Here is a 144,179-nt window from a genome sequence, read left to right on the forward strand (position 1 = left end):
CTTATGAAACTAGAGAAGATAAATAAATGCACAAAAAAATGAAAGGCACAATAAAGATGGAAACAAATATTTTTAAGTTACAACAACCACAGAAAGATTCCAATAATAAAATCAAAAGACCATAAGTTAAAAAGACCCCATGAAAGAGACAAAAAATTTTGTAAATAAAAAGAAAGAAAGAATGCCAAATAAATATTCAGAAAGGTAACAAAATTTCAGAAAGAAAAAAATTATTTAAGAATTCTATCTACAAATGAATATCAACTTGAAAATCTTAATGAAATGGGTGATGTTTTAGGTACTGTACATTACCAAAATTTACCAAAGTAGGTAAAAAAATATGAATTAGGCTAATAAAAGGAATAAAATCTTAAAATGTAGTAAAATATCTATAATGGTGGGGAAAAAAAGGCATCAGGTACAGATTGTTTGACTTGTAAATTCTACCACATTTTCTTTTTTAAAAAAATTGTATTATTTGTTTTAATTAGTTTTACATGACAGTATAATGCGTTTATGTACTTTGATATATCATACATAGATGGGGTGTAATTTCTCATTTTTCTGATTGTACATGTTGTAGAATCACATTGTTCACGCACTCATATATATATATATATATATATATATATATGTATATATATATAAAATAATAATATCTGTTTCATTCTACTATCTTTCCTATCCCCACATCTCCTCCCCTCCCCTCATTTCACTCCCCTCTGTTCTTCCCCGGTGCTCCCCCCCATTGTGAATCAGTATCCACATATTAGAAAAAACATTTGGCCTTTGTTTTTTTTTTGGGGGGGGGGGCGTGGGGATTGGCTTATTTCACTTAGCATGGTATTTTCCAATTCCATCCATTTACTAGCAAATGTCATAATTTCACTCCTCTTTAAAGCTGAGCAATATTCCATTGAATATATACACCACATTTTCTTTACCCATTAATAAAGGACACCTAGGTTGGTTCCACAGTTTAGCTATCATGTATTGAGCTGCTATAAACATTGATGTGATGTGACTGCGTCACTATAGTATACTGATTTAAAGTCCTTGGTGTATGAACTGAGGAATGGGATAGCTAGGTAAAATGGTGGTTCCATTCTGAGTTTTCTGAGGAATCTCCATACTGCTTTCCCTAGTGGTTGCACCAGTTTGCAGTCCCACTAGCAATGTATGAGTGTACCTTTTCCCCCATATCCTCACCAACATTTATTGTTGCCTCTATTCTTAATTATTGCCATTCTGACTGGAGTGAGATGAAATCTTAGTATGGTTTTGATTTGCATTTCTCTTATTGCTAGATATGTTGAACATTTTTTTTCATATATTTGTTGGCCATTTATGTTTCTTCTTCTATGAAGTGTTTGTTCAGTTCCTTAGCTAATTTATTCATTATTTGTTTTTTTGGTGTTAAGTTTTTTTGAGTTCTTTATATATCCTAAAGATCAATGCTTTATCTGAGGTGCATGTGGTAAAGATTTTCAATCAAAACTACAGAACACTAAAGAAAGAAATTGAAAAAAACCTTAGAAAATAGAAAGATCTCCCATGCTCCTGGAGAAGCAGAACTAATATTGTCAAAATGGCCATACTACCAAAAGTGTTAGAGAGATTTAATGCAATTCCTATTAAAATCTCAATGACATTCTTCATAGAAATAAGAAAAGCAATCATGAAACTTGCTTGGAAAAATAACAGACCCAGAATAGCCAAAGTAGTCCTTACCAAGAAAAGTGAAACAGGAAACATCACAATACCAGATCTTGAACTATATTACAGAGCTTTAATAACAAAAATGGCATGGTGTTGGTACTAAAACAGACACATAGACCAATGGTACAGAATAGAAGACACAAAGACAAACCCACATAAATACAGTAATCTCATTCTAGATAAAGGTGCCAAAACATTCACTAGAGAAAAGATACCTATTCAACAAATGGTGCTGGCAAAACTGGAAATCCATATATAGCAAAATGAAATTAAACCCTTCTCTCTCACCCTGTACAGAAACCAACTCTAAGTGGATCAAAGACTTAGACACTAGAACAGAGACCCTGTGCCTAATAGAAGAAAAAGTAGGCCTAAATCTTTACCATGTTGGCCTAGGATCTTACCTCCTTAACAAGATCCCTAAAGCACAAGAAGTAAAATCAAGAATCAATAAATGGGATGGATTCAAACTAAAAAGCTTGTTCTCAACAAAGGAAACAATCGATAATGTGAGGAGAGAGCCTACTGATTAGGAGAAAATCTATCTCATTCTTAATATTAAACACTAGGAAGTGTTTCCTAGGTTACATAAAGTAAATGAAAAGATGCTATGTGGCTGGCAAAACTCTGATATACCAGTCAAGGAACTTTTAGTTTATAGTCTAGTATAGGAGCTTAGAAGTCAACTGCTCTGTCCTAAGATCAAGTAAACCACTGAACAAATGGAAAAGTCAACAACTCTCTTAGATCTATTATAGAGGTGAGGTCACAGAGCAAACTGCTGCCCCCAAAATTGGAGAGACTGATAAAGAATGCAGAGAATCACAACTCATTAGAGCAGAAACTCATGAAAAGTAACCTCCGTGAGAGCCAGTGCTAGAGTAGGAAACTGGCTACAAACTCCAAATGACAAATTGCTAGAGGCTCAATGTGGGCAACTCTTGGGAGTTAAAAATTCCACAGGGATCTAGTCATAGGGAGGTCCCCACACTTTTGTGAATTTTAATTCCATTAAATCTACAAGGTCCTCACACTGAATATTGGAGAAAAATTCCCTCATGTTTCCACGTGAGGCACAGAACCACTTTGAACATACCAGAGCATTCTATTCTTACTTGTAAGGTCTCCCCTCAGGAGGAGCTATATTACCAGGGCCTAGCCTCCTGGGATTTTATCAGAGCCTCACTAACCTGGAGGAATAGAAACACCCAACTCTAAGTCGTACTCATGAAGGAATGAAAATATCTAACTCCAGCCTCCTCCAGCTATCCTATTCACCTATGTGGGGGAAATAACAAAATCGAGAAGCACTGGTGAAATTCACAGTCCAAGGGCACAGACTGAGACCTAGTTGTTACAAGATTGTAGCATGTTTCCCCCACATCTTGCCTCTATAATACTAAAGACCTATCTGCTGCAATTCCTTTTGCCAATATAGTATCTCCACCTTTCAAAAAAAGAAAAAAAATTACAAGGCATATGAAAAGAAAACACAAAGCAAAACAAAATCTACAATTTGAAGAAGCAGCATATATAAGAGTCAGAGTAGGTTAGAGTAGAAACATTTACGTTAACAGACCAGGAACTTAAAAAAAAAAAAATATATATATATATATATATATATATATATGTAACATTAATATATATTAATATATATTATATGTATATATATTAATACATATAATATATGTATTATATATGTATTATAATATATGTATTAATATATACATATAATATAATATAATACATATACATTACATTATATGTAATATATGTTATATACATATATATTATATAATATTATATTATATGTAATATATGTATTCTATACATACAATGTTATATAATGTTATATAACATTACTATGCTACAGGCTCTGATGGAAAAATAGTCAATAAGCAAAAATAACAAATATGAGCAGAAGTATGGAAATCTAAGAAAGAATTAAAAAGTAAATGTCAGAGATCAAAATACTGTTGACAAAGAATTCCTTTGATGGGCCCATTATTAATCTGTTGAAAGAATCTCTGAGCTTGAGGATATGACAAGACAAACTGAAAAGTAATGGAGAAAAAGACTTAAATAGAACAAAATATCCAAGCAACTACAAAAGTTGCTAACTATGTGTAATGTGAATACCAAAGAAGAAACAGAAATAATAGTTGAAGCAATAGTGACCAAGAGTTTCTCCTAGTTAATGTCAGGCACTAAACCCAGATCCAGGAAGAGAACATCAAACAGGGTGAGTACCCTCACTCCCACAAAAAGAGCCACACCTAGGCATATCATATTCAAACTTCATAAAATCTGAGATAAAGAAAACTTGAAAGAAGCCAGAGGAAATGAACACCTTACCCATAGAAGAGCAAAGATAAAAATTACAAAGATCTTTATCTCTCACTCTGTACAAAAATCAACTCAAAATGGATCAAAGACCTTAATGTGGGGCCTGAAACTTTAAAAGTACTAGAGGAAAACCTAGAGGAAACACTTTAAGCATTGGCACAAGTGAAGATTTCCTAACTAGGACTCCAATAGCTGAGAACATAAAAGCAATAATTGATAAATGGTATTATACCAAATTTAAAAGTTTCTGTTCCGCAAAGGAAACAATCAACAGAGTGAAAAGGCAATCCACAGAACAGGAGAAAATCTACTAGCTAATCATCTGATGGAGCATTGGTATATGGAATATGTAAACATTTTGAAGAATATAAAAAGTCAACAACAAAAGAACAAATAATTCAATCAATACCTGGGATATAGATCTAAAAGACACTTCTCACGAAGAAATATCAGTGCCAATAAGTATATGAAATAATGCAATATCTTTAGCTGTCTTGGAAAGGCAAATCAAAACTACATTGAGATTCCATCTCAACCCAGTCAGAATAGCTATTATAAAAAAATAATTTAAAAAATAGCTATTATAAAAAATAATAAAAAAAGCAAAAATCCCCCAAATCACAACAAAAATAATACAAGTGCTGGCAAGAACATGGAGGGGGGAACTCTAAAAATAGAATTACCATGTGATCCATCTATACCCCTACTGGGCATATATTTTGAAGGCAATGAAGTTAGCATATAAAAGAGATACCTACCATCCCATGTTTACTGAAGCCCTATTCACAATAGCCAAGATATGGAATCAGTTTAGGTACCTGTCAACAGATGAATGGATAAAGAAAATATGGTGTATATACACAATGGAATATTACTCAACCATAAAGTAAAATGAAATCATATCATTTGCAAGGTAACAGATGTAACCAGAGGTCATTATGTTAAGCAAAATAAGGTCAGTATCACAAGTTTTCTCTCATATGTGGAAAGTTAAAAAAAAAAAAAGCAGGGGTGAGGGGAAGAAACGATGTCCTGAAAATAGAAGAGGAACTAAAAGGGAAGGGGTCAGGGGGAGGGTGGAAGGAAAAGGAGGACATTAAGGAGGGTGGATTGGAACAATGCTCAATATATGCAATGCATGAAATGTAACAGAGAAACCCATTAATCTATGCAATTAATAAGAGTCAATAATCATAATTTAAAAAATTAAAAATAATTATACCAACTTTTCCTCAGAAATCATGCAATCGAGAAGAGAATAGAGTGAAATAGTTAAAGTGTGAACTACTGACCCTAGAGTTCTGTAACCTATGAAAGTAACTTTCAAAAGTAGAGAAGAAATAAAGGACTTCTAAAACAAATAAAAATTGAGGGAATTGAATTGCCAGTTTACCTGATTTACAAAAAATGTTAAAAGCAGTTCTTCAGAGAAAAGGGAAACAATACACATCAGAAATGCAAATCTACATATAGAAAGAAAGAACATCAGAGAAGGAATAAGTAAAATTAAAAATGTCTGTTTTTTATTCTTAAATGATCCACTAGATCAATTAAATTTTTTTCAAAATAATAATAGCAGTAACATATTCAATTTTCTATGTATATGTATATTCATATATATACATGTTTATCTAAACATAAGTATGTATGTATATATACATAAGCTTTTATAAGTGGAGTGAATAACAGTAATAATACAAGGGATGAAAGGAAAAACTGAGACAATACCAAATGCTGCTTAGAATGTGGAGTAATAGGAACTCTCATTCATTGCTGGTGGGAATGCAAAATGGTACAGTCACTTTTAGAAGAAAATTTGGTATTTACACAAATGAGTTGAAAACTTATATCCAAACAAAAACCCTGCATCAGATGTTTATAAGAGTAAGCGCGCGCATGTGCGCGCGCGCACACACACACACACACCAGTTTTATATATTTTATATATATCAGTAAAGTTATTGTTTATAGCAGTAAACATTTATTCATAATTGCCAAAAATTTGGAAGCAACCATAATTAATGTCTTTCACTAGGTGAATGAATAAATGATGGTACAACTAGACAATGGAATATTTTTGAGCACTAAAAGGAATGAGTTATTATGATTTGGATCTTAAGCTCCCAGAGGGTCATATGTTGAAGGTTGAAGGTTAAAAGCCTGGAGTTATTGGAAGGTGGTGGAACTATTAGGAAATGAGGGCCTACTGGAGGAATTAGGTCATTGAGGGTGTGCCCTTCAAGGGGATGTTGGGGCCTGGTGCCCCTTCTCTCTTTTTGCTTTCTAGCTGCCCTGAGGAGCACAGCATTACTCTGCCATATCCTTCCACCATGATGTTCAACTTCCCATAGGCCCAAAGCAATGGAGCCAGCTGAAACCTCTGAAAGGGCTGAAACCTCTGAAACTGTCAGTCAAAATAAACTTTTCCTCCTTGTACATTGCTTATCTCAAGTGTTTTGTCACAATGATTTGAAAGTTGACTAATGAAGCTACTAAGCCTTGAAAAACTTAAATGCATACTTCCAAATAAAAGAAACCAATAAAGAAAGGCTACATACTACATGATTCCAACTGTATGATGTTCTGGAAAATACAAGCGTGGAGATAGTAAAGAGATTACTTATTGGGATGGATTAGGAGGGAGAGAGGACTACATAGGCAGAGGACAGGGGATTTTTAGGGCAAAAGTGTGATACTATGACTATAGATCCATGTATTATACATTTTTCAGAACCCATGGAATGTGCAAACCAAGCCTGTAGGCTAATGTAAACTATGGATTCTGTTGGTTTGCTGATTGTAACAAATGAACCAATGTGGTGAAGGATGTCAATTAAATGGCTGGGGTATTGCATATGTAGGGACAGGGAGCACACAGGAACTTTCTGTATGTTCTCCTCAATTTTGCTGTGAACCTTAACCTGTTCTAAATAATAGAGTTGAAAGTGAAAGAGAAAAATGAAACAGACAAAAACATATAAATTACTCACTAATAATCATAACATGAGTTATATCTATGATAATGTGCAAATTATAAACCAATTTGATTTATGAATGTATCTTTAAAAATTTCTACCAAGTAAAATCCAAGAGTAGGTTAATATATAATGACCAAATAGGATTTATAATAGTATTGCAAGAAAGTTTCAGTATCAGAAAGTGTATTAATTTAATTTTCTACATTAATAGGTCAAAGTGAAAAAGCTTGATCTTCTCAAAACTGAAAAAAGTGATAAAATTTAATATTCATTTATAATTAAAAAGCTTTTAAGCTAGGGCTATAAGGAAATGTCCTCAATTAAGTTAAACCTATGTTCAAGAACTGACAGTAAGCCTAAGGCTTAAAAGTGAACTATTACCATAGTGATCAGAAAAAAACATGGCTAACCACCATCACTAATAAGATTTTGGAAAATGTATAAACGAGAAGGAATTTGAGGCATACAGGGAAAGAGATGGCAAAACTCATTTCAGAGAAGTGATCACCTACCTAGCAAATCAGTGGAAATAATCAGCATGAATTTAGTGATAGCCATAAGCAACTTTTATGCACAGGAAAACTAAATCCATTTGAAAATTAATATTAACTTATAAAGATAACACATTTTGAACTTTAGCTCTTAGTCTTTAACTTCAATTTATAAAGCATATTTTATTTTCTTTTTAAGAAATAATATCTGAGTAAAATTTTATAGGCTAAACTCTTTAGAAAGTAGCCCTTATTTACAACTCATTCTCTTAAATAAAAAACAAAACCCAAAATTTTAGTACTGGGCATTGAACCCAGGACCTCAAATATGCTAGGCAAGCCCTCTACAAAATGCATTTATAAATTTTATAAGTTTATTTTTTTCCAAAGCTTTAAACAATGCTTATCATTATAAGCAAAACCTTTCCATTACTGACACGACTCTCATAAATCCAATAAATTAAAACTGTAAGTAGAGTGTAGTTCACATTATTTAAACATTCCAGTATTATTGGTTTACAAATTTGGTCAAATTCTCTTATGCATTTCAAAATAAAGCCCTAATTCAAAAATAAATTATTAATTCATAGAGTTGCTATTATAATGAGGACTCCAAGTAAAACCCTTGGGGCTCACTTCTCCTGGGTTCAAGTTACACGTTACCCTGTTCTTCATCTGATTTAAGTGTACATCCTTCCAAGGAGGTTGCTGATAGGTCTATTCAACTAATCTCTTAATTGCTTGATTGAATTGTTTTCTTTACATATTCTTTTTTCCCCAGTTGTGCGTAAAATTTTATAGATATTTAAAGGACATCTGCCTATCTCTCATACCTTTGGCTCTGAGGTCAAAATGTCAAAGTCACACAAATGAGAGTCTACCTAGAGAAGCAGAAAAAATCAATCAAAAGAGTGTTTAATAAAATGTCTGGATATAAGATATTTGTAGAATCTCTACACCAGCCATAAAGAAATATAAAAGCAAAGGCAATGAAAACCATAAAATATCAGGAATAAATCTATCAAGAAATGTGCAAAACCTGTACAAAGAATGCTTGGGAACTCTATGCCAGGACATAAGGTAGGGAGGCTTAACATTGTAAAGCTGTCACATGATTCCCAAGCCACATTTTTATGAAATTTGAGAAAACAGTTTTCAAATGCATGAGATTTTTTTTTTCAAACGAATAAAAAAAATGAAGTGGAACTTAACTTATCCAATATCAAAGTATTTTATTATGCTATAGTAATTAATATGAGCTCCTAAGGAGATCAGCTGAGCAGAATAGAAACTCTTCAAACTAATAAGTCAATGGATATTTATTTTATAATAAAATTGGCATTTCTAACCAAAGAAAAAGGTGTGAACTATCCAATAAATGTTTTTGGAAAAATACAGATATCTTCTTTATACCACAATTAACTCCAAATGAATTAAAAACTTCAACTTGAAAAAGAAAAATTCTCAAGAGTATTAGAAGGAAAGATGAGGAAATATAAGAATACTTAAAGGAAAAGATATTTTCCCATAAAAATAAAAGACAGTATTTTAAAAGTTAAAAATATAACACAAATGATAGACTTAGAAAAATTATTTGCCATATATATAGCTCATAATTTATGTCCACCAAATAAGATAACCTATCCATGAATACAAAAAGTGAACAATTCAGTGGATAAATGGAAATAGAATATGAACTGACGTTTAACAACAGGAGAAAAAAGGGGACAAGCATCCACAAACATGAAAAGATGGTCAGGCTGTCTTCTAATGAGGGAAAAACAAATAAAAACAATTAAGATACCAATTTTACTCAGCATATTGGAAAAACTTTGTAACTTAATATTCCACCATTAGCAATTCTGTGAGGGAAATGAGTGCCCTAATACAGTCTTGGTAGGAATGTAAATTGAAAATATTTTTCTGGCAGTACCTGCCTAAATTTAAAATAGACCATAGACCCAAAGTTTTCAGTTTTAGGAACCTACATTGAAGAAATATTTGAACATGTAAACAGAAGCATTATAAATATTCTACTGCATCACACTGGTAAAAAGTTAAATTTTAAGACTTAAATGTCCACCATCAGAATGTGGTTGGATAAATTATTAACTATTTTGGAATAATGTGCCCTCAAGAAAAATCAAAACACATGTTTAATCAAAAAAATGTAATTGGATAACATATATATTACAAACTCATTAAAATGTAAACAACCTCAAAAATATATGCCCATATATTTCTGTCAATATGTGGATAAAGTGCTAGATGGTTACAGACCATATTATTGATTCTGGGTCATATTTGGGAGGGAAGTTGGGTTGTAATATTGGATAAGAGGATATTTTTTATAGTTATCTGGCTCCTTTACTTCAAAATTTTTCCACCATCATAGTTTTTGGCCAAATAATTAAGAAAATAAAAATCCATACTTTTCTTGACATTTCTCCTCTTTATCCTTAGCAGTTGTAACAGGCAAGAGGGAAGATGCAATGTTTCAAATGTATTCCCATCTTAGACATTCTCAATTTGGGGATTGTTGGGTTTTGGTTTAGTCATTCAGAGATTTGTCATTCCTTTCTTCTGTAAACAGTGTGTTCATTGAGCTGAACAGGTAGAGTGTTGACATTGATCCATCAGAGCTAGCCCTACCACCCGCACACTCTGGATGGAAATCTAGGCAGGTCCCTTACTTTACTGATCACAGAGTATTGGGGAGGGGGATCCTAAGTCTCCTGAGTCATAACCATAGCCTCAGTGCAGTAATTAACTGTCTAGTCCTACAGAATAATCAAACTTTGAACTTGTGCAACATTAAATCCAGTCTTTTCTCCTAGTTGAGTCCAGCTTCAGGCTGGCCCTTTGGAGTAGAAGAGAGATGACTGTCCCTTTTTTCTGCCTAGTGTCTCTCTTCCTGCCCCAGCTTACTGTCTGGGTCCCAAGCAGGAGGAAGAAAGGCATGGGGCTAGGAAAGTTCTTTTTTGACTCCTGATGTCATAAGCTGACATTTCCCCCTTTTAACAACCTCACAGGGGGGATTAAATTCCAACACATGAACTCTTGGGGTACACGTTCAAAACCATATCCAAATCATAACAATAATTAAACAAAAACAAAGCAAAGCTAACAAAAACACTTTTGACTATGTCCTGATTAGAGGGTGGAATAAAGAAGGGGACATAATGCCATCTTGCTCCTTCATGATTTACCAATTGTGTTCTAGTTTTCCAGGTGAAAACAGAGAATTATTTAGCATTTATTGATTACTTATACTTGAAAATGAGTTAAATATGGGGTGAGAAAGGATTTAAAGAAGACTTGTTAAGTTTGATAACTCTGTGAGACATCCAAGTAGATGTACATGAGGTCACTTAGTATGTTGTCTGAAGTAGCAGTTCTTAAAGGTCAATGTTGCATTAGTCAATTTTCTGTTGCTGTAACAAAATACTCAAGATTGGAAACTTTATAAATAAAAAAGTATTATCTAGACTTACCATTTTGGAATTTGAAAGTTCAAAATTAGAGACCCCAACTATTTGACCTCTGGTAACATCCCCCTTGGCCATATCACATTATGGGAGGGATCACTGTGGCAGCAAAATGTGTGTGAGAAAGAGGGCAGTCATAAGGCAAGACAGGAAGACAAGGAGATGCAGGGGGCAGGCTTGGTCTTTTTATAACAACTAGCTCCCAGAGAACTAGACCCAGTCCTGCAAAAACTACATTAATCTTTTTTGAGGGTGAAGCCCCCAGTGGCCTAATTATGTCCCACTAGGCTTCCCTGCTTAAAGGCTCCACCACCTCTCAATGTCACCACCCTGTGGTCTAGTTTCCAGCACATGAACCCTTGGGGGACACACTCCATCCATATCCAATGTGCGACAGAATAGCCAATGTGTGACAGAATCACCCAGAGAAATAACAGAGGTGGCTGAGTCCCACCTCCAAAGTTTCAGATTAAGAAGTTCTGGGTGGAGCCTGGAATTTGCATTTCTAACAAGTTCCCAGCGGATGCCGATGCCGCTGGCCCAGGGTTCCCACTTGAAGAACCACTGGTCTAGACAGAGGATAATTCTAGGAGTCATCAACGTAAAGATAATGTTTAAATCCGTGGGACTAGATGAGATTGCCTAATGAGGCTGTTCAGAGAAATGAGAAAGGGGAGAGAGAGAGAGAAGAAAGGCCAAGCAGAGGCAGAAGAAAACCAGGACAATATGGGGTTTCAAAAGCCAGGGAGTTCAGGGTTCCCCATCGAGATTGATTAATCATGGAAAATACTGTTGAGAAATAGAATGAAGAAGAAAGCAGTAGTGTCCACAATCTATCAGTATTAGAAACATGGTCAGGAGCAATTATTTGACAAATGTCTCACTATGTTTCCCAAAATGCCATCAAATGAGTACTGTTGTCTCCATTTCATAATGAGGAAAACTGAGGCTCAGAGAGTTTATAAGGTTTGTTAGGGAGCAAGAGGCCCACAACCACAGGTGAGAGGTCCAGGCAGGTGTTCTGCTCATTCCTCCCCAGTATCCAGGGTGCTGTGGCTGCCCCATCACCTCCCAATGATTCTCCTTTCCCTTCCTCTTTACCTGCCTTTCTGGTCAGGTCCTAATGCCTCCAAGTTTTTCATTTGCATCCTATACTCAACACCAGCCTGGGCCTCATTCCTTCTCAATGGCATAAAATGATCAAATGGTAACAGGTAAAAGTGGGTGCTAATTGGCATTGTGCAGTAGAGGGTTTTTGTAGGGCTGGAGATTTAGCCTAGGGCCTTGCACATGCTGGGCAAGCGCTCTACCACTGAGCTACATCCCTGACCCCTGCCATAAAGGTTTAACATCCGTCTTTCTGATTTGTAGTGTTTGGCGGTTTCAAGTCACCAGTGTTGATTTCAAGCCATCAGTGTGATGTGACTCTGGAGTTGGGAAGAGATGCACACAGCTGGCTCTCACGAGCTGCTGTGAGCTGCTTCCAGCACTCTGCTGGAATGATTTAAAACGTTGATTTTCATGTAGCATATTTCCATTCTGAACAGGGCCTTCTGGAGACAATGTCTTAACCACAAGTTGTGGGAACTTCAGGCCCTCTGCCCAGCCCAGGGGGAGGAGACATTAGGAACAGGAGGCCAGTGTACAGAGAAGTGGTCACCTGCTTCCTCAATGTCCCATCTAGCTCAGAAGCAGTGAAGACAGCAACTTAAAAGCTGGCGTTTATTCTGGTTTCCAAGGCTCGAGAATGTTCTTTTATGGGGATTACAGGCTTGTTCTTCTTTGGTGTCAGCAGGCGTTTATGATGGTTGTAGCAGGAATGAGAATTTAGGTCTGGAATAAGCCTTTCTGTTTCTTGCCAGCCTGTGAAGGTTTACAGTGGAGAACAGACATGTCTTGTTCGCACCCATGTGCTACTCTGTTCCAGAATCAGAGGAGGAGGCCACATGCTCACACAGGCAGGGACAGCTGCTGTGGGGTCAGTCCTGAGCAGGAGAGATTTTTACTTCCTCATGTAATTTCCATTTGCTCTTATTCTTTTATTCCTAGAAGCACAGGCCACAGAATGTGTCTCCTGGGAATTAAGTATGTGATATTGCCGTGGATGGTGTTGTAATAATATTACCTCATACTACCTAGTGAGGAGGGGATTGAGTTGGGGCAGGGAGCAGGGAGGACCAGGGGCCTTGTTGGGAAGAGGAGGTGAGCAGTAAGAGCTAGAATTTGGCACTGATGTGAAAGTAGGGGGAACATGGCTGGGAGATCATTTGATAACTCACAGAAAGTATTTTGTTGCAATCTGATTTTATGTCTCTGCTTTGCAAGTGGACACGGTTAATTTAGGAATAAACTTTTCAAGGCTCAAGGTGGTTTTTTCAACTTGGCAAATAGAGAAGTCTGAGGAAGACTTATGCTTCACTGCTTTTTATAAGGAGCTATGGCATAGTCAGGTCCTAGCCCCCAAAGGCATCTGGAAGTATCATGGCACTGGGCAAAAAGGCTTCTAGAAAGGACATAAGCATGGTCTTTGGTTGATTTTAGACCAGCTATCCAATTCAGTGTTTCCCTGTCTGGGCAACTTTTCATTTACAAGACTGTTTTATTATGTATAAATTGCACATTAAGGTCTATGAACTGCCAGAGATATTCCTAGGATCATACTTGAAAACCACATATTTTTATCCAGTGCGCTCAGGTGCAAATTCACTCACACACGCATGCATGCAAATCAAAATAACACTATATTTATAATAATATTTTGCAATTCTCACTGCCTTTCATCTGTAGATCTCCAGGTACTTTGCAAGCATTCATTAATTCTCCCAACATTCCTCTGAGGAAGGTAAACATTATTATCCTCCCCTTTACAGATGAAGCAATTGAGTCAGATAAGTGATTTGCCTGCAGCCAGTGAGAGAGTGTGGGTGGAGGGCTGAGATTCTGAGCTCAGAGTTCCTAGAGATGTGCATTAGGAAGAGACCCAGCAGCCCAAACACAATGGGTGCTAAGGCCTGCAGCATGTTGGGTGTTGTTGAGGGTTACCTTTTCCTATTAGATCTATCACCATGGTAATAATTGCTATGACTTATTAAGCATCTATTATGTCTTGGGTGCTTTAAAGTATATATTATGTCCTTTCCTTATGTTGAAACCGGAATTATCCCTGTGGTCTGGGGGTGCTGGAGGGGGCGACTGAAATTTATAGAGATGTACCCTCCTGTCCAAGATCACATAGGTAATAAGTGCCTGGGCTGGAATTCAAACCCAGATGGGTCTGCCTCCCAAGATTGTGTGTGTCCTTTTCCCCAGCTCACACGCATGCTCATTTGAAGACTGCAGGGAGGCACCTTTCTACCCATTCACATCTCTTCCTTTAGACTTTGAACGCTTATTTATCCTAGCTGTCTACCATCAATTTCTTTGCCTTTGACAAAATTTAGGGACTGAAACAAAATGTCTAATCAGGACAGACAAGTTCTAAGCATGAGAAAAGGTGACCATTAAATTTAGAAGTATGTATGCTAAGTCAGGAGCAAAAACTTTAATTATTATCATTTTTCTTCATTTCATGTTATTTCTGGTGAGTGTGTCAGCATGGCATCTTTAAATAGAACAAAGAAATAGCCACAAAGAGAGAATTTGGATTCTCCTGGGGTAGATCTCTTACCAATTGCACTGTCAGAAGAGTCAAAGGAAAATCCAAAGAACTGAAAGTGCAAGATGAATTTCATTTTCTTTTAGTCTTCAGATTCTTCAGAGTCTTTCAGGAAGTGAGCCGAGCTCTTTCACAGTTCAGCTTTCAGTCAGAGTGGTGTATCTCACAGGCTGGGAGAAGCCATACTATCTGTGGAGTTGCCAGAGTGTTGCTGGAAAGATCTGGGAGTGCGTAGAATTGCTGAAGTGGGAAGCACTTGGGACAGGGTTCACCTCAGACATATAGCAGGGCAGCCTACTCAATGATCAGGAGATGGTTCGGCTGAGCCTCTGCAGTGGCTCCTGGAGCTGGTTCATAAGGGTAGAGTGGGGGTGCAGGTAGGAGCCCCCAAGATTCAGTCAGTGAAACCAGAAGAGATAGAATCTACACCCTTTAAAATTAGACTGAGAAGTTGGCTTTGTAGTTTGGTTCATTTTGTGAGTAAGATAAGAAAAACCAAATTTTAATCACAACTTATTTGACACTGTGTTTTTCTTGGAGCAGTGAGTGCTGGCTTATAAAAATTAGTGCTTATACAAGAATCTGAACCCAGCTGACTTGTCTGTTGTGTTGGAATTCTTTTATAATTAGTTTAGTTGTAATCCTAGTGCTGTTTCCCAGCCACCTCCTCTCCTTACACGATCTACACACAGTTCCTACCATGTTGTTGCCATATGCTTAAAAGCAAGACTTTAAAGACCTGATTACAGTTGGGTGTGGTGGTATGTGCCTTTAGTCCCAGCTACTTCAGGAGGCTGAGGCAGGATTGCTTGAGTCCAGGAGTTTGAAACGATGTAGTTTATTTCATTTAAAAAGCAAAAGAACAATTGATTACAAATAGTTTCTCTTGGTTTAGTTCAGATTCCACATACTTGGGTTGTGAGTGTGTGTGTGTGTGTGTGTGTATGCGCGCACACACACCCTTACAAACATATTGGGTGCATAGAAGGCAAGATGCACAGCAGGAAAGAGAGAATATGTGTTGTGTGTGTAGAATAGTCTTGTGTTTATGGTAGCGTGACTGATCATCCTTGTTTGCTGAGGACTGAGGTCTTTCTTGGGCTGCAGGACTTTCAGTGCTAAACTCCAGAAAAGCCCAAGCAAACCAGGGCAAGTTGATCACCCTACTTGGTGAAGATGTTAAACTAAAAGAGATCCAACTCAAGCTTTTAAGGCATCAAGTTTAAAACACACCAAACTATGAACTGACACTTCTCAAGATACAAATGTAAGACTATCCTCCACCCTACCCTATGGGATAAATTAGCACTACACAATTGACAAGTAACCATAAATATCAGAAATCCAAATTTTTTTCCTTTTATCTTCAAAGTCACAGAATAAGGATTCTTCTTCTTCTTCTTCTTCTCCGTCTTCTCCTTTTCCTTCTTCTTCTGTGTCTATGTGTGAATGAGAGAAAAAAAAAAGAAAACTTTCCCACAGTATTTATTCTGCACAGCCCCATAAACACTTTTGAAAAGTGCTAAGAGGAGTCAGTGTTGGTAAGGGGACCATAGTGGCAGGTGGCCTGCACCCCCTCTGAATGAATGACTGCAGGGGTCTCCACCAAGCCCGAGCCCGGGGAAGCTCAGAGTCCTGATGTGCTCTCATGCCACGCTTACCACGTAACCATTACAGAGCAGAAACCTCTGCTAATCCTCTCCTATAGGACAGCGGGAGTGTTAGCATTTTTGGACTGCTTCACATTCCTTCTTGCCTACTTTTGAGAACGTACTACATTTTAAAACTTGTTGGTTTCTTTCATGTTTTATTTGACCCTATGTAATTGCATTCCTGAAGGAATAACAGGCCCCCCTAGTGATTTACACCCTGTATTAAATGTCAGTTTTGAAGAGACACAGTTAACAGTTTGGTTTAACCTCCCGCCTTCCCTTTCTCTATTAGCTCAAAACTGAATTTGAGCCCCAGCTCTAAGGACTCTGAGAGCAGGATGAAAAGACAGAAAATGAGCTGGAGCAGCAGCAATGTTGAAGGGAGACTTGGCTCTTGCCCTTCTTACGCTTTCCCCTGTGGATCCAGTCGCTGGTCCAGAAGACAAAGACATCCCTTTCCCTACCTGCTGTTCACTGCTGTCCCCACACAGTTGCTTGGATGGCAAATCAGAACCTCATCCTGGACTAACTCAGTTCTATTTTATATTATCAGCCATGGCCCCTGCCCTGGGGACTCAGCAGTTCCCAGAAACCATAGTTCCACCTCAGCCAGCAGTACCCTGTGAGTAGTGGGTTTGATAAAGCCATGGGGGTGTGGGGGGATATCATCTTAGTAATTTATCTTATTTCATATATATATATATATATATATATATATATATATATATATATATATAGCTGCTATGGTATTGTTGGTTAAAAATATTTCATTTACCCTTGTCGTTTCACTTAAATTATATTTAACAACTGCTGTTAAATAATTATTCAGAGAACCTTTAAATAAATCTTGATACATGGCCTATTCCATATGATTGTGTGTGTGTATGTTTAAAATCTAGAAATGAATATATCCCGTGTGATAATCTGTCAGGTGAGTTGCCATTATTATTTTCAGAAGTTGTCTATGTGGAACACTAAATTCATCCTCCGCTCTGTTCCACTGTTCCCCACTTTTCTTACTCTCGCACTTTGTCCCCAGTGACCATACTAGGCTTGATTGTAAATGACTGCAACTTGACACTAGGGAGAGAATTAAGTAGGAAGCAAAGACAACTATGCTCAATTCTCTGCCAGTATGAAGATGTGACCTAGTTTGATCATATCAGCTCTGCAGACCTTAATCCTCAACTCCCACTCTAAGGCCACTTAACAGCCATTAGCTAAGTCCTTTAACCTGGAACTCTGCGTCTACAAGGAAAAAAAAATCACAGAGACTTATGAGATCAGAAGTTGGACTCTTTGGACTGTATTTATCTTGATTTTATTTCCTAAATTATGTAGTTTATAAAATAGATAAAATGATGAAGAAATTGGGGCCAAAGGTAAAATGAGGGTAGTAGAAATAAGACAACATCAGAGTAATAAGCAGCCATGAAAGACATTAACCAGCTGTAAAGTAAAACAATCATCTGTCACTGCCACTACTGCCATCTAGCTACTGCTAAAATGGTGTACATGTATATTTAATATTTTTTTTTTTTTTTGGTACTAGAGATTCAACCCAGGGGCACCTAACCACTAAGCCACATCTTTTTTTTTTTTTTTTTTCATTTTGAGACAGGGTCTCACTAAATTGCTTAAGGCCTGCTTAATTGATGGGGTTGCCTTCAAACTTGCAATCCTCCTGTCTCAGCCTCCCAAGTCTAGGGGATGACAGGTGTGCACCACAATACCCAGCCAATATAGTATGTTTAAAGAATACAATTATTGAATGCTATTTCTATTTTAAAAAACCAAGAATGGGCCAGGTATGCTGATGCACACCTGTAATTCCATTGGCTCTGGAGGCTGATGCAGGAGGATTGTGAGTTCAAAGCCAGCCTCAGCAACTTAGCAAGGCCCTAAGGAACTTACAGAGACCCAGTCTGTAAGTAAAATATATATATATGGCTATGGATGGGGCTGGGGATGTGGCTCAAGCGGTAGTGCGCTCGCCTGGCATGCATTCGGCCCGGGTTCGATCCTCAGCACCACATACAAACAAAGATGCTGTGTCCACCGAAAACTAAAAAATAAATATTAAAATTCTCTCTCTCTCTCTCTCTCTAAAAAAAAAAGGCTATGGATGTGGCTTAGTGGTCAAGTACCCCTGGGTTCAAACTCTAGTACCAAAAAAAAAAAAAAAGAAAAGAAAAAGAAAAAAAAAGAATGGATAATTATAGCTTGTATCACATTCCAAGTGATGCATATTTTCTAGTTGCCAAATCCTGCAGAGATAGGCCCTATCTCCCAGAAATTAAAAAGGAAAAAACTTACAGTTCATTTTCCATTCACAATAGACAGCCTTTACACTTGCTTTTATTTATCATTTCCCTTAGTGCATTACTGCTATTATACTATTGTTAATTTTCATTATTATTTTTGTTGTCATAACTCCAATGACTATGGTGTAACACTATGATGATAAGAAGTCTCTGGACCAAGTGTATTGTAAAAATCTTGTTTTCTAATACTGCAGAAAGAACCTGAGACAATGATTTCAGTCTTTCCTTATTTGAATCACATTAGCATAGAAAGAGATCACGATAGTTTTTCTTGTTACCATATATACTCACAGAACATTCTCTCCAGAACAAGATGTGCTGTTTTTTTATGACACTCAAATTTTCACAAGGAAAAAATTCAGTCATAACCATATTGTGAATGTGTCCTCTAAGAATCTATCACATGGAAACTCAAGAGAATGTGTATCCAGTGCCAATGATTTCTTGGCCAGTCTTTGAAATTTTCTGATCTCAAAAATTACATTCTAATTAGCGTCATGTATAACTAACTGTCAGGTTTCAATATGTATTGAATTTCCCAAGAGACTGGGATTGTAAACTGTAGAGGTGTTGAGACCTGGGCTCAAATCCTGTCATACCTGTCTATGGGGCTGGTTACTTCACCTTTGTAGCTTTAGTTGTCTTATAGTAAAAATGGGGCTAATATAGGAACTGCAACCCATAAAGCTGATGTGAGGGTTAAATGGATAATGTGGGTTAAAAGGTTAACGTAGTACCTGTGGGGTGTGTGTGTGTAGAGTGAGCACTGAAAAAAGTATCAGTAATTGATTATAAACACCATTTTTCCTGCCTTAAACTTTATTGTACTTTTTGGGGAAACATTTGTACCTCATTTATGATTTATTTTGTGATATTGTGAGACTATTAATCAATGCCAATGTTTCATTCTCTTGACCCTTGCAAGCTGAGGCAGAAATAAAAATCCATATTAAGTGCTCCAGGCCAGTCTGATATTTGGTATTTAGAGTAAACCTATTGCTTTTAAGGTGAATACACATTTATTTCCATTCTGAAACGCCAGATTATCATATGATGGATTTTCTTTTTTTATATATTTTTTAGTTGTAGTTGCACACAATACCTTTATTTATTTATCTTTATGTGGAGCTGAGGATCAAACCCAGGGTCTCACTCATGCTAGGCAAGTACTGTACCACTGAGCCACAACCCCAGCCCCATATGATGGATTTTCTTAAAGTGATTTTTTTAAAGGGAAGGATTAGCAGTTTGCAAAACTGGCATTTTTATCTCATTGTTGGTTCATTTTGTATCTGATTGTGGATGAACATCATTTGTTTTATTTGGCAAGAAAGGTTGCTCTTGCATGAAAGATCTGTTATCATCCTTCTCTCTTTTATTGGATATTTTATTCTTTTCAATATTATTTAATAATTTACTTTAATGCATTACCATTTTATTATTCTTATACACTTCATACTTTTATGTTTGTATAATTTTAAATATTTTATTTTTAATATTATTTTATTATTATTGTTATTTACACGAATTCTTTACATATATGATATTTATTAGGTAATCATATCTATAAGGATACATTGTATTTTGTATAAAATCTATCTTATAAAAATAATTATGCAGAGAAACAAAAGAAGAAAATATTTTTGTATAGTTCCCACAGCTCAGAACATTTTTTGAGTTCTATATATATTTTTTTAAATTTTATTAATACGTATTAATTGTACATATTCATGAGGTTCAGTGTGATGTTTCCACATGCATATAATATTCATTGACCAAATCCAACCTATCTTTTTTGAATGTCCCTGGCAACACTCTTCCCAATCTCTAGTAGACACATTCTACTTTCAAGTCAACATTTTTTAGCTTCTACATATGAAAGAGAACATGTGGTACTTGTCTTTCTGTGGCTGACTTATTTCACTTAATGGCTCCAGTTCCATCCCTTTTGCTGCAAATGATAGGTTTTTGTTCTTCTTTATGGCTGAATTATACTCCATTGTGTATATGTATCCCACATTTTCTTTAACCATTCATCTGTTGATAGGCTGAGTCTATCCTACTCAATTAGAAACCTATTGTTTATTTACTTTTGTTTGTTTTGTTTTGAGACAGGGTCTCACTATATTGCCCAGGCTGGCCTTGGACTCATAATCCTCCTGCCTCAGCCTCCTGAAAAAGTGGGATTGCTCTAGGAACATTTAATGGCTACTTTTTAGTCCTTTTCCTATATAAATATATGTGTGGACTTTACACAAAAATACTACATTACAAATGTTTTATAATCTGATATTGTCGTTACCTATGTATCTTATACATTACTATGTTGCTAAATATTTAGCTATAATACAATTTTAGTTTCTGGGTAGAATTCCATGATATTGCTATATCATAATATATTTAATGATCTCTTTTAAAACAACTTGGCCATTATTTTTAAAAGCTACTTCGTACAAGTATAATTGCTAACTTCATATTTGCCTTTCCTGATGGACTTCTGTCAAGCCTTTCTGTTCTGATTGCAGTTCACAATAAGAAGTACAGGGTGATCTTGACTCATCAGTGACCTGTGCACGTGACATCCACATGTGACACACTTATAAGTGGAAAAAATGTTGGAACAAAACTCACTCTGGTAATTTCTTATCTGTCCTTTTTCATATCACATTTAAAAGAAATTCTGGTCATCGTCCACTAAATTTGTTCCACACCTCCCCTCCTCCATAAATGAGTTTTACCCTCATTTTGAAAATCATGGTTTAAGTCGGGGTTCTAGGGAACGGGGCTGTGCTTGGCACAAGGGAGCATGAATGCACCTGCGTGTCGAGTGGCAAGCGTGTCGTCAAGTCATCGTGCACACCCAAGATGCCTGCTTCAAGCAGTGTGCCTGGTGCAAAGTAGACTCTAATGACTCCGGAGTCGGTGTGGTTTAAATGCTGGTTTTGTCACATGCTAGTTGGTGACCATAGGCAAGTTACTTAATCGCGCCCTACCTCATTTTCCTCACTGTAAAATGAAGATAATAATAGTACTTAACTCACAGAATTATGATGAAGGTTAAATGAATTATTTTTTCAAAAAATACTTAAAGGAGTACCTGCTACATAACAAACAAAATACTTTTTTTTTTTTTTTTAACATAAACAAGTAGGACTTTCCTAGCAGTCAAATAGTTACATCAAAGGGTATATAAAAACATAAGGCTTCCAAACCTTATTGGTAAATGACACTCATTACTCTCTCTCCAGCCACTTAAAATAAGTCATGCTCACTTTTATTCCTACCAGCAGCAATAAAACAGGTGATGTCCTCAGGTGTTCACTGCTCATCAGTTACCTGAGGCTGTGTGATGGGAGAGGTGTGGCTTTCTCAGGTAGTGAGAGAAGGGAGACAGCAGCCAGTTCTCACAGACAGCATTCACGGGATGCCCACTCACACTTGACAGAACCCTCTGGTAGAACCAGAGGTGAAACCCCAGGGATGCTCTGTGGAGTGGGTGGGAGGATCTTAGCACGTGCCTGGGGACTGAGCAGAATGTTAAGACGACTCTCAGGCAAATATCCTTCTGCAGACCATCCCCCTCTTAACGTCACCCTTGTCACTCTGCCACATACTCTATCCCTAAAACCCTGTCTCAAATTTGTAAGCACATATCTAAATCCTATATAGTTGGTATCAGGTATGTTTTCCCAATAGATGGGTTGCTTTATGAAATATGCTGTCCACCTGAACTATACACACACACACTCATACACACAGCCATAACTTTTTTTTTTTTTTTTGAGCCTTTGGGGAAATACATATCCATCTCAAGTTCCAACTTGTCTACAAAGTATTCCCTGACATCTTCAACTCAGGTGGATCTCTCCTTCCTCTGAGCTCCCACAGCAGCTCTAGGGAGAGCCACAGCATTTAATGCTTAATTATATGCTGTCTTGTTCTAGAATTGTCTCGGGTGTTAGTGGTTCCCCCAACCATACTGCAAGTTCTTTGAAATCAATCATCATATCATATTTCTTTTGGATCCCTCACTGGCTGGGCACGTTGTAAGTCTTTAGGAAAAAGTCAAAGATCAGTCAATTGATACAAATACAAGCTGCATGATATTGCTTTGAAACAAAATTATATTAAGGAAGATAAGTTTTCCAAACTTTTTTAAAACATTTTTTTAGTTATAGATGGACACACTATCGTTATTTATTTTTATGTCATGCTGAGGATCGAACTCAGTACCTCACACGTGCAAGGCAGGTGCTCTACCACTGAGCCCAGCCCCAGTCCAATCTTCCAAACTTTATAACTTTCACAAACTAATTCCAATATGAAGCATATAAAGTATTTAAAAATCAAATAATTACTAAAACAAAATATGGGTTAATATGTTTATAACCATGGAGCAAATGAAATAAGTCCAGCCTTTCCAAGCAGGATATAAGCACGGAAATCCACAAGAAATAAAAGGTAGATAAATTCAATAATAAAAAAAGGTTTAAACTTCTCTGTGGCAAAGACTTTTTTAAATTTATGAGTAAATTGTACAAGTCAAGAAGATGATAAACAACCCTCCCCTCAACCCAAATTGCAAAGGATAGAAACTGACTGCATTTTTTCTTTCTGGTCTTGGTTCTTCACTCATCTATGAAGAATCTTTTGCCTTTACTGAAGATCTTGATCTTGCTTCCCTTTGAATTCTGTCTCCCTAGGTAAATCTCCATCTTTTTTCCCACCTCTCTCAATGGTTCATTATACTCTGATTTTTCAATATGAAGAAAGTAAAGGGGCTTTGTAGTAGCACTTTAGGAAAGGAATGGCTTTCTTTGAACTTGCTGCAAGTGATTCTTAGTGGGTACACTGGCCTCTCAAGTCATGGATGTTTCAGAGTGAGCAGAATATCACAATTTGAGCCAAATATCACAAAGTTGTGTTAGTCAGCTTTCTGTTACTGTGACAAAATACATGAGATATCAACCAACTTGAAAAGGGAAAGTTTATTTGGGCTCATAGTTTGAGAGGTTTCAGTCCATGGTGAGTTGGCCCTGTTGTTCTTGGACCTGTGGCAGGGCAGTACATTTTGGTGTGAAACAAAATTATATTAAGGAAGATAAGTTTTCCATACTTTACAACTTTTAGAATTTGGGCTGAGGGTAGGGTTGTGGGGAAGTGGATCTGCCTCCTAGTGGAATGTGAATGAGAATGAGAACAGGAGACAAAGGTTCCATAGTCCCCTTTGAAGGCATGCAGGCCATGCCTACAACCTCCCACTAAGCACCACCTCTTGCAGTGTCCGCCACCTCTACAGTACATTAGCTCCATAGACAACACCAGATCAACTGAGAGCCAGATGAGCACTGGGAGCCTCTGCACCTCTTACTGAGGAAAAACAAACTAAAGATGAAAAAAGGAGATCCTAAGAAGCAGAGAGGCAAATGTCATCATATGCATTATTTTTGCAAGCTTGCCAGGAGAAGCACAAGAAGCAGCACCCAGATGCTTCAGTCCACTTTGTGGAATTTTGGAGAATTGATCAGACAGGTGGAAGACCACATGTGCTAATGAGCAAGGAAGACTTGAAGGCAAAGCACAGGCAGACAAGGCCTGTTATGAAAGAGAGGTAAAATCCTGTATCCCTCTTCAAAGGGAAGCAAAAAAGAAGTTCAAGGATCCTAATGCACCCAAGAGGCCTCCATCAGCCTTCTTGCTCTTTTCTGAGCATCACCTAAAAACCAAAGAGTGCCCCAGCCTGTCCACTGGTGATGTTGCAAAGAAACTGGGAGCAATGTGGAATAACAGTGCTGCCGATGACAAGTGCTTTCTTGCTACCTGAAGGAAAAATACAAAAAGGATCTTGCTGCCTACCAAGTTAATGGAAAACCTGATGCAACAAGAAGGGAATAGTCAGGGCGAGGAAAGCAAGAAGAAGAAGAAAGAAGAGGAAGATGAGGAAGATGAAGAAGAAGATGATGATGAATAAGTTGGTTCGAGATGAATAAGTTTTTTCTTATCTGTAAAGCATTTAACCTTCCCACTCCCCTTTACAACTCATTCTTTTTAAAAGAAATAAAACCCAAATGTAAAACTGTGTGAGATTTGTGTTTAAACTATACAGTGTCTTTTTTTTTTTTAAATAGCTGACACACTACTGAATGTGTCTTTGAATAACCCTGTCCTGGTGGTATTTTCAGGAGCTAAAATCATGTATCAAGTTTTAACCTTTACCAGGCAAGGTTACTTGCCTGGTACAGTATGGAGGTCGTAAATTAGTTTGGAAATTTAAATTGGGTTTTTGTCAGTGCACAGCACAAATTAGTCATATGTGGGGGTGGTAGCTTTTTCATCTTTAGTTGTTTCTGATGCAGTGTATACAAAAGGGTTGTTCTGTTAATTGCTGAATACCAACTGTAATTTCAGGAAAAAAAAGTTACAACTCTTTTGATGACATTCTGAATGCTTCTAAGTAAATACAATTTTTTATTTTTATTTTTTAGTTGTAGATGGACACAATACCTTTATTTTATTTGTTTACATAAATTTTTTTATGTGGTGCCGGGGATCAAACCCAGTGCTTCATGCCTGCTAGGCAAGCGCTCTATCACTAATTAAAAAATGTTTCTACCACCTCCAGTAGCACCAGACTAGGGACTAAGCCTTAAAACATGGGTGTTTAGAGGACATTCCATAGTCACTGTCAATGATATTATTGGCTAAATCTTAGGTAGATAAACTTTTTGAATGATGTGCTTTGCCATAAGCTCATATGCATTATTTTTGCAAGCTTGCCGGGAGAAGCATAAGAAGTAGCACCCAGATGCTTCAGTCCACTTTGTGAAATTTTCCAAGAATTGATCAGACAAGTGGAAGACCATTAAGTGCATTATAGAGAAAGGCTTTCACTATAATGTTATGGCATATAGTCTTGGAAAACTGGGAACATCAGAAATTTCATGCAGTACTTCATCTAAGGATGAAAACTAAAACATATTTAAGAAGGAGAAAAATCATGTATCAAGTTTTAAATGTTTGTTTGGTTTCTAATTCCATTCCCCCCCCCCTCCCAGAACAACAGAATCAAACTAAGACTATTTTTTTTCCTTATCACTAGGAGAAAACTCATCTTCCTAATGTTGCCAAGCAGTTGAAAAGGGCTATTGTTTATACAGAAGATGCTCAAATTGGAGGAAGATACAGAGGTGCATACATGAGCTCTGCTAGAAGGTATTTTTGAGAACATTGTTAGTGAGTTTGTTGTATAAATAAGTAAATCATTGAAATGGATCTAAGTTGTTTCTTTGGGACCACATTAAAAAGCATCATTGTTTAGCAAGAGGAAAGAAGAGTTGATAGAGAGAAGCTAATCTTTTATAGAGTATAAACTATTACAAAGACTAAAAAGGAATTGAAACTATCAGGTTAGAATACCCGAATGTTCCCTTAGAAATGCCGAAGTTGTGACATTCTGACTATTTAAAAGAGCACTGAATAGACATCAGTGTACAAATATGAATACCTTTTGTTTTCCTCTGGGGCTCCTTCAGTGTATTCTGGAAAGTGATGTTTTCTCAAACCGTTTTTATTTAGGAAATTTGGAAAAGCCTATTTTGCCCCCACGGAAATATCATTTATTTCCATGCCTGTAAGCAACAATAAACTTAATATGTACATGATACATTTTATTCAAGGATGTAGAAGCTTTAAAAACAATAAAATTCCAATTTGCTGAAAAAGAGACACAAACATGATAAGTTATAGTGATTCTCAAGTAGACTCTGCATTGACCGTATTAAATCCAAGGCAGTTTCTCCACTGCTAAAATGAGTTTCTAGGCCACAGATTACTGATTATGTCCAGAGGGTTCCATTTGATTTGGTTAATGTAAACATTCAATTATTTTTATAATTTGGTAATAAAAATTTCAAAGATGATCCATCATCTTTATTTAAAAATACCTCAATATGATGTTCTGTTAGTTGAATGGAAAGCAGGAATCATGATACACAAATGAGAAGAGGCTTCTTTTCCTCTGAAGGTCAGTCAGCCACACTATATCCAATAGAGTAGAGCCAGATGACAAGAGCATGGGTCCTTTGAGGAGTTCACTCCTACTTTAAATCAGAGCATGGCAGAACTAATTTCTACTGTGTAAGGATTTGTACTTCTGAAAATAAGATGAATATTTAAAGGTATATAATTAACTGAATCATTAAAAGGAATGATCATAAAAAAGAAAAAAAAAATGGAATACAAGACAAGGAGAAGTGCATTAGTTGAGGAATGAGTAGAGTTACTTATCTATATAAATTTTACTTCCTGAAAAGAGTCAAATAACACTCCTTTCATTGATGTAGGAGGTGACCATAGTTGGAGAGAGATTTTGGAACTTAACAGAAGAATTAGGGAAGAGTAGATGGTGGCTCCTTTGGGATTCATTGCTGTTAAATGCTTTGTAGCTCTAACTTTCTAAAGCTTACATGAGAGGCCAGACTTAAATTTGCAAACATGTTTTGCTTGACTCTCTCTCTATATATACTTAAAATGGATTTTATATTAGTGTAAAAGTGTGCTAATGAGAAACTTTGTCTTGGTGTTTGTAAGAATAATTTAAATGATTGTTTTGTTGTGTGTGGGAGAACTTTATCTTATACAAAATAAATGACAAACGCATTCTAGGCATGTTGGCCATTCAGACTAGCCAGTTGGCTCTCACCATCGGGGCTTCTTTGGGACGCTGAAGAGGCTACAATGTTGTCACACCAAGGCGTAGTGACTGGGCAGGTGACAAAACTCAGAACTGGGCCTGGGTGTGACCTGGACTGGGGCTGCTTAGACAAGGGAAGGACAAGAGTTTCCATTGCCCTACCCAAGGAACTCAGGTCGGACCTGAAACTTCTGACACTGATCTACATACCAAGATCTATGTTAACATCAAAATACTTTTAGTGCTTATTCTGGGCCAGGTGTTACTAATTGAGATCTGAATACTTTTCAGGAAGTCATTGAGTTTCCTGAAATTATAAGCAAAATTTGTTGTGTAGATGAGCTCGTGTTACAATCTCAAAATAAAAGTGAGAATGACTTTTCTAGAGGGGAAAAATTCTCTAGGATTTTCCCAAAGAGAAATAGTCTATAATTTCCAGCCTCTTCTTCAGGAGAATTAAGTTAAACAATTGAAAACTTCACTGCATTTTTCTTTTTGCACAATTTTTGTTGCTTAAAAATATAGAAAGTATTTTAGTTCACCCAGATTTAATCTTCCATGTTAAAAAAAAAACAACAGGTGTATGAGTTGGTTTATTCATTACAAATGAAATGCTTATTTAAAAGGAAATGCCACTTCATACTTCAACATTCAATTTGAATTCTAGTTATTTTAACCAAAATATTTCAAACTCCTTCTCAGAAGGAAACAAAACCACAGGTCTCTCCCTGTCTATCCTGAAGGAAATATAATAGATAAAACCTTTTCTCACTTAACAGTACATAAGAATTCTAGTTAACCAATTAAAAATTTTTTAAAGTAGGGTAAATAGTCAATGGAAAAAGATAAAAGGAAACAATAAAAACGACAAATTCAACCCAGTGAAGACAGATAAAGAGGAAAATGAAAACCAAAACAAGTACAATAAATAGAAAATAGCAAAAAGGTAGAATTTAATCCTGTGATACCAATAATTTAAGTGTGAATGATTTAAACACATCAGTTCAAAGAGATTGCTAGACTGGGTAAACTAGCAAGACCCAATTACATGCTGTTACAACAAACTCACTTGAAATACAAAGACTTCGATTAAAAATAAAAGGCTAGAGAAAGACATAACATGAAACACTTAAGTGAAAACTGGAGTAACTATGCTAATTTTAGAAGAAGCAGACCTCAGAATAACAAGTTTGTCAGGGATAAAGAGAGCGTTTACACAGTGATTAAAGAGTCTATTTTCCAAGGACACATAACAATCCTAAATGTGTATGCACCTAACAATAGAGCTTCAAAACAGGTGAGGCAAAAAACTGACAGAAGCAAATAAAGACAGACAAATACACAATTAGAATGGAAGATTTCAACACCTCTTCCTCAGTGATTGGTAAAATAAGTAGGCACAAAATAAATAAGAGTATTGATCACCTAAACAGCATTATTCAGCAACTTGACTAATCGACTTTCATAAACCACCCCACCTAGCGGCAGCAGGTTACATATTCTTCTCAAGCACACATGGAACATTCACTAACTTAAACCATATTCAGAGCTATAAAGCAAATCTTACCGAAATTAAAAAAAGAAATCACATAAAATATGTTCCCAGACCATAATGGAATTAAAGGCAAATATACAACAGAAATACATCTGGAAAATCCCAAATGTTTGGGAATTAAACAACACACTCCTACATAACCCATAGGTCAAAGAGGAAGTCCCAAGAGAAATTAAAGCTAAGACAGTGTGTGGTACAAGGGATGCTGGCATGGCCTACCTGTGAAATGGAAACAGGAGCCAGGCCCTCAGGCCCCTTAGGGAAGTACAAACACATGAGATATGGGATGAGGTTAAGCAAGGTTGGAGTTGTGGGTGTGGGTTGGAGCACTAGGGTGGGGAAACAGTGCATGGAGGACATTCAGGGCCATTGAGATATGTTCCCAGTACAGCTGACCAGGCTTTCTTCTTCTAAATGTTCTGCTTTAATGAACACAGCAAATCACATTTCTTTGGGCCAGATGGGGAAACAGAGTCAAAAGATACAGTCTAGTTTTCAGTAGAGTACTCAATTTTCAGCTCTTTGCTTTTGATCACTTCCTTCCCACCCTTAAAATATCCCATACTAAGCTTTTCCCATTATATTCAAATTGTAAAAATCATAACTATGACTTGCTTACTATGAGGCAGACACTATGCTAAGCATTTTGTAAATGTCATTTTGTTCAGTCCTCATAAAAAAAAAAAAAAAAAAAAAAAAAAAAAAACACCTGTCAGGGAGAAATTCTTTATCTCCATTTCACTGGGGTATAAACTGAGTTACAAAAAGATTAAACAGGGATAAAACTGGTAAGTAACAAAGTCTGGATTTGACTCCGATTTTGTCTGATTTTAAGACTGTCAGTACCCATGATGCAATGCTCCCCACTGAGAGTGCTCTGGTGGTTATTAACTTTGCACTCCTTAGTGTCTAAAAGCACAAAAGACTGAAAGGATCTGAGGGAGAAGCTTTTGTTTTCCTTGGGCAGAAGTCTAGGTGGTTAAGAGTGCCCACAGAGGGACTTAGCAGGATTTGGTGCTGCAATTATATTAAAGCAGGACCACTGAAACACATCTCCACTAGGGTAGGTCTAGGTTGAACAATCCATATACTGTCAGCAGCCCTTCCTGTTGGCCTCTTGCTCAGTGGACCTCTGGAGCAAAGCAAGCAGCATGGGGAAGAAACTCACTTCAGGTATGCAATCTTCAAGTGGGGTCTTTTGTGACTACCAGAAAATATTGAGATTAAAAGCAAAATGAAAAAAAATTAAAATATGTATTCTTTTCATCACACAGTAGAAATATTGAAGGAAAATCACAAGGATGCTAGACTGCAGAAAAATGTTTATGTAGCCAGAGGTAAAATATAAGGTAGGTGGTTGATGGTATGTAATATAAAATTTTGACCTTCTCAAGATGGTGAATTAGAGGCACCCAGCACTTGTGTATGTCTCAAGAAGGTAGAATTAAAATAATTGGAATGTAGCTGATCACTGAGCTCATTCCAGCATGCAAAGCAGCTGAGAGATATTCCAACTGACTCCAGTTGCAAATCACTCCTACTAGTCATATGATGAACACCACAAAGGAAAGAAAAGAGGGGTGAATAAACCCCAACCTTGAACACATGCTGTTATCTACACTAAAACTTCTTGAACTACCAGAGGGACCCTGCTCTTGCAAGACCTACAGAGAAAGCAAGTCTCCCAGCTTCCAGCACCATATGCATTGGATCAAAACCCACTAATTAAATCTGAAGGAGACACGGGAAAACTGTGCTATGACTTCCATTTGGAATTAAACTTAACAGTATACAATAAACCAGTATCCCAGGGCTTATCATGAAGAGAAGGCCATGTATTAAGACCCTCACATAAAAGTGAAAAAGATATCTATTCCAATAGATGCATAAATCTCCACATATAAACAAGAAATATGAAAAACAAGACAATATGACATTTCCCAAAGTTCATAGCTCTCTAAATGACTTATTCTAAAGATATCAAAGTGAATGAAATGCTAAACAAAGAATTCAAAAGAATTATTTTTTAAAATTCAATGGTTTCCAAGAGGATACAAATGAACAACTGAAAGAATGAATGAAGGCAATGTAGAGTGTGATGAACAATTAATAAAGAGAGATTTTTCAAAACAAACAAACAAATCTTGAAAATGACAAGTTCAATGAATCAGATTAAAAACTCAATTTGAAATCTAACTGATAGATCAAGTAGAAAAAAAGAATATCAAGGCTTAAAGACAAGTTTGAGGAATTACCACCTATAGTAATAAAGAGAGAAAAAAGAATGAATAAATAGAACATACAAAAAAGAATAAACATGTGTAAGAGGACTAGACAGGGAAGAAGAGCCCCCCAAAAAGCTACTCAGAAAAAAGCCTAAGGCCCAAAAAAAGCTACTCAGAAAAATAATAGCAGAAAGTTTCTCAAATCATGGAAAAGACTTGGACATACACTTACAGAATACATTTAGAATCCAAAATAGTTGCAATAGAAAAGAACTTCTCTACAACATATCAAACTGCTAAAATTATTGAACAAATACTAAATGCTGCAAGAGGGAAGTCACATTTAATAGCAAACCCATCAGAATAACAACAGATTTCTCAAGAGAAACTCTAAAGGTCAGAAGACATGGAATGATGTATTTCAAGTCCTGTAAGAAAATAATTCCTGACCTAGATTATGATACCCAGTAAAGTTATACTTCAGAATTGAAGGAGAAATGAAGACCTTTCATAATAAGCATTAGGGCAAGGGAATCCATCACTACTGAAAAAGCATTACAGAAGACACTTAAGTGAATACACTCAGAAGAGGAAGAAATATAAACATAATTATGAAACTAATTATGAAATAATAAAGAAGAGTAGAAGAGAACACTAGAAGAGTACATAAGCAATTAGGAACAAGAAAGTGATTAAAATTAGGCAAGAATCAAATATTATTAATACAGAAAAGCATCACACCTCTAAAATGAATAAGAGAGGAAGAAACAAGCATGAAATATTCAAAACAACAAGAACAGCTACAAGATGACAAGAATAAGTACACACTTTTCTATAACAACCCAAAATGTAAATGGTCTTAATTCTCCAAATAAAAGCTAGATTAAAAAATAAGACCCCCACAATATGCTGCCTGAAAGAAGTTCACCTCACCAGCAAAGGCATATATTTGTTGAAAGTGAAAGGATGAAATTGATACTCCAAGCAAACAGAAGCCAAAAGCCAGCAGGAGAAGTTATGCTCATATCCAACAAAACAGACTTTAAGCCAAAATCAGTTAAAAAAGACAGAAGGTCACTACACATGAATAAAGGAAATATTTCATCAAGAATATATAACAGAGTGGGATGCATGTCTGCAATTAGCAGTTTGGGAGGCCGAGGCAGGAGGCTTGCCACGTTCAAGACCAGTCTCAGTAACTTAGGCCCGACAACTTAGTGAAACCCTATCTGTCTCGAAATAAAAAATAAAAAGTACTAGGGATCTATCTTGGTAATAAAACACCCCTGAGTTCAATCCCAAGTACCTAATAAAAATAATAATAACAACAGCAACAACAATTATAAATATATATGCACCTAACATCAAAGCACCCAAATTTATAAAATAAGCACTAGAGGCATAAAGGGAGAGAGAGGCCCCAATACAATAATAGTGTGTGACTTCAATACTCCACTCTCACCAATAGATAGATCATCCAGACAAAAATTGAATTACACTATAGACCAAATGGATTTAACAGATATCTACAGGATATTCTATCTAATAGCTTCAGAATACACACTCTTTTCATCAGCACATGGAACATTTCCCAGAATAGATCTCATATTATTAAATCTCATAGTTCAAAAGCAAGTCTTAACACATTCAAAAAATTAAAATAATTTCTTGCATCCTAATAAATCACAATGGACTAAAACAAGAAATCAGCAACAGGCAAAACTATAGAAATTATATAGACTCATGGAGATTGAACTTTTGAATGAATAAAGAGTCATGTCATTGAGGATTTTAAAAACCAAATATTTGTATTCTTGATGGCTGTCATTCTAACTAGAATGAGATGAAATCTCTGTAATTTCAATTTGCATTACCCTAATTGCTAAAGATGTTGAACATTTTTTCATATATTTGTTGGTCATTTGTACATCTTCTTTGGGGTAGTGTCTGTTTATTTATTAATTGAGTTGTTTGTTTTTTGGGTGTTAAGTTTTTTTTAGTTCTTTATATATTCTGGGTATTAATCCTCTCTCAGGAGAGTAGTTAATAAAGATTTTCTCCCACTCTCTTGGCTCACTTTTCACATTCTTAATTGTTTCCTTTGCTATGCAGAAGTTTTTCATTTGATGCCATCCCACTTATTAACTCTTGGCATTATTTCCTGAACTTTAGTGGTCTTATTAAGAATGCTGTTGCTTGTGCCTACATGTTGGAGTGTTGACCCTACGTTTTCCTGGAGTTGCATAGTTTTTGGTCTAATTTATACATAGACAATGGAGTACTAGTCAGCCATAAAGAAGAATGAAACCATGTCATATGCAGGAAAATGGATGGAACTGGAGGTCATCATGTTAAGTGAAATAAGCCAGACACAGAAAGACAAATATCAATGGCAAATTCCTCTCATACATGGAATCTTCAAATAGAGAAATAAAAGAAACAATGACCTCACCTAGAAGTAGAAAAGGGACCAATAAAGAAGAAGATGGTGCCTGGGTGTTGGGGGATAAAACAGGTGGCAAGAGATGGTAGAAGGGAGGGTGGACATGATCAAAGCAAGATACACACACACACACACACACACACACACATATATATGCATATATACACATATGTATATATATAAAAATGTCCAGTGAAATGCATTGATTTGTATAATAAATATGCATTAATAATTGTAACAATTTGAAATTGAGATTTATGTTTATGAATTCAAAGATTCAAAATTTTTAAAATGTCAATTACCACAGAAGTTATCATTAGAACAAATATAAATACTAACAAAAAATTTATGTACATTTCAGAATGAGCTTGGGTATGTTACTTCAATTGCTCTGTGCCTCTGTTTCCTCGTCTGAGAAATATGGGTAACAGCTGTGTTTATTACTATTCAAGATTATTATGGGGATTATACATACATAATAAGTATAATAAGTGTTCAAAACATTTTTAGTTATTATAATACATGTCCAGTACCATGATAGAATTAAAAACATGTATGAAATATTTATCCTTTTTTAAGACTCTGATCAAGTGTACTTTCCAAAACTTCTGAAAGAATAATCCTTCCTTCTTCCTAAACTTTGGGTAAATTCCTATTTTAGCCTTTATTATATTGTTATCTAGAGTGTCTTGGAAACTCTTTGGAGGGCAGAAATAAGGTCTTATTCATCTTTCTTTCTTGACCCTCCTCCCTTCCCCCTGGCCTGCAAATACAAATGCATGGCCCTTCGGCTAGAGCTTGGAGCTTACAGAGTGTAGAATAAATGTTTGTTAAATGGAACTGAACTGAATTGACATGCAAAGTCTGGGCCCAACCCAGGAGAAAAGAGAATGAGAGAGCAAGAGGAAAACTCAGAGCTGGCATTTGTCATTCAGAAACAGTGTTATCTCACTTACATGCATTGAATGAAAGGCTCTTGACACTGTGGAGTTTGTGGCTGAAAGACAACAAAAGCTTATTGAGGCTATTGAGGTGCAAACAATCCTTTATGAAATATGTACTGGCCAGCCTTCTGACTTGTAGGAATCTTGGCCCCCAATTTCAGTCCATGCCAAACTGAGATCTCAGAGAAATTTTTGATAAAGCTGTAGCTTGTGCAGCTTTCCTTCTGCAAATTAGTGTGAACTAAAGGTAACTTTTCAAGTGACTCTACTGTGATTCCCCAGTGCATAAAATTCATAGGGGTTAAATTCGGTAAGGACTTGTGGAGCTTTGGTCTCTGGAAGCTTGACCAAAGTCATGGAAATCAAATGCAATCAGTGGTGCTGGCATAAATCCCAAGGGTCAGTTAGGAGAGTCCCGTTTGTCCTGCAGTATAAACACACGTACACATATGCACACACACATACTCTCAAACACACACAAGTCGTTAACACATACACATTCTCAAACACACTCTCAGATTTATCATCTCAAACATTGATACACAGGTACTCACAACCCACATACACACAGACACACACACTTTTCTAATAATCACTTCAGAAATTGCACGAACAGATCTTTTGAGCAGTAATCATGAATATCTAGAAACTGGCTTCTGTTCTGCATATAATAGTACCAGTACTCAGGGCTTTGTGTTTGGCCTCTAGACTTGTTCTCATCTTCATATTAGTCTGTCAGGATCTCCTGCAAAATGAAAATTCCTAGCCCTGCACCTTCTGAGGGTTTGGCTCAGCAGGTCTGCATTTGTCAGCCAGATCAATAATAGCCGATCTAAAACCCTTTGGATCTAATGGCTCTGTTTTGAGGCCTACTATATCCACCTATGTTTTATCATTGTACCAATAAAACCTCAAACATCAAACTTTGAAGTCTAACTGCAGCCTGGCCATCTTCACCTGGAAGGCCCTAGTGTGCTTCCCACATTGGCATCATAAGGGCCTTGTTTAAGAATGGGTCATAGCTGGGTGTCATGGCACACATGCCCATAATCCCATCCACTATGGAAGTTGAGGCAGTAGGATCGCAAGTTTGAGATCAGCCTCAGCAATTTAGGAAAACAAACAAACAAACAAACAAAAAACAAAACAGGATCATCCTACACATTTGTGTGTGAAATGAGAGCAGACAGCTCATTCCCTTGTTGTAGCTGTTCATGAATATATATAGCACAGACTGCGCACCCCGCCTCTGAAATGCTTGGAACAAGTTCTGGATTTTGGAGCCTTTTGGATTTTGGAGTTTGAGATGAGAGATGCTCAACCTGTGTCTCATTTTATCTCCGCAGAGTGGGCACTCAAACCCAATGCAACCTTCTTTCTATTTATTTTTTATTGTTTTGGTACTAGAGATTGAAATCAGGGGTGCTCTACCACTGAGCTACATCCTCGGTGCTTTTGACTTTTTATTTTGAGACAGGGTCTTACTAAGTTGCTGAGGCTGGGATTATAGGCTGTGAGCACCACTGCTCCTTGCAAACCCAATTTTTGTGATGATGCCACACCTAACATGTGTCTGGCTGGACCTCAGTTGTCTTCACTGGCTGACCCAGAGTCTCATCAAATGAAATCTTCATAGCAGGTGATATTAAAGTACTTAGCAACCAGTAGAGCACGTACAGGCCTTTTCAGGACTGATGCAGATATGTGGGCCCTGAGGTTGTTGCCTGAGTGCAGAAGGAGAGTGTCCTGCTCACTCCCTGCCCCACCCGCTGAAAATGGCATAGTGTCTTTCAAGATATTATCATAGGGGACTCAAGCCCCTAATTAGGGGTGAGAAAAAGAAGCAGGAAATCACCTGCTTCCACCCAACTTCCAGAGCAAATGAGAGCAAACAGAAAATGATGACCAATCAATGCAAGTTCACTCTTTTCTTGAGACAGGGTAGAGGGCTGAATTAAAAAAATAGAAATTGTGACAACCCCTGCCCCCAAAACAATATCTCAAACTCATACTCTGACAAGTATTCTGCATTTATGAAGATGAGGAATCTAAGTGTTTTAAATTGTGACCCTCCTGCAAATCAGTGACAAATGATTACCAAATGTCAACATTATTTGGTGGTCATTACCATGCTCTTTAATTTCCTTGCTATAAAGAATTCGTCTCCTTCTAGGGCTCAGGTGCAAACACCTGAGATGAGAATGCTGGGAATGTCTGAAAGGGTGACTCATTAAGTCCCTCACAGTTTTGCCTGGATCCAGCCCAGGTCAGCTGTCTGTGACCCTGTCAGGGCCTGCATGATGCCCTGCAGGAGCAGGGGTTGACTTTGCAGATTTCAGATTAGAAAAAGCTCTGATCAACCACAGGTTCCCTTCTTTCTCCATACCTCCTTCCATCTTTCTTCATCTTTTCCAGCTGTTTTAAACTGAGTTTTTAGACTTAATATTTAATCCATATAAGTCTTACAACTCATGATTCAGTATTTTTAAAATATATTTTTAGTTATAGATGGACAGAATTACCTTTATTAATAGAATTTTTATTTACTTATTTATTTATATGAGATTCTGAGGATCGAACCCAGTGCCTTACGTGGGCTAGGCAAGCGCTCTACCACTGAGCCACAACTTCAGCACTTAGCATTTTCATACTAAGGTGAACTTTCATTTTTTTTTTAAGAGAGAGAGAGAGAGAGAGAGAGAGAGAGAGAATTTTTTAATATTTATTTTTTAGTTTTCAGCGGACACAACATCTTTATTTTATTTTTATGTGGTGCTGAGGATCGAACCCAGCGCCCCGGAGCATGCCAGGCGAGCGCGCTACTGCTTGAGCCACATCCCTAGCCCTGAACTTTCATTTTTGATAGCAGTTTCTAACTCTCCTGTTTTTCTCTTTTGGACTCTTGTCATAAGTACTCCACTTATGACTTTAAATGACTTCTGATTTAAAATCATGCCATTCTGATGTAAAAATCCCATACTTAATACAGCCATGCCTAATAACCATGCCCACAAGGTATTTAAGGTAATTGGAAATTATTTTATTATGGCTTCACTTCCCTAAAAACATTCCAACATCACTCATTGAAGTAGCTAAAATAGAAGCTTGATCTTGGAATTAATTAGGGATTAACACGGAATCTTAATTTTAAATGTATCAAAGGAAAGAAAACAATTTAGACCCCAGTATACATCAAAGGATAATTCTATCTGGCAAGGCACAATGATTTTGCAGCCGCCTAATCTCTCACCACACCCTAATGCTTCCATGGCGACCGCACCACAGAAGTCCCAACAACATATCTAGAGCAGCTCCTTCAGGAAAGGAGCTCTCCCAAAGCACTGTGTCTGGTACTTATTCAATTATGGCTATTTACAAACCCACCAAAGCTGTTGTACCCCAACAGATAATTTCCACTAGCTCAGGTTGAGGTCTCTTTGGAATGATAACCGGTGATAACTGCTGCTGAACCCTGCTTTAACATTGTGGGCATAGCCTCTGCCCTGCTTTCAGCCTCTGCAGAACAAGAATCTGGAAAGGCACAGGGCACTTGGCCAGAGGGATAAGTGAGAGGCCACAAGGAACAAGGTGAGAGAGAATTCAGAGGCCCATGACCAGCTGCATTCAGGGTTCAAAACGGTGTCAAATGTCAGCACTTCACAGTGAGATTCATATGCACATACCCTCTTCTTGTAGGCAAAAATCTCACGTGCATTTTTCTCTTTTTCACTTATTTGAAAACCTTCATAGCTGAGGAAGGGATTATGCACTAGGAGTGTTTCATTTTCAAATGTTTTTGCGGAGGCCCTGTGCCTCCCACCAACATGTCAATCACATATAGTGAGCTTCACTAGAAAAAAAAAGGTTTTCATTTAAAATTTGAGTAAGCATCATAAAATCTAGAAGGATTCAGCATGACAAATTCTGAAAGAGAGAATTCTAAGTAAAGGAACCGTCTTTAATTTAGAAATCAACCTGTACCAAAACACATTCATCCCCAATCTTGAGTCAACCTACTTATAATTTGAGACTTTGGTATAGGGAGTAGAATTTAGGGCTTTAAGAGCTAAATTTTTTATTTTATCAGAATGCAACTCACTTAAGTGTATCTTTCTTTCTGACCATATTGACTAAAAAGGGTATTTTTCTTTTACTTCTTCTCCTTTATTCTCTTTCTTTTTCTAATAAGTGTAACTGATACAAAATTTTAAAGTTGTCCCCTTTACAATTCAATTGAATTGCCTTATCTCCAAGTGCTAGTTACACCTAGTTTCCAAATACTAAGCTTTCATTCAGGTACAGAACTGAATTCCTCTTGGCAACAGAACAGGTACTGTAGAGAGTCTTTCCTTTTATTTAAAAATACCTTTGGGGGGCAACTTTCCCCTTGCTGTATACTAAAACAATTACTGAGGCCGTAAACAAAGCCAAAATCACCAAACTCTTAACAGCCAGTTCCAATGGGATGGTCCTAATGATGAAATTTCTTTTCTTTTTTTTAATCTCTTAAGAAGGGTTTTTAGTTTAAGCTGAAAAACACAAATATGTTGTTAGTGAGTGTTTTCCTGGATATAATGTATCCCTCAAAGCATTTTTCCTAAGAGGGAAATGTTGAACTTTTGATAAATGAAAAATAAACTCTTGTTTTCAAAGATAAATTATTACAATGAGAACTTTCTCTACCTTAAAAAAAAATCTAATACTAATCTTTGGCTTGGCATGGTAGAATTTTCCTAAATTGTTGGATGCATTCCATGTTCCTCAGACTTTGTTTTGGTAAAGGACAAGGGGAGCATCTCCAGTGGGTGATTTGCCATATCGTCCTTACACCGCATCCCCAGAGATCTTTAACTCTTTAAGCAGTGGCATTTAAGTCTTAAGAACACCCAGAAGTATGCCCCAGGCTTTAGCATTCTTGATTTTTTTTTTTTAAGGCCAGCTTGGGTATCAGCAAAGCAGAAAATGAATAAGGCAGGTAGTTCAATTCTGATAAGATTAGAGATCTTCTGCAAATCAGGTAAGCTGAACTGCAAACAAGTGCCCCTACTTGGGCAGAGGTGGCCTCTCCTCTTTCCTGTGTCTGAGTCTACTAAATGACAAGAAAAGTTATAGATACGCTCTTTCTCAGCAGTGAGGTTATTCTTTCACTTTTATAAACATTTTTAATTGCGTCTTCTTACCTTTGTGCATCAAAAAGAGGTTATCTAAACCCGAATGTAACTGTCTCTAGGCTATGCTGAGAAAACTGGCACAATCATCAATTTTAAGGGGGCTTTCTCATGATATAATAGACATAAGGAATGCTTGACCTTTGAAATGACACCTCAGGCCTTCCCAAAGGAAAACCTTTACTTTAAAAAGAAGAAGAAGAAAAAGAAAAAAAAAGAATAAAGAAAAGAAAAATGATTGTAGGAACATGCTTTTAAGTCCTAAAAGTCAGAATGCAATTATTCCTTCATTAAAAACTCTGCAAATTGGTCTTATTTAAAACTCTTTAATTATAAAACCAATACTTCATATTTCAGTATGATGTAAAAACCCTTAAGCTATACTGGTAAATAGAAAGGGTAATAACAAAAAATTTTGTTCGACTTTTTTTGTAATAACAAAAAAGTTTGTTTTGCATTTTGCTTGAAGTTCTGCCTATGTAAAAAGCAAGCAAGCAAACAAAAGTGTACCAGTATACCTATACCATGTTTTAACTTGAACAGTTAATGATATTTTGTTTTCAAATCAAAGTTGTATCCTATATCCTTTATAAAAAGAATTTTAAAGAAAAGCTTAGGGAAAACCATATTCCCAAAGTTAAACAGTCCTTGACTTTAAGTGGTACAATTATAGTTGATTTTTTTCCTTTACTTTTTAAATTTCTCAGTTCTCATGTTTTCTATAATAAATATTTCTCTTAAAATGTCATGCAATTTTGTGTAAATTATAAGACGATACGGGTCATACTTACCTCATTGTTGGATGTTTTAAACACCAGCTTTGGAACTCCTTCTCTTCACCACTTCTCTGCTCATCTCTGGGTTGAATTTCTCCTTACATTGGTTTTTTTCCTCCTCTCATGCCCCTCCCTCGGTGTTCTTTCTCCTTCCTCAGTCAGGATCACCTGCCCTAGAGCTAAGTGCCTAGGGTAACCCTGACAAAGAGATGAAACAGAAAAAGAAGACAGTGTGCTACACCGGGGAAGCTTCTGAGATAAGAGGCCACAGGAAGTCATGGCTAAAGCCTCATTTTACAGACAAGGGAAGGAAAGTGAGAGGGTGACTTGTTCAAGGTCATACCACCAACTTGCAACAAAGTGGGATTAGAACCCAGGACCAGTACTTACAAATTGAACCTGTGATGGAGCCAAGAGTCCTGAGTGCTGACCATCAGATATGTTTAAGACACAAGGCACACATTTCATGCCTGAAGCTGGCTGGCAGCCCAACACCCTCCCCCTCTGCCTTTTTTTTCATCTCCCTGCCTTAGATATAGAGCTATGAGCACTGAGAAATGCCCCCTTCTTGTAAGAAGCTCAAGGTGCTAAAGCAATGAAACCAGCGACTGCAACTCCAGTATCCAGAGCAGTAGGGCACTCAGGAGCAGTGGCCACCACATCTCAAGGGGGCCACCGTCTCAGCCAGTTGTTGTCATCTATGAACTCTAGCCCGTATAGCCAGATCTTCTGATTTGACAAGAGAAGTGAGGAATTAAGATTTTTGTGTGAACTTTGCTAATTTAAATATATTGAGGTCAAATCACTTTGAAAAGCACATTTCAAGCTAGAGAAATTACTCCAGCTGGGAGCCAGAAAAGTTTCAAGCACTAATAAAAAATATGAAAAATAGGGCAGAGTTGCCTCAAAATCTTAGAATATACATGTTCTTGGAGCCTTAGTGAAAAAGGGAAAGGCAGCAGTTATCTCAAGTGCCGATGGGTAGTCTCAGAGTTTAGTAGCATTAATACATAGGCTGGGCACATGGATATAGCGGGGCACTGGCACTGGGCAACTGCTCTTCCTGTGCTTTTCATATGACATCTGGCTTTCTGTGTCTTTTTTTTTTAACATAGAAACAAGATTATCATTGTTGCATCACTGGCTTACAACCAACACACAGACCCTCCTTCAGCCCTGGTAGAAAGCTGTAGCAATGGATTGGGATCTACTTGTTGAAACTTGTATGTAACACACATGGATTCCTAAAACATGTGAGCCTGAGCCTGTACCACGGTGACCATAGAAGGACATCCTTCTTGCCATGTCCAAGAAACTGCTTATATACGCCACCCTCTACCTCTGACTCTCATTTAGAAAAAAAAAGAAAAAGAAAGAAAATCCTTTCCTCACCACAGAACCTATTCATTTGATATAAATGAAATTTGACAGAACAAAGATTGAAAGCATTTTCTTTTCAATTCAACGCATAAGGGAGAGCACGCCTGCTGGACATGGTGGTGCACCCTGCAGAGGCTGAGGCAGGAGGATTGCAAGGTCAAAGCCAACCTCAGCATAAGCGAGGCACTGAGCAACTCAGTGAGACCCTGTCTCTAAATAAAATACAAAATAGGGCCGGGGATGTGGCTCAGTGACTGAGTGCCCCTGAGTTCAATCACTGGTACCAAAAGATAAAGAGGGAGGGGGAAGAAAGGTGGGGTGTGTGTGTGTGTGTGTGAGAGAGAGAGAGAGAGAGAGAGAGAGAGAGAGAGAGAGAGAGAGAAAGTGAGCACTCCTTTTGAAATGAGGACAATGAAATTTCACCTTGGCAACCTAACCAAAGAATTGTAGGTATAATGCTTCTATGTGTTTCTATTTTCTCCAATGAGTGTTTATTGTTCTTATAATCTGGAAGGGAAAATGTTAAGAAAAAAAAATCTAGAAGGCAAATCAAACTATGTGTCTGTCTGAACAATAAACATAAAGTCTATTGAAGAGTCAGTCAGATCAACCACCAGGTAGTTTCAGAAGGCACCAAAGAAGTGGAAAGAACTTAGCTACAGTCAGCCAACCCCAGTTTAGCCTCAGCTTGCCTCCTCATCCTGAACCTTTGGACAGTCGTTCTTTTCTTCTGTTAAATGGGGATGGCGATGCCTGTGTCATGGCTACTATACAGATTAGTGATAAGCAATGTGCACATGGTAGGTTCTAGATCAATGGTCCTAGTGTCTGTGGTGATTTTGTTTACTACACCACCCACCATTGGATTGAGAGAACTGTGGGAAACCCTGGTGAACATTCAGACTCACGTGTATCCATGAGAACAAACCCTCTTGAGGTCCACAGACAGCTGAGGAGGTGTCTTGGTTTCCCCTGCTGATGCTGCTCAGGACAGCACCGTAGAATCATGTTATTGTTTGGGACCTGAACAAATTCCATGAGAAAATTTTGAGGTTATTTTTTTTTCTTATTTTGAGTATTATACTAGTTTAGAAAGAATCAGTGATTGAATTTTCAGAGTTGTTTATAACTATTTTTTTTTTGCTTCTACATCTTCAAATTTTAAAAATCATACATTCTTTTCCCCCAGGGCTCTTTGGCACAAGAACAACCTTGTCGAACAAACTTGGATCTTGTGCTAAAGATTATGACACTTTTACTAATACTTTGCGCACAGTAAATATTCAAGACATACTTTTTGTATCTGATTAAATACTCCATTGCCTGAATAAAGGCCATGGTGTAATAGAATCTGATGGAAACGTGCAAAACATATTACATTGAATGAAGCTACCTGACCCTCTAGAATTAAAGGAAATGCCAGTACCTTCAGGATCGATTCCATAAATTAAACATTTTTCCCAGCTTACTAGTAGTCTGATTGTTTTCATTTTGCAGCATTTGAATTTACAATTTACTATGCCAGCCTAATTTAAGAAACTCTATTTGGGCTAACTGGATATTTATGTTCTGATCATCTTCCAGGGCTGTCCACTACCACTGATCACCCTGAGCTCCGTCTTCTTGCTCGCAGGTGGACTTCCTGTATCCACAGTCTGCTCGCACACACTACTTCTGTCTTTCTAAAATGCCCATCTAATCCAGCTTGTGACCTACTGGATAACAACAACTAACATTTATTGAGCATTTACTATGCTTGGCACTGTGTTAAGCATTCATTATCCCATTTAATCCTCGTAAAAGTCCCACGGAATTATTCCCATTTAACAGAGAAGCAAAGGAGGCTCAGGGTGGTTAAGAAAATTGTGCAAGTAAATTGCAGATTACATTTTGGGCTTCATTCATCCACTTAATTACACATACTCCTCCCCCACCACTGCTGCAGCAACCCAATGGCAGGATGTACTAGGTGTGGTGACACCTTGGTCACATACTGTCTATTCTGTCTGGAATACTTTTGCCTACTTAGCATTCAGACAGGTCCTCTCCATTGTGAAGGCATCCCAGACATCCCTCCAATTTTCTGCTTATCCCAACATTTCCGCCACACACCTGTGGCATGTCTTGCTTTGCCATTGTTAGTTTATCTGTTTTTCTCTATTATCAAACACCATGAGCCCTGGAACTTAGCATATTGTATTTGTGTTCACTTACACAAAGCCTGGTTACCAGTAGACAACTCAATGAATGTTTACAAATGGATGAAGTGTGAGATCCTCAAGGGTCTCACTGATCTTTATATCCCCTAAACCAAGGTGCAGCACCAGGAGGTCTCCCTGAAGGGATCCACCCAATGTAGACAGTTTCTGCCAGTCACTGGCCTGAGGAACCCACTATTTCCCACCCCTTCTGCATGCCTTTCATTCTCTTTCCTGACTTTGAGCCACATAGGCCTTAGCTTGGAGTCATTTCTCATTCATCCTGCTTCTTGACCTGCCACATTTAAACAATTCGCAAGACTGGTTAGTTCTTCCCGTGAAATGCCTTCACCTGTCTCCCTCCCTTCATTGCTTATTACTACCCTCCTACTAAGGGTGGTGGGAAAGGAAAAATTTTAAGTAGGAAATGGGAAAGAATGAGGGGAAGAATTATAGTCTGGTTGCAAAGGACGCTTAAGGAACTGATTTGTAGAGCAAAATATCATCTTAGTTAGACTTACAAATTAGTAACAGGACCAAGTTTTATAAGTACACTTTACCTAAATATAGAAATGATCAATTGCATATATCTGATGATACAGATATACCTGCTAGTGATGGAGATTGTAATAGGAGGCACTACTTTGTACAGCAACCATTAGAACTTCTTCTTACTCAGTTTCTTTGATTCCAAGCACTTTCTCTTTTGTTGTCAAATAATTTCTCCTACAGCACAGTTTCAGTATTATTACTATTCACAAACCTTCCCTGGTTTCCCATTGCCCAGTAAATAACAAGTGTTTTTTTGCTTTTGTTTAATGTGCTGGGATAAAATCGAGGACCTCTTGCATGCTGAGCTCTACCACCTGGCTACACTTCACCTCTGCTTACTACATAAGGAACAGTCATTCCACATGTGGACTCTATGGCCCTTCACAATATAGATCCCCCTCTTTTATTTATTTATTTATTTATTTTTGGCCTTATATTCCTTAAGTCATTATTACCCCCTCTATTAATTCCTTTGGAATTAACAGAACATCCAGTGTACTCTGGTTTAAACAAACAGAGAGCTATTTTTCTCACCAAATAAGAAATTAAGAGGTCTACCACCCAAGGGCTGGTAAGGTGCCTGATGATGGCCCAAGCTCCTGTATCTCTATGGTTTTCTTCTGCTTATCACCCCATGACCTCAAGATACCCCTCCAGGAATCTCACCCACCATTCCCAGGAGGAGAAAGGAGAGACTGTGAAGGGCAAAAGTTGAAGGAAAGTGCCTGCTAATTGAGCCTGTCCTGTTTTTACGGGTAAGGGAAACACTCTCCCCGAATCCTAACCCAGCAATCTTCTGCTTATGACTCAATGACCAGAAGGTGTCACATTATGGAAGATGACCAGGGAAGGTGAAGTCATGGATGGAGGTGGCCCAGCCATCTGTAGCACTTGTCACACGCCCTGCTCTAACAGGTAGCTCCCTGTCCTTCCTTTCCATCTGCCTTCATATCATTTCCTCCACCTCCGTGATCTTTGTCCTACCCTATCTCTTATTAAAGTCCTTTCATTATTTATAGAACTGATAAAATACCACATCCTCCAAGAAGCCTCCCTTGTCTCCTTCTAAGCCTCTTCTGACAAAATGTCTCCTTCTGAGATCAACCACTGTTTGTATTTCTGCTATACATAGAACTCCTCACACTGTACTATAGTTAATTATGTGTGTTTTGTCTCCTTGTCTGTATTTTGTGGTCCTAGGGGACAGGGAGTATGTCCCATTCATCTTTGTATTTCCAAGATAATCATCACAGAGTAGGTATTCAATAAGCTTTGGATGAATGTGTGCATATTCTGCAATATTCCATTTCGAACAGAAAAGTCTGCAATACCCACACATTGTGTTGTCCATAATAGCCCTTCTGATCCAAGTTAAAGGAGAACATCTGCAGTCCTCTGTGAATATTGGCTGCTGTCTTCTGTCCCCAGCCAAGGCAGGGACATCTGTGGTGGCAACGTGACTATCTACCAATGCTTTCTATGTCCCTCTGCCCAAATGTGCAGCTGTTTCCTGGGTGGGAAAATAAGAGAACAGTAAAAATCAGACAAAATAACAGAAATTTCAGCAAGACTTGTAAGGGTATTAGATTTAAGTAAAGAACCTCAAAACTGTCTTACAGCAATAATATTAATGCCAGTTAATAGCATTTATCAAGCCCCTTATGCCATACAGTGTACTTTATATGCATCGTGCCATCAGCTTCTCATAAGAATATAATGTACTCATTGATTAGATAAGTAAACCACGGCTCAGAAAGGTTGAACAATTTGTGCAAGGTTCCATAGCTTCTAGGTGGCAAAACTGGGCAGACTCTCACTTCTTAGCACAAGTGTGTAAGGGAAGGGGTGTTAACTCTCTTACAGATGAGGAACCTGCAACCCAGAGAATTGAAGTGATTTTCTCCAAGCAGAGGAGTGCAACCATCAAGAGAATGGGCTGTGGTATTGGATTGTTTGGGTTTGAATCCTGGGATACCACTTATCTATGTGTTGGCGCAAACTGTTTCATTTCTGTGCCTCAGTATCCTAATCTGAAAAAGGAGGTTCTTGTGAAACAGTGGGAATGAAATGCACTTAAAGAGACTAGCATCAGGTCCAAAATGCATTTAGGAGTTATAGGACCAGATTGCCACTGTGTGTATCGTAGGGCAGCGATAGCACAGTATACCCGGTGCGCTGAACAGAGCAGAATTGGGTATTCAGATGTGCTTAGCTCCTTCTGGAGAAAAGAAACAAATACTGCTTTCGTACTCCCAGTGGCAGGAGTCCTCTCTCCCCAACAAAAGGATGTCTAGGTTTACCAGCCCCACCCATCAGAGTCATGCCTATGGAAACAATGGCTCTATCAGCAATTCTTCCCTCTGCCAGCTTTACTTGATCCAGAGAGTTAGCAGGCTTGTGTCTTTGAAATTGTTTTAGAAAGGGATCTTTACCTAGTTTATGCTGAGCTCTGTGGGGTGATCTATGATTGTGTAATTTCATTTTGTCTAAGCCACATTTCCTGCTATGGTATCCAGTCTCTTCAAAGGTTCCCTGATGAACCATGCCTGTTGGTATGCACACAACTTTGTGAAGACCTCTAGTATATTGAATCTAGAGTCTTAGTCCTCTCTGTAGAGTATGGTATAAGGGATTTTTTGTGATTTCTGGCGAGAGGCTAAAAGTAGAGTAGCCTCTGCCTTATGCACTTGGAAAGCTCTCTCAAGGGGATGTTACATATTATATTAAAAGTTCAAATACCATAAGACCCGTGGATGTCTGAGCCCCAGCTATCTCCGACTGCATGTGTAGGATACCCCAAGTAAGAAATGCCCAACTGAGCCCAGTCAATCTACAGAGCAATAAGAGATATAATAATTGTTATTTTAAGCCTATTTGAGATTATTTATTTTGAAGTACTGGACAATTGAGCACTCTTGATTCTCTGGAGTTTTGGGTGCAGTTATAATACATCCAAACCCAAACTGTAGATAAGGATTGTAAACTGTTTCTATTTTTTTTCTTTTCGTTTTTGTTTGTTTGTTTGGATGGTACTTGGGATTGAGCCAAAGAGAGCTCCACTGAGCTTCACCCCTGACACATTTTATTTTTTATTTTGAGAAAAGGTCTTGCTAAATGGCTGAGGCTGGCTTTGAACTTAAAATCCTCCTACCTCAATCTTTTGAGTTACTGGGATTACAGGGGTGCACCACTGTGCCTGACTTTTTCAGTTTTTATTAAATAAGATTTTATTCTGAAAATACAAGTCAGAATCCGTGGAAGTCCATATGCAAAGCTTTTATTAAATAATAGGCAGAGAACTACTATACCACCTATCACACTGCATGTTTGTCTATTTGATTGTCACCTGTCTTCCCTTTTTGAATGCAAATTCACAGGTGGTAATGATTTTGTCTGTTTCATTCTTCTCCTTGTCCTCACTGCCTAGAACAATGCTAGGCTTATAGTGGGTCTGCAGTAAATATGTATTGACTAAGGATAAAGAAGATAAATGTAATATAAATAAAATCAATGTATAGTCCAACATTAATGTAATAAGTATATCCAGTCCATCGAAAACCTGTCACATTGACTTCCTAAATAAAATTTGACATAAAATTGTTTGTGATATGGTAAGTAAAAAAAAAAAAAAAAACACCCTGGCTAAAAAAATCACTTGTAACTCAGCAAGTGATGCATAATTTCATTAAGAATTTCCAAGGGTTTTTCTGCAAAGCATGAGGCCCAAAGTATTTTTTTTTCAAACTATAGACAGTAGTTATCTCTGGGTAAAGATTCACAAGAGATTTTTTTTTTCTTATTGCCTTTAACATATTTTCTAATTTTTTATTTTAATTTAATTTTAATTAGTTAGACATGACAATAGAATGCATTTATGCACTTTGCTATATCATATATAGATGGGATATAATTTCTTATTTCTCTGAGTGTACATGTTGTAGAATTACATTGGTCATGCAGTCACATATATACATAAAGTAATAATGTCTGTTTCCTTTTACTATCCTTCCTATCCCCACATCTCCTCCCCTGCCCTCCCTTCATTTCCCTCTACCTAATCTAAGGTAATGCTATTCTTCTCTAGTGCTTCCTGCCTTATTGTGAATTAACATACATATATTAGAGAAAACATTATGCCTTTGGTTTGTTGGGACTGGCTTATTTCACTAAGCATGATATTCTCAAACTCCATCCATTTAACTGGCAAATGTCATACTTTCACTCTTCTTTAAAGCTGAATAATATTCCACTGAATATATATACCACATTTTCTTTATCCATTCCTCTATTGAAGGACACCTAGGTTGGTTCCATAGTTTAGCTATTGTGAATTGAGCTGCTATAAACATTGACTGCATTGTGCTATAAACATTGGCTGCATTACTGTAGTATGCTGATTTTAAGTCCTTTGGGTATAAGCAAGGAATGGAATAGCCGGGTCAAATGGTGGTTCCATCTCAAATTTTCTGAGGAATCTCCATGCTGCTTTCCATAGTGGTTACACCAATTTGCAGTCCCACCAGCAATATAATAATTTCTGAAATTTTAAAAGTAAAGTTTTATGTATTTTATAATCAGGAAAATATTATTTCTTTAAAAATGGAGAATTGATATGCCTATTTTTATGCATATCCCATCTAAAACCATAAAACTTAAAGTCCTTTAATTTTTTCTCAACCATTTGAATGTTTCATGTGTATTATTGTAGTCATGGGCTTTTCTAACTTCCCATAGAGTCAAACATACCATCTCTGCCTGTAGGAAGAATGAAATAAAAGGTAGAAATAATTCCTCTGTGGCTCAAGTAAATTCAAATAGCATTTTCTGCAAATCAGATCATTAAGACACTGATTTTCCATGGAGTCATGGACATTGTTGAAAAAGAAACATTTTCCCAACTTCAGACAGAAATACCATGTTTATAAATGTGTGGAAGCAAACTTTCTAGCTCATTGTGAAAGTGACCCATTGTAAAAATAAAACAGAATATGTTCATGGGGGTTAGGGTTAGAGGTTAGGGTTAGGGTTGTGTCTGTGTATTTCTGTAATTCATATGAAAATGTCTCAGAATTCAACAGACAATGGGGAGAAAATTGCTCCATCTCTGGGACGAGAAAAGCTTTCTGCTTAAGAGGATGCACACATGGGGAAGGAGCACTCCACATTCTGAATATATTCTTAGAAGTAAAATAGTGATGACAACACCTATTCCACACACCCTTCTCTGACTTACTGGGATGAACAACTGCTACTAGTTTATGTGAAACTGTAGCATCTGCCATATATGGTACTGAAAATCATATACGCACTGGGAATGAGTGCTAAGAAGTCTAATTCCTTAAATAAATAGTACAGATACCCCCAAGGGTGATCCCAGTTAGTTCTCTAACAGCTCCATCATTGGGAACCATGCATTGCTTAGTGATGAAAATGCTTTAGAGAACAGATATTAGCTCCACTGATGACCAGATTGCACACCATAAAGTTTCCTCAGGCCTGGGTCTCCCCCTAGATTTCCTATGTATATTAATAGCTAGAAACAATAGAATCCTTACCTCTTCTTTCTGTGCATTCCTCACCAGGAAGTCTTGTCAACTAACCTTCAGAATATTCCTTGGACTCTCTTTTCTCTCCTTTTCCTGTGACATACTTGGGGTTCTTCCCATCTCTTACCATGCCTTGCCTACGAGCCTCCCAACTCTGCACCTGGATGTCTTTCTCACTGGAGAAGGGAATGTTTTTTGAGAATGAAGAGCAAGTTTTATATTCTTTACATTTTCCAGAGGGCATTGTTCCTAATAGCTGCTCAACAACCACTGGTTTTCTTGCTTGACTGAAAGGTAATAATTGAGGTGGAAAAAAGCACTAAAGCTGAGAAACTGAAGACCTAGGTTCTGCTGTGTGGCTCTCCATATTAGTTCCGTATGGCTTTGTAACAAATTACCTCCAAATTCGTGGCTTACAACAACAGCAATTGTTTTATTATCTCTCATATTATCTGTGGATCAAGATTTCAACAGAGTGTAGTGGAGATACTTATCTCCCCTTTGTGATACCTAGAGCCTCAGGTGGGAAGACATGAAAGCTAAGTGAAGTGACAGCTATGTTCTGGAATCATCTGGGGGCATCTTCATTCATATGGGTGCCGACTGATGCTGGTATCAGCTGAGGCCACAGCTGGCTGTTCTTCAGGACACTGACACATGGCTTCTCCTGTAGCCTTTCTGCTTGGGTTAGTTTGGGCCTCCTCAAGGCATGGCAAGGACAACTGGGTTCTAAAAGCAAGGGATTCAAGACAATTGACAATATCACTTTCATGACCTTGCCTTGGATATCACATAACCTCAATTCTCCTGTAGTCATAAATTGACCTGGTTTGTTAGGCAGAACAAAGAGCACTCTAAAATGTTCACAGTTTAATCCCTGAACCTGTAAATTTGTTAGCTGACCTGGCAAAAGGGGCTTTGCAGATGTGATTAAGTTAAGGACCCAGAGATAGGAAGATTATCCTGGATGATCCAGGTGGCTACAATATAATCCCAAACGTCCTTATAACAGGAATCCAGAAGGTTCAGAATCAGAAAAGGAGATATGATACAGAAGCAGAGGGCAGAGGGATGCTGGCCATGAGCCAAGGAATGCAAGCAGCCTTTAGAAGCTTGAAAAGGCATGGAAACAGATTCTCCCTAGAGCTTCAAGAAGGATCTGGCCCTGCCAATATCTTGATTTTATCCTACTAAGACATATTTTGGAATTCTGATCTCTCGAACTGTAAAATAATAGATATGTGTTGTTTTATGCCACAAGTTTTTGGTGATTTGTTTACAGCAGCTACAGGAAACTGATATACCCAGATTCAAGGCAGGGAACATAGACTCCCATCTTCTCAGTGATCAGTGTCAAAGTTGCATTCAAGAGCATGTGGAACAAAACAGATTATTGTAGACAGCTTTTAAAAATGCAATCTGCCACACTCAACCACTAAGTAGGTGGGTAATTAGAGGTTTGTCTTTCTGGGTCTCAGTCTCATCATCAGACAAATGAGAGGGTTGAGTGTGAGGACCTCTAACATTTAAGTCCCCCAAATTCCTGATCCTATGAGTGAAAGGGAGGTCTAATATTTTCATGAGAATTCATAATAAATCATGGCCAATTTCCTAAGTTGTACCCTAATTCTTATCATCATTTATTTACTATTCTAAATGGAATGGGCATAGATACATGCATCAGAAAATAAGCATAGTGAATTCCTAAGAAGGTAAGAGTGGGGACTTAGACTTTTTGGTGTTTGCTTGCTTTTGCTTTTGCAAAATTTCAAAATATAAAAGAAAAAAAGGAAGGAAAAAAAGAAGAAAAGAAGAAAGGAAAATATTAATTCTTTGAGATAGGGACCATTTCTTGTTGATTCTTTGAATGGAATCCCAGTAACTGCCATAGAGTCTAGTATTCAGATGACCTCCAAAGAAAGTCATGTGAAAATAAAAAGACAACACAAGTTACACTGGTTATATGCATGACAGCTTTTTAGGGTGGCCCACCCCTAGGTGGATTATTGGGTATAAAGCCTTGATTCACTTTTTCTTGGGAAGCTAGTTCAGTGAGCTTTTAACTTGTCTCATTTTTCCTATCCTTGTCCTAAATACAGCAGTCAGAGTAATTCTGATAAAAGTTAATGTTATTCATGCCCCTCTCCTAAAAACCATCCAGAGGCTTCCTGTCCCACTTGTTATTGAATCCAAAGCTTTTACCTGGACCAGAACTAGGGTGAGGCTTGGGAGATTCCTGGGGTGCATAATTTAAGGAGGAACTCACTCTTAGGTGCCCACCCTGTACTTGCAGAGTTCTGAGAATGACTGCCTCCTTAAACTGTGTGCTTTGCTTGCCCCACCCTCATCCTGACACTGACCCTTATCTAAGGTGGTAATTCAAGACTATTCACCATTGAACACCTCACACCCCACATTATCTCTGATTTCATCTCTTCATATTCTCTCCTGCCTCCTTTTTACTCAAGCACACTTTCCTCTTGCTGTTCTGGCCCTCACTTCTACCTTAGATTGCTCTTTCATTTGACAGAAACATGACTTCCCTAAATGTACTAGCCATAATGAAACATCTGAGGCTGGATAACATATATAGAAAAGAAGTTCATTTAACTTACAGTTTTGAAGAATGAAAGTCTAAGGTTGGGCAAACCCTTTTTTTTTTTTTTTTTTTTTTGGTTTCTGGTGAAGACCTCCTGGCATATAGTATTGTGGTAGAGGTACATGTCAGAGGGATTACATGGTGAGACAGAAAGCCAGAGAGTAGAGAGAGCTCTTTTATAATGATTCACATGATCTTTTATAACAACTCACATTTTTTTTTTTTTGGAAAACCGCAAATAAAAAGTTTAATTTCAGAAACTGAATCCATCATTTATAAATACACTAAAGCACAGTCCACTCGAATTGAGAGCGAGCAAAGGTACAGTATTCAACAGAAGGACAGCTTCCTAGGGGGCCATGGCAGAGGAGGGCATCGCCTCACCCACAGCACCCAGTGGTCTGCAGGGATGTAGAACAGGAAGCTTTTTTCAGATGTTAAAGCAAACACTGACAACTGATAATTTCACTCTGATGTCCTGGGATTCTAAAATACCCCAGTGATGGCTGAATCTTCCCTATTATAAAATAACAACCCACTTTCACAGAACTAACTGGGGTCCCCTGAGAACTACGTTAATCTCTTCTGAGAGCAGTGGTCCCAGTGACCTACTTACCTCACACTTAACCTACATTCTAAAGGTTCTACTACCTCCCAATATCACCACACTGAGGACCATACTTTCCACACATGAATCCTTGGGGAACATAATCAAATCATATCCAAACCATAGCACCTGATATCATGTGCTAATTCCTCACCTCATTCAGGTCTCTTCTCTGCTCAAATGTTACTTTTTCTTTGAAATATTCCCTGACTACCCTATTAAAATTCAATTGAATGGCTATCTTTCTCTTGCCCCTGAAATTTTATTCTTAGAACCTACTGCCATCTTATGTATTTGGGTTGTTTTTGTTTATTTTGTTGGGGGTCTGCTTTTCATATTAGACATTAAGACTTGGGAGGAAAATAATTTTTATCAGGTTTTCACTTCTGTGTCCTGGCACCACGAATAGTGCTTGAGCATATGTAAGTGCTCAATAAAATTTGTTAATTGAATAAATACAATAGACAATTTGTCCCATACAACAGGGCATGGTTGCTTGTTCCCAGCTACTCAGGTGGCTGAGGCAGAAAGATCACAAGTTTAAGGCCAGCCTTCGCAAAGTAGTGAGGCCCACATCTCAAAAAAAAAAAAATTGTCCCATAAAGTCACGTAGAATAGAAAATTATAGGATTTTAGAATAAATGAGAATTTTACTAAAGGGATCAACAAAGTACATACACTCCATGACCTATCTAGATGAGCTAGGAATGGTCTTATGGATTGAACTGTGTCTCCCCCAAATTTCATTTGTTAAAATAATATCCAGAACTTCAGAATGTGACTTGATTGGAAATAGGGTCATTGTCAATATACTTAGTTAACTTGAAATAATACTAGAATAGTGTAGGCCCCTAATCTGACAGTGACCTTATATAAAAAGGGTAAATTTGGATGTAGACATATGTATAGGGAGAACACTACGTAAATTTAAATTCCAAGATCAGGGTGTCACTTCTATAAGGCAAGTGTCTTAGCCCATTTTGCCCTGCTATAACAGGATACTACAGACTAAGTAATTCACAGGCAATGGGAAGTCCTAGTTCTGGGAACTGGAAACCTATTATAAGACCTATAATAGGTGATTGGGCCATGAGGTCTCTGCTCTCAGTATCAACATGTTGACATCTGGTGAGGGCTTTCCTTCTTGTTATATCACCCCACAGCAGAAGACAGACGGGCAAGACAAGGCGAGGGCGAGAGAGCTTGAGCCAGAGGAGGGGAAGGGAACCAAACTCACCCATTTATCAGAAACCCATTCTTGGGATGATGACATTAATCCACTCATGAGGGCAGAACCCTCATGACCTAAGCACCTCTTTAAAGTCCTACCTCTCAACACTGTTGCATTGTGGATTAAGTCTCCAACATATGGACACATTCAAACCACAGCACCAAGGAACTCCAAAGATGGTCAGCAAACCACTGAAGATTAGGAAAGAGGCTTGAACAGATTCTTCTTCACAGCTCTCAGAAAGAATCAACCTTTTATATACAGAGTTACAAAAAATTGTGCTGTGAATAGATAATTATGAATGTAATACACTCCACTATTGTCATGTATGTAATAAATAAATAAATAAATAATATACATAACTAAAAAAAAAAAAAAAGAAAGAGAAAGAATCAACCCTGCTGACATCTTGAACTCAAATGTCTACCTTCCAGAACTGAAAGATAATGAAATTTCTGCTGGTGAAGCCACCCAATTGTGGTACTTTGCTATGCTAGCCCTAAAAAGGCAATACAAATTGATTATACGTTTGTAAATAACTGTAGAAGGGAAGGAGGAAGGAAGAGGAAGAGGGAAAGGAGGAAAGGAAAAGAAAGATAAAGGAGGAAGAAATAATGACAGAGATGGTAGTGGCCCCAAAAGCCTGAAATATTTACTATCTGGCCCTTTACAGGTAAAACTTGCCAATACCTAAAATTTAGAGGTCATATATCTCATGTAACTTGGGAAATGTCCAAGTTCAGACAATAGTACTATGGCTAGAATGTGTTGCCCGGAGTTCATGTGTTAGACAATTAATTTCCAATGCAGCAATATTTAGAGGTGGGACCTACAATAGGTGATTAGGCCATGAGGTCTCTGCTCTCATTAATGGATTAATGCCATTATGAAGGAAGCAAATTGGTTACTGAAGAAATGGCATCCTTATAAAAGAGGAGTTTGGCCCCTTCTCTCTCATATGCTCTGTTTTTCCATGTGATACCTTCTTCCACATTATGACACAGCAAAAAGGTCCTCACCAAATGTGGCCCCTCCATCTTGAGATTCCCAGCCTCAGATGAACTTCTGTTGTTTATAAATGACCTTGTTCATGGTCTTCTGGCACAGCAGCACAGAACAGAGTAAGATATATAGTATGAACTGGTTTTAGCTATGCCCAAGACAGGCTGTCTTCAAGTCTATTAAAAAAAAAAAAAGATCATACCACACTACTTTACTTTTAATAATCATTTCATCAATTCTTCCTTGTATAAATACCAAAGTGTTATTAAAACGTTTTCATCTACTCAGCAACCTGAGTCCTATACAGAAACACAGCACACTTCATAAGTTTTTGAACAAAGTTCCTGCTATGATCCATACTTGTTTTTGCTCTTGTTATTAATTTTCTGAGATACTAGTTCTCAAGACATAATTAAAACATAATTATTAAAGATAAGAATAGATGTCTGCCTACTCTCTCTGGATCTTCCACAAACTGTGTACAGATTCGGCTATTATATATTTTACGCTAAAGAGGAACAAAAATGGAGAACTATCTGTTGAACAAATCTACCTGCCATGGTAATTACTTCAGAAATGATTTAAAAGAGAGTGGACCAGAGCCTGTAGTAGTTCTTTTAATGTGCCCCAAACTCAGGGAGCAGCAAAATAAATCTGTTTTATTTTCATTAGCCAATGACTTGGTGCTATGTGTGCACATAGCACTCATACACAAACACACTGTTTTGGTTATTTAACCTTGAGTGAGATATTTAACCATGTGGACAGATAACAGTTTGGGCCTCCACTGGTTGTTGAAGATAATGGTTTCTACTACAAAGGGTCAGTGGAAGAATTGCAGGAGATGAGGACAGAGGTGCTCTTTCCTTCCTAAGCCTTCTTAATTAGTTGAAGAAGCTCTATGCCACTAATAAGGAAATATGTGCATAAATTTCGGTTAACATGCTAATACACCTGAACTGTGGAGGAAATAGAAGGGAAGTTAAAGACAAATTTTTAGCAAAAAGTCCATGAGAAGACGGAACATCTCAAGTGTGGCTGCTCTATTTTAAACTCCTGTACTTTTATAACAAACTCACAAGGAATATAATTTACTTAAATCTGAGCAAAATTTGCACTTTATGTAATATCCACTTTTTAAAGCAGGGATTTTGTTTAGAGTAGGAACCTGGTGCTTGTTAGCAGGGTGGCCTTAGGCAATTTAATCTATGTTTCTTTCCTCAAATGTTTAAAAAAAAAATGTGTGTGGGGGGGGAGGAGGGGTAATAACTATAGCATATAAGCCATAGGTTGTCTCAAGGATTAGGTGAGATAATGAAACATGAAAATGTCTAATAATTATTAGGGATTCAAAGTATGTTGACTTTCCTTACAAGTATATGGTTGAAGAAAATATGCAAATGTTCATTTAATTATAATTATTTACATAATTGTTCATTTAATTATAACTAGCATGTGAAAACCCATCAGTATTTTCGTAAATGCCACCAGCCATATATTTTGTGATCTGTAAAGTAATTTCACATACACTTCAACATTTGCTCCTTACACTAAGAGTCACAAGAGTCTTAGGTGGGTAAATGTGGGTTTAATTCACATGGGCAGAGCAGGGATTTGGGCTCCAAGTCATTATTCTGCTAGGGGCCTTTGGCCTGCTAGTGCTAGCTCTTAACAGAGTGACTTTCTGTTAACCCAGTGACAACTTAAGAACATTGTTGAGTGTGAAATCTATGTATCACTGAATCAAAGTTGTTTTGCAGGCCACTTAGAGACAGATCCCAAAAGGAATCTGGTATCATATATGGTGTGTATGAGAAAGACTTTCAGCTTTTTCTGGGTCCCAAATACCTTTGAAAATTTGATGAAGTTATGGCCCCCAAGCATGTTATGCATGAATGTCAGTTTTTTAGATCCCCCTAACAGCCATCCAGTGAAGCTTTATAGGAGGTTTAAGAATCTCTAATCTAAACAGGTTAACTTTTAAATTTAAGTATAACAAAGACAGTCAACACTCACTTTTCTCCTTAAGACTCTTAGACCTTCAATCATCCAATACTGGCCAAACCATTCTATCCAATACTATAGAAATAAAATGGGATCATCCAAAGTGTTCTAGGAGCCACACAGGTCATTTGGCTCAAGCTGAAGTCATGTTTACCTGTCACTTGTAGTTGACACCCTAACATGCAGGAAATGAACAAAGAGTAAAAGTCAGATTTTCAAAATGAAAATCAGAATTCTGAAGCATAGGCTACAAAATCTAATCAGTCATCCCCCTTATGAAAGAAGAATAAAGAAGACTCCTTTATTCAGTTAAACTTTTGCTTAATTTGGGGCTGGGATAGTGGCTCAGTTGGCAAAGCGCTCGCCTAGCACGTCTGAGGCCCTAGGTTCGATTCTCAGCACCACATAAAAATAAGTTAATTAAATAAAGGTATTGTGTCCAACAACGGCTAAAAAATAAATATTAAAAAAAGAGAGAAACTGTTGTTTAATTGGCTCAAGGAAAGGCTGAACACCCCCCCCCCACCCCCGGCGATTGCTCTGCAAAGATCCTCTAGCCCACCAGGGCCCATCTGAAACAGCAACCCAAAGCTAGAACCTCACACCTCCTGCTCCTTTTCTCTACATCACGTCCCTTCACCCACACCTGGCCTTAAAAATCCCACTTTGCCAGTGTTGTTTAAACTTGAAATTACTACTGCTGCACTTGGCAAGAGCAGACACTGAGGGAAGCACACCCTTATCCTTAACTGATATGAAAAGCCTCACTCTAGCCCCTGGACAACCTGTCCTTGGAAACAGCAGTGGAGCCCATGTCTAGCTTGGGAAGCAAGCTTGCAAATACTTTCCAAATTCAATTTTCTCCAAATATAATCGAGGCTTCTGTCCCAGAATCCTTAGGACTTCAGGGGGAGAATGCCAGGGGCCAAGGATAAAATTGTACCAGGAGCCTCTCACTTCCTCCCAGAGGAGTATCAGTTCAGGACCTCCCATCTCTTTCTTTTTCTAAATTTTATTTATTTACTTATGACTGGGAGAATGGTTCAGAGTTTCTAAGTCCTGGTAGATGAAAAAGAAGGAGGGAAAGCTCTGCTGTCAGGAGCCTCTGGAGTGGCTGAATGCAAATTCCGTGCGAGTGGCTCACCAGGGTTGTTGGGTGCTCGCTGTTTATTCAAGTATGGGTCAGGTTAGCCACCTGGGGCACAAATCCTGCAAAACGAGTCTTAAGAGCGGGGCGAGCTCTTGCAGGTAGGAGGGTGCAGCCGCCGAGCTAAAAATAATGAGGGCAAGAGAAACACTGGCACGCGGTGGAGGCTGGGGCCGCACTGTAGAGGCGAGGATGCAGTGAGAGCACCCAGGCTGAGCTGTGCGGCGTGGTCCCGCCAACCCTCTGCCTACGGTGAACAGACGCACAGGTTAATAGGGCATCGCCGCAGGGACCCGCTAGGAGTGCCCAAGGAGTGGACCGGGCAGCCTCCTGAGCCTCTGGAAACAGCCACGATCTGCCAGGCCATTGTGGCCCTTGGGCATCTAGGCCTAATCATGAAGTTTCTTTAGGAGAGGGCACATGGGGGAGGTTCAGCTATGCATCTGACCAGAGAGGGCAGGAGGATAAGGAGCTGAGAAAAAATGTGCCCACCCCCGCAGCTGGTCTGGGGAGGATAGGAAGGCTCTGGACCTGGTGAAGCTGTTGTCCGTAGCTTAGCATGCTAGCCCCCCTGCAATCAGGGAAGGCCAGGTGCAGCATGGAATGAGCTCTGGCAGGACCTACTCCATCTGCTTGCAGGAGGTGAGCTCAGGGTGCAACTTAGCTGCCTCCCAAGGGGAAGACTCTTTCCTTGGATTAAACCAGCACCTTACTTTCTCCACTCGCAGCTCATTCTCTCAACAAATCTATTTTCCTTGAAATTGAGTTTGCTGATCTGTGAACCTGGCCCTGAGGACTCAAGACCCGGAAGAGGACCAAATGTTGGCCACATGAACCTAGATTTATCTCTTTGCATCAAGCTGGGACTCAGTTTTGAAGAAGGATCAAGTCACTTCTTTGGAGTCCCATTTTCTTTATTACTATTCTCTCCCCAGACCATCTCCCAAGCCTTGAGTTTCCAGAATCTGGACATAGAGCCCATTTCTTTCTCTTAAGCTGTTATCTGTGTTTTGTTTTCATGCATTTTTATAGAAAAAAAATTGGGGGACCCTGGCATTTCCCCTCAGACTGATGCCTATAATATTCAGTTCAAACCCCTCAGCCAGTCACAGATGCCTCTGGGAATCTTTGTTTTGGCCTAGAGGTTCCTGGCCCTCCCTAGATTTGAGAAAAGTAACAGGAATCTTTGGGCATTTGCCTTCCACCTTGGGTTTCTCTGATGCCAAGAGGCCAGGCTTTGGTTGGTATGGCCAACCCTTGAAGAGGAACCCAGAGTGGATTTCCTGAGGCCTTAGTTCTGTTTTTCAGGGGTTGTGGCCACCAGCAGATCACAGATCAGCTACTTCTAGTTTTGCCCTGCAAATCCCTTTGGCTCTAAGCATTGTCTCTTGTTGGGGGTTTCAATTGTTGGTCAAAGAAAGTATTTCAATTGTTGGTCAAAGTCATATTTTCCATAAACTTTTTATTCAAATATAACATAAATAGAAAGTGCATAAATCTCAGGTACATAACTTAATGAGTTCCCACATAGTGAGCATTAATTTCATCTGTATATAATCCTAGAGGGGCTTACAAACAATTTGTAATTATTCTTGAACAGGACATTAGTGAAAGGGTTCCCATACTTGGACTATGAGTAAAAATACCCAACTTTACTTATATGGTAAAAAATTCTTGGATCACATATTCCTGTGAATAAAGGTTTCCATGCAAAAGAATAGAAAGCTTTTAGCATGAATTGAGGAAAGAATGTTAGTTGTTACTACCCAATTAACATATGATTGGGAAACCACAATAATCACTTGGTAGTCAGACATTGGAGTAGTACTGCACCCTGCCTCCAAGACCTATCCTCTAGTGACACTGCATTCTTGTCCAGGTCACACTGTTCATGCACACCAGGGAGACAAATAGTGAATGAGAAGGATATGTGAACTGAGAACAAAAACATTCCAAAGTTTTAACCTTTTTCACACATTCTAGAAAAATTTATTTCCAAATAGCACACCTGCTACACAGAATTAGGTGGGTACAGTTGACCATTTTTTTTAGGAAAGGAAGCCTTAAATACTTAAATAGGCAAAGCTAAATATCCTTCATTGTGTGCTGCTCCCATCTTTACCTTTCTTGGAAAAGAAAGAATGTCTACATCTGTGCCCTGTCTGCCATCATACATGTTACATGTAAGCGCTAAACATGTAAGCACTCTTCTCATCCATCAAATATCACTGGGATCTCAATTAGAATTATCTGCCCATTTTTCATGTTATACTTTGAAGGAATTATTTTTTAAGGATTATATTCTAGAGAGTAGCAAGACAAAAATTCAAGACACAGGGAACTGAAACAGTATTGTATTTTCTTTTTTTTTTTCACGAGAAAATATTAAAATCCAGTATTAATAGCTTCAAGAGTGGACAACAGTCTTGAATGTTTAGAGAAGGAACAACTTGTATAACGGGGTTAAAAATTCTTCTTGGGGTTAGGAGGTGCAGCTCGGTGGTCAAATGCTTGTCTAGCACATGCAAGGCCATGGATTCAATCCCCAGGACTGCCAAAAACAAAACAAAAACTTCTTGACCAGGAATAAAGGAAGTGGTTTAGGGTTTTTTTTGTTTTTGTTTTCATACTGAGGATTGAACCCATAGGTGCTTTACCACTGAGTTACATACCCTGCCCTTTTTGTTTTATTTTTTTATTTTGATACAAGGTCTTGCTAAGTTGCTAAGGCTGGCCTTCTGCCTGAGTCTCCTGATTTGCTTATATTACAGGTATGTGTCACGGGGCCTGGCAGGTTTAGATTTTAACAAGATGGATAGAGAAAATTCTAAAGTGAGAGGACTTAGGAATCAGAAAAATCAGAGATGGAAAATGCATTGGAGGTGTCAGTGAGTCCATCATTTCTTTGATCTCAGTAGGTATGACTTTGACAGTTATGGGTTATTTTGGCAGAGGTATAGTCATAGTAAAACTATAATGAATGTAATTCAATGAATGCTATTCATGTAAACAGCAGCCGGTATTCAATAAACACTTGAGGTGTATGCAATAAAGGTGAGACACAACCTTTTCCTTTCAAAAATTTATCATGACCTTTAAATAAAACTCAACAGCAAAGTGTTTCTTTACCTTCTACTTTGCTCATTTAATCACTACTCTTGTAAGGAATAATACTAACTAATATTTATTGACCCCCTTTGTGCTTGCCATTTGAGTATATCAATTCATTTAATGATTACAGGAATATAATGAAATAAAAAAATGATTCTCAGGTTATAAATGAAGAAACTGAGACACTGAAGGATAAGCCATTTGACTATGACTTAACTACTAGGATTACTGTCTGTAGATCCTGGGGCTTGAGAAACCTGTGAAAAACCTGTTCAGTCATCACATTTTACAAGTCATCACATTTTACAATGTGGAAACTTTGACCTAGCAGAGGTAACTAGAATCTTTTTTCAAGATCACAACCTTTTTTTCAGAGGAGGGAACAGAAAGTCTTTCCCTAAGGTGGGCTCTATGTCAAGAAGAAACAAACATGGGGTCTTGATTTTGTTCCGTCATTGGAGAACTTGGGAAAAATCTGAAATTCCCTGTACTAGCACACTGCAAGGTACATCAGTGGATGCCTTGGCCTGGGAAAAGCCTTCAGGGCAGGACTTTTTAGGTGAATCCACAGGGATCCACAGGGTCTATTCCCACAGGGGATCCATCCATCTCCCTGCAGGCCCAGTTCAGGCTGTGGAGGAGGAGACAGACTGACATGGTCTGACTTTTGGTCCATCACTACAGCTCTGTGACCTTGAGCAACTTATATAGCCTATGTAAATTTCAGATTCTCATCTGTAGAAGAGGGATTTATGTGGGTTGTTGTGAGGGCTAGAGAACAGATATGTAATATATGGTATATATTAATAAAAGAAAAACTAAGGGTCCAAGCCAGTTTCAGAGATCCCTTCTGCTATGGTTTAGAATGAGGTATCTCCCAAAAGCTCATTTGTAAAACAATGCAAGAAAGTTTAGAGATGAAATGATTGGGTTATGAGAGCCCTAACCTGGTCAGTGCATTGGTCCACTGATAGGGATTAATGGGGTGGTAATGTAGACAGGTACAGTGTAATTGGAGGCAGTGAGTTATTGGGTGCATGTCTTTGGGATATATATTTTTTCCCTGGAAAGTGGAGCTGTCTCTTTCTCCCTGCTCCTTGGTGGCCATGTCCTGAGCCACTTTCTTCCACCACACTCTTCCACCATGATGTTCTGCCATCCCTGGGGCACAAAGCAATGGAATTAGCCATCTATGGACTTAGACCTCTAAAACCATGAGCACTCTAAAATTGTTCTTATCAGGTCTTTGGGTCCCAGCAGCAAAAAAGCTGACTAAAACACCTTCCAATCCACTTTTAATTGCTCTATCTTACTGCTTCTCAACAGTTAGCAATGGTGCTGGGAATTCTTCAAAGTATTCCCCTATTGCTTCAATAGAAAGTTTGAAGACTCCATGTGGTTCTTAGTTTAGGACCCAGAAGCAACTACTACTATGTCTACAGAATTAGAAAATTTTTTTTACCTCTGTAGACTTTTTTGGTGTGTTCTGGGCATAGTAAGACTATAAGGGCCATATTTAACAGTTTATAAAGTATTAAGCAAGCAACTTCCTTGCTTATTCAATAATGTCTTGGTATCTATTTTTAATGGTATGTATCAGTCTTGAAACTAAGTGAAATCACTTTTAAAACAGTAGTTCTCAAACTTCTGTGTGCTCAGAATCATGAGGGAACCTTATGAAATGCAGATTTCTAGATCCAGATCTGGGTCAGGGGCAGGAAATCTGCATTTTATTAGCACTCCCACCTGTATTGTGAAACTTATAACCCTCAGAACATACCTTGAGAAAGTCTGTCCCAAGAGCTTGTTGACCAGCTACTCTTTCTTGGTGCTCTCTAGGAAAAAACCTAACAAACAAATTCCTTTCATTGAGCAGGAGGAGCACAGGAGCCATAGTTGCTCCTGAATTATATGGGCTTCTTCTCTTAATTTATATGCTTTAAAGTAGAGCTTTATTTGGTCTATCTATATCATGTTTTGTAAAACAATCAAGATTCAAGAGGAGGTTGAGAGGGGGAAAAGAACTAGATGGATTTCCCTCACCACCTCTGATCATTGGTCTGTGTTTGATAGGCTCTTTAACCAACAAGTTATTTGTTCTTGGGGGGGGGGGGGAAGAGTGGGTTAAAAGCAGTGGACAATAGGTGGTTTGCACTCATCTAAAATGTGGGGAAGGAAATAAAGCTGTCCCAAGAGAACTACAGCCTTGTTCTCCCATCACATACCTAAAGATCCATATCAGTATCTAAACAAGGTATGTTAGGTGGCTTAATTGGGAACTCCCAGACTGTGGGTTTCACAGACTCATGGGTGGGCGATTGCCACTTTATTGTCTGGGCTTCAGCAAAATGAGATAATAGCTGTCATCCAAAAACATTTGGGATTAGAAAAACAAACAACATAGGGCTTTAAAATAAAATAACATTGTCCTGCTTTTAAGTATATCATATCATTGTTGTTTCTGAATTTAAATATTAAAGGACACATTTTATTAATAATTAAAATAATAGTGATTGATGTAGGGGGCTCAGTGAACATTAAATGTCTTTACAGTGTGCTAAAGGAGCATACTGCCCTGATGCCGCAGGAGAGACATTAGTAACTATTTAATGGACTTTTAATTTTGTGTTGTTAGTTTTAATAATTAATTGTAATTTTGACTGTGTTGGAAGCTGCAGGTATATTTTCAGTCATCTTTCCAGGCTGGTGTTATGGCCCTGCCCTGTTTAATCAGAGGTTCTTAGAGGAGCGAGATTCAGGAGTGGTTTAAAATGAAAAGGTGGATGTTCATTAAAACTACAATAAAATAATCAAATCATTTTCAGATTTAAGGGGAGCATGGAGAATATCTGTCCTAATCTTTTCACAAGAATGAAAAAACTTGGCCAAAGGCATACATCTTTGTTTCTGTTGTTCAGACAAAAGATCTCACCAAGCCTGGAAGAGAAGGCAGGATGCTTTGGTCCTGCTCTATAGTTGTTTCTCTGCTCTCCATGCACACTTCTCACCTTTTGTGACCTATGCTCCCAGATTACAGGAAATAGTTTCTATTTTCTAAATATCGAAGGTGTGTGAATGTAAAGTTTTATAGATGAGCTACCCTAGGCCATTATCTGTTTAAGAGCTCAATGCTTTGCTGAGACAGGGAAGTATAAAGTCTATCCAGGGAAAGAAATCCAGGACAGGAAATGGTCAGTCCTCCCTGGCTACCTGGAGCTCAGGGCTGTGAGCCTCAACTCTGCCCTGAAGCATTACCTCAAGACTGCAGAGCAGAGGCTGTGATTTACTTCAGGGCTTTGGGCAAGTCCCTTTAACCTTGCTGTCCTTCCCCTTCCTTGTTTGTAAAACAGAGATGGGGCTGATAGCTCCCTCACAGCTCCATCAGAGGCAGTGTGTGAAATTAGTTCCTGTTTGGGAAGGTTTAAAAGCCACATTCCACCTCCCTGCTAATATGATTACTAGCATGGGGGTGGGGGGGGTGCACAAAAGGGCCAATTCGGCATCCCCCTTCTTCTTATAAAAACAGACCAAAGGGTATCTTTTCTTGTCTCCTTGTGGCCTAAAAGGTGGTAGCTTCTGTGGTTGTTACCCTCTTGGAAGGTCAGATTGCTGAGATGAGGTGTTCTTAGTTACACCACAAATAAACAATCAACAACAACAAAAATAACTGCTGTGGCAGTGCTTAAGAGGGCTTCTGAACTATAAACACACTTTTCTAACTGTAAAAATATGGCCCCAATCTGTCTGCAAAGGCACTTCTGTCCTCTCAAAGGTAAGGTCCGGGCAAAGGAGAGAAAGCAGCCCTTTTAATGGGATCCTGTTTCTAAGGGTCATCACTAAGGCTTTCCACAGGTAACACTTAAAAAAAAAATTGGATGGAAAGTCACCTTTTAAGAACTGAAGAAGTATCTTTCAGGCACGCAGCTCTGTGCACAGCCTGTTTCTCAACGTTTGGAACTTCTTTAACAGTTTATGGAAGGCCACCCTTTAAACCAATCCAACAGCTCCTTTCTCCATAACCTGATTTTAGAGGTGTTTCATTATCTCTAATTACTCAGGGTAAATGGTGATTACTCAGTGTTTTAATCATCAGTTTGGGCAGCAGTTACTCTAAACTCAGGGAAGCCCAGACTCCCATGGGTATTTTTGGAAGGTACCGCGACTAGTCGGTGCATGCTTTCTAGTACCTCTGCACGTGGTCCCCAGGTGAGCCCCTGCTGCTTCCCGGAGCTGGAGAGAGCGGTGTCCCAGCCTTGGCCGCATCTGAGGGCTGGGGCGCGCTGCGCGGCCTTCCGGGACTCGGGCCTGCGAGGCGAGGCCCGGCAGCTGGTTGGGAGGATGTGGGCGGGGCTCCTATCCTCAGAAAGGGAGGCGAGCCAGGGAGGAGGGAAGAAGGGAGGGGCTCCTGGGGAAGAGGAGGAGGAAGGAAAGAAAGAAAGAGAGGGAGGGAAAGAGAAGGAAGGAGTAGATGCGGGAAGGCAGAAGAGGAAGGTGGGAGGGAAGGAGCGCGGAAACTAGGTGAGTTGAGTATCCCAGACGAGGGACAGGAGCCTAAGACGCCGCTGCTGACCGGCCTAAGTATCTGGCCTCTTGTCCCTGATGGGATTCCCGTCCGAGCTGTCTCGAGCCTGCAGCTCCCCAGTCCCCGGCCCTCGCCCAGGTTTACTTCAGCCCTTCAGAGGTCCCCAGGAGCTGCTGCTGGCGAGCCCGCTACTGCAGGGACCTATGGTGAGCAAGGCTATCTGGCTAGGGGCGCTAGTCAGAGGGGTCCGGGGCTCATCCTTAGGGGAGAAGCTGGGAACTGAGACCTTAACTAAGGCAAAAGGTGGCCTATTTTTGCTCTCCAACGGTGGTGCTGGAGTGGGGATGCTGGAGCTGAAAGACACCTTCGTATCTGCTACTGCCTTTACCCAGGCACCTTCTTCTCCGTCAGGTGGCCCCGGGCAATTTCCACTTTTTTTTTTTTGGAGGTGCAAGGCAGGAGAGGCGGAAAGTAAGAGAAATTCTTGGTAGGAGGTCGTTGGGAAAGACTGTGGGGTCTTGAGCTGAACTCTTTGCCCGTGGGCTGGCGGTTGCAATTCCAGGACGTTTAGGGCCAAGAGAGGTAGGAGAGAGCTGGCTGTTAATTTCAGAGACCCTGAGGAGGCTGAGGAACCGCAGCATGGGGGAGAGAACACCTGGCAGAAGCTGGTTCCGTGATAGGAAGTGCAGTCCTGTGGTCCTCTGGAGCGAGCGCGCCGCTGGAGGGGCTGCCTCAAGGGGACTGTCACCCATTCTTGCTCCCAGCTGGCAGGCGCTCGGTGAGCTTTGTGAATTGCAACTGCGGGATGCGCCTTTTCCAGGAGCTATTTTCTTAGACTTGCGGTACTTTTAGGAGCCTTCCCTCTCTCATTTCATGGTTTAAGGTTCGCAGGAACGATGGCCAAAATGCCAAGAGCTCCCGGGACGCTTCTTCCTTGCATTTAGTGTCTTATGGGGAGTCTCTGATGGGACGCACGGCGGACGCGAAGCTTTTTCAGGCCCTCCCTGCCCCGAACTCATGGGAAAATGCCCTGGAATTGCCAGGTCCCAGCAGACCCCGTTCCCGCAGGAGTTGGACCTGGAGCCTCAGGCGCGTCCTTGAGCACCGCTTGGGTTGTTGGTTTGCGAATATCGTAATTTATGAGCTGCAGGTTTCGAGATCTTAAAACCCCTAAAGGCACACAGTTGGTCAAGTGAGCCTACCTCTAAACAAATTTAGGCAATGGGAGAAGATTCATGTAGTGAAGTGAAGGACAATCGCCACAAATTGCATTCCCGCCCCGAAGAAGTAGTTCTGGAGATGAAAGTTCTTTTTGGCGTTTATCTTTTTCATTAAAAATTTTGAGAAGAAAGAGGATTAGAGAAGAATCCTAGTGAATCCAAAATTGAAACGCGTCTTCCCCCAGACGCTCGGTTTGAGCGCAGAGAGCGCTCTGCCGCCACCCTGGGAGACTCCTAAGGGACCAAGGATTATACCGGGATCTCAAATACCTCCCCGTGTACTGTACCGCATCCCGCGGGCAGCGGCCGCTCTCTCTATGTATTTCCCACTTCTGGAGGTCCCACCATCACGGGGCATTATTATTATTTAACTCCTGACTTCTCAAAAATAATCTTTGCTTTCTCAAGCCCTTTCCCAGTTCTCCCCAGCTGTGGCGCGGGCTTGAGAAAGGCGAAAGCTGCTCAAAAAGCTGAGCGGCTCTTGCTGGGCATAGATGGCCAAGCAGGGACGCCCTCGGCCTCCGCACTCCGTTCCTCAGTGTAGGGTGGCGCCGGGTAGCAGTGGCCTGGAGGAAGAACAGAGCTGCTCTATCGTTTATGCCTCTTCCTCAAAGGCTTTCCCCCAAAAACATTGAGTTTCTTGGAGAGAGGGTGGCGGCCACACGGAGTCCCCGAGTTCCGAAGCGACTCGGGACAGAAACTGGGAATAGCCTCAGAAAAAGGAGACTGGGTGAAGCAGGCTTTGGGGTGGGAGTAGAGGGACTCGGGCCCCGGGGGGTCACCCGGCGCACGCACTATGGCTAAACGCAGAGTTACGCCAGCTCAGGTTTTCCAATAGTCCCTTGCGCTAAGCGAGCCACGCGTGCGGCATCTTTGGTTAGAGTCAGGTCACCCAGTAATTGTTTGAGTTGTGGGTTGGTAAAATTCTTTAAGGAATATTTGCTGCGACTCTGCAGCTGGTGCAAAGAAGGAAGGGGGTGGGGGAAGGAAGTAGAGGGCGGTGGAGTATGGTGGTTTTAAAAATAAGCCAAGCCTGGGAGAGAGACGCAAACGCAGAGGTCGAGTGCAGGCCGAAAGCTGTTCACGGTTTTCTCCACTCCTGGAAATGTGGTGGGATTTCTTTTCTGTGCGGAGTCGGGAGTTGTAAAAACAAAAACAAACTTGGCGATATTAAGATCTGAAAAATGTGATGCGCCCTTTGGCGACGCCTCTTTCTTAATTTGCCTGGAGCCACGACCCCAGGGCACCCGCCCCTCTGCCTTGAATGGCCTCGCTGCCGGGTTTCAAGGGGATCTGCTTTGGTGTGTGTGTATGTGTGTGTACACGCTCGCGAGGGGGGGGGGTCGAATGCCGCGGCCCACCCGTTGCGGGGCTTCTCGGCAAAGTAATGGAACGGGAGAAATTACTCTAGCAGCCGCTCCCTCTAACTTTCCCACACCGATCACACCCTGATACTCTCCTCCTTCCGGCCGGTGCGCGACAGGGTCAGCAACTTTTGGCTCGGAGCTAAATCGGCTACCCAGATCGTCTGAGCACTCGCAGGCATTCTCCAGGGGTTGGCTGCCTGTCGCTGGGAGCTTACTTGGCCTCTCAAAGACTGAGGAGGAGGTGGCGGGGTGTGTGTGTGTGTGTGTGTGTGTGTGTGTGTAGGGTCCCTCAGCGCTTTTCCTCTTTAAGTGCCTCTCAGTGGTGAGGCTGTGGGCAGCTAAGACTCGGCTGCCCCCGCTCCGGGCCTCACGAGAACGGTGTTCACACTCCAAATCGCAGTCCCTACAGTGCGCCCCAGATCCTCAGGCCGCTAGTGATAGGGTCTGGCCAGACGCGCCGCGCACCGCAGGTAGAGGCGAGCACCAGGTCCACTGCACTCGCGGCCCGAAGAGCGCGCCAGCGGCCGGACACCGGGCTGACGTTCTCCTCTGAGCGCTGCCGGGAGCTCCTCCCAGACCGCTGCGGCTCCGCGGGCTGGCGCGGAGGTTGGCTTTGCCTGCAGAGGCGGGACCTAGCTGGGGCGGGAGGGTGGAGAAGAGGAGGGCGGGCTTTTGAGTAAATGGGGCGGGGCCTCTTAGTCACGTGACTCGGAGGGGCTGGAAGAAAAACAGAGCCTGTCTGCGCCGGAGTCTCATTATATTCAAATATTCATTTTAGGAGCCATTCCGTAGTGCCATTCCGAGCAACGCACTGCCGCAGCTTCTCTGAGCCTTTCCAGCAAGTTTGTTCAAGATTGGCTGTCAAGAATCATGGACTGTTATTATATGCCTTGTTTTCTGTCAGTGAGTAGACACCTCTTCCTTCCCTCTTCTCGGGAACTCACTTTGCCCTCCCCATCCCTGATCGCCGTCTGTCCCTCACGTCGGACCTGCCTTTCAGCGTCCACACTCCGCTCTCTGGCAGTGCTGTCGCTCTCTTGGCCCTGCAGCCCGGGCGCTCGAAGCGTACCGGTTCCTTTTAAAGTGCTTCTTGCTCCCACTCGCTCTCTCAGATCCGGTGCGTTGCAATAAAGGGGGGCGCGAGGGGACTAAAGAGATGAAAGGTCCGCAGCCCTGGGTTGTGCCTTGCGGACTAAACACTCCCTTCTGCCTCACTTGCCTTAGGAGCGCTCAATGCCGGGTGACGCGTTCCTAGGCTCTTGTCAAAACTCAGAGTCCGCTCCGGAATCATCCCCCACCCCTTCCCGGGGAGTGAGTGAGCAGACACGATCAGATGTTTTTTTGCTGAGCATTTCCAGCTCATCGGCCACAATAAAATAAACCATCATGCCATCCGGGCAGCTCCCAAACTCTTTCTCGGTCACTGGACCGTGCCGCCCAGTCTTTGCCTTGTCCCGGCTTCTCTGCTACCCCTCCCAACGGCTCCCAAACAGCTGGAAGTTGTGGAAGTTGGGCTCAGAGGGAGGAGGAAGAAAGACGGGGGCGGGGGTGAAGGAAGAGGGGGAGATGCTGAAGGTCTGAAGTGGAGAGCTATGGCAATTTAATTTTCCCTCCCCCCACCCTTTTTTACCCCCTCAATGTTAACTGTTTATCCTTGAAGAAGCCACGCTGAGATCATGGCTCAGATAGCAGTTGGGACAAAAAAAGATTAACAGGATGGAGGCTATCTGATTTGGGGTTATTTGACTGTAAACAAGTTAGACCAAGTAATTACAGGGCAATTCTTACTTTCAGGCCTTGCATGGCTGCAGCTGCTGGTGGTGGTGGGGTGTGAGGGAGAAAGCACAAACTTGACCTGATTTGCATCCTGACCCTCCTTTACTAGTCCTATATACATATGCGGAGACATCTCTATTTCTCTCTATTTATCGGTGTTTATTTATTCTTTAACCTTCCACCCCCTCCCCCTCCCCAGAGACACCATGATTCCTGGTAACCGAATGCTGATGGTCGTTTTATTATGCCAAGTCCTGCTAGGAGGCGCGAGCCATGCTAGTTTGATACCTGAGACGGGGAAGAAAAAAGTCGCCGAGATTCAGGGCCACGCTGGAGGACGCCGCTCAGGGCAGAGCCATGAGCTCCTGCGGGACTTCGAGGCGACACTTCTGCAGATGTTCGGGCTGCGCCGCCGCCCGCAGCCAAGCAAGAGCGCAGTCATCCCGGATTACATGCGGGATCTTTATCGGCTCCAGTCTGGGGAGGAGGAGGAGGAAGAGCAGATCCACGGCATGGGTTTGGAGTACCCGGAGCGCCCCGCCAGTCGTGCCAACACCGTGAGGAGCTTCCACCACGAAGGTCAGTCCCTGCCCCCAGTCCGGGTGGGGGGTGGGGGAGGGCTAGTAGGGCAGGCTGGAGGAGCCTTGGAAACCCTGGGGAAGAAGAGTTCAGGTTACATCAAAGCCCCAATCCAGGAGGCTGAGGAACAGAGCCCCTTACCTCCAAGAATTTCCAGAGCTGCCGCTGGACTTATTTTCTGGAGACAGAGGGGGAGGGGTCGGGAGAAGGGGAATGACACCACTCAGACGAGGGCTAGCCCCAGCGGTGTGTTTTTGCTATATCAAAGCCTTTTCTGCCGAGTTTTCTGCCCGTTTTTTTTTTTTTTTCAAAGCACCTACTGAATTTAATATTACAGCTGTGTGTTTGTCAGGTTTATTCAATAGGGGCCTTGTAATCTGATCTGAATGTTTCCTAGCGGATGTTTCTTTTCCAAAGTAAATCTGAGTTATTAATCCACCAGCATCATTACTGTGTTGGAATTTATTTTCCCCTCTGTAACATGATCAACAAGGCATGCTCTGTGTTTCCAAGATCGCTGGGGAAATGTTTAGTAACATACTCGAAAGTGGAAGAGGGAGAGGGTGACTGTGAGCATGTTTCCTCCCTGCCTCTGCTGTTGGCCCCTCTTTCTTTACAGCCACTTGTAAAGAAAACTGTGTGCAAAAAGCCAAAAGAGGGTCTTCAAAGGGGAGTCTAAGGGTGGTGAAGTAAGAAATTGACACATGGAAATTATTAGACTATGAAGGAGGTTGGGAGATACTTTCTGTCTTTGGTGTTTGACAAATGCTATCTAAGTTTTGATGGTTTGCTAACTGCCCTACTTCTCGCCTCCTTCAAATTGAAAGGTACACTTATTTCCCTTTAATAGTCTTCTACAATATAAGCAGAATTCACCACTCATCGCCCAACACAGCTATTTCTTGACTTTTCCATCTCTCAAAAAAGTTCATAAGCTTTTTCTTTTCCCTTTCTTTCCCAACTGTGCCTAGAACATCTGGAGAACATCCCCGGGACCAGTGAAAACTCTGCTTTTCGTTTCCTATTTAACCTCAGCAGCATCCCAGAGAATGAGGTGGTCTCCTCTGCAGAGCTTAGGCTCTTTCGTGAGCAGGTGGACCAGGGCCCTGATTGGGAGCAGGGATTCCACCGAATAAACATTTATGAGGTTATGAAGTCCCCGGCAGAAATGGTGCCTGGGCATCTCATCACACGACTACTGGACACGAGACTGGTCCACCACAATGTGACACGTTGGGAAACTTTTGATGTGAGCCCTGCAGTCCTTCGCTGGACTCGGGAGAAGCAGCCAAACTATGGGCTGGCCATTGAGGTGACTCACCTCCATCATACACGGACCCACCAGGGCCAGCATGTCAGGATTAGCCGATCGTTACCTCAAGGGAGTAGGGATTGGGCCCAGCTCCGGCCCCTCCTGGTCACTTTTGGCCATGATGGCCGGGGCCATGCCTTGACCCGACGCCGGAGGGCCAAGCGTAGCCCTAAGCATCACCCACAGCGGTCCAGGAAGAAGAATAAGAACTGCCGGCGCCACTCACTTTATGTGGACTTCAGCGATGTGGGCTGGAATGATTGGATTGTGGCCCCACCAGGCTACCAGGCCTTCTACTGCCACGGGGACTGCCCCTTTCCACTGGCGGACCACCTCAACTCAACCAACCACGCCATTGTGCAGACCCTGGTCAACTCTGTCAATTCCAGTATCCCCAAGGCCTGTTGTGTTCCCACTGAACTGAGTGCCATCTCCATGCTATATCTGGATGAGTATGACAAGGTGGTGCTGAAAAATTATCAGGAGATGGTGGTAGAGGGATGTGGGTGCCGCTGAGATCAGGTAGTCCTTGAGGATAGACAGACACACACATTCACACAAACACACACGATCCCATCCACTCATTCACACACCACACAGACTGCTTCCTTATAGCTGGACTTTTATCTTAAAAAAAAAAAAAGAAAGAAAAAACCTAAACATTCACCTTGACCTTATTTATGACTTTACGTGCAAATGTTTTGACCATATTGATCATATATTTTGACAAAATATATTTATAACTACATATTAAAAGAAAAATAAAATGAGTCATTATTTTAAAGGTAAACTATGGCCTTTTTCTCTTTTTTTCTGCCCCAGACCTTTTGAATGAGATTGGTTTTTGTTGAGGTGGGGTTGGGATCATGATGGAAATCAGAAAGTGGTAACTGGAGGTGGTTAAATTATAAGAACAGGAAGTAAACTGATGGCAGAGAGAGATGGTAATTGCCAGGATGAATTGTTTTCCATTTCTATTTAATGTTAACAAGGACGCAGCATCCTCTCCCATCTGGATGACACATGCCTTGGGGAACAGTGGGATGAAAGGAATAGGTCAGATTAAAGACTCAGTTTTGGGCTTCTTGAACATCTTCTGTTTTTGGTCACCTGTTAGAGGTGTGTCACATCTGACTGTGATGGAGAAGTCTCAACCAGGAAATCAATTCCCACTTCTGCTTTTATGATACTCCAGATGTCTCCAGTTATGACGGGCACCAGTGTTGTATTTTTCAAACCAAAACTAATTTATACACTTACATATTAACATGTGTGCCTCCCCATCCCCCAACAGGAATATTTTTTTGTTGTCTTTTTGTTTTTGTCTTTCCTTTTGTTTTGGAGAGGGGATTTTACCCAATGAAAGAAAGAAAGCCCTCTACCTTCAACAAGTTTGGTGACCACTGTTATATATCATATGGTAGGATTCGCCAGAGTTTCTGGACTTTTTTCCTTGCTCCTTAGCTCCATGTGAAGGCTTTTATTTAGTTCAAGATCCCAACAGATTGAGCTGATATGGGAGAGAGTTGGTAATGGAGTCAGGTACTGAAGGGTCCGAATTATCAGGTAGGCCCTGTGAAAGTGTTCTGCTATTACATGGACTCTGGCGTCAAATGCCAGTCCTCCTTTTCTCTGTGCTGCCTCCCCCACACACCCTTCTCTGGAGCTGGGCAGTGTTGAGCGACAGGGCAGAATGTGATACACCTGGTAGATTTGATGTTTGAGCCAGGGTTTCCTCAAGGAGAAAGTTTAATTTTTGGCCACAGTAAAAAAGGATGATGCTAATGTGCTGAGGGGGTGGGGGACTCCTTCAGTCAAGGATAGTGAAATGGTTTTCTGGAAGTATAGGGGTATAGGAGTTAAAAGAACCAGAAAAGTATTTGGTATTTTTTTCTTAAAACCAATAATGAAATGAAGCCTGCTCAGACTCATTTCTTATGTGAGCATTTTCTCTGCATAGGCATAGGGTTAGGGTTAGTGGGAAGAAGCGGTCAGTGTCTTTGTATAGTCCTTTGGGAAAGGACTGGTAGGAGTGCGCTTCTCCATGAGGAAGATGTGATGGGCGTGGCAGTGGGAGGGCAGCTGTTGCTGGTGGTGTATGTGCAACCAAAGAGAAACTATGAGGCAAGTACCTGGCATTTGTATATTTGTGTGTGTTGTGTGAGCAACGCCCCCCCCCCCCCCTGCATTCTTGTACACACAGTCTTGCATATGCTCTTGGGGGTGGGGTGGGTGAAGCAGGATTCATTTTTGTTTTTAATTACTGAAGTCCTACAATCCTCCAAAAGGAGCAGCTTAGTGGAAACCAATAAAAATAGAAGTGGGGTGGTTGCCAAAGCTCCAGCTCCCCGGAGAGCGCAGGTGGAGAGAGGAGATCAGAGCCCCAGGCAAAGGCAGCAAGACTCCACAGTTCCTCCAAAACTCCCCGCAAAGAGGGTTCCTCCCCCCTCCTTCAGCCCCCCAGGTCGCTGCCCCTTTGATTAATAGTATAGAGTTTGAATAAATCATTTAGGGGAAGCCCATTACAGGTTCCCTCAGGCGGCCTCGTTTTCTTTTGCCCGATTTCCAGCAATTTTCTGAAATGTCCTGTCATTGAAAAGGAACCCTAGATCTCCAGCCCTTGAACCAATGATGCTGGGGTGAGTCCGGAGCCTGGTGATTGTCCAGCTCAGGTCACTTTCTAGCAACCACTACCGGCAACGCTCCTCCCCCTCCCCGCCGGCCTCTCATTCCTACTGGCTTATTTTCAGGAATGGATAATGTTGTTTATTTGTTCAGCCAAATATTTGGTCTGGGAATTTACCGTGAAATTCTGTGAATTGCATATACCTAGTTAACAAAATAGTCCTAATGCCACAAATGTTAGCCTGGAAAACAAGGAGCTGTGGCCAGCTTTAACTCTTTAAAATCTGCTGGAAAGCACAGTCCTAGGGTCTGGGGAGATAAGGAGTGTGTGGAGGCTGAGCTAGGCTTTATTAGTTTATATTTATGCCTTATGTTAGGCCCAGTACCTTATGGAAGTTGTAGAGTGGCCCTTGGCATTGCTTTGGGATCTGCCATTTCCCATCTTCCCCCTTTACAACCGTACCCCCTACCCCCACCCTGGAGTAATGTTCCCATTGCTTAAAGAAAGACGGGGAGGGAGAATCGCCCTTGAGGACTTCAGCAAAGACGTAACCACATCAGAGGCACTGCTTGGTCGATTCCTGCCCAACCCTTAAACTGGAACCGGCTTCCTAGGAGCTTAAGAGAGAAAACAAAACAAAACAAAACAAAAAGAGGGGGAAACGCATCAAACATTCCCTTGCTTTCGTTGCATAATTTGCTCAGAACCTGCCAGGTGACCTGCTGACTTTGTTTTCTCTGTCTTGACCATGCTTCATTCCACCACCCCCGCTAGCCGCCCGGCAGCGCCACACTGAGAATGCTCCGCGCGTCCCGGGGCGCTGGCAGACCCCAATAATCACCCCCGGCCTTGGACAGACGTCAAGATCCGGCCCTGAGGCCCCGCCTCTCGCCGGCTCCAGGCGCTCCCCTGCCGCCGGCGGCGGCGGCGGCGGGGGCACCAGGGGGCGTCCTCCCCTCCGGGGACTAGCGGGGATCATGCACCTGGCGGCTGTCCGGCGCTGTCCGCCGTGGGCGTCCTCCGCCGACCCTTCCAAACTGCCAACTGCAGTTTCAGGTCCCCCACTCGAGGTGAAGACCAGTCCAGCTCAGCCGCCCACGGGGCCCCGGCGGCCCAGGTGAAGCTCTACGGAGACAGACGGATCTGATTAGCACACGCTGGTCCTTAGGGCGGTTGCTCGGCATATTTAACATGAAATGTGGTCAAACGGCCGCGCAGAATCCTGGAGTCTGGAGGGAGACTCTCTGGGGTGGAGAGGTAGGGGTTGACATCTTTAGGGGACTTCTGTGGGGCAGAGAGCGGGAATTCGGCAGCCAGCCTCTCTTGTCACCTAGTGCATAGTGGCCCCACTTGTTGGAGTGATTGAACCGTGGCATGGATGGCATAAGCAAGTAGGGGACAGACCTACTTACTGGCTGAGGGTCTGACCTGCAGACAGGCTTTAAGGCCTAGCTGGTCTTAGCCTCTCAGAGTTCATGCAGAGCCCCAGGCCTTGGCTAAACTGCTACCTGACCCCCTTCCCCAAACATTGCCGGAGGAGGGGAACAGGAGAGGCTGAGAATGTGCCAGAGGAGTTGGCAGATTTCTTGCAGAAAAGAAGTGCCAAGCCCATAATACATAACCATAGCACTTCTGCTGACCTCCTCTGGCCTCTGGTCCAAGGACTCCATGGGTGCCAGACGCCTTCCCCTTCTACGTGAACCCAGACAAGGAGAATAAAGCTTTACTGAGGCCTACTTCTCCAGACTGTCTTCAATGATACTTCAGCTTCCACACAAAGCAATTTTATAAACGATTCACACATTATTTTTTACTTATTTAAAAAATGATTATTATTGTGGTGTCAGGATTGGAACCCAGGGCCTCTGCATGCTAGGCAAGTACTCTGTTACTGAGTATACCACCAGCCCCATACATTATCTTTTAAAAATGCAAACACAACACAACAAAACAAACAAGCAACAACAACAACTAAAGCAACATTGGTGACCTTACATTACCTGAGAATCAGAAGGCTATTAGTATTCTCCAGAGGAATTTAGGATAATTGATGGAATGCCAAGTTAGAATTGATGCAGAGTTATGCAGGCTTACCATGTGATACAAACTAGCACAATTCAGAAAAGTATAACTGAAAATAAATTCAAAAGTGGTTAGAGGGGTGACCCAGGTGTGATATCAAGGGTCACATTTCCTTATTATGCATTAAAAGAGTTCAGAAGTATGATGCTCTCCAGTAGAGAAAAGTGGCTGGTGAAAATTAGGAGAAAATTTGGAATGCTCTAATGTTAAAACAAAAGAACATGACACAACATACACAAATTTTGAAAAAATAAGTCAAAAGTTCAAGGTTAATTCTCGAAAAGTATTTCTTTTTTTTAAACTGAGGAAGCCATTTGAAATTATCATTCATAAGTCACTTAATGTACTAACTGTAGTGAGTTCCAATTGTCTCTGCTTTTTCTCTCTAAAACATTCTTTAAAAATCCTGGATGAAAATATAAATGTTGTACAGTATCTTGATGAGATCAAGTAATTTAGAAAGTATAATTCTATAGGATTCAGAAATGTTTACTTTAAAAATGTGAAAAATGTTTTCTGTGAGAAGAGGAAGACAAGATGGAACAATAATTTGCTGAGTTGTATTACTAATGAGAATTTCTGAAGTCCAGCTTTCAGTCAGTTTTGCCACATTTTCTCAAGAAGAGATCTCGATTGCTCTTAATTTTTTGTAACTTGATTTCTAGCAAAAATATTTTAAAACTACAACAAAGCTTCTGTGCCCCAAATCCTTGGACTCCATAGCCAAGCTGCAAGTAGACTGTAGTTTTACATAGTTTCATTATAGACTTAGCAATTTTTCCAGTTGTATTAATTGAAGCCTTAGCCAGATAATTCTCTAAAAGACCAAATCACACTGATTTTATTTTAATTTTTTTTCTTTCTTTTTTTTTATTATTAGTTGTTCAAAACATTATCACACTGATTTTAAACCATTAGACTTGTTTACTCCTGTAATTTCTCTCTCCCTGTGAGACCAGGGACCAACTCAATCTCACTCATAGTTGCCCAAGATATAGTTAAGAAAATATACAACTCAGGCTTCATGCTGATTTAATCTTTTAATCTTTGTTATTTGCATTTTCAAAGCAGTTTGTGTCTGAGATAGGGCCTGGGGGAAGAACCCACAGATAAGTCTGGAAATACAGACTGACTGACTTTCCAAGTGTACTTACTTTAGTTTTCTATTGATTATTATGCAAAAGTAGTAAAATATTCTTTTTAAAGGATAACAAAAGGTACGGTTAAGGCTATAATTAGAGTTCTTGGAATCCAGACATGATTCAAAAGTAGAAGAATGGCTATCTTTTGAGAACTACCTTAAAAATTTCCTTTAATTGATCAGCAAGTTATGTAGCCTGAAGTGTTAACTTCATTTCCAGAAAGCTCAGACCTGAGTATCTAATGTCCATTTGCAATTCCTCATTCCAATTGGTTTCCACAACTCTGTCTTTTCTTCTTTTGTTTCTAATCTTTAACAAAATGACATTATAAAGAAAAAAATTTTATGAGAAAGTAAATTCATTTATAGCCTCATCATCCTAAAACAATTACTTAGGCTTTCTGTTTCTTTCATGTAGCTATTATTTTATATTTTATTTTTCTTAATTTCAGATCAATAGTATAACCTTAACATATTGTGACTCCTAAATGTATTGGTTTATACTTATGTTAAGGTGGATCATGTCCACTCTTTTGTAAGAAAGTAGATTGGGCATAAAATTTAAATTACTAATCTGAGGCAATTTTAAACATCCTGACTATCATATCAGGAGTGTGTGCATCATGTCCAAATCTTATTCAGATTCATATTGACTTCTTATGGTTTAGCCTATGCACAGTGGCCCCTGTACTAAACAGAATGCTTCTTTGTATGCCTACAGTAACCTGAACATCCCATGCTCTGACATTTTTGTTAACAAAGCATATCAGACAACTTGTATCCACATGATTTTGTCATCTTGGTAATATGTTCCTTCCCTGGAGAAAGTCAACTGACCCACAGAGGGAGAAACACACCAAAGGATCTCTGCCTCATACACACTTTGGTCCCTGGACCACATCCCTGTCCCTTCTTTTCTTGCTCTGATTTCTCCTCCTGGTTTTCTTGGGAATTGAGGGTGGTGGGAAAGAAAGGCAGAAGTATCTAAACACAATAATTACCAAATTGAAACCTATTTAAATGGTTCAGTTAACTAGGCTCAGACTGACCTTGACACTTTCAACCTTCAGACTCCAGTTGGTTGGTATCAGACACAAATGTGGAGTTGCTGAGTGATTTCCACATGCTTCCTTTGTGTACCTTAACCAGGGCAGACAAAAGATGTTTTTCCAATGGGACTCACCCTGACCCTGGAAGAAGCAAGCTAATCTTAGGCGATTTGGGGTTTTTAGGGCACTGAGGACTTTCAGAGCATGGAGAAGTCATTTGTTCAATGGTACCTTAAAAGAGTTTACCTCCAAAAGGTGAGTTCCTTTTACTGTCTTGAGTCCTTTACTTCCTTTGAAATCAGATTTGTTATTTGCATAGCAAAGCATTCCACTTAGCTGGAAAGGAGGGACTGGGAACTGTTAACCGGCAAAGTCCCTTTTCCCACAGTCTTTCAAAACTTAGCAGTGTGGTAAGTGGGTTTGATCAATCTTTCCCCTCCCTAAACCCCAAAACTTCAGGCTATTTTGCTCATTATCTATCTTGAGACTGACTAGCTTTTCCAGATCGAAGAGCTGTAGGATTTAGCAAATAGCTGCTGAAAGCACAGTTTTGCTAACATTGTTTGCTTTGGCGAGTTGGTGTAGACTTACAGGTGAAAACTGCAGGAGACAGCAAACTTCATCAACATCCCTCTTCCTCTTCACTGACAGTGCTTTTTATTTTTTAAATACATAACCCAAATAAATCAGGGAGGAGATTTCTAAAATGGTGATGATACTTTGCATGGGAATGATACAAACTTATCTTGATATTATGTTTGCCACTGTTTCTTCTACCTAAACTCATCTATACACTTTAATCACCGTCTCTGAGGGCCTACTCGATGTGTAGGTTATTGTTTATTTGGTTGTCACTTAGCCATTCTCCAGAACTTGCTCATAATTTATTTTAACCAAATGTGGCCCACCTTAGAGACCCAACAACATAAATAAAGGGGACTTTTCAGCATTTTAGAAGATTGAACACTCTGGGTTTCTAATTAGTACATGGTCTACTGGTAGTCTTTTTATCATCTATTATTTCCAAGTCAGGAGATCAGTCACAGGAATCTGAAGGAAGAAACCAAACCTTTAATGAGCTCGGTTGATAAGTAGGGCAATTGCAAAAATATAAAAGGTTTGCAGTTAGAAGATAAGCTGTGACTTAAGTAAACTGTTACTTTTTTTTATTGGTGCATATTAATTAAACAAAATGATGAGTTTCATTGTGCTATACTCAAATATACATAAAAATGAATTTGACCATTTTAGCTCCCCAGAACCTCCCCTCTGGCCTCCCCCAGACTGCCTTACTTCACCCTAAAGTTCTCCCTTCCACTTTCATGGCATTTTTTTGAAAACTGTTACCTTTTAAGCATTTGTAGGAGAATCCTCTTTCATCTATATCTCCCTATGATCACTAATGTCACATGCTCAAGTCATAGTGGCCTGAAAAAAGTTAATTTAGGAAAATGTTGCAGGAAGAGAATGACAGGCAGAAGAAAATGGCCTGGACCTATCCTGTAGTCCACTGAGAAAGTTTCTGGATTTCTCTAGGAGATGCATGGCTTGAGGGTGGGAGAGAGTCAGGAAGAGGCTTCTATTTCCTATAGGGTAATTTACACTTAGTTATAGTTATGGTTGTCCATAACTAAGTGCAAACTTTTAACAGAATTTTGAACAGAACAGAATAGTATCTACTAAGATAAACATGAATATATAAAAAATTGTTTTTACCCCTGTGTTGTAACGCTGGGATACTGGTTCTGATCCTTCCTTCCTTCCTTCCTTCCTTCCTTCCTTCCTTCCTTCCTTCCTTCCTTCCTTTCTTTTTCTTTTTTTTATCTATATATAAATATATAGATAAACAGGAGTTTGACCATTAATGGGAAAATTGTTATAATGAAAATGAAAATGCCCCCTAGGCTAATTTAATACAATACCAACTAAAAATCTCCTTAAAAATACTTTATGGAACTTGAAGATATTCAAATGAGCCAGTACATGGGAAAGAATAGATTATCCTTCGATGTATAAAAATGATACTTTATAAAGATCTTTGTTATTAGGTTATTAGAGAGAGAGGCAGAGCAGATATCAGTGGAATAAGCAAATAGCCAGGAGATATATTTAAAATATTATTAGCACTTAATATCTGACAAGCTACGAGAAATGCAGCATAGGAATACCAAGAAATACTATTTTGTTAAATGGATATCATGCAAAAGTGATTTCATGTAGATGAGTAACTTTACAATAAACTTCAGAAATGTCTAAACATATTAAAGAGTTAACTGTATTTTAAAGTATGGGAAACCATAGTTTTAGGAATAGGAAAATTGAATCGCCCAATTCAGGAGACTGAGGTAGGAGGATTGCAAATTTGAGGCCAACCTAGGCAATTTAGCAAGACCTTGTCTCAAAAGACCAAAAGGGCTGGCCATGTACCTCAGTGGAGCACCACTGGTTCAATTCCTAGTAACACACACCCACATACACACACACACACACTCACACATACTCACATACACACACATGAAAAAAATAGAATTGCCTATTTTTCAATGTATTGCAGAAGTGTGTATTGAGTCTACGAAAGAAATGAGGGGATTATTAGCAGTAAAGAGACTAGATTTTTAGGGCTGGGGATGTGGCTCAAGCGGTAGCGCACTGGCCTGGCATTGCGGCGGTGTGGGGTTCGATACTCAGCACCACATACAAATAAAGATGTTGTGTCCGCCGAAAACTAAAAAATAAATATTAAATTCTCTCTCTTTCTCTCTCTTAAAAAAAAAGAGAGACTAGATTTTATAATCAGAAATTTTAAAAAATTGTAAGAAAACATATATAAAAAGCAAACTCCAGAATATGAATTACGATAAGTTCTTGATAAATATTAACTACAATATTAACTACAAAACACAAATTATGAATATAATTCAAGGTCACATGAAAATTTATAGTCAAAGTTACTGAACAGATGCTTTAGAGCAGAGGTTGGCACAGTTTTTCCATACAGGGCCAGATGGTAAATATTTTAGGGTTTGTGGATCACAGGTCTCTCTCTCTCTCAGTTACTTAACTCTTTGGTTATAGCGTAACAGCAGCCACAGAAAATAGTAGATGAATGCAGGTGGCTGTGTCTCAATAAAACTTTATTTATGGATATGAGCATTTGAATTTCATGCAGTTTTTTACATGTTATAAAATACTTTACTTTTGATTTTAAAAGGCTATTTAAAATTCTTAGTTGGTAGGCTATACAAAACCAGGTGGGGGCTGGATTTGGCCAGCAAGCTATAGATCACCACCTCTTGTTTGGATCTCTGTTCCCTGAGGCATTTTCCTTGAAACACATCTTAAGAACTCCTGTGTGAAAGGATGCTATGAGGAAATGTGCTTGGGAAACCCTGGGATCTGTATCATCCAGTTGAAAATTTACACAGAACTTTCACATTTTAAAGACGTCCTGAAATTCCACAGGGAGAAACCTGCTTAAATTTGGTCAATCCAATTTAGACTCAGTAACCCCTTTTTGTCCCACAGATTTTTAACTCTGCAAGGCCTATGCATGGTTTGGCCCTTGCCTATCTCTCTGATGGTACTGTCTCTTTTTGCTTTGTTAATTACATTCCAGCCACACAGGCCTTCTTTTTGTTCTTGAACCAACCTGTACATTCATTCTTGTCTTGGATGGTCTTCTGTCTCCTCTGCATAAAATGTTCCTTTGCAAGATCCTCACAAGTGGCTGTCCTAGTGATCAGGTTTCAACTCCATTGTCTCCTCCTCTGTGAAGCCTTCTCTGTGCTATTCTAAAACAGTTCCCTCCTTCTAGCATGTTCAACCACAGGATTCAGGTTTTTTTTTTTTTTTGGTTCTTTTTAGACTACCAGGGATTAAACCCAGGGGTACTTAACCACTGAGCCACATTCCCAGACCTTTCTAATATTTTATTTAGAGACAGAGACTCGTTGAGTTGTTTAGAACCTTGCTAAGTTGCTAAGGCTGGCTTTGAACTTGAGATCCTCCTGCCTCAGTTGCTTGAGCCACTGGAATGACAGATATATCCCACTTGCTTGCCTATAGTTGTTTTCTTCATTGAATGTTTATGAAATTTCCTCTCTATATCTGTGTTTGTTTATGTATAATGTATCATCTCTATAATGAAAGTTCCATGAGGGTGGGGACAGTGCTCTTTTTTGTCTTTGCTAGATTATTCTGTCCCTAGCAAAAGTGTCTGCCATATAAAATAAATGTAATATAATTTTATTCAGACAGATTGCAAGAGACAGAGAATGAGAGAGAAGGAAGGGAGGGAGAAGGAGAAGAAGAGAGAAAAGAGTTCACAGATTATATTTCACATTTGGAGAAATGCTCTATCATAACAAAGAAAACACAAGTGTTAAATTATCACTTGAAAAAATGTACAATGTTACTAGTAGTTACAATGCAAATTAATAAAACTTAAAGTTTATATTGCAACTCAAACAAAGGTTATTCTAAATAGCTCACATAATCACACCCATTAATTATTGAAGTTTCTGGAAATGCTTTCATTTATTTGTTTTCTGGAGCATGAAAACTAAAAGTTCCTTATAATCTTTGACATTTTGGGGAATATATGTCATATGAATAATCTGAAGAGGAAAACAGTTTTTTTTTATCAGTAAATTGATATCAATCCTGGTTATAATAGCAATAAATTGGAAAAAAATTTTCTATGCTATTGAAAATGGCAATAATGAAAATTATATCAGTAGCTGAATTTGTGTTTATCAAGCAATATTAAATTAAAAGAGCACGACAACAAAATTTGTGCCTTTGATTTTACTCATATAAAAACATGCACTCATCTGCTAAACAGCTAGAGATTGCAATAAAGAGATTGCAATAAAGCAAATTAAATTTTATTTGTTGCAATCTTTCCTCTGTAAAGTGAAAAAAATTGACAAAAGAAAAGAGATTGGCACTTGTCTACGCTGAGGAGAGAAAACCGGTTCTGGACATGCTTTAATTTGTCTGAGGTCAAAGAGAGAAGACTTAAATATCCTGAATTAAAAGGTGGCAAAACTTGTCCCATTCAGCCTCTCAAGAAGTCTGAGCTATGATCCCCAAAGCATTCTTATTTCTCAGTTAATTCACTTTGCTGTCCTCTAAGTCCTTTGAGAAATAGAAGGTTGCTGTGTACTATGAAGTATTTGCATTAAACAGGGTGTTCAGGCATAAATTACGTGGAAGACATTTAGTTCCTACACCTTAAATTTATTTGCTTTGTTCTGTTGGTTTAAAAGGTTAACATACACCTGCTGTTTAAAACTTTCAACAACAAAAACTTTCCCAAGCCTGGCCCTGCTAAGATTCACTAAAAGGTAAGAGATTTAGAGGTGCTCTGTAGCCCTGTTCCAGAAAGGTATGAATGCCAGAGTGCCCACCTTAGTATTTGCAGACAAGGCTGTTTGATCTGCAGTGCAAGAATCCATTGGTGTGTACGTGAGCTCCGTGGATGAACACTGGTCAAAGGAGAACTGTTATGTAATTATAGCATCTGTAGCGTCTGACGCGACACCCGGCCTAGCCTAATAGTTTGTACTGGGAAGTGGGAGTCATAAGGATAGTGAGAATTAATTAATGTTTATGAAGACTTGTCCAGATTCATGGGAGAAAAGCACTCTGTAAAGACAACCTGTTAAGTCATTTGGGAAATGATATCTTCTTTTCTTAAACTGGAAGAGATGCTTGGGCATCTCTTGTCATCATTGTCATTTGAAAGTGAACCTTCATTTGGGTTCTTTTGAAACTTTTGGCAAATTTCTGATTTTATGAGTCTGATGTAGAGTATGTCAATATTTTGCCACCATACAAACTTGAAGAACTGAGATTTGACTGGGCTTAATGTAAGTGAAATATCATCATCATCATTTTCATTAGTGAACACATATAATTAATTATCCAGTTCATATATGCTTTGTACCACTTCTTTACAGTGTGCACAGTAAGCAAATTTAATTTCTGTAAAACATACTAGTAGTTTATAGTCCAGGAAAACTTGTGTATAAAGAAACATAGTGGCTAGAAATGTATATTTGATTCATGCAAACATAATTTTTATCTAGGCTTAAAAATGTAAATCACGATACATTTTAAATGCTATAAAATTAACTTTTTAAAAAAATTTTTGTAGTATTAGGGATCAAATTCAGGGCCTCATGCATAGTAAGCATGAGGTAAGTACTCTTATCACTGAGCTATATCCTCAACACATTTTATATTTTCTCTTGAAATAGGGTCTTGATAAGTTGTTCAGCAGGTTGCCCTAGAACTTGTGATCCTCCTGCCTCAGCCTCTTGAGTAGCTGGGATTACAGGTGTATTCTACCACAACCAACTTCAATGAAATTTAAAAAATAATTTTAATGTTGCAAGCTAGACAATCTTTGTGTGCTATTTATAAGATTATTTGAACACTTAAGGCAGAAAATAAACACAGTTGTAAAGTTAAAATCAATTGCACACAGTATTTATAATACTAATGGCTTACCAATGACATTTGATATAAAAACATTTATTTAGTAATTTTATATGTAACATAGCATAAAAATAATATATTTTTAAATTTATAATTTAAAAAATAAAGTGTATTTTGGGACATTATAAAATTGACATGTGCTTCTATAGTTTCTCAACCTGTGCTTTAGTTGTTGGTATAAAACACAGAATTAACACAATTGTCAGGCATTGAGCAGCATTTCCAGTGCTTTAATGATGCTATTAGGCAAACAAAGAAGTACAATCCTATTAATTTAGAATAACTGTTTTTTTAAATACTTGAGAATAACCTTTCTTTGTAATTAAAGGAGATGCTTAAAATATCTTTAATATCATGTTGTAATTTCTTGTAAAAGATGCTTAACTCAGCAGTTCATTTATTTATAAACATTTAAATAGGCTAAACACATTTAGTAGTGAGCTTGCAAAATAAAGAAACTTACTGTGGTACTGAAAACATTGTTTTCAAATATTTTAGTGCTGATTTGCAATTTCACTTACATTGTATTGAATTTCTCAATAGCTCTTTATACTTTTTCAGGCATGCAAATTATTCTCTTCTTTAAATTTCATTTTCAATAAAAACTTTAGTTTGCCTGTTGAGCTAAGGAAATATGAAATCATTAAGGAGAATTATATGTCATTCATTTACAAAGTGATTGATTTGGAGAAAGGCAAAGAATATTTGAAAACTAATTTTATTGCATTACTTTTAAATAGAATTCACTTCACTGTGATTATTTTGGCATGGTGGAATTTGAACCCAGCATCTTGAACATGCTAGGCAAATGCTCTACCACTGAACTATACCCCTAGCCCTGTTGCATTATTTAGTACTGGATTAATCTATAGTACTTATACTTCAAAAAATAAAGTGTGCTTTTGAGCACTATCACTGCAGGGTCTCAAAATGAGAAATTAAGTTGTATTATCAAGGAGGTACAGGAAAGCTCATGGTTATGTTGGGTGTGAATTTGGAATGTTGCAACAAATGTAAAGATCAAGAAGAGAAACTGAAGTGTTTCCTTTAATTTGATGAAGAGAGATCATTTATAGCTGATAACAAGGCTATTCATTTTAATTTTAGATTTTTTACATTTGTTCATTATGAGATGGAAACAAGAACAGATAATAAATATGATAGGAGAAAAGAAAACTAAACTTGGCATGAAGAAGAACTTGTGAGAAATCAATCCGGCAGTATTCAAATCTGTAGGTACTGATAATTAATGTCCTAGGGTCAAAGAAGACTCAGGTGAAGTTACCATAAAATGTGAAACAAACGTTCTGAGGAATTCAGAGTTGACTGACAAGATGTTTAAATGACTAATAAATGTATTTTTAAATGGGAACCAATCAGTCTGATTCTAAATTCTCATGTTTATCACAAATTGCCTGAAATCGAAGCTTTTATGGAGCAAATACAACTTGAACTAGTTTCTAAAAATTTAGAATTAAGGTCTTGTTATGGACTGCATGTTTGTGCCTGTATCACCTCCCCTCCCCAGTTCATATGTGTCTGAACCCTAATCTCCAGTGAAATGCCATTATACAGAGAATATAGAGAATTTGTGTTTTTCCTAGGGCTTTTGGGAGGTAATTAGGTTTAGAGGAAGTCATATGAGTATGGAGTCCCCATAATGACGTTAGTATCTTTAAAATAAGAAGAGAAAGACAGTAGAACACACCCCACGCCTTTGGCCAGGTGAGGACTCAATAGAAAGATGGTAGTCTATAAACCAGGAAGTGCCCTCTCCAGATATTGAATCTGCTGCTGCCTTGATCTTGGATTTCTCAGCCTCCAGAACTGTGAGAAATGTAGTTTATGCCACCTAGTCTATGGTAGTTTGTTACCGCAATGCCAGTTCACTAAGATTCCTTCAGGAGTTCTTGGCCTGTCATACCCAGCATGGATTTGAGGTGGTTTTTCATTAGTCTTTGAGTTGCATAGCTTTTCCATATAGATTTTTTTTCCCTTCTGGTTCCTCCTGGGACCAAAATAATACTGAATTATTAGGGCCGTAGTCTGTGACTGTGCCACAGAGGGAAAGTAACAGATTTTGTAAATTGATACCTTGACCTTGCCCCTGAGCGGACAATGCTAAAACCAACTTAGCTAACTAGTCACAGACCTAAGTAGATGAGCTTGGTTGACTGAGGGGAAGCAATAAATTATGTTTGTATTGACCTTAGTAAACCTTTTAATTCTTTCCCACATGATATAGTTCTCAACAAATTGGGAAAATATGGCCTAGAGTCTAGGTAATTGCACAACGGCAGATCAATGGCCGAGGCCCGCAGCGTTAGTTTTATGGCTTGGTGTACTCAGTTTCATCGTATATAGGGAATGGAGGGGTGCTGAAGCTTTGGGCCATTCCCTCCCATCATCCCAGAAAGGACCTGGGAGGACAAAGCCTCCTCTTCCATAATAGAGAAAACCCAGTTCCAAGTGTGTTGGGTGGTCAGGGTTGTTATGAGGAACGCTGATGCTCGCTGTAGCATTTCTCCATTTCTCCTACAGCTCAAATTCTCCCTTTGCACCCCTCATTTGGCTCATGGTTGCTGTCAGATCAAGTGGAAATCCTTGGCTTTTTTTTCCCCCTCAACCTGTTCAACTGGTAACTCTCTTAAGTCACAAAGTAAAATGCATTAAAAACCTAATGGCTGCTAAGTGCAAAAATCTACACAATTTGTAAAACTCCCTCATTAATTCAATAAATTGCTGACTAACTACTTCCATGTGCTTCACTATACCAGGCAGTAGGTGTACTAACTATTGGTCCAGAGGAATGTAGTCTATTTGAAAACACTGGCATTACACACACACACACACACACGCACACACACATTTATTTATTATATGTCATATATAGTATACGAGTGCATATGTATGTGTATGTATATTAGATATCAAATATAATATTTATGTGTACACACACACATGCATACATAACAACTGCAGAAGTTTCCTAGAGTCTACATAACAAAATACTACAGACATGGTGGCTTAAACAACAGAAGTATATTTTCTCATACTTCTGGAGACCAAAAGTACAAGATCAAGGTGTTAGCAGGTTTGTTTTCTCCAGAGGCTTCTGTCTGGCTTGCAGATGGCCACCTTCTTATTGTGTCCTCATGTGGTCTTTGCTCTGTGTGTGAGAATCTCTGGTGTTTCTTTGTGTGCCCAAATTCCTTCTTCTTAAAAGAATGCCAGCCAGATTTGATTGGCACTCACTCCAAAGGCCTCATTTTAACATAATTACCTCATTAGAAGTCCTATCTCTAAACAGAGTTACAGTCTGAGATCCTGGGGTCAGGGATTCAACACAGGACTCTTGGGATTCATATGAATCTAGTTCATGAGAATGGCATGAGGGTGAGGTGAGTGATAACAGAGGTATGGAAAGTTTTATGTGAGCTCAGATATTGTTTTTGGACCAGGAAAAACACAAATTCTCTGTATATTCTAGAGCAGGTTTCACTTTGGCAAGTCATAGATAGCGTTAGGCCTATGAACATGATCTGTTTGATCAACATCATGTTGAATAATCCTAAGTCTGAATCCTTTAAGGTGGACAAACACTTGCTTTACAATTACAATATCAGTTTGGTCCTTAGAAATATTCAGGTTTGCAATCTCTGGCTAAACTCATAAGGAGAAAGAGAAACATTTTCCTCACCATCCCATAATTTGCCAGCCCACGTGCAGTCAGTAAAGTACATCATTATACACCTAATTATTATTAAGTTGTTCAAATATTATTTATTTGTCCATTCCTCTCTGTCTACCCATTTTCATTTACTTCCTCCCTCAACCAAGAATAAGAAATGGTATCACACTTGAACCAAACGCTTCTTTAGCTACATAAAGATTTAGCCAAAGTTTTGAACTTTTGCTTCAGGACTTGTTTTTCTTAAGTAAGACTTTCCCCGCCACTTCCATAAAACTCTGTCATATCTTCTCTCTTCTAATTTTATTTGCTTATTCATTGTGTTTTTGGTGTGCTAGGGGTTGAACTCAGGGTCTCATACATGCTAAGCCCAGGGTCTACCACTGAGCTACATCCCAGACCCCTTTTTCTCTAATTTTAAATTGCTCATGGTAGTGGCTGATGATAACAAAGACCTACCTCCATGTGATCCTTCAACATTCAGCTTGGCAAACCAGCAGCCTTTCCTGGGATATCCTGGTGAGAGGAGCAGGAGGTTAGAAGTCATTGGTCAATTCATTTTTTAGGGCCAGGTCACAAGTTATCACCATTTCAGCTATGGATGAGGCTGGTGAATTCACTGTAAAGGAAGAGTGAATGGACAAGATGTATGTGGGTGCTTGCAATACTTTATAATCTTGTTATTTTGTATTTTTCTGTGATGGTTTAAAAATAGCATTTTTCACCAAATAAATTCAATGAAAATAAAAACATTTTAAGTAAAATGTAAAAAAGGTGGAGGCTTTCAGTAGTAACCAAACACATGCAAGTAAAGAAAATATGAGGTATCATATTTGAACTTAGTTTGGTAAAGATTTAAGGATTGGTGATGTTCTATATTTGCAAGAATGAGGGAAGATCAGAACTTACAAATTATTAATGGGGTGTAAATTGGTACAATGTTCTGGAGGGCAGTCTGTTACTGAATATCAAAATTGAAAATTCTACTTCTAGGAATTTATCTCAGATATACCAACATGTATACATGAATCAACACAGCATTGGAAATAATTGTAGAAAAAAGATGGCTAGAGTCTTAACTTTCCAACAATAAGGAATAGATTAAAATAATTATTGTGCATTCATATAAGGAAACTGTATGTTGCCTTTAAAAAGAATGAGTCATAACTGTATTCACTGGCATAGAAATATACTTCAATAGCATATTGTTTAGTTAAAAAAAGACAATTTTGAAAATAACTATGTAGGACAATCCCTTCAGTCTTAAAATTGTGTGTGTGTGTGTGTGTGTGTGTGTGTGTATAGAGAAAGAGCTAATTTGGCAGACTGTTCATCATGTTCACAATGACAATTTGGGGGATAAGATTTGAGATTATTTTAATTATCTAATTAATTAAAAATTTTCTTTAGATTTTACAAATTCTAAATATTTTCTTTGTGACATCCTTTTAATTAGAAAAAGAGTAAATTAAAATTTTTTGAATAAAATTGTGTTTCCTAAGATATTTACCAAATGAGCTCCATTTAATATTTATTCCATAAACTGCTGGCTTGCTCAAATATTTTGATTTCATTTATAGAAATAATTTCTATGTGCAGAATATTACTAAAAGTATTTACAGTATATTGTGAACTTTTGTTTTAACATGCATGAAGTATTTCAACAGGCCAAATAAATTAGGAACATGTCACAAATTCATCCAAGACAAGTGTCTCCCAGAATTATGTCTCCCTAAATTCATATGCTGAAGTTACTAACCCCCAATAACCCAGAATATGACTGTATTTGGACATAGGATCTTTGAAGACATAATTGAAAATAAAGTTCTTAGCCCAGCCCAACCCAATCTGACTGGAGTCCTTATAGAACAGGAAATCTGGACCTAGACACATACAGAGGGAAACCCACTTGAGGACTCAGGGAGAGGGCCATCAATAAGACACAGAGAGAAGCTTCAAGAAATCAGTCCTGCAGACACTTAAATCCTGGACTGCTGGCTTCTAGAATTGTGAAAAATAAATTTCTGTTGTTGAAGGTGCCCGGTCTGTGGTACTTTGCTTTGGAAGTCCTTGCAAACTATTACAACAAGTAAGCCCACTTCATCTCTTCTGAGAGTCTTGTTTTTGTTTTGCAATATTTCAAAGTTTATTTAACTCTATTGTACATACATGGTCTTGAAAAAATTTTTAAACTGCTTAAGTTAGCAAAAAATATGAATACCAACTTCATGATATTGCACCTAAAAATATCATCAAAAATCCATTTTAGAAACCTAAAATTGATACCAAAGAAATGAAACAATATAATCCTTAGATTGAGCTGTTTTAGCAAAGTTATTTATACACATAGGTGTAGAATTCTGTAATTTATTTAGATAAAAGTATTTGGAACAGAAATGTGACTTTAATCAGGGCTACATCTTGCAAAATTAAAGAACCTACTGCTTTGTTCCATTCATTGCTTTTTTATGTATATGACTTTTCATAGACTTTTCTTGGGGGAAGGAAAACCCACAATCTAGAGAATTAAAAAAAAAAAACGTGAAGAAGCTAAACTGCTCTTAAATTGGTGGGCCTTTTAAAACTTGCAGAGACGAATGAAGTCCATATAGTACTTTTTATTTACCAATATCTAAAAATTTTAGATGAAGCTTTTAAGATTTTGGAATGTAAAGGCATATTAGTAAATGAAGGGTTTAATTTTACCAAAGCTACTTGATAGTTACGAAGTATGAAATCCTGTGGAAAAAAAGTGACTTTTACTTAACTTGTGTTGGATCTTGTGTATTTACAGGAAATGTTTCCATTTAAGGCCATTGATACATTAATAGTTTCCAGGCACATTTTATGACAGGGCCTAAGTTTGTTCTCTTTTGAACAGCTAGGAAAGGATGTTTTTAAAGTAAGCACTTAGATTTGCCTGGATTTCATTTATAAAGCAAGGGTCTTAACTCCAAATGCCTCTGAAATCAAACTATGCCCTGGAGTAGCGAATTCCCCAGAGATGACCAAAGCATCTTCCAGTCGATTTCTTCCTAAGTTTCTTTTTCTTCTGTTTTTTTCTTCCTTGAAAGTAGTCAATGGATTCAGTTGGTGGCTGTCCCTCCACAACCTCTCATTTTGTTCATGGACAGTCTGTGATTTTACTTTCCTAGATCCTTGCAGAAGTTGCTAATCATGAATCATTTATGACAATACTGCTTAAAAGCTCTATGCTCATTCTGACCCTGGGGTTTGACTGACGTCTTGTAGTAGATATTATGAGACCTTTAAGAATTGGGAAGATCTGATTAGGTGGAGAAAATATGAATATATTCTCAAGAACTGGTCAAGAGCGCTACAGTGTACTGGAGAACAGGTGTAATGTTTTTGACCTGAATCTTGTCGTCTTCCAGTGTGTCGCTAAAGCCCCCTAGTGGCCAGGTTACCCCAATCAGGTGCTGGGTGCCCCCTCTTTTGGGGAGCTTATCCTAAATTGAAGTCCTAGCTCTTCCTTTCTTCAGATTTCTCTGAACTTGGCTCTTGGGTATAGTCTGATTCCCCGGTTTCAAAATGTTTCAGGGAGTTCTGGCCTTTACCTCAGCAGGCTTTCCAAGAGAGAGGCCAGCTGAGCAGAAGATAGGTCACAAAAGCCAAAAAGTGTTCTTCAGTGTGTCAGTGCAGACAGAAGATCTCAGTAAGGCACCAAAGCTGTGATCTGGGGCTCCCTGGGGGTAGCTTCCTGGCTTTGGGTGTCTTATCCTTCCTGCACAGCTTCAGAAGGAGAGGATGGAGTCCAGTTCTCTTGACCTTCTCATAGAAACCTTTAGGAAGTTCAAAAATATAGTTCATATAGTTATACTCACGTGACTTGAGTGACATGCTGTAAATTCAAATGACTTCTCAATTTAGGCTTTACAGTGAAGACCCTTGAGAAATCTCCTGTTTTCCCTCAGAACCCATTCTTCTGTCCTATATGGTCCCCACTGGGCATAAGCCCATTAAAAAGTGTGTAAATGATAGACCATGCCATCTCTGTACACTTGGTGGTGAGCAGGGTGTGTGGCACATCATTGGGTCACACAGTGAGTCTTTGGAATCAATGAAAGTAATGAAATCAAGTTGGTTTGAAGTATATGTCTCTGTGGGGATTCAACTTCTAAAAGATACTTTACCAAGATTTTAAATTAAGATGCTTTTCATTATGAGCTGTGTATATGGTAATGTGCTGAGCATTAGAGATAGTGGCAGAGAAGTCCCAGATAGGATTAATTCCCCTTCCCAGGAAAGAAACTATGGACCAGTGGAAACCACATGTCCCCTTGACCCTGCCGGCCTTCACCCCTGCTCATTTCTACACTCCATGCTAAGCTTCTTAGTTCTCCTTCCCCACCTCCTAATCACCTTTAGCCCTTTTTCTTCTATGTTCTTACCCATCACTCCATGGAATCTGCTCTATCTGAGGTCATCATGTTGGGAGTTCACTTTTTAGCTCTCTGAACTATTAATTTCACCTCTGGGAGCACTGGACACATGTGGCCACTTCCTCATTTTCTACTCTCCACTCCTTTTCTACCTTTCTTACTGCTCCTTCCCAGTCTCCTTTGCCATCTCTCCCTTTCCTCCCTAAATTCGAGTGTTGGCTTTTCTTTTGAGATCTATCTTGGGGTCTTTTTTTCATGTTACTCCTCTGGGTATTTTAATCACAGATGTACATTGGAAGCACCTGGGGAGTTGTATTTTTTAAGGCACACATATCCAAACCCCAGAAAATCTGATTTATTGGGCCTCTGGTGTTTGTGTTTTGAAAAAAGACGATTCCACAGGTGATTTTTTAGTAACATTGCTTGTTAAGCACTCTGGCTCCATTTCCCTCTGTCTGTCTGTCTCTTTTTCCCTTCCTCTAGGTGATCTCATCCTCTCCTATGGCTTCCATATGCTGGTGACTTCCAAATCTAAATTTCATCCCCAGATCTTGCTTTTTAATTCCAGATCACAATGTACAAATGCATTCTTGGGTAGCACAGAGGCTTCTCATAAAACTCAACGTAAATCATGATTTATTTCTCCAAATCTTTTCCTCTTCCTACCTTTCTCCTTCCAGTAAGTGGCATTATCATTTCTACATTCAGAAAATGGGACATTCTCCTTAACACTGTCTCCTGTATCTCCTGTACCCCTTGAAGTACAAGTCCTGCTACACCTGCCTTCTAAAAATACAACTGCAAGCAATCCCTTTTTACTACAAAAAAAGCACACCATTTCAAATTATTAAACTCAATATTTATCAACTGTGTTCAATTTTTTTCTATTTTTGTGATATAATTTTTGTCCAAACACTGGTTCTTTGGATGGCTGAAATACCTTCCTTACAGGCCTCTCTACATCTTCTCTTGTCCTTTCCTTCCAGTATTTACGCTGTTTCCAGAGTGATTTTTTAAAATGTATATCTAATTACCTCTTACCTTCACTTAATAACCTTCAACAGGCTCTCAGTGAACTTGAATAAAGTATAAAATTCTTAAATGGCTTGGAATTCCCTGTATCATCTAGTTCGTTTTTCCTATGCATCATTGTTCTGAGTAATTTTTTTTTTCTTTCCACTTCCTTCTATGGTCAAATCTTACTGGTTTCTTTAGGTTTCCTCTGGTTTGCAATTTCCTTGGCCTGGTATGCTTGTCATCTGATTTTTGCTTGCAGTGCTATGGAGTGAGCCCAGTGCCTTGCACATATGAGGCAAGCGTTCTCCCACTCAACCATAGCCCTAGTTCTTCATCAAAGTTTTCTTTGAATAGTAAATCCCTCACATCTCAGTCTAAACATCACATCCTCTGGGAAACTCTGCCTGATGCTCCCTACTAGGTTGAGGGACCCTATTATGAAGGCTGAAATTAGAATACTAATTGCCATTGTTATTCATTATGAAACTCATTCTGTAATTATTTATCCAAGAAATAATGTATTCACTAGTTTGTCTGTGAGACTAATGTTCTACAAGAGCAGGGACTATGTTCATCTCATATTCTCCAGTATCTTCAACTTTTAGCACAGTGCCTGAAATTTGATAAATTCTTTTGTTATTCTTTTGGTGCCAGAGCTTGGACCCAGGGCCTCTAAGCAAATGCTCTGTCCCTGAGTTCTGCCTTCTACCCCAATAAATTCTTAATATCCATACCTTGAATGTATAAATAAGGTGGGAATTAAAACACAAGCATATATTTTAAAAAATGCCAGGAAAATTTTGGAAGCATCTTATGTAGAATGAATGAAGTTCAGAGAAGAAAGAGAGAGAAAAAGAAAGAAAAAGAAAATATATCCTGGATTTTCATAGAAAATTTTGCACAGAAGGAGATATTTGTTTTCGCCCTTCAGAGATGGTGAGGCTTTCCATGGATGGAAAGGGCATAAAAATAAAGACAAGAAAAAAAAAAAGGGTCAACTTGAGGAATAGCAACTGAGTCAGGTAGCTTGAGGGTAAGGCATGTGCTAGGGTATGAGTGGGTGATAAAGCTATGCTATAGATGGGAAGGGGGCAGAGGATGGAGCTCCTAAGGATTTAAAATTTTTCATTTCTAGCCATTAGATGAATAGTGTTCTGAGAGAACTAATCTGGCCTTAGTATGCAGGGAAAGCTCGGGGCATCTTAACACCAGTTAGGATCATTAGGAATGATCACCAGTTACCAATGATCACCAGAGCCAAAACCCAGGTCGTTGCAGTGGGAGAGAAAGGAAAGATGACAGAAGTAGCATTGAGAGGTGTTGGGTAACTTATGCCATGCATGGCCACAGTAGGAGATCAGACCAAGATGTGACCCTGAGGTCCAAAGACTGCAAGAAAGGCAGTCTCCTAGCAGAGGGTTTCAGAGCAGCCACTACTTTGAATTTCAAGGGAGGAAACTAGGTTGCATCAGGTGTGTCTGTTCTGCGAAAGCTGTGAGAGTTCACTCACTAGGAAAATCTATTCACCAGGATACCCTGCTTTCTGTCCAGCATCCTCTCTGTTGGAAAAGTTCTATTAGCGAGTAGCTGTGGAGAGTGGTTTGTAAGCTGATTTTTGGAATGGTAATTTTAAAATGTGTTTTTTTTTTTAATTAAAAAAAAATTTTTTTGTTCTCTTCCCAGACAGCAGTTATGGTTCAGTCTACTTCACAGGTACGCCACAGGCTTGCAAATGACTATTTCACATTTACTATGTAAACTAGTGACTCAGTGTGTTGCTTCAGAACCAGATATGTGTGGTTTTGCTTCACTTGAGGAATTCAGTAAAGAACATACTTCATGTCAGCAGAAACCCTCATAAATCTATATGGAGAAGGACATGAGAGTAAAAGCTCCTTTTCTAATCACATGGCTGCATGCAATTTGCTTCCTTTTCTTTACAGAGAAGTCCTGGAGTTTTCTCTACTACCCTAGAAAGAGAAGGGCCACCATTTTCACCTTTTTTCTTGAATTTACTCTTCAAGATTAAAATAATAATAATAATTGAAGGAGGAAGGACAATTCTAGGGGTGGTTATTTGGCTTTGTCTGTAAGAGGTATGCATTTTCCCTCCAGCAGGGTCCTCCAGGGAAGCTTGCCAGAAAAAACAAACAAGGCGACATGGCCCTACACAGTTTCTCCTGCACAATGGCTGAGCTTCTGTATCTGGCCCTGTGTATATAAACTATGTGTCCCGGGATAGAAAGTTTTCCAGAAGCACAAAACCATGGACGGATGTGGTAGGGAATAGAGATAATTATTTTGTGGTTGCAATAGAACATGTGTATCATTACTATTTCAGCTAGGATAGAGATTAAGCTTTTAAAACATTCCATAAATAGCATCTTCTGCTTGTGTCATTTTTGGCTTTGAGAAATTGGAATTAATGAGATTAAGTGAAAGGAGATAAGCATTAAAAGGAAGTCCCCAGATAGAAGGGTTTCTGCAAAAGACACCTGCCTAGCCGGTGTTTTCCGCTGCATAAGACTCCACAGCTTGGAAGAACCTCTATATGAATATTTGGGTTGAATTGATAACCTTTTGTGGTTTTTATGGAATGGAAAAAACACATAATTTTTTTTTCTGACAGAGTACTATATGTTACTTTAAAGAGTCCTTGACATTATCTTGTGTCATGGTCTTTATCAGTAAACTTGGGAGATATTTTGACAAGCACGATGTTTGAGATGAACTCAGGGCTTTTAACGTTCGTTTTCTGTAGGCTACATTACAAAATTTCCCTAGATGATTATTTTATTTTTCTAAATTTATATTTCAATTATGAAGCACTTCATATCATCACGGGGACATTTATTTGGTATTTTATTAGTATTTTAAAACATGTTTTTGTTTCATATCTGGCCTGAATAACACCATTCCTGGTGTATGTGTGTTCATGTGCATACTCATGTTCTCATCTCTGAAATTTGTCTTATTTTGTATGACTTTAGAAGACTTTTGAGACTATTCATCATGCCTAGTAATCAGTGCATGGGGACTGCATGTCCCAGAGTGCATGGAGCTTTGGAACCAAGGTTGCCCACCCTTGGGTTGATAGCAGTCTGCACATTCCCCATGGCCCGGTATTTCAGTATTTCCTTTGGTGAGTAGAACTAGAAAACATGACCCTTTTAATTTATAGATGACACTTTCTTGGAAGCAAAAGCCTAAAAGCATACATTTGAGGTCAGAATTAGACTTCAGAAATTTTTTGATAGAAGCTGAGGAATTAGCAGAGCAAAATTTATTCTATGGCAAACGTATTCCCAGGTTCACAGAGCTTCTCTCTGCCTCCTGCAGATATGGCTGCTCTCCAGGGGTCCTTCTACTGGGGACTCCACAGTTCAGGCTGCTTGCCCAGGTTCCTGTTCCCCTGCTTCTCCTTACATGGTTGCTGAAAGCGCTGATCCTCTGAGGTCATCTCCATCCTTTGCTATCTTCTCCTGACCACCATCTTCTGGCCATGTTCCCTCATCTTCCTCTGACATCCATTGCTGGCTTTGGCACATTTCTTCTTCATCATTTGTTCTTTTCCCTGTCATGATTGAAAAGATCTTCCTCTTTCTGCCTAAGATCAATCCTTATTCCTGGGCTCAGGATTCCATTCCCTCTGGCCTTACTGATTTTGCCTACCTTACATTTTAGATTTTTTTTTTTTTGTATTTCCATCTTCACTGCCTCTGTCTTAATTCAAACCATCACAATCTCTCACAATCCCTCTGTTCCCTAATTTGACTCCCTATATGTAGCACTGCCTTTTTCTAGACCATCCTTCCTCAGGAAGTCGGAGTGAATTTTCCAGATTGTAAACCTGAGCATTTCACGTAACTTCCTCTTCTCCCTCCACCCTGGGTTCCCCTTGGTTGTAGGTAGGGTTCAAACACCCACCCCAGATGTGGCATCCAGAGCTGGTCCTGGTCTGGCCTTTGCTTAGCTTGGGGAGCAGATAACAGATCATCTTTTAGCAAAATAGTAGTAATACAGGTTAATGAAATCTCTGGTATTAAGAAATATTTTTTTAAAAGACAGTAATTTTCCTATGTCCATAAATGAATACCTCACCAGGAAAACTCCACATCATGTTCAACCACAAGAAAGGGTCATAATTAGAATGTTATACTCCCTGTATGTATAATATGTCAAAATTCATTCTGCTGTCATGTGTATCTAACAACAACAACAACAACAACAAAGTCAATTTTCAGTACATGATTTGTCTCAATGAAAAAATTTCAGAAGGAATTTTTGAGCTTATAGAACTTTTTCTTGACAGGATAAAGCTGTTTCTGACATTTGCAAAGTCTCTAAAAACCATACTTCTTTTTTGTTTAGATGCTTATGGGTGCGTGTATGGACACTTTATTTTATATACAAGATGTGATTCTTAGGAGAGAGTATTAGGAATTTAGAAACCAAGATGTCTAATTTTGGGAAGTTGTCTGTGCAAGGGCCTTGTTCAATCTTCGCCTATTTCCTAAGCAGTGAGATGGTGACAAAACTACAATACCTCTGAGTGTTTGTGGAACATAGCTAATAAAAATAACAAGCTGTGTTACTAGGACAATAAGATGCCTTGGAAATTACAAATTTTTTATTAATAATGTATGATGACTTATGAGTTCTTTGGAATTATTTTTAGTTCCTGAGGTTAAGCCTTATGTCATTTAAGAAAGAATAATCAGATGCACGTTGGTGATATTCCCTGCTTCTCAGCATATGTAATGTGATCTATGATGCCAAAATAAAACCATGAAAGCCAAAAAGAAAAGCACTGAATATTTAGCGTTTTCAAGTATCATTTTTTTTCCCACATCCCTTTCTGAATATCAATTAATTTATACATGTCTCTGAGAAAAACGATGAGGATCTGCTACAGGTGAGAAGAAACTGAAGTTAGTTGCTAAATGCCTTGCCTAAGGCCATAGAGGGGATGTTTTGTGTTGGCCCAGAACCTGGCTACTTCAGATGTCTAATCCAGCTGAATTGTGCTTTGAATAGTACCTCTGATTAAAGGGATCTTTGTCTTTGTCGTTCACTGGCTAGACAGTTGAATCGAATGTGTTTTGTCATTCCTGTTTTGTGACTTACTTCCCCAACCCCTGCCAAAATGCAGTTCATAGAAACTTATTTTCTTATGTAAAAATATGATATACCAGCAAATTCTGATGCACCAGCATTTGAGTGAATGATAACTGAGGGCCTGTGTGGCTTCTGGTGATAAAACTTAGGTCTTTAGACAAGGCACTTGACCTGCATTGTGCAAAATGATGAATTGTAAACAGAGAGAGCAGGGATGATGAGGGTAGTTCCATTTGTACTTGCAAACTGAAGAGAGACAGATCCAAAGGTTGTTCAGGATACGTTTTAAAAAGGCAATGCCAGGGATCTTAGATTGTTTGCATTCCTTGATTTACATAACAGATATATTCTTCTAAAGTTTATGTAAATGGAGCATATTTTTAAAGCACCAACAAAAATAGCCCTTTAAAAGATTCTTGATTTGAATCCATTTAAAAGTAAACTGAACTATTGTGAAATAGACAATTACTTCTGAATTAATCTATGGTACAGATCTGGCTTTTCAAATAAGTGATATTTTCTTCTAGATCAGACACTTTCTGTGAACTTGTTATAAAATGCAATAATGTTACTAACACAGAGTAGAAGGCAGCACTGCCCCACAAAGAACTTGATCTTCACCAACACATGACTCTGGGGGCCAATATATAAATTGTCAATTATTGCTGTATATCCATTGATAAGTTTCCTCTGGTTAGTTTTTCAAAAACATTGCTTTAATTTTGTATTGAAAATTTTAATGTAACCAAGTCATGAGAAGTTTCCAGGCAATTCAGTTCACATAGACCTCTCATTCTTTTAATATTCACAGGCTATTCCATTGCATAGGGTTATTGTAGCTTCTTCATCCATTCTTCCATTAAGGTACACATAGATTTTATCCAATCTTTAATTTTTAAAGCAACAATCCTGCAAAGAATGTATGAGTTCATGTATCCCTATTAAGCACATAAGTCAGATTTCTAGAAGTGGGATCACTATAAATGAGTATTTAAAATGTTACAGATCCTGAAGTTATACTCCAAAGAAGATACACCACTTTGTATTCCCATGAGCAGTGTGCGTACCTGTTCACATCCTGGAACCATCGCTTTTACTGGCTATTGCCATACCTTCTCATACACCTGATCCATTGGATGAAAAGGAAAGTTTTTCACTACTGTTGTTATTTATATTTATTTAGTTGTGGTTGAGCTTAATAAGCAGACTTTACATGTGTGTTAGACCAAACAATTTTGTTGCTGGTGAAATTGAAAGAAATAATAATCAGGCATGCAACATAATTCAGCTCTGAGACTGAGAACATCTTTAATATTTCCCTTTGTTATGATGGATGAAGGATGATAATAGGACCTATGCAATTCCAACATTTTTTTGAAAAAAAAATATGAAAAACAGGGTGTAAACAGTCCTGTATTATCTTTATTAAGACTCCCAATTACTAGACAAGCATTTTGGTTCTGGGAACTGAAATTGGTAGGAAAGCTTTTAAAGAAAACTTAGGAAAGAACTTAATTTCAAGGAACATGAGACTAAGACTTCAGGGGAAAAATGATCATTATTTAATGGAAAATTATTTTATACCCCTGAGCTCTGACTTTCAGCTAGAGAATCATTAGTTGACATTTTGATTGTTATGGTTGGTAGTAGTTATAGGTTTAATCACTTTAATTCATGGTTTCAATAGCCCACAGAAATCTGGCCTGTAGCCTTTTGAAGAAAATGACCCTGAAACATGTTACTGCTGAAAAAAGAATCATCTCTGTGCAAATACTAAGTCTGATAAACACTTTCACTCTAATATTTTTTCTCTCTCCCCACTCCTTCCATCAGTCAAATTCTACTTTTTTCTTAACATTATCTTATATTCATTAAAAATGAGAAGAGAGAGAGAGAGAAATAAAAGTAACCTCTTGCTGGGCATGATGGTAAAGCCTATAATATCAACTTCTTGGGAGGCTGAGGCATTGCTAGCCTCAGCAATTTAGGAAAATCCTGTCTCAAAATAAATTAAAAAGGCCTTTGGATATAGCTCAGTGGTAGAGTGCTTGCTTAGCATGTATGAAGACCTGGGTTTAGTACCTAGTTCTGTAATAAATAAATAAATAAATAAATAAATAAATAAATAAAACCTATTTTTAATTTACAGGCTGATACAAACATTGATTCCAATTTTTAAAGTCCAGTTGTTCTTTTGCTGTCAGCTCCTTAGGACTATAGTGTACCTTTTCAAACATGGACCACTATTTGGAAAATCCCAGTCTATGACACAGGGGTTAAATGGAAATACAAATTTTGATTCTTGGAAGAACCAAAACATCATGGTCAAGGAGGAATCACAGGTCGTGTTTTTCTCTTTTAACTTAGGGGTTATAGTAGTTCAACTGGCATCCCAAAACTTGTTTTGAAGAAGTGTCTAGTCATGTTCATATGCAGGACAGGACTATTTGGTGCTTAAAGGTAAGTCTGTGATGCTAGACTTATCCTATCACACAGGAGATTTTAATTGGAGTCATTTGGTGGGGAGTGAAAGATGGTGGAGGACAGATGTAGGACAATGAAGGAGGAAACCTGGCATGTTCTGTTGGAGTAGCCTGGGCATTAACAATGGTGGCAACCAAGAGAACTTTTAGGAGTAAGGGTGACTGATTTCTAATTTTATGTTGTTTTGCAAATTTCCAACTTAAATCTTCTTCATTTTACCAAAACTTAAGTAAATCCATGTGATTTTTAAAAAAATTACTCTTTTATTTGAAATCCAACAGAGCTTTTATGGAGGAGTGTTTTACAGAGGAATGATAACATGCATCATATTTTATGTGATTTACATATTTTCATGTTTTATGGAGGAATGACAACATGCATCAACCCTCTAAATGATCCATAGACTGAACTGGTAGTTAGAGGTAAAAACCAGAAGTCAGAGATTCCAGTGAGAGTTGACAACTGACCATCCCTCTCCACTTCCTGCACTAATATGGGAGTTGTAAAAGTCTTTCAGTGAGGGGGCACTATGGTTCGAATGTTTGTGTCTCTTTCAAAGTTCATGTTGAAATGTAATTCTCAATGCAAAAGTACTAAGAGGGGGAGCCATTGGGATATGATTATCATGAAGGCACCATCATGAATGAAATGAGCAGCCTTATAAAAACAATGAAGGAGCCAGGCACTGTGCTGTAGTCCCAGCAGCTTGGGAGGCCAAGACAGGAGGATCACGAGTTCAAAGCCAGCCTCAGCAATGGTGAGGTGCTAAGCAACTCAGTGAGACCCTGTCTCTAAATAAAATACAATGTAGGGCTGGGGACATGGTTCAGTGGTTGAGTGCCCCTGAGTTCAATCCAAAAAAAAAAAAAAAAAAAAGAAGCAACGAAGGGAACTAGCTAGGCCTCTTTTGCCCTTCTCTCCCTTCTGCCATGTGAGGAAACTTAGATGGCACCACTTATGAGAAATGGACCTTCTCCAGACACTGCACCTACAAACTCATTGATCTTGGACTTCCTGGTCTACTAAACTGTGAGGAGAAAATTTTTGTTGTTTATAAATTATCTAGTCTCAGGTATCTTTTTATAAAGGCACAAAGAGACTAAGCTGGAGCTGGAGGTAGGGAACAAGGGATTTTCTACAAAATGGGAATGTTATGTTTAAGCCCAGTCCTATTAAGGCTCTGAAAGTCATGTCTATCCTCAGGTAGATGTCTGAATTCCACCTTGTGGTTGAGAAGAGTATGAAACAAAATTGGAAATCTCTCTCTTCCTTGGTAGATGAGATGATCATATATGGGAAATCCAAAGGAATCTACAACAACAGATTTCTGCTAGAATTCATAAATGTGTTTAGCAAGATCAAAAAAGATAAATATATAGAAATGAGTAGTATTTATATGTAGCAGCCATAAGTAATTGAAAATTGAAACTTAAAAATGAGTGCCTTTTATGGGGCTGGGGTTGTGGCTCAGTGGTAGAAAAAGCTTGCTTAGCATGTGTGAGGCACTGGGCTTGATTCTCAGCACTGCATATAAATAAATAAAAATAAATAAAGGTCCATTGACAACTAAAAAATATTAAAAAATATGAGTGCCTTTTAAATTAGCACCCACAGCACAAACTACTTGGGTCAAAAATCTAACAAAATATGTGCAGGATTTGTATATCAAACACTGATGGAAAAAGAAGACCTAAATAAATGGAGAGAGAGAGAGAGAGAGAGAGAGAGAAATCACATTCATAAATTGAAAAACTTTATATTTTCAAATTTTAATTGTCCTCAGGTTGATCCATAGATTACCAATCAAAAGTTCAGTTGGGTTTCGATTTTATGAAAAACTAAAAATTTTATAGAAACTTATATTCTGATTTATACTTGATATGAAAATAACTAGAATTTCAAGGGGGAAATCACAATTTTAAGAAAGAATAAGGAAATTGGAGAATGCATACTACCTGATTTTAAGACATTGTAAAACTACTGTAATTAACACAGTGCTCAGCATAATTCTCTGGAGGATCAATCATCTAAATTTCTGTATGTATCAAGAGTTGGTTCCTTTTGTTACTGAGAGGTATTTGCTGGTATAGACCTGCCACAATTTGTCTGATCATCCACACATTGTAGGACATCTTATTTTTTCCAGTCTGGGGTATTATGAATAAAACTCCTGTATTTTCAATTAAGTTTTTATGTAAACATAAACTTCTGTTTCTCTGGGACAGATGACCCAAAGTACAGTTGTTAAGTCATGTGATAATTGCATACTTATTATTTAAAGAAACTAACAAACTGGTTTTTCATCAAGATGATATTGTAGGCAAAGAAGGAAGCCCCTGACCCTTCCCAATTGGGCCAAGGCCTTGGAGACCATGAAGGTGGTAGTGACAGGGGTCCGCACTTTTCTGCATGTCTCTAAACATCTACTCTATGTCTCTGCCTCCCTCTTGACCAAAGGGAGTCCCTTTCTCTCACTCTCCTGTGTTCTCTTTTCCATGTTGACCCCGGGCATTGAACAGAGAAATTGGAGAGACAGTCCTCATTCTGATTCTTCATGGTCAAAATATTTGCAGTGATTCTACATTTGGTGCCAAATGTCAGTGACAGTATTGCTTATGAATGTAAGTATGAAGTACATAAAGGGAAAGTTAAATGGTTTAACTTTATAGGCTTTTATTTATTTATTTATTTGTTTGTTTGTTTTTGCATATCATGAGAGCCAAGGTCAGGAATGGACACTCTAAAGCAGAGAACTTGAATTTGATACTGTGCTACATTTTAGATATGGCACCCTGAGTGAGTTACTTCTCTGTGCCTCAATTTGCACATCTATAAAATAAGGATTTTCATGGTCTCTGTCTCCTGGTGCAGCTGTGAGCATTAAGCTGGCTTTATAAGTAGTTTCTGGAGTGGGGCCTGGTACACCATAAGTACTTCATAAATGCTAGTTTTTCTCATTGTGGGATAATTTTACCTCTGGGGGCTATGAAGATGCTGGTGGTGGTAATAAGCATTACTTTCAAATCTCAAACGTAAGTTGGGGATTGAGCCAGTTTCCAGAAGAGGATTCTCTGTGATGTTAGATGAATGCTGTCAAGGCTCAGAACCCAGAGTACTGAAAGGTAGATGGAGCCTTCCCTGAGGATTCAAAACTTCAAGTAGCATCCCTGACAGAGTGGTATCACTGACAGCTTTGATCCAGGTGGGACTGGGAAGAGCAGGAGCTGAGAAGCTACTTACTCCTGTCCAGTTTATCATGTGTGTGTGAGAAGTGTCTATGAGAGTGTGTGAATGTGTGTGAGTGTGTGTGTGTGTGTGTGTGTGTGTGTGAATGTGTGTGAGTATGAGTGTGTGTGTAGATAGAGGGGAGAGGTGGAAGGAGGGTCCTTTCTACATCAGCACTGGGTGAATGAAGCCATCTGTATCAATGTGTGCCATGTAAGATGATGCCTCTGTCTTGGTTCTCAGTTGACTCTTATTTAGACCTTGGAGAAAAATGATCTGCCTGGAAAAAGATGAACAAACCTTATTTTGGCCTTTGAAATGTAAACTCAAGACCCCAGCAACGCTATGTCATCTTTCATGATTTGCTCTGTTCTATCTGTCTAGTGCCTGCTACCCAAAGGTGTAGCTACATCATGGTTCCTGAGAACAGAGGTAGCCAAGAGGTATGCTGGGGCACACATGCTGTGGGGAGTGGGCTGTGTCCACAACACACTCAATGACTATGAAAGGACATTTTCTTCTTTGATTATGGGCTTCCAGCATGCATCTGTTAAATGTAGCTGAATATGTTTACTTGACTGCTGTTTTCTTACAGCAGTGCTCTGAATCTTTCTCATCTGACCTGAGGATGCCTGTGCATGCCCTCCCGCCAAACAAAAACCAAACCAAACAAAAACCCAAGCAGCTGGCAGCAAACTGGAGGTAGGAGATTGGATCAGCAAAATTTTGTACCCTGGAGGGATTTAGTTACAGATGGGGAGAAAATAGGGCCAAAGAGGCTAGGCAGAAAGTGGCCTTCAAGGTCATCAGGAGGGGATAAGGGTCATAGCAGAGAAGGTGCCCAGCTCAGTGACTGCAAAAGGGCTCAGAGGGTCTTGAGGACTTTTTCTGAGGCAAAAATTTCAATAGGAAACTTCAAATAGTCTAAATATTCCATTCACCCCAACCATAAAATACTCAGGAATAAGTTTAACAAAAGGGGCATCAGGCTTTTACTACAAAAATGACATAAAAGAAGACCTAACTAAACAGAAATACACATGTGTTTGTGGGTCCAAAGCTTAGTATTATCCGGATGTCAATTCTCACATTGATCTAGAGTCCACATAAGCCCAAAGCTCCAACAGGACTTTCTTTCTCCTCCTCCTCCTCCTCCTCCTCCTCTTCTTCCTCCTCCTCCTCTTTTTCCTCCTCCTCCTCCTCTTTTTCCTCCTCCTCTTCCTCTTCCTCCTCCTCCTCCTCCTCTTCTTCTTCTTATTTTTATTTTTTTAATAAAAATTGGCATGATGGTTATAAACTGTATATAGAAAAGCACAGGCCCTTGAATGGCTAAAACAATCTTGAAGAGAGAGTGTTTTATATGACTTAAGTTGACTAGGCTGCTGTTATTTAGTTTAATGATTTAAGCTCATTTTGGGAAAAAGTTAAAATACTGATATGCCCAGGAGGTTTTTTTTTTTTTTTTTTTTTTTGGTTTTTACTCTCCATGTGTATTTCACTGGTGGTTAAGTTTGAAAACTAATGCAGTTATGACTGTCTTTGGTTCTTGGTTGCCTCTTTCTCATTCTGATTCAAAAGCAAAAGATGGGTGGCAAGTGGCGGGGGAAGCCAAAGAAACACATTATTGCCCTGTGTGCTTCTGTTCGTTTCAAAGTGTATAGGCAAAAATTTAGTTCCAGAATACACAACTCTCTAAATTTACTAACAAAATCTCTGTGTAAATCTTAAAAGGTGGTTTATATTTATAACTGCTTCCTAACGTCCCCCACCACCTTTGGTCTTTTCTTTATATTTGCTAACCATAGGGTTTAGAAAACTGGGGCTGTTTAGAAAATGTTAGAGAATATTGGATTAAAGCCAGGATGTGTTAAACTTCTAAATGTAAATATCTCCTAACATCCCACGGTGAGTGGGAGAGCAGCTAGCATTTCTATTTACCATTGGTTCCCATAAATTCACATTAGCTGGGCTGCAAAGCTAATCTGGATACGAGACTTGAATGGAGCTCCTTTACTATGTACAGTCTGTGAGTGGATGTGAATGGTGATGACAGCTGCTAGAATAACAAAATTGAGGAGAGGAAAAAGGAGAGCACAGCTCTCATCCTGAGCTCAGTTGTAGCTAATTGGAGGACCAGTCTCCATATCCAGGCAGCTTGTTCTGGGCTCAAATGGCAGACAGATGCTCTAAAGCCCTTGGGCTCAGGTATCTTATAATTGTGGATCCAGCCAAGGACAAATTTGATTTGTAGCCCACATTTTGACCTCTCTGCAGTGTGAAGTGCTGGGAGTTGTTCCCACTTTGCCCCTCTCTTTCAGATCCTTTCCATCCCGGTCCCCTAGTCTCAACTGCTTGTCGATTTTCAGAACTACCTCCATATTTTACAAACAGTCCTTCGGAGATTGAATTCCAGGAAGAAGGATGGGAAAGAAACCAGACCAGAGGAGGGAGAACAGCCTCATTGTAAAGGTTACTGAGAAGCTGACCTATAGGCTATTAGGGGCAGAAAATGACAAAACTTCACTTGGAAGGTATGTAGTTCTGGGAAGTCCTGCTCTGCCTCTCCAGGGCAAACTTTTAGGGTGGAGGCAAGCTTGAAGGGAAAGTCATGAGGGCAAGACACAGCCTACTCTGTATGTGTAAGGAAGTGGTGATGGTGACAGTTGAGAAGATTTGAAATCAATTTGGCTCAAAATTTTTTTTTGTTACTAGATGTCCCAGTTATCTCTAAGATAATCAGCAACTCCTTATAAACGCCATCACCAATGTATGGATCTTCGGATACTTATTTGAAAAAAGGATGACCTATATTGATAGACACGTGCGGGCACCTCCTGAGAAACTGTCTATTCAAATAGGAACACAGTTTCAGCATGTCCAAAGCCTGGGTGCTGGGGCGCTTTACCAACACCCAGTAGAGACAAATCAGGCATTACTTTTTTACCTCTGCAGGATTCTATATTTAGGTCAGAATTTCATGGCTCTTTGCCTTTGATCTTTTTTCTTTAAATGTGCCTTTTAAACCTATGCTTTTTCCCCCCAAGAAATATCTGTGAAATTATAAGATAACATACATCTTTCATTATGCATCTACTGACCTTATACCTTCTAATTTCTGCTAGCCAAAACAGTAGCCACTAGCTACTTGTGTATTGAGTACTTGAATTATAGCCAGACCAAACAGAAATGTGCTATAATTATAAAATGCACTCTCAATTTCAAATATTTAGGGTAAAAAATGTAAAAATGTCTCATTATGAATTTTTATGTGAATTATATGCTGAAATAATATTTTGGAAACTTGGGTTATATATTAAATATTTACATATTATAATATATTTAATAATATATTAAATATATTATAATATATATAAAATACATATAATATATAATATATTTAATAATATTGGTTATATATTAAATATATAATATATTAATATATTATATATTTAATATATAACCAAATGTTTCCAAAATATTATTTCAGCATATAATATATAATATAATATATTACAAATAATATATTAAAATTAATTTACAGGACAACACTGTATATATTATATAACACAATATATTATTATATTTTATTGCTGAGGATTGAACCCAGGGCCTCATGCATGCTAAGCATTCTATTACTCCACCCCTAGCCTAGATTTTTAATATAAGAAATATGTAAAAAGAAATCTGATCAGGAGGCAAGATTCACTTATGGATACTCACAGATTCACTTAAACAATTAGATATTTGTTCAAAACCAGGGGATCAACACTTTGCTAACTGTGAAAGAGTTTACAATCTCAGTGGGAAAAAAAGACATGCCAACACATTTTACCTACTTGTTTGTGAAGGGTCAACCCTACATCTACAGTATGAATGATCATCTACCAGGAATCAGATGAATAAGAGAAAAATTTAAAAAACAGACATGACCATAGGACCATGGATATTGGAGCAAGAGCCAATTTTGGTGATCATGGATTTCAACAGGGTTTTGGTGGCGGGGAGTACAACACCTCAGTATCTCAGAAGAGTAAGTGACCTATCCATGGTTATACAGAATTGGGATGATAATTTCCAAACTGGGGCTCCATCCAACTTACAACGAACTCTATGATCTCACCTTCAAGATGAGGTGAGCATGACAGGTTGCCTGAGTCCATTTCAGCAAGAATATTAATTAAGATGTAGTTTTCTCTCCTAACCTGTGTCAGAATGTACATTTTCTGTTTTGGATATGACCTCCTCATCCAACCCAACTCCTGAGTCCTGCTAGCCTGTCATTTTTAGTTTTGTGTTAGTGAATTAATCTCATGTTGATCAAGTTTTCTGATGATTATGGGGAGCAATGCTTCCTCCAAAGTATGTTTCCCACTACCATATTCTTAACAGCAGAAGAAATCTCCCAGGATCATCAGAGTAGAAAATTATTTGCATTCTGTTCCATAGTACCTGTGTACCTGCTTTAATATCAAACACTGTCTTAAATTCTTTGAGGAAGCTTTTTCTATTTTCTAGCCAATAGATAAAATCCTCCCGTTTTGAATGTCCTGAGTTTTAAATTTTGCATTGGTAAAAAGGGAGCAAACATGGAGCATCAGATTCAGTCTCTGGACACTTTTTCTCCTTTCTCTTGGTGTCACAATTTTTCAATAACTCACATGAACAAATGGATATAAATTTCAAAATATACTTACTACTTTAGGGAAGTATTAATATGAGAGTTCACTAGAATGTTGCCAAAGTATTAATGACACTGAACATTCTTTTGTTACTTTCATATGGAATTTTGATAAATGTATTTTAATGCCAACTGCTTGTTTCCTATGTAAAGTGGTGAATTGCAAGATTATCTGAACCACTGGTCTGTCTCAATAATGGTTTCAGGAAAATGCTTCTCTGAGCACTGCTTTTCATGATGAATTATGATTGTGGATGTCTTTATTTTTATACTAGCATTGACTGCTTTTTTTTTGGGGAGGGGGAGTGCTACCAGGGATTGAACTCATGGGCACTTAACCACTGAGCCACATTCCCAGCTCTATTTTGTATTTTACTTAGAGACAGGGTCTCACTGAGTTGCTTAGCACTTCACTTTTGCTGAGGATAGCTTTGAACTTGTGATCCTCCTGCTTCAGCCTCCTTAACTGCTGGGATTACAGGCCTGCACCACTGAGCCTGGATAGCATTGACTTTTTTTTTTTTTTTTTTAAGTTTTCTTTTATTTTTAGTTTAATTTTTATTTGGAAAAAAAATCTCTACAGAAAATTACAGGAATAGTATAATCAATTTTTTTTAATACTACTCACTGATTGTTAAGGTTTTGATACATGTTTTTCTCTTTCCCTTTCTCTTTTAAAAAAATTTATATATTTATTTATTCTAATTAGGTATATGTGACAGCAGAATGCATTTTGATTCATTGTATACAATTGCAGCCCAAATTTTCATTTCTCTGGGTGTATACAATGTAGCATTGAACCTTATGTGCAGTCATACATGTACCTAGGGTAATGATGTCCATGTCATTCCACCATATTTCCTGTCCCCATGCCCCCTTACTTTCTCCCCTTTGCCCAATCACAGTTCTTCCACTTTTCCCATGCACCCTCTCCCCCATTACGGATCAGCATCCACTTATCTGAGAGAATATTTGGCCTTTGGTGTTTTGGGTATTGGCTTACTTTGCTTAGCATGATATTGTCTCACTCCATCCATTTACTTGCATATGTCATGATTTTATTTTCTTTTAATGCTGAGTAATATTCCATTGTGTATATATACCACAATTTCTTTATCAGTTCAACTATTAAAGGGCTTCTAGGTTGGTTCCACAGTTTACCTATTGTGAATTGAGCTGCTATAAACATTGATGTGGCTGCGTTACTATAGAACACTGATTTTAAGCCCTTTGGGTATAGACCAAGGAGTGGAATAGCTGGGTCAAATGGTGGTTCCATTCCAAGTTTTCTAAGGAATATCCAAACATCTTTCCAGAGTGATTGAACCAATTTACAGTGCTACCAGCAATGCCTTTCCCCCCACATCTTTGCCAATATTTATTGTTGTTTGTATTCATGGTAACTGCCATTCTGACTGTATGAGATAAAATCTTAAGGTAGTTTTGATTATGTTGAACATTTTTTCATATATTTGTTGATTGATTGTATATCTTCTGAGAAGTGTCTGTTCAGATCCTTAGCCCACTTATTGATTGAGTTGTTTGTATTTTAATTGGAATCGAATTGAATCTTTATAGGCTTTGGGTAGTATGGCCATTTTCACTATATTAATTTTGCCTATCCAAGAGCATGAGAGATCTTTCCATCTTCTAAGGCTTCTTCAATTTCTTTTTTTAGTGTTCTATAGTTTTAATTGTAGAGGTCTTTCATCTCCTTTGTTAAATTGATTCCCAAGTATCTTATTTTATTCGAGGTTATTGTGAATGGGGTAATTTTCCTAATTTCCCTTTCAGAGGATTCATCACTGATGTATAGAAATGCATTTGATTTATGGGTATTGATTTTATATCCTGCTACTTTGCTGAATTCATTTATTAATTCTAGAAGTTTTCTGGTAGAGTTCATTGGATCCTCTAAGTATAGAATTATGACATCAGCAAATAATAATAGTTTGAGTTCTTCTTTTCCTATCCACATCTCTTTAATTTCTTTCATCTATCTAATTGCTCTGGCTAGGGTTTCAAGGACTATGTTGAATAGAAGTGGTGAAAGAGGGCATCCCTCTCTTGTTCCAGTTTTTAGAGGTAATGCTTCCAATTTTTCTCCATTTAGAAAGATGTTGGCCTTGGGTTTAGCATAGATAGCTTTTACAATGTTGAGGTGTGTTCTTAAAATCTCCAGTTTTTCTAGTGTTTTGAAAATGAAAGGGTGCTGCATTTTGTCAAATGCTTTCTTTAAATGAATTGATATAATCATATGATTCTTGTCTTTAAGTCTATTGATGTGATGAATTACATTTATTGATGTCTGTGTTTTGAACCAAACTTGCATGCCTGGAATGAATCCCACTTGATCATGGTGCACTATTTTTTTAACTGTGTTTATGTATGCAATTTTCCAGAATTTTATTGAGAATTTTTTCATCTATGTTCATCAGAAATATTGGTCTGAAATTTTCTTTCCTTGATTTATCTCTGCCTGGTTTTGGTATCAGGATGATACTAGCTTCATAGAATGAGTTTGGAAGGGTTCTCTCCTTTTCTGTTTCATGAAATACTTTGAGGATTATTGGTATTAATTCTCCTTTGTACGTCTTGTAGAACTCAGCTGTGAATCCGTCTGGTTCTGGGCTTTTCTTGGTTGGTAGGCTTTTGATGGTGTCTTGTATTTTCTTGCTTGAAATTGATCTGTTTAAATTGTGTATGTCCTCTTGACTCAGCTTGGGTTGATCATATGCCTCTAGAAATTTGTCAATATCTTCAAAGTTTTCTATTTACTGGAGTATAAATTTTCAAAATAATTTCTAATTATCTTCTGTATTTCACTAGTGTCTGTCTTGATATTTCCTTTTTCATCATGAATTTTGGTAATTTGAGTTTTCTCTTTCCTTCTTTTCATTAGGGTGGCTATTGGTTTGTCAATTTTATTTATTTTTTCAAAGAACCAGCTTTTTATTTGGTCAATTTTTTGAATTGTTTCTTTTGTTTCAATTTCATTGTTTTCAGGCCTAATTTTAGTTACTTCTTGTCTTCTTTTTCTTTTGGTGTTGGTTTATTCCTTTTTTTCTAGGGCTTTGAGATATAATGTCAGGTTATTTATTTTTGACTTTTTTTCTTTTAATGAATGAGATTAATGCAATGAACTTTCCTCTTAGTACTGTCTTCATAGTGTCCCAGAGATTTTTGATATATTGTATCGGAGTCCTCATTTACCTTTAAGAATTTTTTTTAATCTCCTCCCTGATGTCTTCTGTTATCCATGCATCTTTCAATAGCATATTATTTAGTCTCAAGGTGTTGGAGTAGCTTCTAGTTTTTATTTTATCATTGATTTCTAATTTTATTCCATATGGTCAGATAGAATGCAGGGCAGTATCTCTATTTTTTTGGTATTTGCTAAGACTTGCTTTGCTAAGACTTGCTTTGCTAAGACTGGCATAACATATGGTCTTTTTAGAAATGGGTCCATGTGCTGGTGAGAACAAAGTATATTCAGTTGTTGATGGATGAAATATTCTATATATGTCTGTTAAGACTAAATTACTGATTGTTTTATTGAGTTCTATAGTTACTTTGTTTATTTTTTGCTTGAAAGATCTATCCAGTGGTAAGAGAGGTGTAATAAAGTCACCCAGTATTATTGTGTTGTGGTCTATTTTATTCTTGTTGAGAAGGGTTTGTTTGATATATATAGATGCCCCATTGTTTGGGGTATAGATATTTATGATTGTTATATCTGGTTGATATATGAATCTCTTAAGCAGTATGAAATATCCTTCTTTATCCTTTTCACTAGCTTTGGTTTGAAGTTCACTTTATCTGATATGAGGATGGAAACCCCTGCTTGTTTATGCAGTCCATGTGAGTGGTATGGGTTTTCCCACCCTTTCCCCTTCAGTTTGTGGATGTTTTCCTGTGAGATGAGTCTCTTGAAGGCAGCATATCGTTGTGTCTTTATTCTTAATCCAATATGTCAGCCTATGTTTTTTGATTGATGAGTTTAGGCCATTCACATTCAGGGTTATTATTGAAATATGATTTGTATTCCAGATATTTTGGCTTATTTTTGTTTCTTAACTTGATATGGTTTCTTCTTTGATTGGCCTTTTCTTTTGTGTAGTTCCTCCCTTTTCTGATTTTCATAGTTGTTTTTTGTTTCCTCCTCATGGAATATTTTGCTGAGAATTCTCTGTAGTGCAGACTTTCTTGCTGTAAATTCTTTTTTGTTTATCATGAAAGTTTCTTATGTCATCATCAAATCTAAAGCTTAATTTTTCTGGATATAAGATTCTTGGTTGGCATTCATTTTCTTTCAGAGCTTGCTATATGCTGTTCCAGGATCTCCTGGCTTTGAGGTTCTGGGTTGAAAAATCTGCTGATATGAATTGGTTTCCCCCTATATGTAATCTGATTCCTCTCTCTTGTGGCCTTTAAGATTCTCTCCTTATTTTGTATGCTAGCCATTTCAATTATAATGTGCCTTGGTTTAGATGTGTTGTAATTTTGTACATTTGGTGTCCTCTAAGCCTCTTGTATTTGATTTTCCAATTCATTCTTCATGTTTGGGAAATTTTCTGATATTATTTCATTGAAGAAATCGTGCATTCCTTTGGTTTGAATCTCTGTGGCTCCCTCTGAAGCCAGATTTAAAGTTAGGTAGTCAGTGTAGTTAGATAAATCGGGTCTAATATCGAGTGAAATCTAAAATGGAGACCATGCGGAGAATGACTCCTGGAAAACACAGGACAACTCATGGAAGTCCCGAAAAGGCCCTAGGCCAAAGTCCACCTCAAAGAAATGTTAATGAACAGCCCCCAGCAAAAAGGTGCTGACTCAGAAGTCCTTCCTGACCAGATTACTTCTTTGGCCCACCTGTGTCCCACCCCTCGGTCCTTCCCACCTACATTCCATCACTGAAAGAACTATAAAAAGGGGAGACAACATCCCTTCCACGGATTCCACCTCTTGGGTCCCCTTCTTCCTCCGGGAGAAGTCTTTTCTGCTGTCCTTTAATAAACTTCTAATTTCTACTCTGACCTTGCCTCGGCGTGCTTCTTTGGTGTTATTCTTCAACACTGGGGAAGCAAGGACTCGTCACCGGTCAACAGCGGTAACACCTCTATCCCAAGAAATCTTAGATTGCTGCAGTCTAGGTCACGGGTTCGTTCCCCGTATGGGCTACCAAATGCCGCAGTCTGGCTGGGCACAAATAACCAAGCCGCCACAAAGCCTTGTAGGTTTAAACAGCAACTACTTTATTTCAACTCTCACAGGCACTGCATGCGCGCTTTTCCTCCAACGCCACCCACGCTGCCCTTCCAGCAAAACCCCACACCGGAAATCCCTCCTCTGGCACTTCCCCAACCAATGGGAACTCTCCAGGAATCCTCACGAGAACTCCAAAGTAGCGGGCGCCCCAGGCAGCAAGAGCCGCCCCATTGCCCGACAGTAAAGATCAAATATACAATACAATCAATCCAGCATCACAGCAATTATATACAGCTTAACTCAAATCATCATCTCAATGGTTCGCTGGCGTCACCTTTCAAACATTCCCTCTGGCAAATGCCAGGCTTCATTCTGACCGGCAGACTCAACATTAGATTTGGTCTTTTGATGCTATCTCATAAATCTTGGATGTTCTGTTCATGGTTTCTTACCATCTTCACTGTGTGGTCAGCTTAATTTTCAGGATTGTATATTTTGTCTTCATTATCTAATGTTCTGTTTTTCAAGTGATCTAGTCTGTTGGTGATGCTTTCTATTGCATTTTTTATTTGGTTTATTGTTTCCTTCATTTCAGGGATTTCTGTTTTTTTTTTTTTTCCAGAATCTCTATCTCTTTCTTGAAGTAATCTTTTGCTACCTGTATTTGGTCCCTTATCTCTGTTGATATGATTAATGGATGCTCTTATCTCTTTGTTGGAGTGATTAATTTTTGCCTGTATTTGCTCTTTTATGTCATTCTTTAATTTGCAGATCATTTTAATTATGTACATTCTGAACTCCTTCTCTGACATTTCATCAACTGCATTGTAAATGTATTCTATTATTGTAGTATCTTGGTTTGTTTGGGGGCGCATTTTCTTTCCTTGTTTTTTCAGGATGGCTATGTGTCTTCCTTTCTTGCAGGGTGGATATGATATATTACAGTTTCTACCCTATAATCTTGTAGTTTCCATGCAGATTACCTGTACCTCACCTTGATGTTGGGCTTCCAGTCCCCAGCTAGTGTCCCAAGATGGGTGCTACTACAAATAAAGGTGGTGGAAGCAATAGAGGAGGCAACTCAAGATAGCAGTGTGGGTGTCCCAAGATGGATGCAATCACTTTCAGAGATGGGGCCAAAATGGTGGGCCTTACAATGGCTTTGGGCTGCCTGTTTGGAGATGCAGCTGCCTCCAGGCCTTGCTTATTGTCCCAAGGTGCTGGTTACTATGTGGAGAGGGCTATGATAATGGCTGCAGTGTCCCGAGATGGAGGCAGGCTGGAGGAGCAATGTGTTGATAAATGGGGGCCCCAGCATGATCCTCCACTCTGTGCAGGGGTGATCCTGGGCCTGGGTTCTCACAGAGTTCAGCAGGACCTGATCTAGGCCTGGGTTCTGGTATGAGTCAGTGGGAGCAGTCCTGCTAACATTGACTTTTAATAACATACATAATGATACTCCTTCTAATCATCTCTATTCATGCAGTTCTCAACCATTTCATCAATCAGGTACATATGAAGTACTGTATTTGTTTGTGCCTTGCTCTTGTTGATTGAGAGCATCTAGCATAGAAAAATGTTGCTAAGTAAATCACCCATGTAAGCACCCAGTCATTAAAATGAGTATGGAATTTATTCTTCTAGTTTAGATTTTTTAGTCTTCTTAAAGTGTCTTCCTTCACTATCCTTCGTGACGAAAAATGACAATTCAACCTGAGTGGTAGCTTTCTTGTTGTTGTGTTTGTTTCAGTTTTCTAATGAGCATCTTCTGGCTTAACTAACTCATGTACAGTGCAATATACCTTCAGAATTGCATGTAAGATTATTATACATTTGTGTAATAAAAGCAAAGTAGTAGGTGTTAGCTCTTTGCTTTTGATTGCCCACTATTTAAACCCATTTTATGCAAATAGGCAGTCACTACTATGTAAGTTTTTAGCCTTATCTCCTATCCTGGAAGCTAAATCTAACCAGCTAAGACATGAACACATTATACAAACTTGGAAATAGGATCTTCCCACTAGAGATTTCAATTTGAACAGAGTAATACAAACAAGTAGATGTTATGGTTTGAATTTGGAATGTCCCCAAAAGCTCATGTAGTGGAATCAGGGTTTCCAGTTCAGAGGACAGGGTTTTAGGCAATGATTAGGGTTCTGACCTCATTAGTGGATTGATCCAGTTGCTGGATTAATCCATTGATAAATGAATGGACTACTAGGTGGTAACTATAAGGCAGATGGGGAATGGCTGGAAGAAGTAGCAAAAATCAGGTATTTGTTACTAATCTTGTTAAAATTTAATATAATTTTGCTGAAAGTTAATATAATTTTGCTAACATAAGAAGAACAAAATATCAAGCCAGGTGCAGTGGCCCCTAAGTGTAATCCCAGTGGCTTGGGAGGCTGAGGCTGGATCACAAGTTTAAAGTCAGCCTCAGTAAAAGCAAGGCACTAAGCCACTCAATGAGACCCTATCTCTAAATAAAATACAAAATAGGGCTGAGGATATGGCTCAATGATTGAGTGCCCCTGAGTTTAATCCCTAGTATCCCCCTTAAAAAAAACAACAAAATATCATCACCATCCTCATCCTCATCATCATTTTAGATATTACTACTAGATATTGTATACATTGTGAAGGACAATGCACTGATCAAGTCTGTAATGACTATTCTTTCCTCAATTGTAAAGTCAAGAACAAGATTATTCACATCCTCTGAATCCTAAATCTACTTTTTTGGGCACATTACAATGTGTACTTTATTAAAATCTTTTCAACAAAGAGACAAAGTTTTTTTTTTTTTTTTTTTTTTTTGGTCCATACTGGGAATTGAGCTCAGGGGTTCTGCAATCCCCAGCCTGTTTTTATTTTGAGACAGTGTCTTGTTTAAATTGCTATGGTCTTGCTAAGTTGCTGAGGCTGGCTCTGAACTTGTAATCTTCCTGTCTGGGCCTCCAGAGCTGCTGGGATTACAGGCGTGTGCCACCACAACCAATTCAACAAGGGATTTTTTTTTTTTTGAAAAAAAGCAATTTTTATTATGAATAAACAAAAAAAATAAAAAAAAATGATGTACCTTTATGAATCCATCACCCAGCTTCAGTAATTATCAACATTTTGCCAATCTGTATTGGCAAATATAGATTGAAAACAATCATTTCATCTGTAATTCCTGCCATTTTTTCTTTTTCATCTTATCTTGATGAAAGGGCTTAATGTCAGAACATCTTGTCAATTCACTCATAAATATTCTTTTTGATTAAAAATCAGATTTGGCCATGGCTATGTCAGGGGTTTGTGGAGTTCTTATCTACTATGCAAGCTTTCCTTCTAAAGTGACTCCAAAATCAAAATGGACTTTGAGGGAAAACTTAAGCAATTATCTACATGCTTCTTTCATTAGTCATTGTCATTATATATCATTTATAATCAAGCCATCTCTTTTTATTTAAACAAGTTCTGGTAATTTTCTTGCAAAATTTGCATAATTGGTTTTAGAAGTTGTTGCAAAAATGGTGGTTTATACAGTAATTGCTTAGATGTTTTGTTTGTTTGTTTGTTTTGCTTTAACCAGGAGAAATGCCAGGATTTACTCCTAGAGTTATAGTCACTGAATCGCAAGGGTAAATTCCAATTTTTAAGTAGCCATCTATGTAGTAAATTTTCATGTTTTTTAAGATTGATGAAGATCACACTGCTCAACTATGTGGAGTGTGCAAATTATGGGGAAAGATCACCCTCTTTGGGCAGATAGATGTAGATTTATCATGAAACTTATGTGTTAGGACCCCTCAGTAGTGTGATCCCCTTCCAAAGAATTGAGAAGGGACCAAGCAGTATTTCACATAGTCACATTTTTATGTAAAATTTACAAAGCAAGATATTTTAACTTCACCAGATAAGCCAGCTGTACTTTTCCACTCTTGATTTCTTTTCCATCACCTTTCCTCTTCTGTTGAGACTCAGGACATTTGGGGATAAAGCTGAGGAGAAACTGATTTATAAACACATTTAATCATGGTATAGTGGGTTATATAAATATGAACACACACACACACACACACACACACAGAATTATTTCAGTGGCTTCTATATAAACTATTACTAGGTGTCCTCAGGTGGGAATGGTTTCCAGAAGCACTCCCACCACCTCTGTACTGACTCAAGTGTCATGAAGACACAGGACCAGATGTCAAATGCTAGCAAAAGCTGTCCTCTGAAACTGGAACTGGACATACATGGGGAAGAGAAACAAAGTGTGAAATGCATGAAGTCAGAAGTGTTTTGTTAAAAAAAGAAAGAATTCTATGATTATAGAGCTCACATATATAGGACACTTGGTAGAAATTTTCCCATGTTTGACAATCTTAATTATGTGGTATAGGACACTACAAATAATGAATTGTAACACTGAAAGTAACTCTTCTAAATTATCAAAAAATTTAAAAAATTAAAAGATGTCAGAGAAAACATTAATTTTCTTTTGTTTCCTCTATAGAAAAATCACTACAAATTATTTATCCAAGAGACAATGTATATAAATTTCAAAATGTAGGAAAAAGTATTATACAGGTACATTAATCACAATCATATGCTACATGCAGATTTGCTGAGGTTTGTTGTATTTGTCAGATTTTAAAATTTTGGAATGTCATAATTTCTTTGCTAATTTTAGATTAATGTATCATTTTCTACCTACTTTTGTGTTTATGATTTTGTTCTCTCTCTCTCTCTCTCTCTTAAAAAGGGATTCAGATTCCATTCCTAAGTCTTCAGTTCCTATACAATCTAGATCTGCTTCTTTTGAATGGACCAATTAGAAAAAAGCCTTCCCTTTGGGGAGACCAAGCAGAAAAAGGTCTCTCTTCTGCAGGGTGTGGTGAGAGTAGTGTGGTTTTTCTTCACCTTGGACTTCCTGCTCCTAGACTCAGACTTCTTGGAGCAACTTTGTAGTCCCTGCATGTAGGCAGATCCCCAAGAAAGATCCCCAAGAAAGTCTGATTCTTTCACATAGATGGGATACTCTCTTTTTAAATTTTACTTTCCCCCTTCTCTGAAATTCACTATGACATGACAACATGTCTATCACAATCTTCAGTTATTTCAAGTTGTAAGGAATTGTCTTTACTACTTTGTATTCTTTTGGAGTTTCAAACGTTTCAACCTTATTACATATGAATCCATATTCCCAACTGAAAATATATGTTTAGTGTCTTAAAAAACTAAGGGCAGAATGACTTTAAAATCATGTAAAATTATTTTTGGTGCCTTTATGTTGTTAAGACTTACTTTTAGACTTATATTAGACTTACTGTTTATAAGCTAAATGTTTTATGGTATCAGGAAGTTGAACTCACTTGGGGGAGCCAGGGTTTCTTTTGGTTTTAACAATAATTTTTGTTAGGTGCTAGACTCATTTACTAAAAAAATTAAAAACACAATCTTCTTGAGCATCATATTTTGGAGGTGGCCACAATCTTTATTCCCTCATTTCCCATGATGCTGGGTATTGAACTCAAGGTACCCTCCAGGTTAGGTATCCACCACTGATCCACACCCCAGCCCCACAATCTTTATTTCAATATGAAGGCTTCTAATTTTGATCTTAGGAATTTTCCCTACAAAAACTTAACTTCATTTTTCCTTCTAACTTTTAGGAGATAGGAAATACATGTATTAAACACATTTTTATTCCTAAGTGCTTTCCTTTGAAATCAGTTGCCACTGTCAATAAATAATCTTACCTTTCTTTTTGAAGATACCTGTTATCATTGCTGATGATTTGTTTTCAGCAATCTCTAGATAAATTTTTTGGGAGTGTATTTCACTAATAATTTAGGAATGAAGTTTTTTTTCTCTCTGCATATAGATTTTTAAATCTGGATATTATGGCTTGTTTCTATAATTAAATTCTTTCAAACCATTTTCCCATTTAATTGATTAATTAAATTAAATTAATTGATTCTGCTCTTTTCGGTTTTGGAAAGCTTATTTGTTTGTTAAATGCAGATAATCAGTGAGTTAATTTTCAACTGGAATATAGAGTGGGATTTCTGATTTTGCATACTTATTGGATGACAGGTGTATAGTTTCTCATTTATTTACGATAACCTCTCAGTTTCTAGACTCTGAATAGCTTGAAAGATAAATCATTTTTAAATTATAGAATTCTAGTAGTGGTTAATATTCAACAAAATGACCCCCCAAATAGAGTTAATATTTCAAAATGCTTTGAGAAATACATGATATTCAAAGTAACATTGGAATTAACAATGACTGTTTTTAATATGGATATAAACTAAGAATAAAATGTTCTGAGCTTGGATTTATAGGCTTTTTTGGAGTCAACCTTGTTGAATTTGTTTGCATGCTTCCTATAAAGTAACACTCAGCTTGCCAATATATTAGATTTGCTAGATTATCTATGTTTATCAGCTTTTTATCACTTTGACAAAAATACCTGATGCAAATATCTTAGAGGAACAAAGATTTATTTTGGCTCATGGTTTCAGAAGCTTGAGTCCATGATTAGCTAACTCCTTGGGCCTGAGATTAGGTAGAACATGATGGCAGAAGGGCAAGATGGAGGGAAAGATGCTGGCCTCATGGTAGCTGAGAATGGGGGAGGGTGTGGGAGAGAATAGGGGAGAAGAGAGAGAGAGAAAGAAAGGAAGAAATAAGGATGAAAGAAAGAGGAAGGAAGGAAGAAAGAGGGAGAAAGGGGTCAGGGAGAAGATAAGGCCCTAAGATCATACGCTACTTCCTCCAACTAGCTCCCACCTTGTGGTAGTCCATTCAGCTACCAATGGTTAATCCATCAAATGGATTAATCCACTGATGAAGTCAGAGCTCTCATGATCCAATCATTGCCTAAAAGCCCCACCTCTGACCTTTGTTGCATTTAGGAACTATGCTTTCAACACATGAGCTTTTGGGGGGCATTCCAGATCCAAACCAAAACAATATCCCATTTCCAATTCCAATAACAAAGGAAACACCAACATAAACACTTCCTAACTTTAGTAATATGCTTTCTTCCATTTATTGTTTGATTTATATATATATATATATATATATATATATATATATATATATATATATATATTTTTTTTTTTTTTTTTTTTTTCTAAAAATTGGGTTCTTCTCACTGCAGGTTCAGACTGTGCCTGGTTTAATTTTGAAACTGATTCTCAATGTTTGCATTACCAGTCCAAAGAGACTGGTGGATCTAATGGTTCCATTAGAGATAAATGTTGGTGTCTACTCAATAGTAAAGTAAATAATACTCCATGCAATCTCCATTAAAGCCACCCCAAATTATATATTGATAGTGTCTGTTTCCCCAACTGGAAGGCAAACTTGGGGTGTGTCCTGAGGTTGTTACATTCCACTGTGTTTTCCCTGATTCATCCAGCCCAGGGCTTTGCATGTGGTGAGCACTCAAAAATGTTTATGGATTAGGAATAAATAAACACATTAAAATAAGATTTGGAAAGCACTTCCTTTACAGATGCCGCATTGGCTCCAACAAGGCCTTCCAGAGCTCCCTGCTGTGCATAAAGCCCTGTGTTCAACAGATCTGTAGAGGGACAGACAAGAATAGGGGTCCTGGGTTTGCTTAGGCCTAAAACTGAGCTAAATGGGGTGCAGGCAGGGGAGAGGTAGTGTGGTGAAGAAGCCTTGGACTTCCAGTTCAGACCTAGTGCTTCCAGGTGGAGTTCTCATCTACTTTTGGATCTTATTTTTCATATCTGCCAAATATAGGTATATTTTGTGGGCAACTGAATGAAGCAACAGACCAATCCTTCTTAAATATTACTGTGCATTCCTGCTGGACATCTTGTTAAGTGCAGATTCTGATTCATCAGGTCTGGTGGGGTCTGAGATGCTCTATCTCCAGTGAGGGACCTGTTTAGCTCATCTCTGTATCTCTAATGCTATAAATGGAATAGAGCATGCCCCCAATAGCTGTCTATTGAAAATAAATCAACAGTTCTGTATTTCATACCCAAATGGTACAGCTTTCAATGCAGAACCAGGCCCTTAGAGAAGAAAAGTGTTTGAATCCCAAATACTTTTAATAAAGGCTCAAATCCTGGTAGACTGTGAGCACAGAGTTTTTATCATTGAGGTAGGGATAAGGACTGGTTTACAGCTCAAAAGGAAATATGAATTCAGCCAACAGCAAGGAAGTAAGCATTGGAGGAGACACAAGGAGAGGAAAGGCCCCAGTGGTGCCTCAGAAGGGGTCCCTGAAAACTGCTTGCTTCAGGGGCCAGACTTCAGAAGGAGTCCCAGAGCAGAGTGGACAATCTGCTCTCTCTTTCAGGACTTAGCAGTGCCTGAGTGGGGGACTGGTAGAGGTAAGGAGGGCCTCTCAGTCCTGAGCCCTGTTAGATAACTTGAACTGGCAAGTGTAAGAGTTCCAGAAGTTCGGCGTGTGATCTGAGTCATGTGCCATCTACGTTCCAAGAAAGAAAGTGTAGTTGTTTTGTATATCTGAATTACATCAGTAAATTTAAACTTGCTCCAGATGTCTGATGGAACCCAGGATCCTGTTGCACCTGAAGTGGAAAAATTATAGAGAGGCAAACAGAGGGATGAAGTAAACAGAAGAGTCAGGGAAAATACCAGATAATTGTTGCCTGTGCATAGTAGCAACTTCTTGGGTGTCTTGTGCCTGGCTAAGCTCATCAAATGGGTTCCTTTTGGTTATGAACCTATATTTGAGGGAGTGTAGGGAAACATTCTGCAGAATGTTCACAGGCCTTTGGTAACCTGGGCAAGGTAAAATATCTAAATGTGAAATTCACATGCTCTACAGAGATTGTGGTATTTTGCTCCCTGAATGTGGATTAGAACTAGCATGAGGTCACCCTCAAAGATGGGGTTCAGACTACACTATCCAGGAGAGTGAATATCTTGTCTTAAAGAAATCATGCTGAAGAACAAGTACAGAAACTGTATTTGCTGCTTTGTTCTTTTGCTATGAATGGCCTGACACGCACTTACCAGGGTTAACATCAGTGTGCTGAGCATCTCCTCCCACTGCACCCCAACAAGATTCCAGGTTTCAGCCTCCTCAGCCCTCACCAGATGAATGGGGGCATCTCAGAACCCAGCTCAAGCTATGCTGGACTCTTGTGGGCACAAGGCCAGTTGCAACATCTGGTGGCTTGGGAGGGGCATTGGCCTGAAGCTTGGAAAACTGTTGTGACATGCCTGTCCTCACGAGAGGCGGCTTTCTACTGTGCTTCCTCTCAGAGCTCCTGCACCACCCAAGCTGACAACTGTATAAGTGGGTGGGATCATGAATCAAGCAACATTCAGACCCCAGGCCCTGTGCCCTCAAAAGAAGGGGAATAAGAAATCAGTGTCCTGAAGATCACAGGCCCTTGATGGTTTTAATACTTTGTCTCTTTGTGAATTTCCTCAAGCTTTGATCTCAGATTTGTGTGAGAGCTCTGAAACCCCATGCTCCCTTTGCACTGGATCTTAAACTTAGCTGGTAACAACACAGATGCCCAGGACCTCTATTGCATCTGGTGTGTAATGATAAGAGGTGGCACCTGGAAAATATTTTTTTCCCTCCTCTTCCTTCCTTTATTTCCATCTTGGCCCTGCTCATTCCTTCTTTTCTCTTTCTTTCTTCTTTGAAAAAATAAACTTCTTCAGATGTTTTTTGCTGACCACTTAGGAAGAGTTGGAGAGAAGTGATGTGAACCCTATGGGTCTCCTGTTGTGCTCCCTTGCCATGCCCCTAGTGTTTCTTCGGTTCCATGGACCTGGCTTTGATGCCTGCCCAAGCATTCCTAGCATGCCCTTGGCCTTTGCTTCTATTATTTATGTCTCTCCCTTCTAACTCTTGTTAGAAAATTCTGGATTTGCATACTTAGGTAAGCAATTTGTATCATCATCATTATATTTTAATAGAAACATTGCCCTTGAGTTAGATTTATAACTATCTGGGCACAGACTTGCCCCATAGATTTTCTAGCAGCTTCTGTATATCCCAGTTAATCTGGAGTCAGTTTGTAGACCCATTAGAAAGGGCCGATGACATGCTATACACAGTCTAGCAAAGCTACCATGCAGTCCTGAGTCTTCTGTGTGAAGACATCTGTGAAGTTCGGTTCATGAGATGGAGTCTCTTTTGATGCTTTGAATCCTCTCTGCTTCTTTGCTCACTCAGGTTTTGATTATTTTATGTTTCAGTTTATTCTAGCATGTGCTGTAATTTGCATCTAAAATGTCCTATAAAGACCCATGTGTTGAAGGATTAGTCCCCACAGTGATGCTATTGTGAGGTGGTAAAAATTTTAGGAGTGAGGTCTAGAGCAGGGGTCTTCTGTTCACTGGGGATGTTCTCTGGAGAGGGATAATGGGACCCCAGTCTGTTCCTTTCTTTTTCACTGCTCAACCATGAAGGGAACAGTTGTGCTCTGCCATGTATTCCTGCCATGATGTCCTGCCTCGCCACAGGCCCAAATCCAATAGGTACGCCCAGTCATGGATGAAAACCTCCAAAACCTGAGCCACATAGCCCTTCTCTCTCATTAGGTTAATTTAGCTTAGGTATTTGTTACAGTTACAAAAAGCTAATTAGTACAGATTACACAGGTCTTCTTGGGTTTCATGGTATCTCTACCAGAAGAGAAAAAAAAATGTGGAAAAAGCATACTGCCTCACCAAGTCCAAGTTGCTGCTGTTGTTGTTATTATTAAATGTAGAGAAGAAGGCAGAAACAATCCTGATTCCCTGATTTCTTTTGGTGGTGGTCCCACACTTGTGGATAACAAAGAATTGGTTGGGGGTGGGAGATAATGCCTGATTTTCTGAAGTTTGCTTTATACTATTGGAATGTCTTTCAGGGCAGAGCTCATGACTTCTCTTTTAACCACAATACCAGGCCTATAGATTTGTTAACTTTATTGATTTTTTTTTATGCTTAAGAATGAACACTCAACCTTTAAAAATGGTGTCACCACGCCTTTTAAGTGGGGTTGAAATTACCACCACTGAAAAGGTCTTGATGTCACTCAAATTCCCTGAGACCCAGCTTTGGTTCCCAGGGCATCTGAGTTCTTAAGGCACCTTTAAACCTGGACATGTTGCTTATTGCTTCCAGACACTGAGGCTGTCCTGCTCTATTGAAAAGGCTGCATTGCCCCACTCAATTGCAAACAGTGGTGAAGGAATGCTATATTGGTGGCCTATTGTTCTAGGCTGGCAGACCCTGGAAGACATTTGTAACATGTTTTTTAAGTTTTAGGTTTTAAAGAGAATATTTACAGGGTCAGCTGTTTAATGTTTTTTTCACTAATTAGAGTAATCCCTTACAGTTTGCCTCTCCTTTGTGTTTTATGTTTATTGTGATCGATACAACACACAAAAATATATAAAGGCTTTACTATGGTTTTTTTTAAAAAAGTAATAACTAATTAAGAAACTGGGTTATTGAGTTCTTCTTGGCCAGGGTCAGTTCAGCCACATGGTCCTCACTTCCTTTCTTCATTTTGTTTTGAAGGCTCCCCAGGCCTGTGCCTTTGGGGCACTAGTAATTAATAAGCTTTTGTTCCCAGTGGGCCCTCTGTTCCCCTAGGTCCACCTCCCTGAGTGATGGATTGGAACAAAGAGTGGGTCGGGTTTTCTTTTCCTTTTTTATTTATTTATTTTTGTCTCCCAGACCCTTAAGGGCCTTGTGGTCTCTGCTGAATTTCAGGCCTCAGATTTCCAGAAATCTTAGCTCCCCAGCTACACTGGGTGGCCAGTCCTGCCTTCTTTGCTCTTAAGTGCTATAGAGCTGTGAGAAAGAGTACTTCTTGAGTGGGGGAGAAACTGCCCACCAGCTGGGCTCCATCACGAAGTTCCACCCTAGGTTACAGGATTCCTGGAAAGATGATGTCCAGAACCAGTGCCACGCTCTTTGTAGGACTAACTAGGTACTGATGTGTCACCGCCATCTGGTTTTCCCTGGAGATGTTTACATGCAACTGTTCTATGAAATCAGTCCACCATGCAGACTCATCTTACTGAGAAAATGTGTGCAGATGATTTAACTTAATGACTTAGTTCAATTGAATGGCTTCCAGTAGCATAGTAATGTGTTTTGAGAAGTTTTGAAAGAGAGAGGAAAAGCTGGTTTCCCATCTCGTTCAAATCATTTTCCATTCCTCAGGGGGAGAAAGGAAAGTCTGAGAATCCAGCAGAATTAATGCAGGTTACCCATTACTTCATTTTATAATGTTTGGCAAGGAAAACATGTTAAGTCAGTTAAATCTGTTTATTTGGCTCTTCCAGGCATTCCATGTGCATAGGGCCTGGGTTGGAGGGGACAGTGAAATATATTTCTGCTGAGATGCCTTCCTGGAGAGAAATAGGTCTGCTAAGAAATAGGTCTGTTTAAGGACTGAGAACACCTGGATTCTGTTTGTTAGGGACCTGAGGGTTTGCTTAAATATCCTACAGGTAAAGAACCCAAGGCTGACCCCACAGGCTGTCACGAAGAGCTCTGTCTGGGGTCAATTTCTGCTTTGCTCTTTGGCAACAGTGTGACCTTGGGCAAGTCATGAAATCTCTCTGTGATTCAGGAGAATTCCCTACTCCAGAGAATTGCTGTAAGACTCTGGTGAAATAACAGATGTCAAAGTGTATTATAACCTGCAAGATGGTATAGCAATGCGTTGTCAAAATGATGCTTAACACCAGCAGTAAAGCAGGATATTGACAGCTAGGATATCGTAGCAGAGAGGGTAGAGGACACCTAGAGCCTCAAGATTCTTCAAAGGAAAATTTCAGCTTCCCAGACCCCTTCCACAATGGCGTGACGGGGACTTGTGAAAAGATGACCTAGCAGTCAGGGCAGTAAGATGCTAGGAGCCATAAGCTATGTTTATAATACAGTGGAAAAAAAAATTCAGCATGTCTTAGTGGCAGAAGGTGAGCGAATTGGCGGCTGTGTGGGGCAGGTGAGGATGACCCTGCTAATAACTTTGACCACAAACTGGCCACACTGTGCTTGGTGCTGCTTATATCACCTCGCTGCTTCTCCACAATGATGCACTCCACTCCAGCCAACATCTGCATTTTATGGAAGAGAAATCCTGGATGGGTTAAGAAACCTGTCCAAGTATACACAGAAGATAGCAGAACAGGGATTCAAACTCAGGTCTGACTCACTTTACAACTCACACCCTTAACTAACCTCTTTTGAATCAAATGAGAGAAATAGAATAAGAATTTTTTTTTCCTCCCTGGCAGTCCTAGTATAGAAACTTACTTTTCTTTTATTAGCATTATCAAGACTAACCCCAGAATTCGTTTGCATCATCTTGAAAAATCAAAATCAAAAGGGAGAAGGGAGTAGTACAACGTGGTTGCAATTATTGTTGCCTGTGATTAACTAGGCACAGGGGTACTTCTTAGAACAGCCAGTCCTCAGGAGCTCTTTGGACTCTCTTTTTGAGATTTCAGGACAGAATTTGAAAGGAAGATTTCTACCCTAAAACAGACACCAGGTTTTGGTTTCTAAGGAATGCCTTTAGCATCTAGCTCAGGGCCTGATACAATATCATCCAAAAAAAAAAAAAAAAAAAAGTGGTGATCAATGGAAATGGAAATAACCAATCCTCCTTCTAGAATCTGTCTTCCCACCATTTCTTTAAAAAAAAAAGTGATTTTTCAAGTCTCTGAAAAATGTCTACAGATGTGCTCTGAAAGCCACACCCTACCTCAGTTCTGCTGGGCAGTTTCTCCTGGCCTCTCTGTCCCTCTGCTCTGTTCATGTGGAAGTTCCACTCTTATTTACCTTTAATTCAAATCTGAAACGTCTGCTGGATTCGTGGCATAGCTGGAGGATGAAGAAGAAGCATCTGGAAGGAAATTGACACTATACAGCTTTTCATGAAAGAGTTTTTGTCCTCCACGATTTCCTCTTGTTTTTTTCCTAGTTGTGTTTAAAAATAAAATAAATAAATATTAGAGCTTGTGCAAAATTGATGGCAAATGCTTATCTACTAGGGCAATACCGATTTATTTGTGCCTAGAAATTTCACTGTGCTTAAGATTATCTTTCTATTTGTTTTGATTCTTCGATCTCTCCCTTTGCTGGTTTGGATGTGAGGTGTCCCCCCAAAACTCATGTGTGGGACAGTACAAGAGGTTCAGAGAAGAAATGATTGGGTTAGGAGAGCCTTAACCCAATCAGTGAATTAATCACCTGATGGTATTAATTGGGTGGTAACTGAAGGTAGGTGGGGTGTGGCTGAAGAGGGTGGAGTATTAGGGATGTGGCTTTGGGATACATATTTTGTATCTGGCAAGTGGACTGTCTGCTTTCTGATCATTCTGTGAGCTACTTCCCTCCACCATACTCTTCTGCCATGTTCTGCCACACCTGGGGCCCTGAGGAATAGAGCTGGCTGTCTATGGATTGAGACCTTTATAACCATGAGCCCGCAAATAAACTTTTCCTCCTCTACAGTTGTGCTGGTCAGGTCTTTCAGTCACAGTGGTAACATAGAAGTGGGGATACCTGAAATTTGGCCTTTCATAACCAAGTTACCTTCTACATTTACACCTGGATCACTATGAAGGTATCAACTGGGAGTTGGACTGGACAAGATGCCAAGAGCTGAGGGGCTGTTTTGCCTATTGTGTGGGGTGAAATCAGGCCCTACCCTGCAGAAGATGTGCCCAGAATTGTATGACTGATGCTTACTCAACAGTGTGTGAGAAAGATCAGGGAAAAAAAAAAGAAAAGAAAAAAGAAAGTACACAAAGTATTTTAAAGAGAACATGGTCTGGAAAAACTAGGATCATCAGTCCTATTTCTTAGTGAAAGACTCTTCTCCAAGTACTTTATGCTAGTTCTTAGTGAAATAAGTACTTAGGAGGGGACTTTCCAGCTTCCATATTGTCCTTGATCAGCCCCTTTCCTTGAGTATAATATCCTTTCTTGGTAGTTTACAGAGTGTTACCTGGAAAGACATTCATCCCAAAGATCAGTAGGCTGCACCAGACATTTGACCTTCACTTAACCTTGCTGAGCCTCAGGTTTCTGCTTTGCCTATGTCACAGAATGGTGGTAAGCATAAATTAAGTAGTATCAGTAAAAAAGACTCAAAAAACCGATAAAGCTTTATGTGACCTGAAGGTATCCTTGACATTTTAATTTTCTTTATAATTTTAGGTCATTGTTGGTAAATTAAAGATGGAATGGAAAAAATACAATTTTCATTTTGTTCAAACAGTGATTATTGGAAAATCATATATGTTGGAGCTCTTTCATGTTTATGACTACACAGATTCATTAGTTGGACAAAATAGACCTCTCATATTGGGTTGATGCATTCCCTTACAATTAAACAAACTGAAACCTGATCCATTTTGTAGTTACGTTGTAGCAAATATTATTGGCAAACTTTTTGTGTTGATGGTGAAGGTGATTAAATAGCCAAATTATGGTTGCTTTGTACTGCTTAAGTAACATGAATATGATTATTTTGTTTACTTAGAATTACCAAATTATAATGATTTAATTGTTATAATTAATTGTAATTACTCAAAATTATATAACATATTCTACTTTTCAGATTACTTCTTAATTAGGTATAGAGAACTCTTATTTTTATTTTATTTCATGATGTTTCAAACTTCTTTGTTCAAATACCTCAGACTTCTTAGTGCTTTGTAATTCTCAGAACCTTTCATGGATGGTGCTTGATCTGATGTCTGCACAATATAAACTTTCCAATATTTTTCCTCTCAAAGCAATAGAGGTGGTGAGACTTTGGTGATTCTAACAGTCCCATGAAGCCAAGCGCTGAGGCCACTTTAAGGACATTGTTAAGTCAGATTTTCACATGGTCCCCTCTTTCTTTGTGGCTCTTTGCCACAGTTGTGTGTCTGTTATTTATTTCTGTGACTACTTAGGAAATGTCTTTCTCTCCCACCAATGTTAAGCTCCAGGTAGGCAGAGCCAGAACATGTTTGCTCACCGTTGTGTCCCCAGCTCCACACTTAGTAGGGGGCTCAGGAAGGATTTACTGAATGAATGATTTCAAGACATTGCTTACTTTACTACAATGGACTCATGCTTAGGAGGTTCCTGGGAGAAGTTTCCTTGTGTTCTCATTATTGTAAACAACAGCGCTTACCCTAAGTTCTGATTTGTTCTTATCCTGTGGAAAGTTAATTATGAACTTCATCATTATTTTCCTGTCCTTTGTGGCAGCTAGAAAACTTTGAAACAAATTTTGGTTGATCCCACCACATATGCAGGACTTCATGGTATATGTTTTGTGCACTGGCCACTTTCCAACTTACAATTTATACCCTTTTCTTTTTTTATTTTACCGTCCTTCAGTTCATTTTATTGCATATTTGATGTGACCTTTGCTATTATCTTAGGTACATGTGTCAGTGACAAAGATTACAAAAAGTAATACTCATATCCACAGCTTTTACTGTACTGAAGGCATTAGATAAAGGATTAAATTTTAAGAATGTGACATTTTTATGTGATAATATTTCTTTCATTTAAAAGAATTCACAGTGAAGCAATAAGAATTGATGTTCATACTGGGATTCTTGGAGTCTAGCAACAAAAGATGGAATAATTACATCAAAATGTGGATTTAAGATGTCTACTTAATGTTTAGAGACCGTGAGAAATGAGAAAGTTGTCTAAATGGTGCTTTGCCAAAAAGATGTGTTGGCATCTCTCTTGGTCTGCTTTGTCATGCTTCTGTCTCTTGGGAGACTTGGATAAGGTTAGGATCATCTCTGACCCACCATGCTCAGCTTTGCTTGGTTTCTCCCCTAGGTCTCAGAGATGTCAATGGAGAACTTACTTCCCATGCTTAAATCTTGGTTCAGCTGAGGCCTTCTCAGGCATTCTTATGGCTTGAGAAATGCTGTGTGACACATAGAGTCCCTGAATTAAATTTTAAATGTAGTCCCAGTCACAACTTCCACAGAGCAAAAACAACTAGATTTGTAGCACCAGCAGATGTAGAAGTGACCTCTTGCCTTCTCTGCTTTTGAAAATGTTTATGACCCGCCTCTGTCGGGGGCAAGGGACTTCTGTTTGTACCTGAAATACCACTTTCAGTTACACTCATGATTATGTGACTTTTGGTATTTGCTATGTCCTCACTCTTGGCCAACACAAATATGTTATCACATTCGACCTTCCTTAGCATAAGAATGACTTTGGAAGGCCACAAGATTTTCTAATAAACAATAATGAAGGAAATGAGAGCACCTGCAAAAGGAAGGAAAACCTCCAACTGCAGATTAGGAGATAAGACATAACAAAGCCGTCCACGTTCCTGTGAAGTGGTGGTCCCTTCCAAGAATGCAGAATGCTGTGACCACGTGTGTGGAATGCTTGCCCTGGAACGTTGGTTCCAACACAAGCAATCCTTGCCAGCCAACCCCAGAAAACTGTCTGAGCCACTGTCACTGAATGAACCCCTAGGCATTCACTAAGTGAGCTTCTGTCTGACCCCCACCCAGGAGGGAGAGGAGGGGCAAGATTCTGGCACCATCAAACTTGAAATTAACTTTTAGTGAGTGATAGTCCCAATAGCCACTCCCAACCTCTTTCCTTTCTCCCTTACTCCAACTAAATCTAAGCAGCATTGACCTTGATGTTTAGAAGTCTGTTTCATTCTCTGAAAATAGTGCTACTACACTAGAGATTCTCCAAAGAACAAAGTCTTGTAGCTTTGAGTTCTTTAGAGCATTAATTCTGTTTCCCTCCTGCCACAAATGCTCAAATTTCTCTAGAAAGCCCATTTTACCTTTTCTAGATTTTTTTTTTTTTTGATACTGCAAACTCTGGAATCAGAATACCTGGGTTCAAATCCTTTCTTTGTGAATTGCCATCTAGGAGATCTTAAGCAAGTTTCTTAATTCTCTTAAGTTTCAATTTCCTCATCTGAGGGAGAAAAGGGACAATAATTATTGTGCCTATGTCCCAGGTTTGTTGTGAGGATTATATGAGAAAATCCAACCTGCACAGAAGCTTCTTTCCTTTTCTTCTTCACTCTTCCCTCCGCATCTTGTTCTTTCTTCCTCTTCCACCTCTGCTGCCTTCTCTCCTTCTCTGCCTACCTTTCCCTCTCCTTCCCCCCTCCCTCCTTCTTCCCCTAACATTCCATGGCACTTCTTAAGTAAAGCAGAATCCAGAAGGAACCAATTTCCAGATGTTGGGTAGGATATTTGGGTCCCTATTTCCTCCTTCACTTTTTCTACCTTCGGTCATTCCCCTTGAGGTCACAGGACCTTTCTCATGTGGTACCGGTACACTCTGTCCATTTCCACATAGAACAAGGTGAGAAACACTGCTTGAAAAAGCCAATCTGGGGTGAAGCACTGACCATGCTTTACACTTTTCTTTGAACATTAACACTCTCAGATTCCTTAGGCTCTTCCAGTGGTCTCCAGTTTGGAACTCTGACTGCTGCCATCACTGGGTGGAAGGATGGGGACCTGGAGATGAGGGAATGCGAGAGCAAAAGGGGAAAGGAGGGGGAAAAAATATCAAAGTTTGCTAAGTAGGTGACTGGTGTAGTTTGGAGATGGTTTGATTGGAAGTTTGCAGTTGAGTTTTAGGAAAAGGCTTTGTTTTTGTTAAAAAAAATCAAAAGCAAAGCCTGCCTATTATATACTTAGCCTCTATTACTAAGATGCCATGAAGGTAGAATCATATCTGCAGGAGGGATGGGGAGCACATGATAGGATCCTATGGCAATGACAGTTCTCACCTCAAGTGGGACCAATTATAGTGCTGGCTTAGCAGACTGCATTGAGAAAAATTTGGAGGCACTCCTAGAATCAGGGAAAGGAATCATACAATTTCTTATCAATGCCATGGGCAAAAAAAATGTTGGGTCAATATGGACTATGCACTTGCCAGTTTTGGATTCAGATACATAGCAATGACATCTCTGAAGTGGGAAGCAAGACCCAAGATTTCCCTAAGATGTTGGAGCTTGCTTAAAGGAAGAAATGAGTATTGTTCTGTTGGGATAAACTGGGGAATGGAATGGGGAAAAGAAAGAAAAGTCAGAGTGAGCCCCTAAAATGAATAAGGGAGGAGGAAGAAATTGCTGCATAGCAGGGAACGTAGAACACACATGAATGTTGATTCTGTGTGATGAAGTCATGAAATAGTTTTAACAAAAGTCTCTTTGCCCCTGTTAGTGTTTAACCTACACTGAGGTGCAGTCCAGTCAGTAATTCAGCTGGACATAGCTGTAGAGTGTAAATGGGCTTCTAGGTTTCCCATATGATCTTTCTGTCTTAAGCTATTGATCTGTGGAAGATAGTTTGCTTTCTTTAATTCATTGATGAAAAATTCTTTTAGAAAAATTTGACTGTTAGCAAGGCTTTAAAAGGTCTCTCTTGCTTTGAAAATTGCTATTATATAGATGATAATTTAAATCTAAGGGATAAAGCAAAGTTGGCCATGGCTGCTCAATATAGCTCAGGGTTGAATTGTTTCTATATTCATCTTTCTGGTACTTTGATTCCTTAGTAAAAGTTGGAATACATTTCAAATGAATGCATTTAAATCCATTTTCATTTCCTAAGGGTTAAGTTTTTTTAAATGATAGTCAATGTTCTCTTATTAATTTCAGACCCATAGATGCAATCATAGCATATTTATGTAGGTATGATTTATGCATGTCATGTTCTTAGCACTTATAAATCCATGACTCTCTGGAGTAGCATGATGAAGACATGATAAAGACTTGTGCATGAAGAAGGTTTGTTCCCTTCTTTTAGTGATGAATCCTTCAACTTCCTGTATCAGTGTCAATTTCACCTCATATTCTCTTCATGTTCAATCCAGATCTTCAAACTGATCTTGTTCTGCATTCTCATTCTTCCATTCTGGCTTCTTTAATCTATTTGCCAAACTCTTGCCATGATAATCTTATTCCCTCTTTTGTTGAAACTGTTGGGCTCTTTTCCAGTGCCTGCAGAATAAGATCCATTTGAGATCCATGCTTTGTCTACTTCTCCAGACCCATTTCTGTCCTCCCTAAGCTCTTCTGACTCTATAGTCCAAGCTCTTGCTACCAGATCTCTTGGTTACTCCAACAAGTAAATGCTTACTTACACTTTGAGATCCAGTTCAAGAATTATTGCTGCTCACCAAGCTATTGTTTTCTGTGTTCATCTCGGGCTTTGCCTCTGTCTTAGCCTGGGTGGGATCTGTAGGCTGTATGCTCTAGGACAACCAGAGAGGTTGTTCAATAATGAGATCCTTCTCTAGGTCCTGGAGTGCCAGCCCCTACGCTGGGGACTCCTAGCAGCTTTTAGTGACCCAGAAATTCAAGAGTTACTGTCTGCAATAGCAGGAGGCTTCTTGAACTCCGTTATAGCACTTTGACCACTATCCATTTGGATTCAAATGTTTATATTTTCAACTTTTCCCATGATGACATGATTTTCCTATCCTTTATGGAATTATCTGTTCCATTTATTCCCTTTACTGTCTCCCCCTCTAAACTGTAGGCAAGGATTTAGAATCTCAAGCTTTCAGCCCTGAGTCTGGTAGAAAGTAGCTGCTTGATAAATATTGAATAAGAAGGAAATAGTCTCCAGGGGTGGGAGTGGGAAATGGTAGAAATGATGTTAATCAACTTCTGATCAGCTTTCCACGTATTAGTAGCTGTGGTTCTCAATTGGGATTATTTAGCCCTGCAAGGCTCATTTGGCAATGCATTGAGACAGTTTTGTTTGTCACCAGTGTGGGGGTGGGGTGCTAATGACACTAGTGAGTAGAGGCCAAGGATGCTGCTAGAATCCTACAATGCCCAGGACAACCAATCCCCCTATACCAACAGAACTATCTTTCACAACAGAATTATCTAATAATTCTTATAGCCTTGGCAAAAAGTCCCTCTCCTTTCTGCTCCAAGACCCTGGGGTCTCATGCTGTCCTTGATCAATGCCTTTTTCTCTCCACTCTCACTCTATGGTTCTGGAGAGTCTGCACCCAGAAACAGAAGTAAGGAATTATTTCCTTGTCTGTCTCCACCTCTCCTGTCTGTGCCACCTTAGGAGGTCCCTCCACATCTTAGCTCTGTCACTGTCCCTCTAAGACTGAGACTCCTTTCCTGTTTATTCACCTACAAGTGGAGGTTTTAGAGCTAGGTGTAAGATCTGAAGTTTACAGGCACAACAGGAGGCACTCGGTACGGTACAGTGTTTGGGATTCCAGAGAGAGCAAGGGAGAGAGAGGACACTAGAGTGTGGACACGTGACTATGTCCAAAAGACACCAAGATACCCAGTGGAACCTGGAGGAAAGGCTGCCATTCCATTCTGTTTGTACAGAACAAGCCAATTGTTTCCCCTACACGAGTGGCTGGTTTTGTTTTATCTTTATGTAGCCACTATTTCTCTTTTTTTCCCCACAGACCAACTAAACTCACTTTTTTTTTTTTTTGGTGATCTTTGTTTTGGCTTTTTGTTTCTTTTTTTAAATGTTGGTTTCTTCCAATGAACTCTTATTTTGCTGCATAATATCAAAATATTTTCTTCAAAGACAATTTCCTTTAAAAATAAACTGTTATCAGGAGAGAAGCTATGTTCACAGCTGGTAAAGGCATGATTAAATAATCACAGTATGGGGAATTGAAAAGCAATTTCATAATATAGCTTTAAAATCCAAAGAGAAAAATCAAAGGAAACATTCCAGTTAGTTAAGAAAACTTTTAATCAAATGAAGTGTTTGAACTCTATTTGATTTTACTTTTTTTTTTTTGGCAACTTTCTGTGTGTGCATGTTTTACTTGGTGAGAGTTTGTAGGAGGTTATCTTGATACAGTTATGGGTACATATAAAGTAACCTTGAAAACAGCCGCACTGAATGTTTTGAACCTAAATTTGACATGCACCGGTTTTTATCTTTACTGCCAGTCTCCAGTCTATGCCATAGTTTTTTTTTTTTTTTTTTAAGTCATTGGTCTAAGAGGAAACAAGAATATTCGAGGTAGAAACTCCTATATTTTTTATGCTCAGAGAGTGACATGGACTCTTAAGACTCTTCATGAGCAATGAAGTTATGGGGAAGAACTCATTTGGAACTAGAGACTAGGGCTTTGCCATCAGTAAACCATCAGTAAACTCTGGGTTTACTTCCTCTGTGGGCTGGGTACAAGGTTACCACCCTTTGGGTTTGTGCTAAGACTCTGTCTCACCAGGGCAAAGTCTTCATGGCAGTATGTGGAAGGTGTCAGGTGCTTAGTAAACAGTAGCTGTCATCAAAACCACAATTGTGTGAACAATTTAGGAGACACCTGCTTTTTTTTTTTTTTTAAGAGAGAGAGAGATTTTTTTAAATATTAATTTTTTTTTAGTTTTCGGTGGACACAACATCTTTATTTTATTTTTATGTGATGCTGAGGATCGAACCCAGCACCCCGCACATGCCAGGTGAGTGCGCTACCGCTTGAGCCACATCCCAGCCCGACACCTGCTTTTTATAGAAAACTTTTCTTTTTGAAACTGATAAAATGTCAAAGCTACCATAGAGGAATTTGTAAAATGATTGCTGGAATTTCCTAAAAATGTATAGATTCTAAGCTGAACAAAAATTTAATGTCCACTGTTTTTAATCCAGTAACTATTGATTTTTGATGAAAAGTCTTTGATTTTTTTTCAAGCACCATTGAGTATTGAATCTTGTTCTAATACTGTGCATCAGAACTATCAACATGCTATGATAGAGATACAATGAAACCCACTAGAAAATTGTAGTTGAATAATTATAAATGTTATTCTATTATCAGCTTAAGATTTTAAATACTAAAACTATCTATGAAACAAAATTATTTAAATACATTAAAATATCTAATGTAACTTTTGAGCATTTTGAACGTTTCAAGTTGATTTAGTTGTTATCAGATTAAAAAAGAGCTATGCTAGTTGATTTCATCTTGAAAAAAATGAAATAACTTAGAAACATTTATCCAAATTTTGTGAAATTATTCCTTTTTTCTTGCTTATATGTTGCTCAGAGTATTTTAATACATGTGTATCAAATAAAACAAAATTATATATTCTAAAAATAAATCTTGAACCTCTCTAACAGAATTAACATACTCTTTGGAGCACAGTCAGCCATTTAATCATTTTACATAACACAATATTGGAAATGCACAGAGCACATCAATCTGTGTTTTTTCTTATGAAAATTTAAATTATATTTAGGTACTTATGTGTCATCTTTGTATTTATCTTGAAAAGTTGAATTTAACATTTTGTGAAAGCTTCCATTGGTATTAATCAATAGAACAAAATATAGGATGGTATTTCAATCACACTCACGTTTTTGATTTTTTATTAGGAGTGCTTTAACATACCTGTTTATAAAAGATAAACTTATATCCATCCACATACAATGTTTCAGGCACAGAGGATTTTAAAAGATGAGACAGAATCCATTATACAGTGAACAACACTCTCTGATTCTAAAAAGATGGAAATTAAATCAGTGGCATGAAGATAAGGAGAATCGACCACATCTTCAAGCTTATTGCTTTGTATTTTTGTCTTATAAGCTCTGAATTGAACTTCTGCACAGGATCTGATCTGGATGAAATGTCATATCTGAGACTGATCCTTATCTCCTAAACGTTTCCTTTGTTTCTTTGATTCTTTGGGCTTTACCCTCTTATTTTATTGTGAGTGGCCCAGAGCTTTGATCTTGCAATAAGCTCTGGCTCACAACACAAACCTTTGCTTTGGTGTGACACACAGAAGGACATGGGTATACTCAGAAAATCTAAATAGACAAGAGGTTACTTCTTCTGTGGTAAGGGCTGAAGGCAAATGGGGTAACTTCAGAATTTATTGTCTCCCATTACATTATGGGAAACTGAAAATTCACACGGGTATTTTAACATTAAGAAAGCACACCTGTGAGAACAAGTTTGATGTACAGTATCTGTTTCTCATTTCATTCACAATAGTGACTTGAGTTTAAGAATTAAAATTTACCCTTTTGCATTGTTGCAGATATCAAATATTTAGAGTTATCTTTCAGATTCCAAATTCTTTTAAAAAAATTACATTGAAATAGTTTTTGAATGTAAAAGTGGTTAATATAGTGATCATAAAATAGATGTTTTTAGCCTAAAAGTAATTAGAAATGACAAATACATAATTAAAATAGATGTGTTTTGTCCAAAAATAATATATGCTATTTTTAATATTTCTTACTTCATAAAATGTTTTGACCTATATAGTTCATTGTACTTACAGTACCAGAAAACACATTAAATAATCACTTACTGGAAGACTGTATTTATGCTAAGGTACAGTGTTCCCTGAAAATCAGGAGTGTCATAAATAGAGTGCTTTACATTCAGATAACTCTAACGATGCTTTGGGAGAACTTCAAAGGGTTGCCTTCTTCAACAAGGCCTACTAATAAGTTAATTATAAACATATAAATAGTGTTTTTTTAATGTAATTTTCTTATGTTGAATAAATAGAAAATATTCAGCAGTCAGCCAGACACAGCCATGAGACTATATTAATGACAAGTTTATCATTTTGAGATGGACACCAGTACTTTTATGTTTCTCAAACTAAAAGCAGCTAAGAAATTGAATTCACACGCTTAATCATTGAGTAATGAATGGGAAAATTTTATCCACCAACATTGGACACGTTCCCTCTTTTACTAACAGTTTTCATTAATTTTGAGAAAGTGTAGCTGATGTAGCCAGTTTAGAAGTAATCAATGGACAGCTCAAAACTGCAGGTTGTGGGAGAAATAGACTTATTACCCTGGCTACCATGTCAGCTTTTCATTCTAAGGATCAGAGACTTTTGTTGTCTTGCTCTTTATGTTTTTTCAAACACATTCTTTTATTTTTTTTTAAACTAGGACTCATCTGCTAGCTACTAAATAAGCACTGAACTTTGTCTAGTGGGTTCATAACCTGAATTCAAGTTGTAGGTAATGTTTGTAATTCTAAAAATGCCGACATTTGTCATTGTGAATTATGTTTCCTTTAGGAAATTCCTTTACCAAAGAGAGGCAGTCATTTTTGACACTAATCAGATGCCTCTGTGCTGACCCTCTTGCTGAATGAGGCCAGGCTTTCTAGGTTATTAGTATTTAAAAAGAAATAACCACTCAGTGTAGCATTTCAGTAAATAATGACCTATAAGACCTATTAGGCATATTCCACAATTTTTCCCACCCGCAGCAATGATTAACTCAGAAAACATCACAGAGCTTTCCTTGTGTCAGCTGAGCCAGGGTTTGCAGTTCTTCATTCACATTTTTTACTTAATCCCGTGGCTTTGAATTCTTTGCCTTGTAAGTTCCTATATATAAAGATTAGAAACTGCTTCTGGCTATGCAGAATTACATGCTTTTAGATGAAACTCAATCCATTGTAAAAGGTTTTGTTCAGAGCAACACTATTTATTCCTTGTTGAATTTGGATGACACAGAGAAGAACATTAGTTAACTGGGAACAGAAATTGTGTTACCCAATTTAAAAAAGCTGTAGCAATAATTTTGGGAAAGACTAGAAAAATTAAACACCAGTGAGTTTATTTAAGCCTTTTAAGGAAAAAAAGGAAATACCGGAAGATAATTAAAAGTGCAGGGCTAACTTTTTCTCTGGAATGTCTTTGACTTGCTTGCCTTTTATATAGGTTATGTCCTAATGAAGGTTGGGGGATTGAAAAAGAATTTCTTTAAAGAAATGATTTTTTTTTTGTGTGTGTGTGTGTGTGAATCTTAATACTCATCTTTGTATAACATAGGTTAAAGCAAATCTTGAGCAGTGAAGAAGGAAAAATATTTGGATCTGATGAGCTATTGAAAATTGTTTTCTTCTTGTCTCTTTTTTTCAAATATAATGTGAAAATTTTGGAGAATTCTTGAAAACTGGTTATCTGACTACATATGGACCAGAATGGGTTGCCCTCTCAGAGGTTTGAGATCAGACTCTTGATATTTGGCTGCAGAATTTCAAAGAAACTGAAGCACTGGGGCCAGGGGGGAGGTATCTACAAGTCTATAGAGGAAAATATCCAACAAATATTTCATTTGTTCATATTGTAGGGTTAAAATTTTTGTTCCTTGTAGAGCACAGGCATAAATCCTTAGCCAATCTCTGCAAAATTTGTTGAAGGGTCACTTGAACTTAAAGGTAACAAATTCTTGGGGGTCTTTGAGTTGTATATTTTTATACCCTCTGCCCTTTTCAGCTAACAGAAAAGGCCAAACATCCACAAAGACCTCCTTTATTGTTCTGTGTTTTACTCTGCCTTTCACATCTTATTTTCTTCCCAGATGCATTTAGCAGACTTTTTGTTTTGGTTTGTGTAAATGAGCTTCATCTCAAAGTAGCCATGACCCTCCCACTTCTGAATCCACTCTTAATGGATAACCCTTACTTCCTTATTTCCCAAACTACCCCCTTAAAATATTTGCTGTTCTACTGTGTTTAATATTAGCAATGGATGGTTCTCAGGATTCATTCAAAGATGGGAAATGAATTTTTTTTTAATTGACTTGGCTGGAAGGTGCTCATATAGAAAGGATGCTGGGAAAAGAAAATGAGCCGACATCCTAGGGAAGTGAGGTAATTGCACTGGTCAGAGGGTGGTTCCGGAAGGTTCCACTCAGAATGGGCTTCCATGTTACACAGCATGAATCTCCTGGTTCCTGGCTTAATGCCTTGTGATAGAAAGGGCTTTGTAAATATTTAACCCCTCTCCCTACAGGACTTTCCCATCCCCAATACGTTTTATTGACTAATAGGCTATTTGGTTTGGAAGACTCCCTTCCTTCCTTTCTTCCCCCACATCTCCCTCCTATCCTCTCTCTCTGTTTTCTTTTCTTTCTCCCTGCCTCATCCCCAAAAGATCATGCATTCATTGAGCTGACACCTAGAGTTCTCAGACGAATCACTCTGTTGAGAAAACCAGAAATGCTAGAAAGAAGAAGGCTGAGTTTCATGCGTACCAAACTCACAATATTTGAGTGGGAAAAAAGCCTGACACAGAGGAAGTTAATATCACTAGGAAGAACACAGAAGGGTGCTCTGAGTGGCTGGGCTATGTCTACACCTTCTCAGTGAGAGCCGACAAATGGATGAATGAATTCCCTCGCAGTTTGCTCTTGCCAAGTCTTTGGCTCATTCCTTTATAATGTCATTTGTATTAGGCTTGAATTTTTCTTTGAAATCACAGGAAGAAAGACTCTATATAAACTAAATGGCTATTGTTTTTGCTAATATTATTATGTCACACCCAACCCCCAGTCCCTCCCAGACAACAATTGAACCAAAGCAATGTCTGTCACATGATGCCGGAGGTCAAGTCAGTTCACCTCTTTGCCTCTCACCAGGCCTCATGTAAACTACTGAAATAAAGGAAAGAAGTCTAATATTTCTTTGGAGGTACACACTTAATAAAAACACAATTTAAGGTGAGAGGGCAGACAGAGAATATCATTCCATTTCCTCCAAAAGAATAAGTTTTGCTCAGACCCAGATCCAGTCTCCAGCAAATTCTTTTTCTTTCTTGGATGGAGTTAACAGAGAAAATAATTTGGATTTGCCAGTTGCTGTGGAGAGGGAGGGCCCATTCTCAGGGGCACAAGGATTTCTATCTTTTTTATGGCAAATGTTGAATCTTACATATAACTACAGATTTTAGATAAGCTTATACTGAAATTTGGTCATGTTAGGGGCAAATGAGAGGGCATAGAGATCAAGCCTCACAAAAGTATTGTAGGATGGATGAAATTCAATTGATTGCATTTCAGACTTTATAGAGAGCAAAGGAAGCCCTCCCAAGTGTCCCCAGCTATTTCTGAGAATTGTACCCCTCTAGCTATCATAGGCCATTAGGCCTTTGTGTTTTTCATCCATTCACACAGCAGATGCTGAGTTAGCATTTATTATGGGTCAGACTAGGGCCAGAGAGACATGAGTCCTGCCTTCCTGAGGCTCCCATATTTTGTATTGGAATGGTTATTAATTATCACTATATTCAGAAGCTAAAGACCACTTAACAATGGCAATGAGGAGGAGGAGGAAAAGTTTAAAAAATAAAAAAAAGAAGAAGAAGAAGAAAAGAGGAAAGAGATAGATAGAGAGAGAGACAGCGAGAGAGAGAGAGAGAGAGAGAGAGAGAGAGAGAGAGAGAGAAAGAGAGAGAGAGAGAGAGATTTTGCTTTGAAGTTTGTTCTTGGTCCAAATCTTTAATGAGAAAGAGAGAGAGAGAGAGAGAGAGAGAGAGAGAGAGAGAGAGAGAGAGAGAAAAGCATTATGTATAAACCAAA

At 38.8% G+C, this 144,179-nt stretch overlaps 1 protein-coding gene, 1 long non-coding RNA gene and 1 pseudogene across 5 annotated transcripts; 2 read left to right on the plus strand and 1 right to left on the minus strand.

The window, feature by feature from the left end:
- Nucleotides 1-15,383: 15,383 nt before the first annotated feature.
- On the minus strand, nt 15,384-66,156 carry LOC124104638 (uncharacterized). 2 transcript variants are annotated; one of them, XR_006855483.2, is made up of 5 exons: nt 55,589-55,742; nt 45,922-46,096; nt 42,745-42,859; nt 40,472-40,654; nt 15,384-16,116 (listed from the first exon to the last, which is right to left on the minus strand). It is a non-coding gene; the product is annotated as an uncharacterized LOC124104638 (long non-coding RNA). The 2 variants fall into 2 exon arrangements; XR_006855481.2 differs by lacking the exon at nt 55,589-55,742 and adding an exon at nt 66,021-66,156 and having other exon boundaries at nt 15,386-16,116.
- On the plus strand, nt 24,045-24,624 carry LOC124104637 (high mobility group protein B1-like; annotated as a pseudogene).
- Nucleotides 66,157-66,275: 119 nt separating the features above from the next.
- Bmp4 (bone morphogenetic protein 4) lies at nt 66,276-73,275 on the plus strand. 3 transcript variants are annotated; one of them, XM_046461680.2, is made up of 4 exons: nt 66,276-66,351; nt 69,721-69,845; nt 70,918-71,297; nt 72,269-73,275. In XM_046461680.2, the coding sequence occupies exons 3-4, from the start codon at nt 70,925-70,927 to the stop codon at nt 73,123-73,125; spliced, it is 1,230 nt and encodes a 409-aa protein (XP_046317636.1). In that variant the 5' UTR covers nt 66,276-66,351; nt 69,721-69,845; nt 70,918-70,924; the 3' UTR covers nt 73,126-73,275. The 3 variants fall into 3 exon arrangements, with proteins under 3 accessions (XP_046317636.1, XP_046317638.1, XP_046317635.1); XM_046461682.2 differs by having other exon boundaries at nt 70,971-71,297; XM_046461679.2 differs by having other exon boundaries at nt 66,298-66,561.
- Nucleotides 73,276-144,179: the final 70,904 nt, after the last annotated feature.

Source organism: Marmota monax, unplaced genomic scaffold, assembly GCF_021218885.2.
Source record: "Marmota monax isolate L192 unplaced genomic scaffold, Marmota_monax_Labrador192_F-V1.1 WCK01_AAM20220418_F8-fsc00001, whole genome shotgun sequence".
NCBI lineage: Eukaryota > Metazoa > Chordata > Mammalia > Rodentia > Sciuridae > Marmota > Marmota monax.

What these genes read in the sequence shown, in the direction of transcription:
- Bmp4 (XM_046461682.2), top strand. Translation starts at nt 66,302, where the DNA reads ATGCGGGAAGGCAGAAGAGGAAGGTGGGAGGGAAGGAGCGCGGAAACT. An exon ending in ATATGCCTTGTTTTCTGTCA is followed by an intron (nt 69,846 to 70,970) that starts GTGAGTAGACAC and finishes TATTATGCCAAG; the next exon opens with TCCTGCTAGGAGGCGCGAGC. An exon ending in GAGGAGCTTCCACCACGAAG is followed by an intron (nt 71,298 to 72,268) that starts GTCAGTCCCTGC and finishes AACTGTGCCTAG; the next exon opens with AACATCTGGAGAACATCCCC.